Below are 140,841 nucleotides of genomic sequence, written 5' to 3' on the forward strand. Positions count from 1 at the left end.
GCCTAACAACGCCCTTTAGCCAGGACTTATTCACGATACAGCACAGCCTCTCATACCTTACTGTTTACTTATAGCTTACCATAAGCCTTCTGATAATGCAGTGAACAAGTATGAAAGTAACAATATGAAAATGTAACAATGTCCGGACCGGAGCAGACTGCTTGCGCGGCGGCAGATCACGTGACACTAATGCGAAAACTGGCTTCTTTTGCATCAATGGAAAGCATATTTACGCTATTTGAATTGTTCCCTATCCCCTATATAGTGCACTATATATGTGCCATTCACCATACAGAAACTAGTAAATGTGTGAACAAATGACCGATTACAGCCGCAGCTTCAGCATCTATTTAGGAGGGGGCGGGACTTAAGATTCTAGAGAGCATTTGATTGGACAGAAGATTTGATGAGAAGCTGAAGTGCGATGTGATGTCATGAAAATCTGTGATCCATTTTAGCGGAAGTGAGAGACTGAAGTTTTGAATGCTTATATCTCCTAAATGTGAATTTTGTCAGTGTTTTGGAACACACCAGCTTATTCATAATCTTAAAGGAAAGAGTGTTCCTTTAAGCTCATTTTCCAACTCCCCTAGAGTTAAACAGTTGAAACAATCCATTCAGCCGATCTCCGGGTCTGCGTAATATCATTGCGCCTGCTTCACCCATGGTACGGCAGCAAAGTTCCTTGATTATTATGCCGGAATGAGAGTATAGTTCCTAGCCATATCGGCCTAGAAAATCGCAACTTTTCATTTTCCGTCGGTCTTAGTACACAATGTAACTACAGAACAGTCAAGTTTTAAATAAGACAAATATCAAAACTCTTTGGTCATTTTTTTTTAGCAAGATGCTAACGGTCTAATCAGATTCAATGAACTATGCTAAGCTATGCTAAAAGTGGTACCGCCAGACCCGGAGATCGGCTGAATGGATTGGAAAACAGTAAAACTCAACTGTTTAACTCTGGGGGAGTTGGAAAATGAGCCTATTTTCAAAAAAAGTGGAGTGTTCCTTTAAGGCTAACATATTCATACTAAAAGCTAAAAAACTGAAATTTTGATTCCAGGGGGACTTTAAATGCAGATGCGTCAGACCTACTTTTCTATGTATTGTTTTTAAAACTTCTGACGTGAAGGATGTTATATTTCATGTTGACATAAGAAAGAGTACAAGATGAATCAGCAAAAAAAAAAAAAAAAACTATATTGACATTCTGGTTTGTTTTTGTTTACATGATGTTCTCCAGTTGCAGCGCTGGGAATGACAGATGCTTCCATTACGTTAATAATAACATGCAAACAAAATCCTAATTCCAATTTATTAATATGATATAAATTAGAATAAGTAAAATTGCGAATCATAATTTCATAATGAAGTACAAAAAAAATTGATGAATGTACTGACCATTGTTATTTCAGTATCATTGAGTATATCATTTTTTTTATTCATATTTTGAATTAGTTTTTATTTTTATATTTTCTGTTTTCATATTAATTTTAAGTTTTTTTTAAATGTCTATATACATTTTAATTTCAGTTATTTTAGTACATCAAGTTAAACTAAAGGAAAATGAGAAATGTTGCTGAAATAAAGTTCTTGTTACAGTTTGTTTTAAATAACTACATTTTTTATGGTTTTAGTTTTACTTAACTGCAATAATCCTGCTACTGACCTTATGGATAAAATATGTCAAGCAACTATGAAACTAACAAACCTGTTTCTGTTCCTATAAAATCACAAGTCAGACTTTTAAACTGTATTTGGTACGAACATGTCCTCGACTAAATAACAATCAGGTCACAAATAAAGAACTCAAAGCATGCCAATTAAAGAGTTTATTTTCATCTTTGCCTGATTTGAACAAAGACCACAAATCTACATCAATAGTCATCTTAGCAGTAAAATGATTCCACATAAAAACCCAGGCTGCCAATTTCATGCTGAACAGCAGAACTGGAGCAATGTCCTGCGTTCTGCTCATTACTAAAGCTAGCATCAACACACATTCAGAGCATTCAGAGATTTTCAGGAGATCTTCATTTCCTGCTTGCTCTTTTGCGGAAGGAGACACATTTTTAACACCACACAATTCTAAAACATCAAATGTGTCCTTATGGTTTCCTTATATTTTTTTATGAATATCTGTTTTAACCATCTTCCAAAACTGTCTGTTAAAAAAATGACAGGTTATGCTTGATGTCTCAAATGACCATGATGTGTCACTTTCAACACCAAGCAAACAGCAGAAGGATGGCGTGAGTATTTCACATGGACATGGGCGTTCTTCCCATTCCACACCTTATTGTGACAGGAGGAATTTTCTCTCCTTTATTTTTCAAATGACTGCTGTACTTGTGTTAATCATCATCATCAGTGTTTAATTGGGGTGGGCTGCCGTCATGGGTGTCGTTGAAGATTTTCTTGCTCGGTTTCTGCACATGATCTTCATTTCTTTTCTCCAGGGCTTCAATCTGTAAAAATGCATGAAAGAATTGCTTTTTAGTAACTAAGTTTTAAAAATGAGTTGGATCTTTTTGACACTTTTCAAATCAAACAGCATCTAAACCACATATACACAATCTGAGAGATTTCTATCCCTCCATCGACAGCTATGCAACTGAAACTTTGATGCTTCATAAAGTTCATAAAGAGATTGTAAAATAATCCATATGAATCAAGCGGTTTGGTCCAAATTTTCTGAAGAGACACGATCACTTTATATGATGAACAGATTTAATTTAGGCATTTATTCACATATAAACATTAATCACAGCAAACATAAAAAGAAGCTCAACCGAACCTGCTTGACACATGAGAACAAACCTCTTCCGGAAGCTCAAACGTGCTGCGTAACACGAGAATGAACCTCACTGGTTCTTGTGGAAACTTAAACGTGTTGCGTAACATGCAAATGAGCCTCACTGGTTCTTGTTGAAGCTCAAACGTGTTGCGTAACATGCGAATGAATCTCGTTAGTTCTTGCAGAAGCTCAAACGTGTTGTGTAATGCAAATGAGCCTCATTGGTTCTTGCGGAAGCTCAAACGTGTTGCGTAACATGAGAATGAACCTCACTGGTTCTTGTTGAAGCTCAAACGTGCTGCGTAACATGCAAATGAATCTCGTTGGTTCTTGTTGAAGCTCAAACGTGTTGCGTAACATGCAAATGAATCTCGTTGGTTCTTGTTGAAGCTCAAACGTGTTGCGTAACACAAGAATGAACCTCACTGGTTCTTGCGGAAACTTAAACGTGCTGCGTAACATGCAAATGAATCTCGTTGGTTCTTGTTGAAGCTCAAACGTGTTGCGTAACATGCAAATGAATCTCGTTGGTTCTTGTTGAAACTCAAACGTGTTGCGTAACACAAGAATGAACCTCACTGGTTCTTGCGGAAACTTAAACGTGCTGCGTAACATGCAAATGAATCTCGTTGGTTCTTGTTGAAGCTCAAACGTGTTGCGTAACATGCAAATGAATCTCGTCGGTTCTTGTTGAAGCTCAAACGTGCTGCGTAACATGCAAATGAATCTCGTTAGTTCTTGCGGAAGCTCAAACGTGTTGCGTAACATGCAAATGAATCTCGTCGGTTCTTGTTGAAGCTCAAACGTGCTGCGTAACATGCAAATGAATCTCGTTGGTTCTTGTTGAAGCTCAAACGTGTTGCGTAACATGCAAATGAATCTCGTTAGTTCTTGATGGAAGCTCAAACGTGCTGCGTAACATGCGAATGAATCTCGTTAGTTCTTGCAGAAGCTCAAACGTGTTGTGTAATGCAAATGAGCCTCATTGGTTCTTGCGGAAGCTCAAACGTGTTGCGTAACATGAGAATGAACCTCACTGGTTCTTGTTGAAGCTCAAACGTGCTGCGTAACATGCAAATGAATCTCGTTGGTTCTTGTTGAAGCTCAAACGTGTTGCGTAACATGCAAATGAATCTCGTTGGTTCTTGTTGAAGCTCAAACGTGTTGCGTAACACAAGAATGAACCTCACTGGTTCTTGCGGAAACTTAAACGTGCTGCGTAACATGCAAATGAATCTCGTTGGTTCTTGTTGAAGCTCAAACGTGTTGCGTAACATGCAAATGAATCTCGTTGGTTCTTGTTGAAACTCAAACGTGTTGCGTAACACAAGAATGAACCTCACTGGTTCTTGCGGAAACTTAAACGTGCTGCGTAACATGCAAATGAATCTCGTTGGTTCTTGTTGAAGCTCAAACGTGTTGCGTAACATGCAAATGAATCTCGTCGGTTCTTGTTGAAGCTCAAACGTGCTGCGTAACATGCAAATGAATCTCGTTAGTTCTTGCGGAAGCTCAAACGTGTTGCGTAACATGCAAATGAATCTCGTCGGTTCTTGTTGAAGCTCAAACGTGCTGCGTAACATGCAAATGAATCTCGTTGGTTCTTGTTGAAGCTCAAACGTGTTGCGTAACATGCAAATGAATCTCGTTAGTTCTTGATGGAAGCTCAAACGTGCTGCGTAACATGCGAATGAATCTCGTTAGTTCTTGCAGAAGCTCAAACGTGTTGTGTAATGCAAATGAGCCTCATTGGTTCTTGCGGAAGCTCAAACGTGTTGCGTAACATGAGAATGAACCTCACTGGTTCTTGTTGAAGCTCAAACGTGCTGCGTAACATGCAAATGAATCTCGTTGGTTCTTGTTGAAGCTCAAACGTGTTGCGTAACATGCAAATGAATCTCGTTGGTTCTTGTTGAAGCTCAAACGTGTTGCGTAACACAAGAATGAACCTCACTGGTTCTTGCGGAAACTTAAACGTGCTGCGTAACATGCAAATGAATCTCGTTGGTTCTTGTTGAAGCTCAAACGTGTTGCGTAACATGCAAATGAATCTCGTTGGTTCTTGTTGAAACTCAAACGTGTTGCGTAACACAAGAATGAACCTCACTGGTTCTTGCGGAAACTTAAACGTGCTGCGTAACATGCAAATGAATCTCGTTGGTTCTTGTTGAAGCTCAAACGTGTTGCGTAACATGCAAATGAATCTCGTCGGTTCTTGTTGAAGCTCAAACGTGCTGCGTAACATGCAAATGAATCTCGTTAGTTCTTGCGGAAGCTCAAACGTGTTGCGTAACATGCAAATGAATCTCGTCGGTTCTTGTTGAAGCTCAAACGTGCTGCGTAACATGCAAATGAATCTCGTTGGTTCTTGTTGAAGCTCAAACGTGTTGCGTAACATGCAAATGAATCTCGTTAGTTCTTGATGGAAGCTCAAACGTGCTGCGTAACATGCAAATGAATCTCGTTAGTTCTTGACGGAAGCTCAAACGTGTTGCGTAACACAAGAATGAACCTCATACGATCTCAACTTCAACGATCACTGTGATCCAAACAAGCAGATTGGATCATCAGCCAATCAGGACACAGAAAACTTTTAACTATATATTCGTCTACTCCGTCCTTAATTGTTTCACAAAAACACCCAGCTATATGCACATTTCCCATGAATTCGATTGGAATGTGTTTACATTACATTGAGATCTGATCACAGTGCATCCTCGACTAGCTCTGGACCTGAACACACAGGTCAGATAACATTCCGATCACCAAAGTGTTTGTAAACGAGCCTGTGTTATCCATCATATTAGTCAGTATCATTTGCTTTTTTAAATTATTTTGCACATGCAGATTGCAAATAAATATTTAAAGTCCAGACCTGAGCTAAGAAATCAGCCTCATTGTCGCTGTTGATCTCCAGTCCAGACACGTTGTTGAACAGCTCGAATACATTGAGAGCCTCGGCCACACCAGCTTTCTGGAAAAACTGGAGAACAGAAAAGAGCATACATTAATGAGCACAACCTTGCTTTAGAGCTATCGGCATCGCTTTAATATGCCACAGTACAGTTCAAACACTTACTGTGGCCACGTTCCTGCAGTCCCTGAACAAGAACTCCAGACCGTGAGGGTGAGTGGGCTCTATGGACTGACTCACATCAATGAACCACACCTTCATGAGCAAAAACAGAAAATAACTTCATGGGGTCATGATGCATTTGATGAAAATTCAATTACTCACCCTGAACCCGTAAGACTTTCGTTCTTCTTCAAAACACTAATGAAAATAAGATTTCTGTCCCTCCATTGAAAGTCTATTTACCCAAATCTCTGATGCTTTAAAATGTTCATAAAGAGATTGTAAAATAAATCCATATGAATCAAGCTGTTTAATCCAAGTCTTTGGTTTTGCGGAAGCTCAAATGCGCTGCGTAACAACGAGAATGAACCTCGTTCCCGCAAGCTTCTGTGACCAGAATTGAATGCTGAAAATATTGTTTGCTGATCATTGTTTTTATGTGAATAATAGGCTAAATTAAATCCGTTTATCATCGTGTCTCTTATATAACTTGGACTAAAACGTTTTGTTTTAGTGTCAGAGTTTTGGGTGATGGAGGGACAGAAATCTCTCAGATTTCATTTAAAAGATCTTCATTTGTGTTCCAAAGACGAATGAAAGTCTTCTGGGTTTGAAACAACTTGAGGGCGAGTAAATGATGACAGAAATTTCATTTTTGGGTGAACTACCCCTTTAAGAGCTCAGTTTTAAAACCAATAAGCTTATTTACTTCTGTTCAAATGTTTGGGGCCAGTAAGATTTTTTTTTGTAAAGAAATTAATACTTTTATTCAGTGAGGATGTATTAAATTGATCAAAAGTGGCAGTAAAGACATTTAAAATGTCATAAAAGGTTTCTATTTAAAATAAATGCTGTTCTTTTGGACTTTCTATTCATCAAAGAATCCTGAAAATAAAAGTATCACAGTTTCCACAAAAATATGAAGCAGCAACGGGTTTTCAACATTGATAATAATAATAAATGCTTCTTGAGCAGCAAATCATCATATTAGAATGATTTCTGAAGGATCATGTGACATTGAAACCTGGAGTAATGATGCTGAAAATTCAGCTTTGATCGCAGGAATAAATTACATTTACATAAAATAAATGCAGCCTTGGTGAGCGTAAGAGACTTCTTTCAAAAACATTAAAAAAAAAATCTTACCTCAGACCTCAAACTTTTGAACATTAGCATAGTTCATGACAAAATGAAAAGCCTTTGTGTGCAGAATTTAAAAAGATGTGCTACTAATAATGTCAGGGCTAGCCTCATACAAACCTCTCCATTATGCCAGAGCATGTTGTATTCGCTCAAATCAGCATGAACCAGGTTACAGTCTCGATACAGCCGCTGCATCATCTGAGAGACAGTGAATCAAAAACAAATATCCAAGTCATATTCATATTCATCTTCTTTATTAGTACATAATTAAACAATACTATGCAAAATTCTTTTACCAAATACCCATTTAACATTCTAGTATTTCGGTATACTCACGTTTAGCACTTGGTAGTACGCTTTCTTCATGTCCTCTGAACTCAGAATGGCGTCCTTCAGTTTAGGTGCAGGAACATGGTCCTGCCCAATGAATGACATCACAAGGATATGCTTTTTCAGAATCACCACCTCCGGGCACGGGATCCCTGCTTTCTTTATCCTACATGGACATTTAAGTATGTGTGAAAGAAAAAAAGTACATTAAACAATAGTGTCATCTTAATTCATCTAGTGTAATTTATCGATTGTAGTGTCATCCAGTTAATCACTTGTGTCATGATAAATGGATCAGACATCTTTCTTGTACCTGGTGAGGTTGTGCATCTCCTTCTCAGCCCACAGGCGGATAATTTTGCGAGGATTCAGCTTGCTGAAGCGGTCTTTGAAGCGGTAGTCGTCCTTGATATATTTGTCCCGGTTCTTAAACTCATTCAGGGTGGTCTTGAAAACCTTGAGGACACACTCTTCTGGAACAATCTTTTCATCAAAGCTGTGGGAGACACAACCAGAGTAGTGTTGCTTAATAAATGCATGCTTGTGCTAAATGACATCAGCTAGTTGCAAACACAATAATCCAGTGTACCCACCTCCCTCCATTAGCGTGGAACACCACCGACTCTTTTCCTGTGCTGATGCAGCCGTTGATGCTCTCCAGTATCCCAGCATTCACCATTTTGTACATCAATAGTCTGGTCTTGGGGTCCACAGCATGTTCCTGGGAAAAATAGGACATTAAATATACACTCACAATACACAAATGAATACATTACATGTCTTGTTGAGTCTGAAAACCTCTAAAGTAAATTAAACTACAATTAAATAAAACAAAAATAATAAATAAAGACTGGGTTGGGCTCTTTATACAAGATTTCTTCCGAAAACCCCTAAAATAAAATAAAATAAAATAAAATAAAATAAAATAAAATAAAATAAAATAAAATAAAATAAAATAAAATAAAATAAAATAAAATAAAATAAAATAAAATAAAATAAAATAAAATAAAATAAAATAAAATAAAATAAAATAAAATAAAATAAAATATGGGTTAGGTTCTTGGTCACAATGACATCTAAATATTTTTTATGGAATATTGCAATATTTATTATAAATAATTTATCCTTGCACATCATTATTTAAAAAAAAAAAAAAAAAAAAAAAATATGTGCCCTCGACTCTAAAAGGTGAAACTACTCACAGCAGTAGAGTGCTCTTTCTTCTCATGAAGTCGAGCGCTACGGCGCTGCTCAGTGTGGCAGTGGCGTTTCAGAGCGTTGTACACTTGGTTGGAGAGCTTCAGGTCCATGCCGATCCCATCTCCCACCTGCACCTCTGGAGCAAACTGCGTAGATGCATTCAGAAATTGAGATTAAGTGAAAGACGCTTCTCAGAATGTTATTTGGATAAAGTTGGATAAAGCCTTACATTATCCATGCGTGCTGTGTTCTTCCGTCCACAGACCTCCTCATCGTGTTTGGTGGTGATGTTCTTGCCTTTCCCTACAAAGCCCTTTTTAGGGGTAGTGGTTGGTTTGTCTAAGTGAGTAAATAAAATGTAGTCAAATGAAAAACAACTAGTACAGATTTTAAGTGTAGCACAAACAAGCAGAAATAAAGCTGCAAATAAAATATTACATGAAAAGCTTAGGCTAAATAGAAATATAATAAAATCAAACTAATAGGAATGAAAAAAGCACATAAAATGACTAAAATTAAAAAAAAATATTAACATAAAATAAAAACTCATATCAAAATATTAATAAATAAATACAATAATCCTGTATTAATAATAAAATAATTCTGAAAAAATAAAAAATAAATAATATTAATTTAAATTAAAATTATATTATTAAAATTTATTTTCATTAATTAATAATATTAATAATCATATATTAATAAAATGATACTAAATAACACTGTTCTTAGGTATTGTAGCTCACCAGCTTTGTAGGGGTCATGGCGAGTGTCTTGCCAGTCCACCTCATCCTCAGAGCTGTCACTGTCCTCATACGGATGAACCATGCGGTAGTTCTCAAAGGATATGGAGACTGGAAATGAATTGTTCAGGTTATATTTACTGTGTATATATTAATCTCCAATGCACGTTCACACAATAAAGTTTTGGTGCTGTTATAAATGTGCTAGAGATTAATATTTTGTAAATAAAGTGGTAAATTATGTTTATTTGCACAAACAAAGCACTTGTGTCACTTCATAAATTTGAGGTTAAACCACTGGAGTCACATGGATTACCTTAATGAGGTCTTTACTACCTTTTTGGGGCTTGAAAGTGGTAGCTACGTAGACTGTCAATGGAGGGACAGAAATCTCTCAGATTTCCTCAAACATATCTTCATTTGTGTTCAGAAGATGAACGAACGTCTTACGGGTTTGGAACGACATGAGGGTGAGTCATTAATGACAGAATTTTCATATTGGTGCGAGCTAACCCTTTAAAGTCGCCATGAAATCAAAATGGACAATTCTTGTTTTTTTTTATCGATTATTGCAGTATTTATTATAAACGATTCATCCGTGCACAACATTATTTTTTAAAAATTCATGTCCCTCATAATCTTTATTCAAAATAACTTCCCATCCCTCTTGTAGCGACATCTCTTTTCTCTGATGACGTGTTTATTGATGAGAGGGCGGGACAACCTGTCACTCACATGACATCGACCAATAGCAAACCGCAACCATCCAATCAATTCTAAATGGATAAAATCAAGTCCCGCCCTACATTTTTTCTTGTTCGAGAAGCCGTTTCACTATATGTCACAGGGAAGAAAAGACTATCGCACCGACTTTATATTTAATTTAACTTCATGGTTTTACCTTTGCTGTCTCCATTAAACTTCTTCTCCTCCCTGCGCAGCTGCGTATCAAACTCGCGATCAAACTCCATCTGAAGCATCTGGGCCAGTATCAGGTCGCTGGACGTGTCCGCTTCTGAAGTGCAGGTCAGCTTCAGGTCGGTACTGAAAATAATAAGAAGTAAATACATACGAAAGATGTTTCTGCCATCAGAAATAATGAAAAACTTACTTCAAATAATTACACTTTTTGTGATGACAATAAAGCTGCTGCCTTAGTTATATTTTGAAGTCAAACAAGTTAAATAGCAACTGCTACAATAAGTATTAAAAGCCTACGATTCTGGATAAATTGAGAATCACAATTGTTTTGCTTCAAACAGAGATAACAATTCTCCAATGATTCTGAACAGACAAACTAAACAAACTAACATGTAATTTACAAGAGGTTCTGACAAAATGTTAATTGCTGCAGTCTTGAATGAATGATTCAATGACTCGCTCAGAAATACTTCACTTGTTTCATTACTGGATGAATCAGCATTGCTAGCCTAAAATTAAATCTGTTCATCATATAAAGCGATCGAGTCTTTCCAGAAAATTTAGATTAAACCGCTCAATTCATATGGATTGGTTTTACGATCTCTTTATGAACTTTTTGAAACGTCAAAGTTTCAGTTATGTAGCTGTCAATGGAGGGACAGAAATCTATCTGATTTCATCAAAAATATCTTCATTTGTCTTCCGAAGATGAACGAAAGCCTGACTGGTTTGGAACGACATGAGGGAGAGTAATTAAAGACAGAATTTTCATTTTCGGGTGAACTAACCCTTTGATCATGCAGCTCTACTTAGTTAACTTAGTCACAATATCATATATTATTACCAGTGTTTCTACACACAGAAATAATCTAAACCGAAGACGTGGGGTACTAGACCTTTAATAATTGTAATAATCTGATATGTAGGTTTGTAAGACTCACTCTGGGCAATCTGGGAAAGTGTTGCCCTCCTCATCCAGCTCTCGGGCCAACTGCTCACTCATAACATCAGCCAGAGAGCAGGGCGATGGTGCCAGGGCGGGAGCGCCCCAGGGGCTCTGGGAAAACAACAAAATAATCACATGAATGACTGATACACTTCATCAACAGAAGTTAGGCTTAAATTCCAACAACTAACACCATCAGCAGTGGACAAGCAGAATAAAAGCCCTGTCACATGTGCCATGAATAGTAGTTAAACTTAATAAGCTCATTAATATATACTGGCCAACATTAAAATTGTCAAATTGAGTTTTATATTCATGACAGTTAGAGCATGTCAGACATTTGCTCTCTTTGATACAGGTCTACAGGGTGATGGGAATTCAATGTGAAGTCTCAAGCAGTGCTATTATTGTTAGCTAAACTAAAATTAAAATGACGAAAAATAAAAACTAGAAATGTTTTCGGTAATTGAAATAAAATAAAATATAAATATTACATAAAAAGCTTAGACTTCAAAGGGTTACTTCACCCAAAAATGAAAATAATGAAATCATTAATTACTCACCCTCATGTCGTTCTGCACCTGTAAGACCTTCAGAACACAAATTAAGATATTTTTGATGAAATCCGATGGCTCGGTGAGGCCTGCATAGCCAGCAATGACACTCTCTTTTTCAATGCCCAGAAAGCTGCTAAAACATATTTAAATCAGTTCATGTGACTACAGTGGTTCAACCTTAATATTATAAAGCGACGAAAATACTTTTTGTGTGCCAAAAATAATAAAATAACAACTTTATTCCACAATATCCAGTGAAGGGCGATTTCAAAACACTGCTTCATGAAGCTTCGATTCTTTATGAATCTTTTGTTTTGAAGCAGTGTTTCAAGCAGTGTTTTGAAATCGCCCTTCACTGTATATTGTGGAATAAAGTCGCTATTTTGTTATTTTTAGCGCACAAAAAGTATTCTCATCATTTTATAATATTAAGGTTGAAACACTGTAGTCACATGAACTGTTTTAAATATATCTTTAGTAGCTTTCTGGGCATTGAAAAAGGGAATGTCATTGCTGGCTATGCAGGCCTCACTGAACCATTGGATTTCATCAAAAATATCTTAATTTGTGTTCCGAAGATGAACGAAGGTCTTACGGGTGTGGAACGACATGAGGGTGAGTAATTAATGACATTATTTTCATTTTTGGGTGAACTATAAAAAACAAACTAATAACAAACTAATATAAAAAACAAACTAATAACAATGACAAAAGCACATGAAATGACAAAAATATAATTAAAATGTAAATGAAAATATAAAAATAAAAATCTTAATAAATACTATAATTGTGTATTAATACTAAACAGTGCTGTCAAATCGATTAATCGTGATTAATCATATCTAACATAAAAGTTTATACATATACACACACATATATAAACAAACTTTTATTTTAGATGCGATTAATCACGATTAATCGATTTGACAGCACTAATAATAAAATAATTGAAGACTTCAGATGCAAAAGCCTCTAAGTGCCATCTGAAATTTTTTTTCTAAAATTAGCATTTTTTTTTTTATCAAGCTTGTATGTTTATGTTCTGTTGTTTCACTTTAATGGCAATGAAAAGGATCTATTAATTGCCATTAAAGTGAAATTACTGAACCTTAACATAAAAGCTTGATAAAAAATTCTCATTTTAGAAGAAAGGCTTTTGCATCTGAAGTCTTCAGTTCGTCAAATAAAATGTATTAAAATAAATTATTATGAATTAAAATTGATATTAATAAAATTATAATAATATAATAATACTTAACGACACTGTTCTTAAGTATAGTAATATTTATTTGACCTACTTATTAACCCTCAACCCTTTTGACTCAAGTCCAGATCAAGAATTTCAAAGTCCACATGCTGAAGCTGACCTCACCCATAAACAATCATGTTATATTCAAATACCTTCTCACAGGGTAAAGTCCATCACTGTTTAGGTCAGAGTTTGAGTCATCATCACATGTTAGGCAGGTTTAGACTCATTACTCACCCTTCCGTTGTATAATGGTTGACACAGGCCCTGTACTAAACCAACTCATATTTTTAACACTTGCCCGATTTTTTCCCCAAAGAAAAACAACACATCACACAGTCAGGAAATAATCTCACCTTGGTTTCTTTTGTAGATACTTCAAGTTGGTCCATGTTGGCTGACAGAAGGTTTAGATTCAAGAACGTGACGCTTGTAATACTTTCTTCGAGTGGTGATAAGAGTAAAAACCGTGTAAGGCTCGTTAATATCGGCTTCAATCTTATATGTAACAGTACTTATTATGATATATTTGACCAAAACCGCTAAAACGTGGCTTAAAACAAGAAGTTGATTCGTTACCGACAGTGTGTCAGATAAAAATAGATGTGAGATACAATCGACAATGGTTGGTAGGGACAACCCATTATGACGCCATGACTCTGTTTTTCAAAATAAAAGTCCGAAAACGTAACAAAAAAATGTATTTCTTTATTGAAGAAATATGAAGAGATCTTTCATGTACCGTGATTGATTTTTTTTAAATCCTATTTTCTTTATTTGTTCTGCTCCTGCCTTTCTCTATGTTCTTAAAATTTCTCTTTTAACAGTCATTGTCAACTTTTTTTTTTTCTTCTCTTCCATATGTTCAGATGACATTGGTTGTATTGTTGATACATTCTGTGTGATGTATGCAAAGTTGTATTTTATTAATGTCATCTTTGAATTGTTTGCAATTTAAAAAATTACAAAAACATAAATATAAATTGTTGATATATATTTTATAATTATTTAAACACTGTTCAGTTATGTCCACTTATTTTTATTTTATGTTATGAAATTAAAACTTATTTTTACTAGATTATTAACTTATTAGATTATTGATTTATTTATCCTGCTGCATTCATTTTTTTCATTGATAGTAAAAACTGATCACATTATAAATGTACTTAGAATAATTAATCATCTCTTTTATCATATAAATGGTTGTAATTAAAATATAACAATAATTTATGAATTTATTTAATTCAATGTTGGCTAAATTATTTTATTTAATATAATTTTATTCTATTTCTGTCGTTGTTGTGATTTGTACATTTGCATTGAATTTTTTCAAAGCTGCTTATTGATTTGCAATAAAAATTAAATAAAACGGAAGCATAAAAGGCATCCGTGATAAAATATTTTATTATGTATCACTAATAAAATAATAATAATAAATAATATTCTAAGTGCTTTGCCTTTCCCGTTAATATTTTAATATTTTTTAATTATCTCGAATTCTTTTAATATCTTTCATTCAGGCTTTTATTGGTTAAAATGTGCTGCGTGTCACAGTGGGCGTGGCCAGCAGAAGAGAGGAAGTGCAGATGAGATGTCAGAACAGTGAAGAAGAAAAAGAGTGTGAGAGAAGCTGTGCATGAAACCAAAGTTACTAATGCATCCAATCCAATGAATGTTGCTCGAGTGATTCTTGCTCTAATATTCTGCACACTCTTCATAGCATCATATTTCACAAATAAGGTAAATTGACTTTATTATACTTTGGACAGAACCAGTGTGTGTTTGTCTTGTTGTTTTGGGTTGCATCTTCTGAATGCAATTATGTTAATGCTGACAGGTACCATAATTCACAAAAATGTACAATTGTTCTTTGCTTTACAGTATGTCCTGTCTATCTTAAAGTTTACATTTCCAACCATTTTTCAGGGGTATGTATTCATATTCATGACATTATTCCTTAACTATAATCAAAATTCAGTTCCTCATTTACATGATATTTCAATATTTATCTTTTATTTATCTTTATCACAGGTGGCAGACCTCTACTGGGGCTCTATTGCTGCTGTTACATGGAAACTTGGTTTGGTGGAAATCAATGGATTCTCCAGGTAACTAAATCATGCACTTACTGTACCTATATAATACATAAATTATTATTTGCGCATTTATATATTTATACACATATTATTATAGGGATGCATGATATATCGGCCACCATATCGGTATCTTCCGATATATGTTCATTTTTAATGTTATTGTTATCAGCCATATAAGAAAAGTCGATAAATAATGGATTATTTCCTTCAGCTGAGACACTTCAGATGCGCACTGTTCGTCATGATGGTTTTGAATTGCTGGAAATATAATTGAAATCACTTCAAATAGCAAAAATACATTAAGTGCAACATGTGCAGCGCAAGTCTGTCATATAACAAGCTACATAAAATTATATTGAGAACATTATAATTGTGTTTGGGACATGGCTTTTAATGCTGAGACTTTTGTTTTTGTAATCAGGCTCTCAAATGATATACATTTTTTTTTTTAATTTAGATTTATCAGCCAATATATCTGTTGTCTATGGAAGCCACTAAATAAAAGTTTTTATAGAAGTTTCCGCCACTAAATAAAAAAAATAAAAACAGTAATTGCAACTTTATGTCTCTCAATTCTGCCTTTTTTTCTCACAATTGTGAGTTATAAAGTCAGAATTGCGAGAAAAAAAGTTTCACACAACTGTGACTTTAAATCATGCAATTGCGAGATAAAAAGTCTGAATTCTGAGTCGCAAACTGTTTATATTTTTATATTTAGTGGCGGAAATGGGCTTTCATAGTTATCAGCTTTTAAAAATAAAGGATTATCGGTATCGGCCAAAATGTTCATATCGGTGCATCCCTAGATTATTATGATATGTTTATTGATATTTGTGTTTGTTATCTAGATCTGCAGCATTTTCCCAGCTTCCTGGATCCTTTTTATTTATTGGAAACATTTATGCGGGGTCCAAAGCACTGTCGCTTTTGGTAAGTACACAAAATGTGTTTAAATATGAAAAATAGAAAGAATGTGCAACTTTTTTATTTGCTTATGTTAAAATATGTTTGTCTTTCCTCTTCTTTTTTTTTTTTTTTTAGCCCATTCCTTTTTTCTTTGTGTTACAAAATGTCTCTGAAGTCTTTGTTTTTCTCATGGTAACAGTAACTCACAGAGAGGTAAGCCTGAATCCTGCTTAGTTAGTTCATGCACTTGGTATAAAAAATAAACATTTTTGCATGCTTTTTCATCAGAATTTATTTAGTAGGATGAGAAGTCTTAATTCAGCTTGTTTTTAATAGTATTCTCATAGTATTTCTGATATCACATCATTGTTACCATTCTTTAATATTCTTTGTATTTGCATTATTCAGAAATCATCATGGATGAAATTATTTAGGTATGTTTCTTTCAACCAAATAGTCTAAAATGACTTGAAAAGAGCTTGTTTATGCCTTTAAATCTCTTAAACAAATATTGTATAAAAAACCAAAAATTAAACTATAGATGTTTTTAATGAACTGATGTTCTTTATAGTGTGTGTATGCTGCTGGGATCTTCCATCAGCCTTATTCTGTACAATCCTCTGGTATGTTCACTCTCACATTCATAACGTTGATGTTCTGTGAGTTCTCAATGTTCCCTGTAACAGTAAAAATCTCCATTTCATATGTTCCCTTTATGGTCCCATACGTCTCACCTCTCAGTTTGGTCCCAGTGGCTACACATGGGCGTCCATCCATCTGTTCTGTGTTGGTGAGTGTGTTTTTATTTGTTGTTGTGGGAGCCAGAATTATGAGCAACAAACTTAAAAATTCTGGACATATGAAATTGGGCATTTTCCTGTGTGTTTTTTGATTTCGTCTCTTTTCCATTTTAGGTGCATATAAAGTATTCCAGAAAAATACAAAGACAAGCCATCTGAGGTGGTTTGCTGTTTTTATGTACACCACCATTCAAAAGTTTGGGGTCGGTTAGATATTTTTAAAAACGTTTTTGAAAGAAGTCTCTTCTGCTCACCAAGGCTGCATTTATTTGATCAAAAACACAGTACATTTATTACTATTTAAAATAGCTTGTTTTGTATTTGAATATATGTTAAAATGTAATTTATTCCTGTGATCAAAGCTGAATTTTCAGCATCATTACTCCAGTCTTCAGTGTCACATGATCCTTCAGAAATCATTCTAATATGCTGATTTGCTGCTCAACAAAACTTTTCTCATTATTATCAAATCATAAAATTATAAAAATTGTGCTGCTTCATCTGTTTGTGCAAAACACAATATATAAACATGATAGAATTATTTATTTATTTTAAGGACTAATATTTTTAAATTGAAATCTTTTCAAATTCATGACTTTACTGTAACTTTTGATCAATAAAACTATTAATTTCTTAAAAAAAAAAAAAAAAAAAAACTTATTGACCCCAAACATTTAGAATGTTGTTACTGTAAGTAGATGCCTGGTAACATAATAGAAATATTATGTTATCTATTAAATATCTCATAAGTGTCATTTTCAATGTGTAATATTACAGTGATCTTGAAGAGCAGTTCATCAACTATGTGACCAGGTAAAATGATAAATATGAACATTAATGTCAATCTTTATATATGCACTGTCAGATTTTGACACATGCATATTTTGAATGCATACACAGTATATAAATGTATTATAAAATATCTTACATAACAATTTTCACCCATGACAGAATTTTCATTTTTGGGTGAACTATCGCTTTAAGAATTGAAAAGCTATACACTCCATCAGTTAGGGTTAGAAAAACTGTTCCCAGACATATAACATGCTAGAAACATAATAATCACAGCAATAATGATCCAGTCAGTATTTGCCTATTTAAATCCAAACATCGACTTTTAGTTAATTTTACACTTCTTTTTCAGTGCATTGTTACTTGCCTCACTTGCACACTCAACAGGTAATAATGCATTTTGTGCTACCATATTATTTTTGTCTACAGCTCTATAATTTTCTGCCATGATCCATGTGTAATTCATGGTGTCCTGTCTTTCAGGTGACCTGTCCGGTGCCTTAGATTTCCCTCTCCTGACCTCATACAGGTTCCATACTGGCTGCTTGGGCAGGTAAGACCAACATTCAGTGGGAATTGTTGTACATACTAATGCATTAAAAGCTGGCATGACTTATTGGATTTTCTACAATAAGGATTTCAACTGCAAAAAACATTGTCATTTTGTTATAAGAAATTGATTGTGTTTGCAAATCTTATGTTCATTAGAAATCAATTTCATTTCATAGCGCTATATTCAGCTTTTGTCTGATTTTGGCAACCGTAAAACTGAAGAACAGTCTGCCTCAGGAGCACTGTGGAGTCTGCTGCTTCCTGGCAAAGGTGAGACTGAAAGACCTCTGAAAATTATATTTTGAACCACAGTTATTCTTTGTTTAGTGTCTCCATTTAATTATTGTGTCCAATCAGGACTGTTAGAGCATAAGGCTGGTTTCACACCACATGCATTGCAGTACTTGCAAAAAAAGTTGAAACAATGGATTTCTGTTTTTTGATTGGATGCAGGTTCTGGCCTCAGGTCTTTCCCTTTCCACATTCAACACTGTGCTCAGTCCGGTGACACTGTGCTGGTGAGTTCATAACAGCTTTATGTTAGGCAAAAGTCTATTGACTTATAGTGTTACAGTATATTGTTTTTGTCTTACTCATTAGCGTCATCCTGAACTACACCGGAGAGGCCTTGTTCCTGTATTCTGACAAATTTCATTAAGTTTGTTGAAGAAAATGGCCAGTGCCTTTGAAGATTCTCCAAATCAGTCACTTCAAGGCTTTATAAATTGACCAAAGCCAGTTGCCGCAATGAGATTATTCCAATAGAAGCCTTGAAACGCACAAAACTCTTTTTTTACTCCTTTTGTTGTTCTGTATTTTTCTCTTTACTTCTCCCCCCCCTTATTTTCAGTATGAGACTACGGAAGAGGATTAGGCCAAGCAATAATAAAAAAATAAAACCATCTCGAGATTAAACTTGTTAAATTTCGTGAAAAAACTCGTTAAATTTCAAGAAAAAAGTCGAGATAAAATGTTGAGAATAAAGTCATTAAATTACGAGAAAAAACGTATTAAATTATGAGAACAAATTCGTTAAATTTTGAGAAAAATGTTGTTAAATTTTGAGAAAAAAGTCAAGATAAAATGTTGAGAATAAAGTCATTAAATTAACAAATTTATTCTCGTAATTTAACGAATTTATTCTCGTAATTTAATGACTTTTTTCTCGTAATTTAATGAGTTTATTCTGAACATTTTATCTTGACTTTTTTCTCGAAATTTAATGAGTTTGTTCTCGTAATTTAACAACTTTTTTCTCGTAATTTAATGACTTTATTCTCAACGTTTTATTTCGACTTTTTTCTCGAAATTTAACGACATTTTTCTCATATTTTAACGAATTTGTTCTCGTAATTTAATGACTTTATTCTCGTAATTTAATGACTTTATTCTCGTAATTTAACGAGTTTATTCTCAACATTTTATCTCGACCTTTTTCTCGTAATTTAACAAGTTTATTCTCAACATTTTATTTTGATTTTTTTCTCGAAATTTAACGAGTTTTTTCTCGAAATTTAACAACTTTAATCTCGAGATGTTTTTTTTTATTATTATTGCTTGGCCCTAATCCTCTTCCGTATGAGACACTTTAAACCAAATATTTGGAAAATAATTATATATATATATATATATATATATATATATATATATATATATATATATATATATATATATATATATAGTTGTTTACCATTTACTGTAATTTCCTACATTTTAATGTGTCCAGTTAACTGTAGTCTAATTCAGACTCTGTTCTGTTCTGCTTCTGTTTTGCATCAGAAGTTTTGTACCATTTTTCAAGATGTTCTATTTCAGAAGCAGTGTTTGTACTTTCTGTTAGTGTTCGACCTTTGCACATCATTGTCCTGCAGTGTTTACTCTTTAAGAGTCCTGGATCACATCCTGAACACTGTCCCACCTTAGATCAGTACTCTTTATTAGAATGAATTAAAATAAAATGGGAAAACATCAGTGCATGAGCCCTCTGTAACTCTTTGCTTTTTAAAAATATTTTGTTACATAATGAAAGTCACCATAAAGATGTGGTAAAAGATGAGTCCTGCAAAAAGTACTGTGATTTATTATGGCATTTACTGTATTTCAGAGCCACTTTGTATACTGTAATATTGTATTTCTAAAGCTTCTCACATTGAAATTGACCATGTATTCTATTATGAAATAATTCAGTTTTCTTAGTATTTTATATCACTTTTTGCAAAAGTAAATAAAAGAATTCCATTGACCATTTTCAAATATGTTTTCTGCTGACAAATACAATTAAATTATGTAAAAAAATTTGATTTCAAATATTTGCAATTACACTTGATCTGTAGTAAATAGTGCAGAGTAAATAATGTAGGTGTTGAGGATCTGGTCTGGGTTCAGGTGGTCTGCAGCAGGCGTCTGTAGTGTGGTAAGATCTCACGCTGTGGCAGATGCAGTTTAAACTCGAGCGCCACCAGCACAGGAAACTCCAGTGATAAAAGTTCCCTGCGATTCAAACGCAGTCTCTCTTCCAGTTTCTAACGGAAATTGACAGTGAGGAATAATTGAGTCTCTTGCAAAGGGCTTTTCACACTGCACTTAACCCCAGGTTATCACTGTTCTAAACCCTGCTTTTAACCCTGGGTAAAGGTTTCACACTTGTAATTTAGAGGCGGAGCTCCCCCTCTCTGGACATCATGGGTGGAGTTTGACTTAGTCGTCATGGATGGAGTTTGACCTAGTCGTCATGGGTGGAGTTTGACCTAGTCGTTATGGGTGGAGTTTGACCTAGTCGTTATGGGTAGAGTTTGACCTAGTCGTTATGGGTGGAGTTTGACCAAGTCGTCATGGGTGGAGTTTGACCTAGTCGTCATGGGTGGAGTTTGACCTAGTCGTTATGGGTGGAGTTTGACCTAGTCGTTATGGGTAGAGTTTGACTTAGTCGTCATGGATGGAGTTTGACCTAGTCGTTATGGGTGGAGTTTGACCTAGTCCAGCTCCACCTCTCTGGGCGTTATGGGTGGAGTTTGACCTAGTCGTTATGGGTGGAGTTTGACCTAGTTGTTATGGGTGGAGTTTGACCAAGTCGTCATGGGTGGAGTTTGACCTAGTCGTTATGGGTGGAGTTTGACCTAGTCGTTATGGGTAGAGTTTGACCTAGTTGTTATGGGTGGAGTTTGACCAAGTCGTCATGGATGGAGTTTGACTTAGTCGTCATGGGTGGAGTTTGACCTAGTCCAGCTCCACCTCTCTGGGCGTCATGGGTGGAGTTTGACCTAGTCATCATGGATGGAGTTTGACCTAGTCGTCATGGGTGGAGTTTGACCTAGTCGTTATGGGTGGAGTTTGACCTAGTAGTCATGGGTGGAGTTTGACCTAGTCGTCATGGATGGAGTTTGACCTAGTCGTTATGGGTAGAGTTTGACCTAGTCGTTATGGGTAGAGTTTGACCTAGTTGTTATGGGTGGAGTTTGACCAAGTCGTCATGGATGGAGTTTGACCTAGTCGTCATGGGTGGAGTTTGACCTAGTCCAGCTCCACCTCTCTGGGCGTCATGGGTGGAGTTTGACCTAGTCATCATGGATGGAGTTTGACCTAGTCGTCATGGGTGAGTTTGACCTAGTCGTTATGGGTGGAGTTTGACCTAGTTGTTATGGGTGGAGTTTGACCTAGTCCAGCTCCACCTCTCTGGGCGTCATGGGTGGAGTTTGACCTAGTTGTTATGGGTGGAGTTTGACCTAGTCCAGCTCCACCTCTCTGGGCGTCATGGGTGGAGTTTGACCTAGTCATCATGGATGGAGTTTGACCTAGTCGTTATGGGTGGAGTTTGACCTAGTTGTTATGGGTGGAGTTTGACCTAGTCCAGCTCCACCTCTCTGGGCGTCATGGGTGGAGTTTGACCTAGTCGTTATGGGTGGAGTTTGACCTAGTCGTTATGGGTGGTCATTACAGTCATTATGGGTGAAGTTTGACCTAGTCATTATGGGTGGAGTTTGACTTAGTCCAGCTCCACCTCTCTGGGCGTCATGGATGGAGTTTGACCTAGTCGTTATGGGTTGAGTTTGACCTAGTCGTTATGGGTGGAGTTTGATCTAGTCGTTATGGGTGGAGTTTGACCTAGTTGTTATGGGTGGAGTTTGACCTAGTCCAGCTCCACCTCTCTGGGCGTCATGTGTGGAGTTTGACCTAGTCGATATGGGTGGAGTTTGACCTAGTTGTTATGGGTGGAGTTTGACCTAGTCCAGCTCCACCTCTCTGGGCGTCATGGGTGGAGTTTGACCTAGTCGTTATGGGTGGAGTTTGATCTAGTCGTTATGGGTGGAGTTTGACCTAGTTGTTATGAGTGGAGTTTGACCTAGTCTAGCTCCACCTCTCTGGGCGTCATGTGTGGAGTTTGACCTAGTTGTTATGGGTGGAGTTTGACCTAGTTGTTATGGGTGGAGTTTGACCTAGTCATTATGGGTGGAGTTTGACCTAGTCCAGCTCCACCTCTCTGGGCGTCATGGATGGAGTTAGACCTAGTTTAGGTCCCCCTCTCTGGGCGTCATGGGTGGAGTTTGACCTAGTTTAGGTCCCCCTCTCTGGGCGTCATGGGTGGAGTTTGACCTAGTTGTTATGGGTGGAGTTTGACCTAGTTGTTATGGGTGGAGTTTGACCTAGTCGTTATGGGTGGAGTTTGACCTAGTCGTTATGGGTTTTCATTATGGGTGGAGTTTGACCTAGTCCAGCTCCACCTCTCTGGGCGTCATGGATGGAGTTTGACCTAGTCATATAACCCTGTCCATAAAATCAGAGGGAAATGACAGGTAAATAACACTAATGTAGAAGCACCTAACCCTGGTTGTAAGCCTAAACTTGACATTAACTGTAAACCTATCCCTCAAATCTGATTGGCTAATTGGAATGTTATAAACATACCTTTATGTAAACATATCGCGTACGGTGTTCGTCCAGTCAGTGACAGTGACACGGCAAATAAGGATGCCACTAATGTACAGTGTGAAAGGTCAGCTTATGAATACTCAGGAATAAATGTTAACCCCGGGTAAATTATGAGTAAAGTGAAATGTGAAGCAAGATAACCAAGGACTCCATTTACCCGGGTTTAGGATGACCCAGGGTTAAATATTTCAAGTGTGAAAAGACCTTATTAGAAAATCATGGAGCACATATTAATATCATAGTGCTTTACTTACATCTATAAGGTGCTTGACCTCTGGCTTCTTGAGGTCATTGCTTATTTTGGCAGCGAGTAGGATACAAGCTCCAGCGCAAAGTTTGCGATTCTGCTTGTCCAGTTTACCGTGCAGGGCGAGTTTTTCAAAATAGACATGAGCCATAGCAATTGTCGGTTCTTCATACCCACAGTCCTCCTGGGCTAACTTACGGATCTCTCTTTTCAGACTGAGAATGTCAGAATAGAAATAATATGTGATGCAGTTAGATTGTTACAAGATATGAATATTTTTAAGATGTGTATGGAAGCTGGTACCTTCTGATTTTGCTGAGGGTCAGTTGAACATGAGGAAACTTTTCGCTGAATGTTTCGTTCATGTCTTTCTTCAGGTCAGAGGGCTTCACATATTCAATGACCGATGTCTGAAAACATCAACACACAGCAAGGAAATACTTAACAATTTGAACAGTTTCAAATGCTACACTTAATTCATTGTACAAAAAAAGAGTTTTTGATTTCATGATTTTTATAATTTTTTTTATTACAATGATGCCTTTTTTCTTCAATAAGAAGCATTATATTTATCAAGGCTGATATGAAACTGTCATATAATGTTACAATACTAACACTAAGAACTTGTTTGACCAGCTTCATATGTGTCGGCTGATTTTGCTCTCACCATATAAGATGGAAAGACAATCACTCGTTTGTGTTTCCCACATGGCCACTGAGGATCATCCAGAAGATTTGGGTCATAATCATCAATGCTTCTCCCTTTGAATCCTGTTTTATAAAAATATAGGGGAATTCTGGAAATTAAAAAAGAGAAAGATAGGACAGAAAAAAAAAAAATCATTCTAAATGGATGCGCAAATATTTTTACTTATAAATTAATAATATTAATTTATAATACTTTTTTTACTACAACTAATAATAATAATTAATGATGAGCTGATTTTACAATTATCACTCAAAATAACTAAGTTATTAAATTTTAATTAATAAACAAAAACATATTTTTTACTAATACTATAATATTCATTTATAATTTATGAACAGCATTTGCAATTACCACTCAAAATAAAATAAAGTTATTAAATTTAAATACATAAACAAACAAATAAAATTTATCATTTTATTACTAATACTAATAATATTAATTTATAATTGTCACTCAAAATGAAATAATATTAATATTGTACTGACACTAATTTATAATTTATGTACTGCTTAATTATCACTCAAAATAATTTAAGTTTTAAATTCAAATACATAAACAGAAAATATTAATTTATAATATTTTTTACTAATAATAATATTAATGTATAATTTATGAACTGATTTTGCAATTATTGCTCAAAATAAAATAATTTAAGTTATTAAATTTAAATACATAAATAATATTAATTTATAATATTTTTTACTAATACTATAATATTAATTTATATTTTATGAACGGCTTTTGCAATTACCACTCAAAATAAAATAAAGTTATTAAATTTAAATACATAAACAAACAAATAAAATTTATTATTTTTTTACTAATACTAATAATATTAATTTATAATTGTCACTCAAAATGAAATAATTAAATTAAATTATTAATTTAAATACATAAATAATATGAATTTATCATTTTTATTGATACTAATATTAATTTATGAACTGCTTTTGTAATTGTCACTCAAAATAAAATAAATGAAGTTGTTACATTTAAACAAACAAACAAACAAATAATATTTATAATATTTGTACTAACACTAATTTATAATTTATGTACTGCTTAATTATCACTCAAAATAATTTAAGTTTTAAATTCAAATACATAAACAAATAATATTAATTTATAATATTTTTTACTAATACTAATAATATTAATTTATAATTTATGAACTGATTTTGCAATTATTGCTCAAAATAAAATTATTTAAGTTATTAAATTTAAATACATAATATTAATTTATAATATTTTTTACTAATACTATAATATTAATTTATATTTTATGAACGGCTTTTGCAATTGTCACTCAAAATAAAATAATTAAATCAAATTGGTAAATTTAAAGTAAGTAAATGAATAAATAAACAAACAAAAAAGATCATTAATCTTGATATATCTTCTTCACTGACCTCTGCCAGTCTGAGAGAGGACACTACATGCTGGACTCAAAACACATTGTGACCCAGAATGCCGTGCGAAGACGTCAGGGCCACTGCTGTCACTCAAGGCATTCGTGTGAGACAGAAGTTTTGTGTACGACACTGTCTGAGGGGTTGGGGAAAAAATATTAGTCATAAACTGGAATAGATGAAATAAGTCATTTTAAGCAGTTCTGTAAGCAGCAGTGGTTTGTGGAGTGAACCTCACCTTACCCTTGACCCCAAGTTCAACAGCGTCCAGATCAATCACTGCGTCTTCAGTTGCTCCACTGAAGCTCTTCTGATGTCCGCAGTCTAACCTTTCATCGCTGTAGAAAACGGCCGAGTTTGAGACTATCAAATCTAGACCTTCTGATGTAAAAGGAAGCAGGACTCACTTGATCTGACTGGAGTCTCGATAGGGCAGGGCAGAAAACATCCCGTATAAAGCTCTTCTAGCACTGATCAAAACTATCCTATTCAGACAGGAACATAAACATAAGGCACAATTTATTATCATTTAAGAATGTGTTTTCTCTTTCATTAGCATTCAAGTCTTTCACTTTTATCTTTCTTCCTTCCATATCCACTTTTTAATCTGTGGTTTGAAAGAATTATTTAAAATGAATCTACTTTTTTGTCTAGAGTTTGTGTAGAAACGCTGTCATAAACATGTGCTGTTCTCCCCAGAAGTGCCACTTGATCCTGCTGTTGTTCATCTGATTTCAGTCCAGTGAAGCAGATCACACTAAATACTGCAGAACAATAAACAAGTACAATAATATTCAAATGATCTTTTTTTTTCTTCTTTTTTTTTTTTGCCACCTCTAACAAAAACTTGATGAAGACTATGATTGTGAAGCAATCATATTGGCATATTTGGGTTATTAGTATTACTTTTTAATGCTTTATGATTAAATAATAAGAATCCAGTGTTATTTAGTAGTTATTTTAATAATTTTTATTTTCATTTTAGTTAATGTTTTGGTATTTTTTAAAAATAAATATGTCTAGTTTTTATTCATTTTTCATTTCAGTTTTAGTTTAGTTATTTTGGTACTTCAAGTTAAACTAAATGAAAATGAGATGTTTTCTTGGCAACTAGCTGAAATAAAACACATTTAAGTTTTGTTATTGTATTTCAGTTGACAATTTTTTTTTTTTTTTATGGTTTTAGTGTTAGTTCACCCTGATAGGACCTTATTGTAAAGTGTTATCATATTTTTGGTTCAGATATTTGTCAATATCAGTTTTTCATTGTGGTACCTTCCATTGCGAGTGTCATGTTGTCTCATGTTTTTGATGAAATGAACCCGTCTGCTGCTCCTGGGTCGTACGTCACTTATGCAAGTCTTACTGTAAGAGAACGCAGTAGATAATAATTTACATTGTAGGGCTCACACAATCGTTTGTTTAAAGGTCATTTAAAAAAATCTCTAAAGTATTTCAATAGTGCCGTATATTCCAACTGAGGTTTTTAAAAGGAAAAAAAAAATGGCTAGACCTCTGAAGCTCTTTGGAGATGTTCACTTTGGATTCACTGTCCAGAAGAGATGTTCTCACTGTGCTCCCCGTCTGGTCTTCACACTCCTCTTTACTGGAGTGTTGTTCTCCTGAATCCGTTGGAGCAGATGCTGAAAGCATGAATCTGGCTCCATTCTCAGCTTTACCAAGATCTCCATTCGCCTCCACTGGTTTTCCATCCAGAGAGATTGTGTTCAGGAAAGAGAGAGCCGCCTGCCTCTGTCTGCGATCCATCTCAGCAGGTCATCGTAAGAAAAGAAACCCTGACTGAAAGCGCTGCTCCCTGCAGCTGTCCTCTCCTTAAGTCAAGCACACTTCAAGAGTCACGCATGGCTTTTTTCATTTGGAATCAAGTGGCGAGCCAACACAGTACAAGAAATGATGCTCAAAATTAAAGGAGACCTATAATACCCTTTTTCACGAGATGTAATATAAGTCTCTGGTGTTCCCAGAATGTGTCTGTGAAGTTTCAGCTCAAAATCCCCCACAGATCATTTATTATAGCTTGTCAAATTTGCCCCTATTTGGGTGTGAGCAAAAACACGCTGTTTTTGTGCGTGTCCCTTTAAATGCAAATGAGCTGCTGCTCCCGCCCCCTTTCCAGAAGAGGGCGGAGCTTAAACAGATCACGCTTCAGTTGCTCAGCAACAACAAAGCTGGAGAATCTCACGCAGCCAAAATGAGGATTGTCAGTAACGGTGTTCAGCCTTACATTGTTCAAACCGGAGTCGACACTGATGGAGAGATTCAGGAAGAAGTTACAACTTTTAGAATGAAACTAGACGTTTCTGAATGGTTAGTGGATAAATTTATGTAGTTGCTGTGGAGTTTATTCAACTCATCGACTAGCATGTGCTGTCATGTTAATCTTTTGTTCAAATCCAGTGTTGAATTGACCCTCGTTTGTGAAGCAGTCCGGCATAAAGTGACGGCATGACAACAACACTCTACTACAACAACTCTTCCTCTTCTCTAAAGCAGCCCAACATGGCTTCACCCCCTTTGTTGTGTGTTCTCAGGGGTGGGGTTTATGTAAATTTTGGGGTTTGTGATGTCACCAACCTGGGAAGCTCATTGTAGTCCCTACCAGCCGTTTGTTGTAGTCCTTAAAAAGCGAATTTTTTAAAAGAAAATATCTCCTGTTGCATTGAACTTTGAGCGTCATAACTTTGCAGATGTTGTTTATGCTCAAACAGCAACATTACACACTAACTAAAGTTTAAAAAAGTGAAATCATAATCAACCACCCCTTTAAGCAAAAATATCATTTAAATTAAACATTTACATGTATTAATTGAATTACATAGGCCTTAAAAATATACACTATTCAGAATATTGAATAGAAAAATTACATACAGTAAATGTATAAACAGCAGAAAGGTGATTTATGACCATTGTGCTCAGTAAAATAAATCTTTTCTCCATCACTGTTAAAAGCTAATTTATTTAATTATGGTAACAATCATGTTTAGATACACTGTAAACAAATGCACTTAAAAAAAGATTTATTATGATCTTATTACAGTAACATTTAAAGAATTTTTTTTTACAAAGTACAAAGTCAAGCATACAAAATGTAAATTATTTACTTAGTTCAAAAAATCCTCTAGACAAAATAAGGTTTGTTTATTAATCAAAATCATTTAGTAAAATCTGAGGACACTGAATTACTCAGTGTAACACAAATACAATTAAAATAAATTAAAATAAGCAGCTGTGATTCAGGACATGAGCAGATAGAAGAGATTCACTTTCAACCAACATTTCCTCTTTATCCATTTAGTCCCAGTGGAGTTTTTAAATCCCATCTGAAGTCATAACGGATCGACTCAGTGCTGCTGTTTTTGGGACTTGACTTTCGGTGAGAACATGGCGAGGTACGGTCGTCTCCTGCGTATCCGCACGTCCGGCTGGTCGTCCTCTTTGATGTATCCTGTTGAGAGCAAAGCAATGAATGTTACCTAAATGCTTCAATGACCAACATAAACTGAAAAAAATATTTTTACAAATGCAGCAAAGCTTTTTTAGTTTTATATAGTTCTTAATAGTGCAAGATCCATTTCTTTCTATTTGTCAAAATGACATAATGCAGAACCTCTTTCCACACAGGTCTGTGTCGACGGGAAGCCCACTTCCCAGAAGTTCTCCGGAGTGGAAGGAGGAATGTAGCGGTAGCGATGCCGTGAACAGGACGACAGTTTTTTCTGCTTCTCTTCCTCTGGAAGGTGCGCATAATACTGAAACAACAGAATGGTCTTAATTACAACATTTGTAATTATTGATGCTATGATTATTTAGACAAAGTAGATATATAGTTGGTCATATACTGTATAAACTGACTCACAATTTCACACTCTTTACAATAGTGGCCTTTTAGTTTTCTCCTTTCGTCTTTCTTACGCACAACTTCCACACAAGCAAAAGACTTATTCCTGGAATAGAAAGCAAAACATGTACAATGTCTTTAAAAGGTGAATTATATATATATATATATATATATAAAAATATTACATCTCAATGATACTAAAGTTACAACGTTTCAAACTCAAATTTATCTGTATATTCATTTTCACAATATAAATTTTTCCTAAGCAGCTAAAAAACATTTATTACCAAAAAAAGCATCATATATTCCTCACCTGCTAGATGTATCACCATCAGATGTCACTCGCTTCAGGTCTGCAGGCCGGCGGAATTCCTCTGAACAATCGCAATATGTTTATTAAAAAGGTTTAAAACATGCAGGACAAATACAACAAAGCTTCTGGAAAACTGTGTCTGCTATTTGGAATTGATTCGAAAATGAAACTACCTGCAGCCACTTGTTCTTCTTCATTATCATCTTCCTCTCTCTCCTCCTCGTACGTACTGTCTTGTTTAGGAACTGAGCTCTCGTCCTGTGGACAAGACTCATATTCTCCGTACCCTGTCTTATCGAAGATGTCAGCAAGGCTGTCGTTTGCCTTCTGCCCAATTCCTGTTGATCAATCACATGTAGAAGTTGGCAGCTCAGACATTAATCCGAAGCTACAAATCAAATCAGCTGTTCGTTCATATAATACCAGTGGTTTGGGATTGTCCCGTCCTCGTCTGGCCTCTCAGCAGTAGACTGTGACTCACAAATGTGCAGTCAGTGTCCATCGTTTCTAAGTCTGCTCTGAATCTGGCCTAGAACAATTTGGGAAAAACAAATGTCACTAATGCAAACATGTTATATAAACATAGTGAATGGGTGTTTAAGGATTAGTTCACTCTCAGAATTAAAATTTCCTGATAATTTACTCACCCCCATGTCATCCAAGATGTCTTTCTTTCTTCAGTTGAAAAGAAATTAAGGTTTTTGAGGAAAACATTCCAGGATTTTTCTCCATATAGTGGACTTCAATGGGGACCAACGGGTTGAAGGTCCAAATGTCAGTTTCAGTGCAGCTTCAAAGAGCTCTACATGATCCCAGACGAGGAATAAAGGTCTTATCTAGAGAAACGATCTGTCATTTTCTAAAAAAAATAAAAATTATATACTTTTTAACCACAAATGCTCGTCTTGCACTGCTCTGCGATGCGCCAAGCATTACGTAATCATGTTGGAAAGGTCACGCGGAAGTACCGAGCAAGTGTTTACAAAGCGAATGTGCAAAGACTAAGTGAAATGGCCTTTACAAAAAAAAGGTAAAACAACTATGTCGGACGATTTTGAAGTTGGAGGAGAAAATGAGATTTTTTTCGCCCTTCCGCCTTTGTCACGAGTGACCTTTCCAATGTGATAACATAATGCATGGCGTATCGCAGAGCAGTGCAAGACGAGCATTTGTAGTTAAAAAGTATATACGTTTTTATTTATTTATTTTTTTTAGAAAATGACCGATTGTTTCACTATATAAGTCCCTTATTCCTCGTCTGGGATCATGTAGAGCGCTTTGAAGCTGCACTGAAACTGCAATTTGGACCTTCAACCCGTTAAACCCCATTGAAGTCCACTATATGGAGAAAAATCCTGTAATGTTTTCCTCAAAAACCTTCATTTCTTTTCGACTGAAGAAAGACATGAACATCTTGGATGACATGGGGGTGAGTAAATTATCAGGAAATTTCAATTCTGAAGTGAACTAATCCTTTAATGCATCCTTACTGAATATATTATAACATATTAGTTTATTTATATAAATATGGTGGATCAAAATAAAAATGTTTCAGAATTAATTTTCAGTGTATATTAGTACCTCTGGTTGAGGAGAGCTCTCTGTATCATACTGAGCCAGATCAACTCCTGGATCCACACTCCAGCTCTGATCTGTCATCAAATAAAGACCATCAGAAAAATGATTCATCATGAACTACTCAAGATTATCAGTTAACTATTATGGCAAACTGTTCATAATGGATCTATATTACCATATGGAAAAGGTGTGTTTTGGTTCTGAAGAGAACTTTTGCGAGGTGTGTGCTGGTCCAAACATTTCCGCCTCTTTGTATCCTACAAAAATAATAGTCACATAAAATTCGAAAACTTATACTTTTATGTAAAACTGTAAATCAGGTGTTGTGTCTGTATCGCTTCAGTGTGCTTGTGTCTAACCGTTGTTTCCTGATTCTTGCTCTCTTTATGACCATTAGCCGGAGTGGAAGCAAATATCATCCCCTTGATTTCCGTCTCATCAGGATCATCCAGGCTGGAATCAGAAATCTTCTCTTCTCTTTTCTGTTTTCTCTTTCCGTTAACTGGCACGTGTGTGCTGTTGTTTGAAGGTGTGCGTGGAATGTCGTCTGTGGGCGGCTGCTGTTGCTCTCGAGAAACCAATGGACGGCGATGCAAAATGGACGGAGAATCGTCATTCTGGACTGCAGTGATGCTGGAACAAAAATGTAAAAAAGCAACAACAGCTTTTATAATGAAGCATTTCAGTTCCAGACAACGTTTCTCTCTCACTGGTCATTATTGAGAGTTCAAATGGTAGTTTGTTTGGATTAAGAGTGTGTTGTTACATGTTTGTGCAGTCATGTGACTCAGTTTGTTGGCCTCGTTCAGTGTGTGGTAAAGTGTGAAGATCATCATCCTCATCGAACTGGAGGAAAAACACATTGGATAAGTGAACACACACTCCCGAATGCTGCCAGTGTGGATATATAGAGGTTTTCTGTACATAATTAAGCATTTTCTAGATCATTTTCAAAATGCACAACTGAAACTAAACCTGAAAGGGCATACTGGGATACAATGAATGACTAGGATGTATAATCAAACTATAGTTAAGATAAGGTAAGGCAGAACCTGCTCTGGATGGGCGTCTATACGGCAGGTCTCAGGAACCACCATCCTAAAATGTTTCTTGTTATTAGGCTCTGAAATAAAAAACACATTGAATATATGCTTACTAAGAACATCTTCAAAAAACATGTTGCTTAAGGAACATTACAAAATTCTAAAAACTTTTAACAAGTGCTTATTTAGGTTTAAGGAAAATACCTTTAAACTCATACAAAATCTTATTGATTAGACACAACTATATGTATTAATATGAATTGCAGATGAAGATCAGCTTATAATACCTGCAATACAAGTCACATCCATTTCACATGTCTCAGCAACAAGCACACCATTGCCATTACAGCCGAAGGGCACAAATGGATCTCCTCGCCTGGGTTCTGTATTTAGAAAAAAAAATAAAAAATTTATATATATATTATACACAGTCAAACCAAAACATTTCATTCATTAATACAGTTTCAATAGTGAATCAAATATTCACTATAGTTTACAAAAATGGCAATAAAATATGACAAGATCTCAGAGTTAAACTGTGTCAGAAACAATTAACAACAATTTTAATGATTTAATAAAACAATCTTAATGATGTCAGATAACACTTAAGCAAAACATGGTCAGGTCAAAGTGTCTGAATAATTTTTGGTTCCAAAATTTGTATCAATTTCCACTGTATGAAGAATTTTTGGGTATAATATGTCACAGTTTACTTTATTTTGCTATAGTGTATATATATAGTGTTTGACTGTATGTATATATATATATATATATATATATATATATATGTGTGTGTGTGTGTGTGTGTTTTTAAAAATAGCTGTTAATTATCTAAATTAATATATAGCTATTTATTATAATATCAAAATTCATAACTGAATAAATAAAAATTATAGATGTATGTATACGCATATTATATATATATATATATATATATATATATATATATATATATATATACACACAATAATACAATTAATATTAAAATAGCTGTTTATTAGCTAAACTAATATAGTTTAAAATCAATAACTAAATAAAAATTATAGATGCATGTATGTATATATACAGTACAGTCCAAAAGTTTGGAACCACTAAGATTTTTTATGTTTTTAAAAGAAGTTTCGTCTGCTCACCAAGGCTACATTTATTTAATTAAAAATACAGTAAAAAAACAGTAATATTGTGAAATATTATTACAATTTAAAATAACTGTTTTCTATTTGAATATATTTCACAAAGTAATTTATTCCTGTGATGGCAAAGCTGAATTTTCAGCATCGTTACTCCAGTCTTCAGTGTCACATGATCCTTCAGAAATCATTCTAATATGCTGATCTGCTGCTCAAGAAACATTTAATGTGTACAATTGTACAAAATATTTGTGTACAATACTTTTTTTCAGGATTATTTGATGAATAGAAAGTTCAAAAGAACAGTGTTTATCTGAAATCTAATCTTTTGTAACATTATAAATGTCTTTACTGCCACTTTTGATTGATTTAATGCATCCTTGCTGAATAAAAGTATTCATTTCTTTAATTTCTTTTCAAAAAAATAAAAATAAAAATTCTTACTGACCCCAAACTTTTGAACGGTAGTGTATAATACTACAGAAGCTTTGTATTTCAGATAAATGCTGTTCTTTTGAACTTTCTATTCATCAAGGAATCCTGAAAAAAAAAAGTACACAACTGTTTTCAACATTGAAAATAATCATAAATGTTTATTGAGCAGCAAATCACCATATTAGAATGATTTCTGAAGGATCATGTGACACTGAAGACTGGAGTAACGATGCTGAAAATTCAGCTTTGCATCACAGGAATAAATTACTTTGTCAAATATATTTAAATAGTACACAGTTATTTTAAATTGTAATAATATTTCAAAATATTACTGTTTTTTACTGTATTTTTAATTAAATAAATGTAGCCTTGGTGAGCAGACGAAACTTCTTTTAAAAACATTAAAAATCTTAGTGGTTCCAAACTTTTGGACTGTACTGTATATATATATATATATATATATATATATATATATATATATATATATATATATATATATATATATGCACATGTATATATTTATATACTATAATTAAAAACCAATAACTATAATATATATATAATTTTTATTAAAATAGCAGTTAAATAGCTAAATTAATACAATGTTATTTATATATATTTAAAAACTAGAACCTAAAAGTATAAATAAATACTCTCTAATGAAAGAATTATTAAATCAGAATGGAAGAAAAAGAATTATGGGATGTATATATTAATATATAAAATATCTAATTAGTGGATGTCATGCATAACGTCATTGTCATTTGGAGTCTTAATCCTCATTTTAAATTTCTCACGAGAGAGTGACAGTGGTGTCTCGGCGTAGCGGACGTGGTTCTGCTCTTTCCGTCGTTTCATCTTGCTGGCAACCGGTAAAGAAAGCGGACGATGAGGAGAGTCTGGGATCATCCCCTCCTCTGCCTCAGAAGACACATTCTGCGGAGAACTAAACACACACAAAGACATCAGACGCTCATGTGATGCACCTTATCAATATTCATGTTAGGTTTCATTTGACTCACCTAGACTTTCTAAGTCGCTCTAGCTCAAGACTCAGTCTCCTGTTTTCATCTTTCAGAGTCTTCCTCTCTGCCTCTAAACTCAACAACACGCACATTACAGGGTTGATGCTAATAGACTGATAAACATGCTGAGTCACAATATGATAATGCATAATAATAATACATCAGAAAACAAAAATCCTCACCAAGCTCAGATATGACAGACAAATTTTTCTGATTAGTGTCTTTAAACTCAGCATTTGTTGTTTTAATCTGTTTCTCCGTCACAGCACAACGATCACATGGTCCAGAACACACCCTAAACACAGAGACAAAGAAAACTTAAACTTTCAGAACAAAATGAGGATAATATAAAAAAAAGTCATATGTTGCTAAAGAGTTATAAAATGTCCTTTTCAGAGCACCTGTCCTCTAACTGTCTGATCTTCTCCTGCAGGATCTTCTGTTGCTCTCGTAACTGCTGGTTCTTGCTGTGAAATTCACTCAGTCTCTGAGCATCTCTGAGAGGGAAGCCGTATTATTACAGTTAGAGATCATGTTTGACATTTATTATATACAGAATTATTCAACCAGAAGAAAGTCTCTAAAAGTCCTTCAAAATTTTAATGATCAGTCTACTTATAAGTCGCTAAATTGAACTGATTTATAAAAACCTTCATGCAGTTTTGAGCAACGATATGTTATTATACGGTATAAGCCGTAGACTTACAGACAGCGCTCTCTCTTCAGTTTGGTTATTTTTGCCTGTAGTTCTGAAAATGAGAAAATATTTTGTCAGTGCACATCTCATATAGTTAAGCTTTTAATAAATTATTATTAAATAAACTGATTTCATAGGGCCCTTATGTACATTATTATGAACTAGTATTTACAGTAACTTTTCGAATCTAATGCATTAAAGGATTAGTTTGCTAATCTAACAAGAAAAATGCTAATCTAACAAGAAAAATGTTAGATTTATATATATTTATATGTAATATAAAATATATATAAATAAATATATATATTATATATAAATATTTAATATATATATTTATTTAAACATGCATATATTTCTTAAATATATACATGTATGTGTCTGTATTTATATATACATAATTATTATACACAAAACACACATATATTACGTAAACACAGACTTTTATTTTGCAAACAATTAATCGCGATTAATCGTTGCACATCCCTACTTTAGAATTAAAATTTCCTGATAATTTACTCATCCCCCCATGTCATCAAAGATGTTTATGTCTTTTTTGTTCTTTTACAGTCAAAAAGAAATTAAGGTTTTCGAAGAAAAGATTCCAGGATTTTTCTCCATATAGTCAGTGTTGCCAAGAATTGGGCTACTTTTACACTGTTGCCACGGGTTTTTTTTCATGTCCGCGGGTTGAATCGACCCAAAATAACATGATATTTAGCCCCTGGAATGGGATTTTACCAGGGGAGCTCCACCAAAAACATGAATTTTACCCCCCAGAGAGCAAATTTTAATGTGGGACCACCCCTGAAATGTGATTGGGCTAGTTTTGAGGAGCAATTGGGCGGGTTTTGTTGTGAAAACCTGGCAACCCTGCATATAGTGGCGCATCGCAGAGCTAGTGCAAGACAAGCATTTGTGGTTAAAAAGTATAATTTTTTTTTTTTTTTAGAAAATAACCAATCGTTTCGCTAGATAAGACCCTTATTCCTCGTCTGGGATCATGTAGAGCTCTTTGAAGCTGCACTGAAACTGACATTTGGACCTTCAACCCGTTGAACCCCAGTGAAGTCCTGGAATGTTTTGTTCAAAAACCTTGATTTCTTTTCGAATGAAGAAAGAAAGACATGAACATCTTGGATGACATGGAGGTGAGTAAATTATCAGGTAATTGTAATTCTAAAATAAACTAATCCTTTAATAGATTAATGAAATTTGAACACATGTGGCAAATAGAAATGTAACAGTTTCTGAATCTACAGTTTTGTTTTTTTAAATGGAAGCCCATTTCCGCTAGCCTGACTACGTCAGACTTCCTACTTCCGCTCAATTTCATTTCGCTTCTGTACTCAGTCTGATACAGCGTCATAGCTTTGTGTTTGCCACCGGTCTGGAAACAGCCGGGCCAATCAACGAACAGAGGGCGGGCTGAGAGCCGTGACGTAGATGCTAAGCGCCGAGTTTTACATTGTAGGTTAGAGAAATCGAAAACCGAAACGACCGCGGAAATGGGAAACGAGACACGGGATGCAAACTTCGGGATGCATTAACTTCGCATAATCTGCAAAAGTCGTTTACAGCCATGTTCACTCCGGTATTTCGCTCACATCATCATGTGTTTACAACAGGTTTACAGTGGAAGTTCAATCATAGATTTGAGTTCGATGCATGATGTCTGTGCTTCGATGCGGCTGTACAGGCGGATAACATACGTCATAACTAAACGTATCTGATTGGCTTACGGGTAACCAATGATTTTAAACTTCAGACAAGCGTCCCCTAGCGAGAGAGAAAACACTTCTCTATTATGCCATTCCAGACTCTGTCTACGAAGCAAAGTGAAGTAGCAGAGTCTGGTATTACCAGGCTACATTTCCGCCACATATGAAAAAAATCATGCTTTAGTACATCTTAAAAGACAAAATAATAATTCATAAATCATAATTATGATAAAAAGTCGAAATTACGACAAAAGTCAATTATGACAAATTGAAATTATGACATATTAGAGGATTAGTTCACTTTCAAATTAAAATTTCCTGATAATTTACTCGCAGATGAATCGCCTTCGATAATGAACTTTGCGTGGCTTTTCAGTGATCTACGGCTCTGTCTATTAAATGCCGCTCCATTTGAAAGCAGGTGATGGCGATTTAGCGGTAATCAGGGAACCGGCTTTACTGACGAAATGCACGTGACAATCTCATGCGATATATCGTGCAGCCCTACTCTCTTCTTCTTCTCTATTAAAATTACGGCAGTGTAGACACTGCTAAGTGTATTACTGCCCTCCACAGGTCAAAGTTTGAACCAATTGTTATATACTTGCACTAACATATTGTATATGACAATTAGTTCAAACTTTGACCTGAGGAGGGCAGTAATACACTTAGCAGTGTCTACACTGCTGGAATTCAAATAGAGAAGAAGAAGAGAGCTAGTTCAGGATGAGCATTTATGGTTAAAACGTATAAAATAAAATAAAAAATAGAAAATGAGTGATGGTTTCTCTAGATAAGACCCTTATTTCTCGTCTGGGATCGCTGTAAACTGTAATTTTGACCTTCAAGCGTTTGGGCTCCACTGAAGATGGAGAAAATTATTTTCCTTTCGACTGAAGAGAGAAAGACATGAACATCTTGGATGACATGGGGGTGAATAAATTATCAGGAAAATTTAATTTGACAGTGAACTAATCCTTTAAGTCATAATGACGTACTAAAAAAAACATCGAAATTATGAGAATTTCGACTTTTTATTTCATAATAACGACATAATCAAGTCATAATTATGATTTACTAAAGCATGACATTTTCTTATGTGCAGTTTTTAACTGTACAGACAGACAAAGAAAGGTTTCGCTTGTACCTTGCAGTGAAGAGTCATGCAGTTCCCTCACGGCGGTCAGCAGATCCTGGAGTTTCTCTCTGGAGTCTGCAGCAGGAGTGCTGGAAGCAGGACTCAGATCTGAAGTGCTCATCCTCAATCAGTCTATCAGACTCCTTCAGTCTGATCAGTTTCACTCAGACACAAGTGACAAAGACATAAAGTTCACTATCTCACATTTCTCATACCCGATAGACTAATATATTCCTTTTGGCTGTTTCGAGAACGACATCATGCGCTAGATGTATAAGAACAAAACAAGGTACGTTACGTTTATTAAAAATAGAAATGAGCGTCGAAGAGCTCATGAAATTTCTATTCCTTCATGTAAACATTCAGATTCCGCGCCTTAGTGAGGGATTCTGGGAGTTCAGCAGCGACTCATCACCAGAAGAGCGCTACTACCATCTAGTGGCCACGCTGAAAACATTATCTCCATACTCCAGTCCTGTATGTGTCGTTGAATCATATGCGAAAGATCAGCCGAAGAAGACGCAGCACCGGAAGTGAGGCTAAACTTTGCTCCACACAGCGGAAAACAGCTGTTGTTTAGAAACAGGGAAAGATAGGTAAGTTCAGTGATGTACTTTATTATTGCCGTTTCTTTTTGTGTTTATCATAATAGCTATATTTAAATCTTATGTACTTATCTGTAATATATAATCGACAGTAGTGAATGTCGTTGGCTTTTTAAGGAGGCAGCTAACGGATTAGCCAGCTCTGCTAACTTTCTTCTCGACGTCAGACTGATGAGACACTTGAATCTCTGTTTATCTACAAAAATGTGATTCATTTATTTAATTCATTTATACACTCTTTAGATCATCATAGCATGCTGTTGAATGGGATTAAATGACACGTATTCAATTTATACTTGTCATCTTTGGAGAAATATAGACTCAGAGGTGCTGACATGTCGATGTGTTTAAGATATTATTATGCGTTATTTTAATGCATTGTGGATAGAGATTATACTATTATTGTTGATGCATATTGTAGGAGCGTTTATTATCAGTGAATTGTCTGCTTTTTCTCAGCTGTCACTTGTTGGATGACAGCTGCTCATCTTCTGTTATTATTAGTACTATATTAATCGTTTTGTTGTTTATTTGTCATTATTTTTGGATGCCTGGTTTTTGTTTCCATCTACATTATTTGTTTTACATTTGCAAACAACAACTTGCATACACTGTTTGTTTTATAGTTGCATATAACTTGCTTTGTTGTTCCTCCTTAGCATGCCTGGGCAGAAAAGAAATATGTCTTCTTCTGAACCTGAAATAAAGAAGACAAAGATAGATCAGAGTCTCGTGGAGTCAGATAAATCTCAGATGCCCAAGAAGTCTTTGAGAGGAAGACCTCCAAAAAATAAAGGGTTGGAAATTCAATCGTCTAAACAGAAACATCAGACACAATCGAGGGAAGAAAACGGAAAACCCGTTCGGCGATCCTCTCGCTTGAAAGTGCCACAAAAAAAGGGCGCGAGAGGAAGACGACGGAAAGATGGGGTGAAGACGAAATTCTCCGGAGATAAACCATCTCAGAATATGTCTGTCCTGAAAAAGGGAAACAAGAAATATGTTCCGAAAGTAAAGAAAGAAAAGCCCTCCATCTCCGAAACGATCAAAACAGTAGCAGCCTTGTTCCCTGTGCAAATAGAGCACAATTACGGGCGATTGCTCGACTTCCAAAATGAGGAGATCACGCTACCCAAACCTGACAAAATCCATGTTGGCAATATAAGTGATCTGCAAGCGCTTCATGACCTGCGAGCAAGCAAAATAGAAGAGCATAAAGAGCTGCCAACGGACTCTATTGAGAAAATAACGGTCAGTGTGGATGCAAAAGTAGATGTGATGAGCAAATCTCCTCCACCTCTGGAGGCTCTTTTCAAAGTCATCCAAGAAACCAGCATCACGAAACACTCGTACGCTGGTAAAGACATTTCTGACATGGATGAGTTAGAGGTGGTGAACACGTGTTCCCTGCAGGACAGTGTACAAAGTACCGACATGGCGAAAGTGTTTCTCCCGGATTCAGAAGCGTTTCTGGACGATGACATTGAGATTGAACATTGTGTTGTAGAGATCGAAACCTATGAGGATTTGGACGACAGCAGTCAGCAGTCAGCTCAAAGCTCTGAGGAGGAAACGTCAAAAAAACAAACAAGCGAAGCTGTGAGGTGTAACATCAACTCTTCACCCTCTTTGCCCCAGGAAAGTGCGACGGACTCCACGCAAGGGCATCCGAAAAAGCAAGCGATGAACCCGCAGGCTCGGACGAAGGCACGCCTCGCGGCTTTGGCCGAGGAAAGGGCGGCTGCCGCCAAGAAACCCCCACCGCGACAGCTCAACCTCCTGGCTCTCTGTGAGGAAATTGCAGATGATATCGCCTCTGATGCTCCGGGAGCTTCAGATGAGAAAGATATTGAGCAACAAAAGGAGGTGAGTGAATCTACAGAGGTAAGCGAAACTGAGGAAGTGGTGTCTGACAACACCGTTCCCGCCGAAACCTCAAACGAGGAACCCGCTGATCCCAAGGCCGAGGATAGCACGCCCAAGAAACGTTTTTTCCTCAGCCAGGTGTGTCTCCCGCTCAAGACCCAGGAGAAGAAGAAGCTATCCCGTTATCAGAGGCTCAGGCAGGTGGAGCTTCAGCGGGATAAGTTGACTTGGACCCGTGTTAAGAAGCTCAAGTCGGATCAAGCGAGTCAGGCTGGTTCTCCCAAAAAGTCTGACGCTCCGTCGATCTCGCCCAGCCCGGCCACCACCCCTGCGCAGGTTCCTGTGCCAGAAAGCGTGCCCAAAGTGGGCTCGGTTGAACCCAGACGAGCACTTCCAGCTCAGGCACCACCCATGCCTAATGGAATCACCAGCCCGAAACCCAAACCAGTGGTGGAGTACAAACCCTACACTCCCAGACGCAAATATTCACCAGATGACTTTGAACTTGACGGTCTTGAAGATGAGACGACCAAACCAGCAGCCAAAAATGAGGTAAAACACTCAGGTGCACGGAAATTCATACTTTTATTTAGCAAGGATTTAATTCAGTGGTTCCCAAACTTTTTTCTTCTGTAGAGAAAAATATTTTCAAGCCCCCCACCTACATTCACCCACATAAAGACACTCTCAGACATGACCTTGCTCGCAAAATCCTATAGTATTTATTTGAAACGTTATAATTAATACAGTACAAGTTTTCAACTTCAGTGGGCTTCCATTTGTGTTTGTGATGTGAAGTCACTGTCAGTCCAAAGCCGATTATTTGTATATCCGATTGGAATCTGTATCAGTTTATTGGTGTATCAGTTTATTGTAGGGAATTGGACGTGTTGTCCAATCCACATCCAGTGTAAACAGCATCACTGATTATAATGGGTTCTGTTTGCTTTTGTCGCATCTGGTGTAGACACATTGTATTGGTAGTTTAAAGGGTTAGTTCACCAAAAAATGAAAATAATGTAATTTATTACTCACCCTCATGAGACCTTCATTCATCTTCAGAACACAAATTAAGATATTTTTGTTGAAATCCGATGGCTCAGTGAGTCCTGCATAGCCAGCAATGACATTTCCTCTCTCAAGATCCATTAATGTACTAAAAACATATTTAAATCAGTTCATGTGAGTACAGTGGTTCAATATTAATATTATAAAGCGACAAGAATATTTTTGGTGAGCCAAAAAAACTAAATAATGACTTATACAGTGATGGCCGATTTCAAAACACTGCTTCATGAAGCTTCGGAGCATAATGAATCAGCGTGTCGAATGAGCGGTTCGGAGCACCAAAGTCACGTGATTTCAGCAGTTTGGCGGTTTGACACACGATCCGAATCATGATTCGACACGCTGATTCATTTTGGCGCACCAAAAATATTCTCTTCGCTTCATAATATTAATATTGAACCACTGTACTCACATGAACTGATTTAAATATGTTGTAGTACCTTTATGGTTCTTGACAGAGAAAATGTCATTGCTGGCTATGCAGGCCTCACTAATAAATGACCTTATTTTAATTTTTGGGTGAACTAACCCTTTAAAGTATTAAAGTAGAATCATCGTCTGCTTTGTTTACGTGGCACTGGCAGTCCTTTTACAAACTTGGTCATGCTTATTGCAGAACCATGCACCTTTCATTGTTATATTTACATGGCTCCCTGCAATGCTCAATTCTGATTCTGCAATCATGCCATCTAGCAGCCTGTTACTAAATGACAGCAAACACTACAACTGATAACAGACTGCTTAAAGCAGAAAGTGTACTTAGTTTTGTCAAATCCACAGCCTTGCAAAGTATACTGCACTTGACTTGTATGCGTACACAGGCATTCAACGCATGCGCATTGCGACAAATTGCAATACCTCTATGAGTTGCAACCCATATAAACATCTTTGTATTATTTCATGCTAGAGTTGTAGAGTGAGTGTACTTTCTAACCTCTTCTCACAGTCTCTCATCTGTGTAGGCCTCCATTGTCGCTGTAGCTTGCATGTGTTCCGGCCTGTTCTGTTTATGCAGTTTGTTTTTACCTTGTGAATCAACACCCCCAGGGCACGGCTGCCACCTTGTGGATAAACTAATTACTGCAAAACAAAATTATGCGCATATGCAACCTGCCACATAATAAGCATGATAATTTTGCAGTGGGGTCTTGCATCACCACATCTTCTGACTATACACTATCCCTTAGCCTTGCCCTTAGCCATTTTAAAAAATGTTTCTTGAGCAGCAAATCGGCATATTAGAATGATTTCTGAAGGATCATGTGACACTAAAGACTGGAGTAATGATGCTGAAAATTCAGCTTTGCCATCACAGGAATAATTAAAAAAAATTTTCGCTAACAATCTAAATAACCCAACAGGTCTCACAGGTCAAACCAGAGCAGTCCTCTTCATCAGCTCCAGTGCAGCCCAAACCACCAGTGGACAAGCCATGTACGCCCACTACTGCAGGTAGACATTGTATTGATTTGTTTGTTTTTGAGTAGAACACAGAAAGCTTGTCTTCTGTCCATCTTAGACATGCAATGTTAGTTTCATAATAGGTGTTTGTGGAGCTTATCATACTCAGATAATGTATTGAGTTTTAAATGCATGCTGAACTAATTCCCTTTGACATTTTTATTAACTACCTTGTGGCGCATATGTCCACAGATAGTAAGCCGAAACCCTTTCCCCAGCAAGAACCTGTCGAAGAGACGCAAACAGAAGACAGCAACAGGTAATTCATTGTTGAAAGTTTTGAAATCTAAAACTTGCTTTCAGGTCTGTTAATAAAAAAAATTAAATAAAAAAAATGGCAGAGAATTGTTTTTGTGTGTGTGTGTGTGTGTGTGTGTGTGTGTGAAAATGCTTTCTCCTATCTTAGTTTAATATGCAGCTACAAGTAAGCTATGGTTTTATTCCCGTTTGTTTAGAGCAACATAACCAGTGCAAAAATGTGGGGCTGTCTTTTTGCTCAACAAATAGGAAGTGTACAGGACAACTTAAAAAAAAAAAAAAAAAAATCATAATTTTTGCAATTCCATTTGGTGATTCTAGTTGAGCAGAAATTACACACTTCAGCTTATGATGTGTTTTTGGAATGATATTCTCAAATTAAAAAATGTCATCATTACAGTAATGTAAATTCATAGTCTATTAATAATTTTAGAAAACAAACTTAAAGCATGACTTAACTTTTTGGTGTCATTTTAGGGCAAATTCAAATGTTGAACCTGAAGCAGAACAGAAGAAAGAGGTCAGGAACAGTCCCAAACCTGCAAATACAGCAGCACAGTCCAGCAATGTAAGTCATTTATATCCTAATGAACTTTGTTTGGTTATTATTTAATCCTAGTTTTCTTTTCTTTTTGTTCTTTAACTTAAATATCCAATTACTGCAACAACTTTTGAAATAAACAATTAAACCTAGAGAAGAATACATCATGCCCATCATTATATTATGCATTGTAGCATTGGTGCTCAGCATTTTGTGAAGGTTGTTTTGTGCTTCACAGGATGCTGGTCAGAAGGCTTTTGGTGCGGTGACGTGTAACGTGTGTGGGATGTTGTACTCCCCTTCGAGCCCAGAGGACGAATCCCAACATCTCCTGTTCCACAACCAGTTTATCAGTGCTGTCAAATACGTGGTGAGCCACATATTTGTTATTACGTGATTCTTTAAGTTATTGACACATACTGTAGATGCAGTTTCAGTCAAATTCATTAAAGCATATAATAGACCATATTATTATTGTATTGTAATTAACAAAATAATTCTCTCCCGTGTAACTTTGGTCCTGTTTACACCTGGTATTAAGATGTGATTTGGTCGATCAGATCACAAGTGCTAAATGATGCTAAATACAAGCGTAAACAGGGTGTAAAACTCTTTGAGCTTGTCCAATTTCAACCACTTCCAGAGGTAGTCGAAAACTCTGTTTCATTTCAGTATGGGAGTAATAAAGTCTCAAAATAACTACATACATCCATACCCATGTCACAGAATCATTATACACAATTACGCATTTTATTTTAGGATGGGAGTAATACAGGCTCAAAATAACTACATGCATACCCATGTCTCAAAATCATTATACACAATTACGCATTTTATTTTAGGATGGGAGTAATAAAGTCTCAAAATAACTACATACATCCATACCCATGTCACAGAATCATTATACACAATTACACATTTTATTTGAGGATGGGAGTAATACAGGCTCAAAATAACTACATGCATACCCATGTCTCAAAATCATTATTGTAATATGTGGTCCAGGGCTGGAAGAAAGAGAGAATCCTGGGAGAGTATCCTGATGGCAAGATTATTCTTGTCCTCCCTGATGATCCGAAGTACGCGTTGAAAAAGGTACTTGTTCCTTCCTCATGTTTCCATTCTCTAGCCCTCAAACTGTCTGCTGCAGCCATACTGCATGTTTAGAAGATTTCCAATTGCTTTCCTGATACAAATTATTGCTGTTTATGATATTTGTCTTGTTGGATTTAAGGTTGAAGAGATCAGAGAAATGGTGGACAATGACTTGGGCTTCCAGCAAGTGGAGACTAAAGTCCCATCACAGACCAAAACCTTCCTCTTCATTTCAAATGATAAGAAAGTCGCAGGCTGCCTTATTGCTGAGCACATCCAAGAGGTCAGCTGAACACACAGGTGTTTAATTGCATGTTTATAGGTGTACATCTGTATCTATGTTTTAAAACCCTTCTTATTGTTATGTTTTTACTATTGGTTAAAAAACAAATGATACGAACCCCCCAAATTCTTTGTTGGTAATAGTTTAACGTTATTTCTTTATATGCAATACTCAAAACATCAGCTAACTATTTTATATGAAATGTCATTAAACATATATAGATATAGAAATGACTATATGTTAATTAGTTTGTCCATATTTCAATATATTGAACTGCATATCTCTTTTTTGCATTGTATATCATCTATTTATAGAATTAATCTGTTCCCTCAGAATTTAAAGTTTTACATATTCACCACCTCATGCATTACATCTTGTAAAATTCTTTTCATATTTTTTAGAAACAAATTAGAGTGCAATACTCTAAGCTTGTTTTAATATTTAGGGGTTCAAGTGCATTGGGCTGCCAAAACGTTCAAAGTGGGCGGAGCCACTTTTACTAAAATGGCTATAACTCGTGAATGGAATGAGATATTTTCACCAAACTCGCCTTTGCGTTTTTCACGTGCGTAAAGGATCGTGTATTGCATGATTTTTCGCACATGACCACGACATTCACACCGCATGGTAGAACTCCTCATTCTGAGCAACTTTGCCTCTAAATATTGAAGATTATTTCAAAAACCAACTTTGGCGAGCTAGTCCTAGGTTTTTGGCTCAACCTCGATAACTGTTAAAGGTGCCCTAGAGTTAAAAACTGAATTTATCTTGGCATAGTTAAATAACAAGAGTTCAGTACATGGAAATGACGTACAGTGAGTCTCAAACACCATTGTTTCCTCCTCCTTATATAAATCTCATTTGTTTAAAAGACCTCCGAAGAACAGGCGAATCTCAACATAACACCGACTGTTACGTAACAGTCAGGATCATTAATATGTACGCCCTAGGGCTGGGCGATATATCGCATGCGATTCTCACGCGCATTTCGTCAGTAAAGCCGGTTCCCTGATTACCGCTAAATCGCCATCACCTGCTTTCAAATGGAGCGCCTTTTAGTAGACAAAGCCGTAGTTCATGGACAAGCCACGCAAAATCGCGTTCAGTATCGAAGATGAATCGACTTCGATAATGAACCCGATTTTGCGTGGCTTATCAGTGAATTACGGCTCTGTCTATTAAAAGGCGCTCCATTTGAAAGCAGGTGATGGCGATTTAGCGGTAATCAGGGAACCGGCTTTACTGACGAAATGCGCGTGAGAATCGCATGCGATATATCGCCCAGCCCTAGTACGCCCCCAATATTTGCATATGCCAGCTCATGTTCAAGCCATTAGACAAGGGCAGAACGTCTGGATGTGCACAGCTGAATCATCAGACTAGGTAAGCAAGCAAGAACAACAGCGAAAAATGGCAGATGGAGCAATAATAACTGACATGATTCATGATAACATGATATTTTTAGTGATATTTGTAAACTGTCTTTCTAAATGTTTCGTTAGCATGTTGCTAACGTACTGTTAAATGTGGTTAAAGTTACCATCGTTTCTAACTGTATTCACGGAGACAAGAGCCGTCGCTATTTTCATTATTAAACACTTGCAGTCTGTATAATTCATAAACACAACTTCATTCTTTATAAATCTCTCCAACAGTGTAGCATTAGCCGTTAGCCACGGATCACAGCCTCAAATTCATTCAGAATCAAATGTAAACATCCAAATAAATACTATACTCACATAATCCGATGCATGTATGCACTATGTATGACGCACACTTTGTAAAGATCCATTTTGAGGGTTATATTAGCTGTGTAAACTTTGTTTAGGCACTGTTTAAGGCAAGCGCGAGCTCCGTGGGCGGAGAGCGCGAGGATTTAAAGGGGCCGCAGCCTGAATCGGCGCATTTCTAATTATGCCCCAAAATAGGCAGTTAAAAAAATGAATTAAAAAAAATCTATGGGGTATTTTGAGCTGAAACTTCACAGACACATTCAGGGGACACCTTAGACTTATATTACATCTTGTAAAAAAACGTTCGATGGCACCTTTAAAAAGCTTTATAAACCATAACTTTCCTATGGAAAATTGCCTGTATTGGCTGTAAATGGTCTTTTCCATCTGTGATCGAGATGGTTACAGGTTCGTTGATCAAAACATTATACCTTTTTATGCATGTGCTTGAAGGCCTTGAAGCGATTGAGCCCGATAATTGCTGCTCGCAGTTGTATTTTTATGTTTTACAGTATTTAAATCAGAATTCTGCTGGTTTCCCCCCCTCAATTAGCACAGAAGATGTGTGTTTTCCATGTAGGCCTATTAATAACTAATTGAAATCATTGTAAAGTGCTGCTTCTTTGTGTAATGTTCATCTTAGTCTATTCTACATCTGATGGGTTTGTTTTGGCCGCTGTGTGCAGGGATACAGGGTTATCGAGGAGTCCATTCCGGAAGGTTCGGAAGGAGAGAAGGTCATGTACGAGCGTCAGAGAGCCTGGTGCTGCTCTACCGTACCCGAGCCGGCGCTCTGTGGCATCAGTCGCATTTGGGTGTTCAGCATGATGAGACGGAGAGGCATCGCCTCACGCATGATCGAGTGCCTCAGGTAAAGCGTTGGATGGGTGCATATGAATAATTGTAACCACAGTTATAATGTGTTGTAATATAATGCAGGAAAGTGTTTATTATAATGCATTATTAATCTATTATGATGCATTAAGAATACTTTTAAAATAAAATAAAAGTTCACATACATCATTTTTTTTTTTTTTTCTCCAGGAATAATTTCATCTATGGGTCTCATCTAAGTAAAGATGAAATCGCCTTCTCCGATCCCACACCTGACGGCAAACTCTTCGCAACACATTACTGTGGAACCTCTCAGTTTTTGGTCTACAACTTTGTAAGCGGCAATCGCTCAACCTGACAGGATGTGGACATAGAGACAGAGCTCAGTTTTAAAATATTCACATTTAAGAAGAGGACTGGACTTTATTTCACTATACCAAACAGTGCAAACATGAGAGAACACAATGGTGAAAGACAGAAACAGGCACACCGTAGGACTTTTGTTAAGAGTCTTGGTTTGAATGTGCAAAGATTGGCCTGGTCTCCTCACAGGAGGTGTAGGAAGCAAAGTTAGACACTGATATCTAACCCTCACGGCCAGGTGACGTATTTTAATAAGCCTGCACAGTAGCTTATACCTGATGAATTGTTCAATGAAAGACATCTAAACTGTTCTCTCAGGTTTAGGTTGCAGCCTATTTTAGGACTCACCTTTTAGTGGAAGCCATGTAGTCCAGTGCACAATTGCGAAATCAGTGTAAGTACTTCTTCCTAGAACATTTAGGAAGACGTGTGAACTTTTCTACTGTAAGCAATGCCTCGGTCATGAGGCGATGATTTTTGAATCTCAGGTTGAAAAACATCATGAATTTGTCATTTGAAATCTCCCTTTAACCCTTACATCATGTCAGCTATTTTCAAAGAGAGCATATTTTCCTGACGCAATGTGTTCCATGTGCATTTTAAAGAGGTTTACATGCATGGCGTTGACATCGATAGATGGCAGATGATTTCATAGAAGTCGCTGGTTTTGCACAACACTGTGCAGAATGAATTTGATTCATTTGTTTTTTAAAACACAAGTGTAATAATTCAAAATGTTTGCCCGGTCATAGTATTCCATCTCATTTTAATATTTTTAGAATGATTTTATGTATGTATATGTATTTTGATTGAATTATATTAATTTACCCCTGGAAATGACTACAGATTGATCTTTCTTTATCTTTTAAAGCTGGGCGAGGCTTAAATCACCCCAACCAAAACTTATTTAAAATATAGATTTTTTTTTCTCTGCAGTTATACATTTTAGAAGCCTCATAAAATTATCAGGACATATGGGTTGATCTGATATATTAGGTATTTTTTTTTAAATAATTTATAAATTGGGGAAGAAAAACAGCTTATATTAGTTAGTCATAGTTACTTTTAACCTTATAGTAAGAAGCAAATAAAATGTCAAATGCTAAAATGGGCTAAATTTGTATTCATAGATAAAAGTGAAATTATCTATGTACATATGTTGTTTTCATCTTTGGCATACTGCACAAAATCTCAACTGTGCTAAAAAATCAGATACAAAACTTTTATTTTATTTTTCCCTCGCTTTGAGCAATACACCTATTGACTTTTATTGTGATATGGACTCTTATTATGAAGTATTGCACTTCCGGTGGAAGTTAAAGGAGTTTAGTATACACGTTGTTGTAGGCATGAGCAACCGTATTCTACTTTCAACGGGCTTTAGTGTTTAAGTTTTTTATAAACCAGGTATAATATTTATTAATATAAATAATTACATATGAGGGACAGCGTGTCATCTCTTAAAGGCTGTCTGTAACTGTATGAACACGTGTTTTATAGTCATGGGGGATCATGTGGAGTTAGTCGCTGGTTGTTATGAGCAGATAGTATTTGGATATCGAGTGTGCACTAGTGATAAGGTAATTATCATTTTTCATAACATATATACATATATATTTTTTTAAATTGATATGATCTTCATTAGTCTTGATAATGAGCATTAAGTGTAATTGTGTCTTGGTTTATTCTAGTCTGCGCATGTTTTTTCTTGAGTGCAATAATTAATATATTGGTCCATTTTTAAAATTAATAATAATAACAGGCCTTTTATGATCATAATTGCTAACTCCAATAATAATACTGACTTCATTTGATATCATATTTATTTGGTATATGATCTTAGTTATGTTCTTCATGTCTATTTTAGGAGTGGACACTTGAGCCCAACTTTACCCATCATGCACACACAGCATCTCTGACTGCAGTTTCATCCAGTGATCGATTCATCGCCACTGGGAGCAAAGATGAAACCATTCAGCTGTATGACATGAGCAAGAAAACTGAACATGGGGCTTTGTTGCACCATGATGGTGAGGACATTTACCTTTTTTAAAGGTGCCATAGAATTGAACATTTAATTTTCCTCAGCATAGTTAAATACCATTGTTTCCTCCTTCTTATATAAATTTAATTTGTTTAAAAGACCTCCGAAGAACAGGCGAATCTCAACATAACACTGACTGTTACATAACATTCGGGATCATTAATATGTACGCCCCCAATATTTGCATATGCCAGCCCATGTTCAAGGCATTACACAAGGGCAGCCAGTATTAACATCTGGATCTGTGCACAGCTGAATCATCAGACTAGGTAAGCAAGCAAGAACAATAGCAAAAAATGGCAGATGGAGCAATAATAACTGACATGATATCATGATATTTTTAGGGATATTTGTAAATTGTCTTTAAATGTTTCATTAGCATGTTGCTAATGTACTGTTAAATGTGGTTAAAGTCACCATAGTTTATTACTGTATTCACGGAGACGAGAGCCAACGCTATTTTAATTTTTAAACACTTGCAGTCTGTATAATTCATAAACACAACTTCATTCTTTATAAATTCTCTCCAACAGTGTAGCATTAGCCGTTAGCCACGGAGCACTATCAAACTCATTCAGAATCAAATGTAAACATCCAAATAAATACAATACTTACGCGATTAGACATGCTGCATGACGAACACTTTGTAAAGATCCATTTTGAGGGTTATATTAGCTGTGTAAACTTTGTTTATGCAGTGATAGAGTCGAGAGCCCTGGGGGGGCGGAGAGCACGAGCAATTAAAGGGGCCGCAGCCTGAATCGGCGCATTTCTAATTATGCCCCAAAATAGGCAGTTAAAAAAATTAACTAAAAAAATCTATGGGGTATTTAAACTTCACAGACACATTCAGGGGACACCTTAGACTTGTATTACATCTTGTAAAATAAATGTTTGATGGCACCTTTAATGTAAAGCCAAAGCAATTTTGGTTTCTAATTGGACAAGAGAGTCTGACATCAAAGATTCACCAACATTTAGGTTTCATGTGATGCATACACATTGTAAGCTCTCCTCCTCGACAGGTACCATCTCGTGTCTGGAGTTCTACGGAACGTCCCATTTACTCAGCGGAGGACAAGACGGTCTCATCTGTGTGTGGAGCACCCAAAAATGGGAATGTTTAAAATCTATCAAAGCTCACAAGTAAGTAATCTGAAATACACAAAATATGTTACCATTCAAAAGTTTGGGGTCAGATGTTTTTTTAAGAATTAATACTTTTATTTAGTTTCCATTAAATAGATCAGAAGTGACAGTAAAGACATTTATAAAAGATTTCTATTTTAATAGAAATAAAATAAATGTTGTTCTTTTGAACTTTCTATTCATCAAATAATCCTGAATAAAATGTATCACAGTTTCCACAAAAATATGAAGCAGCACAACTGTTTTCAATATTGATATAGATAATAATAAATGTTTCTTGAGCAGCAAATCAGTATATTAGATTGATTTCTGAAGGATCATGTGACACTGAAGACTGGAGTAACGATGCTGAAAATTCAGCTAAAATGCATTACAAATAAATTACAATAGAAAACAGTCATTTTAAATTGTACTAATATTTAAGTTTTTGATTTAATAACTTTTATTTAAAGACTTATTTTAAAAAGCATTTTTAAAAAAATCTTGCCGACAATAAACTTTTATTTACTCATGTATAAATAATCTGGGTTTTACTTCTTAGGGGTCATGTTACTTCACTGTCCGTACACCCTTCTGGAAAACTTGCGCTCTCTGTTGGAACAGACAAGACTCTGAGGCAAGTACACGTTTGTTTTTACGTTAACATGAATATCAAACATATTGGTCAGATTGCTGAATTGTGAATGTTTTGATTGGTAATAGATGTCATTGGGCTTGTTTTGTTTACATTGGTGAGCAAAAAAAAAAGTAATTCTTTTGACAAAATTTAATTGCTCTCATTGCAGAACGTGGAATCTTATCGAAGGACGTTCAGCTTTCATCAAGAATATCAAACAGAGTAAGTTTACTTTTTGATTCTGCATTTTCATTGTTTTTCCTTCCTTTTTTAATTATTCTTTAAAATAAAATTATTGTAATGGATTTAGAAACTTTTCAGGTAATTAAAAAACTTGTCTTGTATAGAGGGTGACTGGTGTGTAATGATGTTTTGTAGCTGCAGAGATCGTCTTGTGGTCACCAGATGGAGATCAGTATGCAGTGGTTATCAATAATACAGTGGATATTTACACTGTGACGTCTGCCACAATTATTGGAACCATTACATTCCCAAAAAGGATTTCATGTGTGAAGTTTCTGAAGGTGAACAGTCTTACCAGTCTTGCAAGGGAATGATATGTCTATTTAGTCACTTAACATGTTAAAGTGCCCCTATTATTCTGTTTCTAATTTTGTTTTAGAGTCTCCTACATGCATCCAAAAAAAAAAAAAAAAAACACTTGAACGTTCTTACACATTTCAGCATCAGTGTCTGAAACTGTTCAAGGATTCATTCTCATTAAACCCCTCCTTTCCGAGAGCCTGCTCTGCTCTGATTGGTCAGATGGCCCAGTCTGCTGTGATGATCGACCGCTTACAGCGCGTGTTGGAAACCAAATGCTATTTAACATATCTTAGCATGATAGGGGCACTTTAATTGAATTGAAATTTTGCTTGCCTGTTTGTCACCTGCTCAATGAATTATGCTGCATTGAGGTCTTATTCCAGTCTCTGTTCTCTGTCTCTTCAAGAACACACTCTTGGCTGTGGGAGGAGATGATGAGAGTGTGTGTATCTATGACGTGACCTCACAGAAGTGTGTCTGCGAGTTCAAAGCACATGAGAACAGGTATGACCACCACTTTATTATGGGTGCGTCCCAATCTCATAGAATCGGCCATTTCTAGGGCTGTTTCATCATCAATATGCATTGAAATGACCAGAATCCATTGAGCATTAACATACAGATAAGTTGCATTTGCAATTGTTTTTTTTCCAGAGTAAAAGCCATTGAGAGCTTCATGAAGGATGATTTTTGTGTCCTTGTTACGGCGTCAAACGATGGATTCATTAAGTTGTGGAAACTCAATCTTGAGGTATTATGCTTGACCTGTACGAGCAGACAATATAACATACATGCACATTTTTTTAGCCTCAAGTTGAACCATTTTAAGCATAAAAAATATTTGGCCTGATGGTTTTATTTTGATTTGAACATTATTATCCACCAATGTGGGTTTTTTGTCTTCTCATAAAACACAAAAGTTATGTACATAAGTAAAAAACAGACAATAATCATGCAACAAATTCACCTCAAAAAATCACAAATCACCTCAAAAAAAAAAAAAATCATTCTCACAAAAGATGCTTACCCTTACTTAATTCCATTCAATATTCTGTCACTGGTATAAAAGAGTGTTAGTCCATACCAGGCTGTAATATTAAACACTAAAATAATTTCAACATGGCCTTTTATATATACTATTTCTAAAACTGACTGACTAACATAAAAACTCAACTCAATTTCTGCATAAGAAACAACCTTTGATTTGCTCTTCTATAAATATTGTCTACACTCTCACCAAAACTCAACATTATTTATGTTCCCAGATATTTTAAATTTTCCACGTTCTCAACAGCCTGATCATTTAATTTTTCTAACACATTGTATTCACCAGAATTAACATTATTGTACAATCCTTACATTAATCCTTAAGGCAGGAACACACCAAGTCGATGGTCGGCCGTCAGGCAGTTTGTTCATCGGCCGACTAAGTTTTCCGTCGGGCCATCTGATCATTCTGATTGGCTGTTCAGCTACTGCCACCTGCTGGTTCGGAAAGGCATTTCATCTCACACAGGCGCAGAACGGACGTGCTACTTGGCCGTCCGCTGTCTAGCGTTGGTTTGGTTGTGTCAAGCCAACCCCTCAGTCTGCTTTCGTCGCCACCAGTTCGTCAGCGTCGGCTTGGTGTGTTCCGGCCTTTACATTAAATTTACTTGATTAATTAGTGTTTTATACTCACTCTTTCCCATACAGAAACTTGAGACTCCTTCCTTGCTTGGTCAGGTGAACACCACTGCCCGACTCACCTGTCTTTCCGTTTGGATATCTGGTGAAGCGAAAGAGACAACTGTGGAACCGTCTGCCCAGCCTGCAACTTCTAAAGGTGCGGTCATGTTTGCCGTTGTTCTTCGAGATTTCATGAGTGAAATCATTTCAATAGGAATCTGTTTGAAAGATTCCTATTGAACATTTCCTATGGAGCGAAAGATTTACCTGCACAGACTTTGCAACGGGTTTGAGTTGGTCACGTGAATTCGGGCACTCAAATTTGGTAAATGGAAGCTCAAGCATGTTTGTTTGATGTGTGAGAACCAATGTGGTTCATTCTTGTTACGCAGCATTTTTGAGCTTCCACAAGAACCAATGAGGTTTATTCTTGCATGTCAAGCAATTACAGTGGAGCTTCCATTGACCATGTTTGAGTCCTCCATATATGTTCGCTAATCAATGTTTATATGTGAATAAAAGCCTAAATTTAATCTGTTCATCATATAAAGCGTTCAGAAGTCTTTGATTAAACCGCTCGATTCTCAGATTTGATTAAAAATACCTTCTTTAGTGTTTCGAAGATGAACAGAAGTCTTATGGGTTTGGAACGACATAAATGTGTCATTTTTGGGTGAACGATCCCTTTAAGGGTAACACAAAATCAGAGTGCTGTGTGATTACAATTAAAGCAGTGTCCATAATTACATGTTTTGAGTTGAAATAGTCAAAGTAAAAACATTAACATCTATGTCTTTTCTCAATACAGCTGTTGCGGAGCCCCCTGTGCCAGCCAAAGGTAAACGGGTGAGGCTACCGGGAGAGGAGGTGATCCTAGTGGAGGAAAGCAGCTCCACAAAGAAAGGAAAAAAGAAGAAAAAACAAAGAGTGCAATAAACACTTTTATTGAAATTATTGTTGTTCTGTTATTTGTTTCCTGTCAGTCTTTATTGATGTCAAGAACACTGCAGAGTTGTTTACCATGAGTATTTTTCCAAGTAGTAAAGGAAGAATGCCAGCGAACTGAAAGAAAAAATGCTTTTTTTTTAATCTATCTATAAAACTTAGAAATGTAAAAGTCCTCACCTGCACTAGGGGACTTTTATTTTGAAAGTCGCTAGTATGCAATGTTTCAGGAAGTAGAGAAGCTTTAGCTTTTTAGCAATCAAAGCGTCTTTCTGTTTAATTTGAGAGTTAAATAAACGTGCAGATATGTCTGTGGATTGGCTTGGTTATGGTTATGCAGCTCTGATAACGATAGGAGGGATTGTTGGTTATGTTAAAGCAGGTAAGGATCTCATGCGTGGGACAAACGACGGTGTTTTGTATTGTGGTTTAGTTTTGGGATATCTAGAATATGTAAAACACGTTTTAAAATATTTCAAAATGAATGAAAATGTTTTAGCACATTTTGAGCGTGTAAGTGATTTTTTTTTTCCAATTACCCTTAATTCGCCTTGAAATTTTAATGAATTTACGTGAATTATCTCACCGATATATGTGAGTAAATCAGAAAACATTATAGTATATGCTCATATTTTTTGTTAAAAAAAAAAAAAAAATGACCTGCACTTTACCGGAACTTCCTAATATGGTCATGTTCCTGCTGTAGGAAGTTTTATGTCTCTGGTTGCTGGGCTGATGTTTGGCATTGCAGCATTTGTTGGTGCTTATCAGATGTCAAAAAATGACAAAAATATCTGGGTTTCAATGGGTAAGTCTTTGTCTTTATTTCTATTCATTTGTATAGCCTGTATATTCGGCAATTTATGAAAAGAAATAAGGATGAGAAATCAGATTTGTTGTTATATTTGCAGGCACCACTGGATCACTGACTGCTCTGATGGGAGTGAGATTTTTGAGTTCATGGAAGATGATGCCAGCTGGACTCATGGCAGGAGCAAGGCAGGAATATTTTATTTAGCTATTTGTTTATGTATTATCTATGAAGCTTTATTCTAAATTTTTGAGAGAGACTTTGGTGAAATATCCCCGACATCCTTGATGTTTTCATACAGACAAAAGATAAAATATCTAGATGTTAAAAGGCCATGATATAGTATATGGAAGCTTGTTTCAGCCAGGGAATAAAAAAGGTAATTGCGACTCTTTATCTCACAATTCTGACTTTTTTCCCCCTTGTAATTCCAAGTTTATGTCTCGCAATACTGACAACTAATCTCAGACTTGTGAGAGAGTTATAGAGAACACATTGTGAGATACAAACACAATTGCGAGAAAAATGTCCGAATTGTGAGATAAAAAGACGTAATTACCTTTTTTATTGTTTTAATTCTGTGCTGGAAATGATATAGGAATGTGTGACATTATCATGGACAAATGTATTATTTTGGCTGTTGATTTATGTTTTGTTCTTTGTCTTTCTTGCAGTTTATTGATGTTCCTGAGGATTGGTTTTAAAGTGCTGCAGAATTCACAAAAAAAGAAAAGATGACACCATTCAGAAACTACATGCAGATCCTGAGGACACAGATATACTGAAATAGTTTCATTAGGCATTTTATATAAGATATATGAAAAAGACAATAAAATAATCATTTTATAAGTGCTTTCATAATTGTAAATTAACAAATTATAGCAAATAAAATGTATTGCATTTCAAATATTTGTTGATTTATATTATATTACAGATTATGTTCACATTCTCCTGCAACATCTTGGGAAAACATCTGTACTAGCTGGTATATATTAATGCCAGCTCTAGATTTATAACTCAAAAGTCTCACAACCAAAGTAGGGCATTTCATCCAAGGAGGCAAGGGAGTCATTGCCTCCTCAAAAAAATCGGATGAGAAAATAATCCATATTACAAAAATAAAACAACCACAACTAATACAAAATGTGACATTAAAAAGTGTATGAATAACTCATTTTTCTAAAGCAGCACTGTCCAACAGCGACACCAGCAGGCAAAGTTGCAGCAAGAATCCGCGTCTCTCTTGCCTCCCCTGAGGTCAATACCAAGGATTTTGGAATTTTCCCTCCTCTTTCTAGGAAATAACGTCAGGAACTCCCACTCAAAGTTGGATATTCGGCGTTATTAAATTATTATTTAACCAGAGAAATATACAATAATATAAACTCGCGGTACATTGATAAACCCCAACCTCAGTGAGACGCGTCATTTGACGTCACTTCCAAGATGTCGGAGCGTCCTGCTTCCAATGTAAAAAACAAACTTTAACATTAGATATTAAAGGGTTAGTTCACCCAAAAATAAAAATTCTGTCATGTATGACTCCCCCTCATGTCGTTCCACACCCATAAGACCTTTGTTCATCTTCAGAACACAAATTAAGATATTTTTGGTGAAATCCAATGGCTCAGTGAGGCCTCCATTGAGAGCAAAGCCATTCAAACTCTCAAGGTCCATAAAGGTACTAAAAACATATTTGAAACAGTTCATGTGAGTACAGTGGTTCTATCTTAATATTATAAAGCGATGAGAATACTTTTTGTGCATCAAAAAACCAAAATAACAACTTTTCAATAATATCTATATGGGCCGATTTTAAAACACTGCTTCAGAGCTTTATGAATCGAATCAGTGATTCAGAGCGCCAAAGTCACGTGATTTCAGCAGTTTAGCTGTTTGATTGGAGATCCGAATCAGTAATTTCGGAACAAAAGATTCATAAAGCTCAGAAGCTTCGTGAAGCAGTGTTTTGAAATCGGCCCATATAGATATTATTGAAAAGTCGTTTTTTTGTTTGTTTTTTTTATAATGTTTTATAACGTTATTTTGTTCACTTTACAATGTTAAGAACTCACATGAACTGTTTCAAATATGTTTTTAGTACTTTTATGGACCTTGAGAGTTTGAATGGCTTTGCTCTCAATAGAGGCCTCACTGAGCCATCGGATTTCATCAACAATATCTTAATTTGTGTTCCAAAGATGAATGAAGGTCTTACGGGTGTAGAACGACATGAGGGTGAGTAATAAATGACATTATTTTCATTTTTGGGTGAACTAACCCTTCAAGTTAATGTTACATTCGTTTTTCGTTTTTCTCTTTGGCCATAATTGACACAAAAACATGATATGCTCTCATTATGTTATGGCGACATCGTGTGGTCAACATGTGAATGTGACTTACTGTGACTGGAACCCACTGAGATCTGAAGTGGGACATTTAATTTGGGATATGCCCACGTCTGACCTTGTCTGGAACACAGCATTAGACCTAGCCTATCTCATTTTGGTGGGGGGTAATTGAGAATGAATGAGGGGAAGTCACGTGAGAGGAGGCAATGCCTCCATCACGCTATGATTGGTTCGTGCGATAAATCCCGCCTCTTGTTTTCGTTCATGTTCGGCGTTCCGCGAATCAGTTTGAATGAACAAAATGATGGTGTTAAAAAAGTAGGCTAAGTAAAAACTCACCCTCTTAGAATTTATATATAAAAAAATAAAAAACATTAAAAAACTTTGGACTTTTCTCTCCTCATTTCAGAACACCTCTGAACCAGACATTATTCAGACAGCATTCAGACTGGGATATTTACTTTGACCTATAGAGGGCCCCAAAATCTTTTAATAAAACCAATATTTTTAGACCAAAATATATTATTTAATGGACCTGACCTAACATATACTAACTTGTATTTTTATCAACTAAAGTTAACAAAGATTAATAATCCTGTAACAAATGTATTGCTCATTGTTAGTTAAATGTTAACTAATGGGACTTTATTGTAAAGTGTTACCAGTTTTTCCAGTAAAAATATGATACCATTGTTTATTTCACACATCTCTGCTGCTGCTGCTGTAATGTATGTGAAGGACGTTTCTGATGTTTTTTTTGTTTAATCTTTTATTATGTCTGGGACAATTAAACGTATCTCTTATTAGTGACTCTGCTATTATGATAATGTTCCATTCTCCGAATACATCAGGTGTGCTCATTAAATGTCTCATTAGTGAGTCTCAGGGGTATAAAGCAGCCCTCGATGCTCAAACAGTCTAGACTACGATCCATTCCAGATCCCTTAACGGGGATTTCTAAGCACAAATCACCCAGAGCACGGACAAAAACGCACCTAGATGACCCCATATGTGTCCACCGGTTTTGTGTGGCTGGGCTTTTGGTTTCATTACGGTAAGGTGGACCTGCACTGTCAGCACAGGCAGATGTCAGGTGATCCACCGACTATTGCGCGTAGGTTGGACTGTAAGAAATCACAAAATGGCATTTGTTAAATACAAGAGCATCATTTTGGGATTACGCATGGCTGGAAAATGCACCATGTACTGTCAGCTCATGTGATGATGCGCTAAATCACTGGGAATAGAGCGTTTGTTGTGTATTTATGATCAAATATCAGCAGTGAGCGCCTGGCCAGATCATGGGGCTGTGCTACAGTCTGCGTCCCCGCTTGTTTGGGGACCTCAGTGGATCCATTTCCAACGCCAACTCGGAGTCAGATCACCAACCTCCGGATCCTGGAATGATGATGATGCCGTCGTGCGTCCGGGGCTCCAGGCAGCGCGACGAGGATTCTGGGGGGAATAGCGGGAAGACATCATCCACCTCCCCTTTACGCACCGGGGACGCCGGCAAGATCCCAGCCGGGGAGCTCCGCCGTGGCGACGGGGACAGAGCGCTCATCCAGAACGGAGGAGGTGGAGGAGGAGGAAAGAGGAGGCTGCAGCTGCTCCAGACTCCTAGCAGCGCCCAGAAACACAAGAACTGGGACAAACTGGTGGTGGTGGAGGAGAAGGAGGCCGAGAAGGAGGCCAAGAAAGTCAGCAAGAACATTGACAGGGCCTTGAAGGAACTCAAACGGGAATATAAACAGACGCATCGGCTGCTGCTCTTAGGTGGGTGATGCTGCCATACCTACAGTGTGTTGGCCTGCTTTAGTACTATTATTGTGCTGTTGAAAATGTGAAGGAATTGACGTCATAAAGCATTGCTTAAAATGTATGCTAGCACTATACTTGAAACCTGAATATAACATATATGCTCAATGCTTTATTAATTCCTCACAATACACATTTAGAGTTAAATCGATACTTATTTTAATGACACATACCGATTATTTTGATGTTTAAATATCTGTTTATACCAATATGCTTGTTTTATATCTCATTAGACTACAACAATAGAATATGCCTTATGGATTTTTCATAATAGTATTAATATAATAATACCAATATTATTTTTGGCAAAGTCAGTTATGGCACTACTTCCAAACAATGTGATTTGCAGATTAAGTGGAAAACTGAATGTGTAAATGTAACATATTATTTGGAGGTGGATTTGTCATTTGTTTTAATCCATTGCATTGCGTTAAAAGTATAATAGGTAAATATGATAATGTGTAAATGGGGTGACAATTATGGTCACACTTTTGATTAGGGTACAATTCTCCATATTAACTGACTATTAACTACAACTTTTGCTTCAATAAACTCCTAATCACTGCTTATTAATAGTTAGTAAGGTAGTTGTTAAGTTTTGGTATTGGGTAGGATTAAGGGATGTGGAATATTGTCATGCAGAATAAGGCATTAATGTGTGCTTTATCAGTAATAAACAGCCAATATCCTACACTGTAAAAAATTATTTTCTTTATTTGTCATCACAACTTTTGTCAAATCAAATTTGATAATTAATTTGGTTTTTGAGTTTATTAAACCAATCTTTATTGTATTAACTGAAATTTTTAATTTCAGTGAACTCAAAATTTTAAGGCAACCAGGTAACTTACTTTTTTTTTAAGTTAAACCAACAATACTTTTTATAGTGTAGTAATATGCATGCTAATAAGCAACTAGTTAAAGGGATAGTTCACCCAAAAATGAAAATTCTGTCATCATTTACTCACCCTCAGGTTGTTCCAAACCTGTATACATTTATTTGTTCTGTTGAAAACAAAGGAAGATATTTTGAAGAAAGTTTGTAACCCAACCGCTTTGGGCCACCATTGACTTCCATAGTACTTTGTTTCCTACTATGGAAGTCAATGGTGGCCCAAAGCAGCCTGGTTACAAACTTTCTTCAAAACAACTTCCTTTGTGTACAACAGTACAAAGGAACTTATACAGGTTTGGAACAACCTGAGGGTGAGTAAATGATGACAGAATTTTCATTTTTGGGTGATCTATAACTTTAATAGTAAGAATTGGACCCTAAACTAAAGTGTTACCACAATCATTTATTAAAAGATATTATGCATTGCATAGGCATTAAGAATACTTCTATATGTTCAGGCTTCAGAAAAAATATTTTTTCATACATTCATATTTTATCTATTTGATGTAGTTTATGTCTTATTTACAGTGTTTTCTTACCAAGAAGTCTTTTTTTAGCCACTAGGGCACTTAAATATGAGATAAATATAAAAGAGACAATTTCCATAGACAATATATAGACCTTGTGGTCATATAAGCGAGTAAGATATCAGAAAATAAAACTGAGCTCATATAGTTTGTCAGCAGGTGCGTGATACTTTGATAAGATACTAGTATAAGTCACAGTAAAAGAATCTATTACTTTGACCTCTGAGACTCTGACAACTCACACACAGTGTACTAGACATTCAGTTTACTTGGAACTGACTAAACTTGCAAAACTACACACATGCACCTTTGATTTTGAACCACGCACAACAGAAACATATTGAAAATGCGTATGTGATTTGACAATGTTTTAAATGGTTTAAAAGCATTTTCCTCTGTCTAAAGAACAGCGAGTACTGGGCTGTAAAGTTTGGTATGTTGCTAAGTGATGTCTGGATACGTGTTTCTAAAGGCATGATTCATTAAGACTAAAGGTATAAACTTCCTGTGAATTTTGATTTTATTCATTTATTGTCTTTTGCTACTCATAACAGGATGCACAGGCTAACATCATAACCCACACTGGGAATTTACAATCTTTCAATACTCTAATATGCTGCTATATCAAATAACACTTGACATAAAGAAAGACAGAAGATTTGTTAATCTGACCTACATGATAAAATGTTCAGTGGGGTTCTATATAGAATCCTAGAATTCTTGACTCAATTTTATGCCAAAAAGATTCTATATAAGAAGAAATGAACAGTTATTCATTTTTCTAGTGATAAATGAGCTGTTTAATTCATAAAATTTAAAGGGGACCTATAATCCCCCTTTTACAAGATGTAATATAAGTCTCTGGTGTCCCCAGAATGTGTCTGTGAAGATTCAGCTCAAAATACCCCACAGATCATTTATTATAGCTTGTCAAATTTGCCGCTATTTGGGTGTGAGCAAAAACACACCGTTTTTGTGTGTGTCCCTTTAAATGCAAATGAGCTGCTGCTCCCAGCCCCCTTTCCAGAAGAGGGCGGAGCTTTAACAGCTCAACAACAACAAAGCTGGAGAATCTCACGCAGCCAAAATGAGGATTGTCAGTAACGGTGTTCAGCCTTACATTGTTCAAACCGGAGTCGACACTGATGGAGAGACTCAGGAAGAAGTTACAACTTTTAGAATTAAATGTTTCTGAACGGTTAGTGGATAAATTGATGTAGTTGCTGTGGAGTTGATTCAACTCATCGACTAGCATGTGCCGTCATGTTAAAGGATTAGTTCACTTCAGAATTAAAATAATCCTGATAATTTACTCACCCCAATGTCATCCAAGATATTTGTGTCTTTCTTTCTTCAGTCGAAATGAAATGAAGGTTTTTGACTTCAATGGCCTCCAAACGGTTGAAGGTCAAAATTACCGTTTCAGTGCAGCTTCAAAGAGCTTTAAACAATACCAGACGAGGAATAAGGGTCTTATCTAGCAAAACGATCGGTCATTTTTAAAAAAAAAAAATAAAAATAAATATGCTTTATAAACACAAATGCTCACCTTGCAAGTGCTTCCACCAGACCGCCTTCTGTGTTCTTCAAAAAGCTTACGCTGTATGTCCTACACCTTTCCTATTCGACTTACGTAACTAACGTGTCGCTAGTTCCGTTTTTCCATAATTTGAATACGGAAGGCGTTCTGGCTGAAGCTGGATATTTGACTTCATAACTTGTTTAAATATGCATATTTTTTATACAAACATATCACTTCGCTTCAGAAGGCCTTTATTAACCCCCCGGAGCCGTGTAGAGTACACATTTATGATGGATGGATGTGGATGGAAGCACTTTCTCCAGTTCATACTCGTTGGTCCCGTTCACTGCCATTATAAAGCTCAGATGCGTCAGGATATTTATTATTATTTCTTCGATTATGTTCATCAGAAAGAAAAAAAGTCATATACACCTAGGATGGCTTGAGGGTGAGTAAAGCTTGGGATAATTTTCATTTGAAAGTGAACTAATCCATTAATCTTTTGTACAAATCCAGCACTGAATTGACCCTCGTTTGTGAAGCAGTCCGGCGTAAAATGACGGCATGGTAACAACTCTCTACTACAACAACTCTTCCTCTTCTCTAAAGCAGAAGAACATGGCCACACCCCCTTTGTTGCGTGTTCTCGGGGGTGGGGTTTATGTAAATTTTAGGGTTAGTGATGTCACCAACCAGGGACGAAGCTCATTGTAGTCCCTACCAGCCATTTGTTGTAGTCCTTAAACAGCAAATTCTTTAAAAGAAAATATCTTTCTTTGCATTGAACTTTGAGCATCGTAACTTTGCAGATGTTGTTTATGCTCAAACAGCAACATTACACACTAACTAAAGTTAAAAAAGTGAAATCATAATCAAGGACCCCTTTAATCAAAATAAAAACTGAATGATAACATAATTCTATAAAATGATGGGAACCCCTAAAAGGTTTGTTATATGAAGTGCCTGTCAGAACCCTTAAGTTCTATATAGAACCTTTCCTTCCGAATCCAGCAGTGATTTAGAAGCTATTTATAAGGAGAGGGCAAATTTGCATTTTTTACTGGCACATGGCTCATTTGAACTCTGACATAGTTGGCCAAAGACAAATACAAATACAGAGTGGCATCTCAAATCCTTGTTGTGAGATTGAATTTTCATAGAGGCCAGTTAAATAAGTTTGGCTGCAGATAGAGGCGTTGTCGGTTCTTAGAAACTGATGATAAAAAGAGACGGAGAGAGAGAGAGATAGAGAGAGAGAGAGAGAGAGAAGTCATCCAAGATGTGGCTTATAAATTAACTTTAATGGAGGATCTCACTGAGTTATCTTTAAACTTTATGATACAGTTATTTTTAGTTCTGAAGAATGACACATCCTTGGGAATGTCTTTGTACAAGTTGTACTGTAACTACTGGTGTATCAAGTAGTAGATAACACAGCCCTACACTGAATATTATTTCCTTTTAATAGAGGTAACAGGTATTTTTGCCAATGGGCAAAATGACTAGTAGCTTATATTTAATGAAAGTGCAGAAATAGCCTATTTTAATGACCTATATAGCACGTGTTTTGTCTAATAATGGACGCTTCATGCGTAAATAGCCAAAAGGGGTCTTGGGCTCCTATAAGTGTTGGAAACTTTATGGTTATCCTATAGGGGAAAACAAGAGGTTGTCATGCTTCCACACAAGTTGGTATTGTTCCTTTCTGTTGCATTGCAATGTGAAGTGTATGTGGTCTGTAAACTGAACTTTGTCACCCTGTAAATAGGTTTTATCATTTACTGAACGTGTACTTTGGCTCTAGCGTGGCCCTAACTGCATATCGCTAGCTAATTGTAATGAACGCATTATGCAATATGCACTGTTGTTTTGAAAGATTTGAGCTTTAGGTCAGAAACATACATGTGGCTTTTGTCCTTGAGTAATTACAGGCATCAACAATTTTGCCAGAAACTGTCTTCCATTTAATCTAGTGCAGTGAAACAAATTGATACACATCTATAAATATCAATGTTGTATTCATTTCAGGAGGTTTTTGAATACAATGTAAAAAAAAAAAAAATATTTAACTTAAAACTTAAGTTCAGTTGCTGCTTTAAATGTAAGTATAATTAAATTAGCTAGTATAATTCAATTTCAACTCTTTTTTGCTGATTTAAAACTTTAAAAAATTAAGTTGAAAAATTAAGTTTAAATTATTTGATGGGTTAAAGTAATGGAAACACATGTTGCCTTGACTTATTGATCATATCATTTTTTTTTTACAGTGACTTTTCTTGGTTATGAGAGACATTTGAATGAAATTGGTATATTTTAATTGTGTTTAATATATATCCATATTGCCTATCAGCTGTTCAAGTAGAACTTACATAGCCTAATGCTATTTTGTATGAATTGTTTTGTTTTATTGTTTGAAAACAATAATTCAGACATTCTTCAATGCTGAGCACAACTATAATTTAAATTATGAGATTGAGATATTAAATAATTAATAAAACTAGAGTGGTTTCTGAATTAACAAAACTTCACATCATGTTGCGGCAATGTTAAATTTTGTTGTCTTCCTCGTCGCTGACAAATAGTTGGTCCTAAAGTATTTATTTTTTGGCATAGGTTCTTAGTGGTTTTATGCAAGTGTGTGTGTGTGTGTGTGTATATATATATATATATATATATATATATATATATATATATATATATATATATATATATATATATATATATATATATATATATATATATATATGTAATATCTTATCATATATTTTATATATGTTATATTAAAATTTCTACATTTTAATGTCATTTAAAATCTGCAAACCACCATATGGACTATGTCAGCTTCTGTTTTCTGTAATGTTAAACCCCTTTGAGCCACTGGAAGACATTTTCATATATTCTCTGACCTTACATATCTCAGTGGATATGCTGGAAATGACGCTTTTACATTTTTCTTCCTCATAATTTCAATCCATGTTCGATTTGTATTCGCAAGAATGGTTCTAGTGGTCATATTTCATGGCTTCCCACAGTTGCTTAATGGTTTAACAAAACACTCTTCATTTCACGTGAATTTTAAAGCTTTTTTTTTTTAGAATTTATATGAGAAGTGAAAGTCATGTGTTCTTGAGTGTACAATAAGAGAACTGCAATTTCTAAAGAAGTTATTTGAGGACATGGTATTTTAGGATCAAATATTTCTGTTCAGTGCTGATAAGATCCAGCCAGGCCAAATAATTAACATTATAAAAAAAAAAAAATCATTAATAAAATTGAATAAGGAATATTGACTGTTTCTAGGTAAATCAGACTTTCTTGTTGAAGTCACTGTTATAGAAAATCATTTTGTTTCCTTTATATTAAGCATTTATTTAGTGAAACCCAATCAGTTGGTGGTGGTAAATTCACTCCCTTCCAGGTCTGGCAATACCATTGGAGTAAAAAGGGTTGTGCACTAACTCAAAAATTGGTATTTTAGGATGAATTTGTGGTTATTAAACAAAATTGCCCTTTGCTGAAATATTCGGTTTGATAACACAATCTTCCTCCTTTTTATTTTAATAATTTAATAATGTTTTTGCTCTGTCACATTTCTGTATTTAACTGGCAATATGGCAGTAGCATGTCTAAATTCCTATATATATACACACATATCACAACATTTATATCACAACATTTTTTCTTTTGTCAAATCAACTTAGATAATTCAGATAACATAATATTTTGAGTTTCTTTTGATTAAATCAATCGCCTTTATTGTATTAACTCAATTTTTTTTATTTCAATGAACTCAAAATTAAGGCAACCAGGTAACTTACTTTTTTAAGTTATATATATATATATATATATGTACAGTACAGTCCAAAAGTTTGGAACCACTAAGATTTTTAATGTTTTTAAAAGAAGTTTCGTCTGCTCACCAAGGCTACATTTATTTAATAAAAAATACAGTAAAAACAGTAATATTGTGAAATATTATTACAATTTAAAATAACTGTTTTCTATTTGAATATATTTCACAAAGTAATTTATTCCTGTGATCAAAGCTGAATTTTCAGCATCATTACTCCAGTCTTCAGTGTCACATGATCCTTCAGAAATCATTCTAATATGCTGATCTGCTGCTCAAGAAACATTTAATGTGTACAATTGTACAAAATATTTGTGTACAATTTTTTTTTCAGGATTATTTGATGAATAGAAAGTTCAAAAGAACAGTGTTTATCTGAAATCTAATCTTTTGTAACATTATAAATGTCTTTACTGCCACTTTTGATCGATTTAATGCATCCTTGCTGAATAAAAGTATTCATTTCTTTAATTTTTTTTCAAAAAAAATAAAAATAAAAATTCTTACTGACCCCAAACTTTTGAACGGTAGTGTATAATGCTACAGAAGCTTTGTATTTCAGATAAATGCTGTTCTTTTGAACTTTCTATTCATCAAGGAATCCTGAAAAAAAAAGTACACAACTGTTTTCAACATTGAAAATAATCATAAATGTTTATTGAGCAGCAAATCAGCATATTAGAATGATTTCTGAAGGATCATGTGACACTGAAGACTGGCGTAACGATGCTGAAAATTCAGCTTTGCATCACAGGAATAAATTACTTTGTCAAATATATTCAAATAGAAAACAGTTATTTTAAATTGTAATAATATTACTGTTTTTTACTGTATTTTTAATTAAATAAATGTAGCCTTGGTGAGCAGACGAAACTTTTTTTAAAAACATTATAAATCTTAGTGGTTCCAAACTTTTGGACTGTACTGTATATGTATGTATGTGTGTGTGTAATTGCACACAGTAGTACACAACGAAATGGGGTTAGAAGCCCAAAAGACGCCTAAAACAGTAAATAATAAATAACTAGTAAAAAATAAACGGTAAACAGTACAATATATATAAAGCAGTCATCTAAGTGTGGTTTTAGAGGGTGCAGATCAGCTCAGACTGGTTTAATATGTTTTTTTTTTTTGTCTCCAGTATAAAACTTGACGGACTTTAGGACCCAGCCATTCGTCTGCTACAATGATGTAGCAGACCATCTTAAACCATTTAAGATCAGCAAAACCAGCTTAGACTAGTTTAATATGTTTTTTTCCCAGTATAAAACGACAGACTTTGAGCGGCAGTTAATCATCTGCTACATTGTCACACCCGCTGCACTTTACATTGTAACATTTTTCACTCACGTTGTTACGTTGAAACATCCGTTCGATCTCGTTCGTTACAGTCAGTCAGCGATACTTTGTAACAGTTTTCCTGGTTCCGGTCATTACCAGGTGTGACAGACAGAGGCAGTGCTGAGTTACAGACTACAGCAGAGATACAGGCAGAGAATATCACATAGAAAAAATACAGAGAGGGCGAGAGAACAGAAGAGAAGGGAAGAGCGCCTGGCAGGGGCTCACAGAGACCCCCGGATCCAGATGCAAGTTCATATCCCACCTTACCGATCGATATGTGATCAATTTTATCAATCCCGTCGCTTGAATGACGCCCCGACTGCTTGAGACGTTGTAACAGGGAGGAGAAACAAAAACCTTCCCGGCGACCTTTTTTTTTTCTGTCTATTGTGGATCATTTTCTCTCTTTGGAATCGGAATTGGATTGATCATTCATAAGGACAGCGCACAGATTGGCTTCGAGGGAGTAAGATGGGGTGTTTGGGGAGCAGTAAAACCGAAGACCAGCGCATCGACGAGAAAACACAGCGAGAGGCCAACAAGAAAATAGAGAAACAGTTGCAAAAAGAGAGACAGGCTTATAAAGCTACACATCGACTGTTGTTGTTGGGTAAGAGGAGACTTGAGGCGTTATATCTGACATACGAGAGCCATCCGAGGCTGTGTTTTTAAATGCGCCGTGTTTGACAGCTCAATCTGGCATGTCGGATTGTACATATGAAGAACACACCGTGATATCTGAAGTATCTGAGAGACTTTGCGTGTATTCTGACGGCTGTTTTTGCTTTCGTAGGGGCTGGTGAATCGGGCAAAAGCACTATCGTGAAGCAGATGAAAATTCTTCACGTCAACGGGTTTAATGCGGAGTGAGTACATGTTTACTGTCCTAGTGACATATATGTGCATGTAAGGGCGTTATATGAAGGTTGGGCCCTGTGTTCAGCCTCGGCATGGCGAAGGAAACCCTCATACATGCTGAGGCAGATAGTGATGTAGCACTACGTGCTATCAGCTAGTGCTTCACTGCAACATCACTGTTATATATATATATATATATATGCTCGTACAGAATCTGGATGTAGGTAATGTATGGGTGACAAGTGACTAAAATCAAATACTAAATGTTTATCAGGTCTCTGGGTGTGTTAAAGTTTCTTTAAAACACTTTTTGCATACTAAAAATAGTCATAGCATGTCTAAATGACAGAACTTTGTTGGGGAAGTTATGCTTGTTGAAGTTGAAAAATCAAATTTAGCCTATATTACATTAATATATATCCTATAATATTATTTATATTAACCTTTACAGTGTGGGAGGAAATAATAACTGTCAATTTAAAGGGTTAGTTCATCCAAAAAATGAAAATTATGTCATTTATTACTCACCCTCATGTCGTTCCACACCCGTAAGACCTTCAGAACACAAATTAAGATATTTTTGATAAAATCCGATGGCTCAGAGAGGTCTTGCCGGCAAGATAGTTAACACTTTCAGATGCCCAGAAAGCTGCTAAAGACATATTTAAAACAGTTCATGTGAGTACAGTGGTTCAACCTTAATGTTATGAAGCGACGAGAATATTTTTTGTGTGCCAGAAAAAACACGACTTTATTCAACAATATCTAGTGATGGGCGATTTCAAAACACTGCTTCATATGAAGCTTTACAAATCTTTTGTTTTGAATCAGTGGTTCGGATCGCGTATCAAACTGCCAAAGTCACGTGAACTATTGAAATTTCGTAACACTTATGACGTAACGAAGCCTCGTTTACTGAAATCACGTGACTTTGGCGCTCCGAACCACTGATTCGAAACAAAATATTTGTAAAGCTTCATGAAGCAGTGTTTTGAAATCGGCCATCACTAGATATTGTTGTTATTGTGTTTTTTCTTTTGTGCACAAAAAGTATTCTCGTCGCTTCATAACATTAAGGTTGAACCACTGTAGTCACATGAACTGTTTTAAATATGTCTTTAGTAGCTTTCTGTGTATCTGAAAGTGTTAATTATCTTGCTGTCAATGGAGGCCTCACTGAGCCATCGGATTTCATCAAAAATATCTTAATGTGTGTTCTGAAGATGAACGAAGGCCTTACAGGTGCAGAACGACATGAGGGTGAGTAATTAATGACATTATTTTAATTTTTGGGTGAACTAACCCTTTAAAGGAGCCAAAATGAATACCCTTATGTTGTTCCAGTCTTTTTGTATATGCAACACAAAATGAGAATCATTACACAGCACTTTTTCATGCAACTATATATCCAGCTTCAAACTACATTTATGTTTCTAAAAAAGCTACATAAAAGTAGTTCAGATATGACGTTTCAAGTCTTCTGAAGTCATATGATAGATGTGTGTGAGGAACAGGCTGAAATTCAAATTGTTAGTCACTGAAAATCTTTCAGCTGTCATATCTCGTTGTGATGCGGCGTGTTTGGTTACGATTTGCCAGAAGCGATGCTGATTCTCACACTATGCTATCGTATGGCTTCAGATACAGTGCACAAGTCATATCGACTGTTTTTATGTTGTTGTCATTATTAAAAAATAACAGCATACAGGCTTAAGGGTGATTAAATAATGACAGAATTATTATTTTTGGGGTGAACAATTCCTAGAACCAGGAGTTGCATATGTGCAATTTAACCTTGCATTTTATTTATTTGTATTTTTCTGCCTTTTTACTAAATTTTAAATGTTTTCACATACAGGGAAAAGAAACAGAAAATTCAAGACATTCGCAAAAATGTGAAGGACGCCATCGTGGTAAGCGAGACGCTTAGTTTCTAGAAGTTTTCTATATCTAATCACAGTCTCATGTCTCATAACTCATTTTTATTTTTATTTCTAGACCATAGTGTCTGCAATGAGCACTTTAATACCACCCGTCCCACTCGCTAATCCAGAGGACCAGTTTAGGATCGACTATATCAAAAGCATAGCGCCGCTCTCTGACTTTGATTATACACAGGTAAGGAGCCTCATTTTTATAATTTACCTAGAATGCTTTCAATGACTTTTGAATTTGTGTAAATGTGTTGAGGTTTTTGAACCGCTTACCGAGAGGTTTTGTATGAGTCTTTTGCATGATTGCTGATTTATGAAAATAAGAATCTTTGGCTTGGTCTTTTTTAAATCACGTACCTGAGGTGAAGTGCCTGCCACTAGCTGAAAATTTGAATATGTTTCTGAGGAACGTTACTTTATGGGAAGACAGATGCTGTCTGCTTTGTTGTTGTTGTTTGAGTTTGTGATTTAAATAGGTGGTAAACATTAAAATAATTAAGAATAAGAATAAAAACAAGGCCCGGTAATTTTGTGTACTATATTTACACACATTTTCGGCAGTACTCAAAATATTATAGTTATATTAAATACTAGTCAAGTAGTCAGAATATGTATTTTTATTATAATATGATTAGCATGTTGCTATGATTGCTTGCTTTCAGTTTGTGGTTTGTCATGCAGTGTTTATGAGCACATCGAGTCAAATTAAACCACAAGCTTTTTATGTTAAATTACAGGTTTGTGAGGAATATTTTGGGTTCATATGTAGGATTTAATTTCGAAATTGACTAATCCAGGAGACCTTGACTAATCCACGGGACTGAGAAACACAGTGTAGGTTTTCACATTGAATGCATTTGCATCAATTACTTTAGTCGTCAATACTAAAGTGTAACTCGGGACAAAATGTAGTCTTTGAATTTGTAAATGAGTGATTTTTGTGATGTAGACATTTTATGTTGCTGTCTGGCATAGGTTTACTGATTTGTACCAGTCATTAGAAGACAAGGAAGTCATGGAAAGTTGTTGATGACCTTTTCTCTTAGTTTTGTTTGTTTTATGGTATCAAGTTAAAACTCAGGAATTGGGTGTTTTTCTGGGATTTTTATTTCTTCAGTGAAATATGAAGAATTCCATCTAATCTGTCTGAATCAGACTGAAACTGACAGTAACTGTAAGTTCTCTCTCTGTCATACTGATGTTGTCTGTTAGCTTTAGCTTAGCATATGCTTCTGCTGTGCTTGAGTTTTGTTTGTTAGCATTAGACAGTGTGCAACGGGGTCAGTTATTTTCCTTATTATTTTGTTGTGATATTCTAGCACATTTGCAGACAAGTTGGACTGTGATATGGCAGATGTCTCCAGCCTGTGACTTTTGATTGCACAAATGTCAGCTCTCTGTTTTTTTTCAGATTGTCATTTTTAGACCGTGTGGATTCTGCTGAAATGGAGATCTGTAATTAGACAGTTTGAGACCACAGATCTTTTCTCAGCTCAAATTAAGTCCTGGATTTTTCTTTAATTAATTAATGGCAGACATCTATACTCGCCCATGAATTCATCAATTTTAGAATGTTTGCACGGTTGGATTGTAAATACTGGAAAATCCAGTAAGTTCAGTTCTTATTTAGAGAGTAGTTTGCCGTTTACTCTTGGGTTCAACAGGTGATAGATACAATATTGACTGCTAACATGTGTTATTGGTTTACCTTAAACATGCATCAAATTTGCAAGATTACTCTGGTGGAATTACTGAATCCAGATAGAGATTTTTGGTAACACTTTACAATAAGGTTTCATTTGTTAACTTTAGTTAGTTAACTACATTAGTTAGTATGAACTAACAAGGAACAATATTTCTACAGCATTTATTAATCTTAGCTAATATTAATCTCAATATTTTTAGTTTAAAAGTTGTATCTGTTAATATTAGTTAATGCACTATGAACTAAAATGAACATTTTTATTCATTAACTTTAAAGGTTAATGAATGCTGTCAAAATATATTGCTCATTGTTAGTTAATGATCTATAGAGCCCCTAAAGATGGGAGGAAAAAATATAGGTCAATGCTTTTGCGTGCGAATGCAAAGTTTCTTTGGGAATGCAAAAATTGTGCGCATTAAATATATTTTTTCCTCCCATCTTTCATTTTTCCCATCGCCATTTCCCTTCAGGGCCTCCGTACAAATGAGACTTTATTTTAAAGTGTTAGAGATTTCAAACATTGACTCAGAAAAGTGTTCCTGTGCTGTTAGTTTCTTCAGTCGATATTTTACTGTGGTTCAGGAAATATATTTGGATTTTTCTTCTAGGGCTGCACGATATATATCGAAATATCGCAAATGTATATATCGCGATATGTGTATCTTGCAATAACGGCATGATTTATATACTCCAAAAGATTACAAAAAATCCAAGTTTTAGGTCAACGCAGACATATTTTACATATGTGTGACATGCTTAATGTTAATAGGCGCAATAAGCAAAGTACTCAGGCGCACAGAAAGCTGCCTCTCAGACGGCGCATGATCTCAAATTTAGTTCTCGCAGTTTATATGTCCAAATACACACAATTTTTTCAAAATGCCTATCTTGGCGAGTATTCACATAAACACAGTCAGTTATGTCTTAAGTGGACTAAACAGTCGAGAAAGAAAGCACGCGTGTAACGGTATATTGGATCCGTGCAGCTCTTAAAGTGACAGCAGCCTAATAAACCTGCTTCCTTCTGTGTGCTTAATGTTAATCAAACAACAAAAGACAATGAGAAAATCACTCACTGCTCTTGACTGAATACATTTTGTAGCTTTAAAAAGAGTCAGTGTATATTTAATCCATACAGTGAAGACTAAGCAGTGTTATATTTTTACATTTATTCAATTTCTGTTGTAAAATAAACCTAATGTAGGCCCACCTGAAACCCTAAACCTCCCTGGTTTACACTGACGTTAAAATGACACTTACTTTTTATGTTATGCTACAGTAAAACACTGCTGTTCACTTTCAGAAGTTGTAGGGATGCTTTCTTCTCACAAAAAGAGTGTGTAACATGTATGTTGGTTATATCTTTTTCAGTTTTTAAATATATTTAAATATAATTTATTTTACAAAATTAAAGCTTTATTGTATTGCATATTGCATTATTGAGTTTCTGAAAAGTACATGTCTGTGAAAAAAAAAAAAAATAAAGCTAAAAAAAGATTTAATGTTTCAGTACATTATGTAAAGTTGCAAACAAACTAATAAAAGAAACTAGCGTTTGAATGCTTGTGTAATGAGATGTGCTCGAAGCAGTGCTGAATCCACAGTGGTGGGCCGGTGTGATCAGTCAGACTATTTCCAGAACAGCTAAAAGGCTTTTAACAAAAACACATTTTATGAATGTAGCTGGAAGTATGTAGTGGTATAAGTTCAAGAAATATCTCTTAAATGAAGCGAGGCAGACATAGTTCTAAAAATGCTTAATAATGTTATTGAAATTGAATCATTTCGTTTTTTTTATCATGCAAACATATAAAAAATTATTATTATTTTTTTTTCCCACAGGAGTTTTTTGACCATGCGAAGAAGCTCTGGGATGATGAAGGCGTTAAGGCGTGTTACGAACGGTCCAACGAATATCAACTAATCGACTGTGCGCATTAGTAAGTATACGTTTTATCATAGTAGTGAGCCTATGATGATGGTGGATTTTTGTTTTGTGAACTGGCATAATTAAAATTGAAGTTGATTGCATATTGCTTAAGTTTTTCTCCGTTGATATTTATGATAAAAGCTGTGATTATTGGTTTGCGCTGTTTTGTGGTTCTGTTTATTTGTGCAGATATTTATGGTGATGGTGGTAGTCATTTGAAAGTTGAGAGCATAATGGAGATAAGGATATGGTTGGATATGTCAGTAGCAAATAAAGTAAAAACAAATAACGTATTACTGACGTTAACTGACGGTAAATAGTGAGAGAGATTGAGAGAACATTTAAATGATTTATGTATAATGAGTGGTTCCCTACATTATTACAGGAAGGCGATACAGTAACCGCATGATATTTTCTGTGCGCAAACACCTGAAGTGCGCGCCCAAAAAAGCTGCCCCTCAGACAGAGTGCGAACCTACTAAATTGAGTTCCCTTTCTCGTCTTCTTGCACTTGAACGGACAAATTCATACAAATTGTCAAAATTCACGTAACGCCGAGTATCCATGTGAAACTTAGTCGGTTATGTCTTTAGTGAACGTAAACAGTTGAGAAAGAAAACACTTGTGTAACAGCAAGTGACAGCAACCTAATATTCCTGCTGCTGTCTTTGTGATTTATGTTAATCTAAAAACAGATGACACGACCCACTTTATATTAAGTGGCATTAACTACTATGTACTTACATTTAAATTAATCATTTGATACAATGCACTTATTGTGTACATACATGTTTTTACATTGTACTTATATTTTAAAAACACCTGCATGTAATTACATCTGTAATTAATTTCTGTAATTACATTTATAATTACACTGTTGACCCATCCCTTAACCCTTACCCCTACCCTTAAACCTACCCATACCACCAAAGCTGTCCCTAACCTTACCCGTATCCACCTCAATAGCTGCAAATGTGTTTTGCAATTCATTATGAACCCAATAAGTACATTGTACTTATTTTTGATGTAAGTACATAGTAGTTAAGGCCACTTAATATAAAGTGGGACCGATGACACAAAGAAAATCACCCAGTGCTCTTGACTGAATCAATTTTGTAACTTTAATAAGGATTCATATATATTTAATTTATACAATGAAGACAATGCAGTGTTATTTGATTATTACCTTATTCAATTTCTGTACCCGAAAATTGTGATGTTTCACTGGTATCTAAAAATTTGAACCACTGGCCCAACTGTGCCAGTAGAAAACATCCTTAGCTGTTATTACATTGTGTTATTAAATTAAAGATAAAATATAATAGAGCAATAGAATGAACAGTGAAAGTAACAGAAGCTCCTGATATATTTTAACAGGCATAATTAGGTGTGAAAATAACTGAAGGAATTATATATAAACAATTATGATATGACGCATATTCTTTTGGTTTCTCTACCTAATATATTTAAAAATTACAAATGCAATGAAAATACAGGTATCGGAACTCTGTATGGTCAAGTACCAGTATTGGACTCGGACTCATTCTGGAAAAAGTGGTATCGGTCAAGTCACCTTTTTACAATGCAGATTGTGTCAAAGCAGCTTTACAGTGATAACTAGTATATAATTTTGGCTGCACAGCAGCTCTTAAAGAATAGTGTCAGTGCAGGCAGATCAAAGCACTGTTGAATATCGAATGTCAAGTCAAATGTCAAGTGTCCCCAACTAAGCAAGCCAATGGCGACAGCGGCTAGGAACCCAAACTCCAACAGGTGACATCAGGTGGCAAACAGGTGGCAAATAGGTGTTAAAATGGAGAGAGAAAAAACCTTGGGAGAAACCAGGCTTAGTCGGGGGGGCCAGTCCTCCTCTGGCGAACAGTGCTTTGTTACGATTCAGGTTGCTATCATAAGTCTGATAGGATCGCAGCATTCAAAGTATTTATTCCAGTTCCATCCGGTTGAGGATGCATCCCTAGTAAACATCCCTAGTAAACATAGCAGGATTCATATGGGCCTGTTTAAAAGTTTGAGGACAGACATAGTTAAGTAAAATAAAGTATTATTTTTCAGTTTGAATATATTTTAAGATGTAATTTATTCCTGTGATCAAAGCTGAATTTTCCAGTCTTCAGTGTCACATGATCCTTCAGAAATCATTCTAATATGCTGAATTGCTGCTCAAGAAACATTTATTATTACTATCACTGTTGAAAACAATATTTTTGTGGAAACCGTGATACATTTTTAAAGGATTCTTTTAAAAAGTAAGCTTTTTTTTTTAAAATAGAAGTCTTTTGTAACAGAAGTGTAGGTGTTTATTGTGACACTAATAGTTATCTAACAATCGACTAGTTGTTAGTAACTATTTTTGCTTTGTAAGTCACTGACAGTGTTGTGCTTCAGCTGTTTGAAAGTGTGCGCCGTAAAATTTTCTTGGAAAAGTTTGTCTGTAAATCGGGGTCAGGTAAACTTGAAACCAGTTCAGACTACCCATCAACTAGTCTGTTTTGAAAATATGTAGTTTTGCACATCCTTGTAAGGAACGTGCCTGATCAGGTTCAGATGAACCTGAAACCAACCTATTTATTCCGGGCTTCCTTAAGACATTCGGGCAACCCACTACAAACATGTCGTATATGTATTTAAGACATTCTAGGTGCATGAATGATCTGTTTTTACATCCACTGTTGGCTTTTATAGGCCAGTGCAGACATTTGTCCTGTACAACAGTGGCCGTGTGTCAGGTATGAAAGCGTGAGGAGGGTGGTCAGGTCATGGGAGTTGGTCAGCCGCTTTGTAGGACGCAGATACCATCACCAGCTAGTGCAGTGCCTGACACATAATGGCGACTGTTGTCTCTCAGTCAGAAAAGGCCCGGAGATACTCCGAGAATCATACAGACACCCAGCTGCTCTCAATACAGGCTTGTTCTTTGTGGAAGACTTTTACAATACTGAGAATTCCTCTGTTATACAACTTCAAATCAATGTCTGCTCAGATACGTTTGCTGTGATCCAGGTCGATCCATGGATGTGCAGTCGTTGAGAAAGTTTTCAATTGCTTCCACTTTGTTGTATTTTTTCAGTATTTGGAAAGAAATTGTGAGCGGTGTTTGCCCCTGCAGAACTCGCCCTCATGATTCTAGGGTAGGGATGCAAAATTAATCGAAATAATAATGAAATTGGCTTAGTGTGATTATCAGTCTGCAAAAGCTGTCATTTATATAAATAAATATACTTGCTACTAGGGCTGCTCGATTATGGCAAAAATCACAATTATTTTTGGTCAATATTGAAATCATGATTATTTAACACTATTATTGGTGGGCGATACGTTCAAAATCTTTTTTCACGATATGAGTAATTTTAAAGGGTACCTATTATGCCCCCTTTTCACAAGATGTAATGTGAAGTTTCAGCTCAAAATCCCCCACAGATCATTTATTATAGCTTGTCAAATTTGCCCCTATTTGGGTGTGAGCAAAAACACGCCGTTTTTGTGTGTGTCCCTTTAAATGCAAATGAGCTGCTGCTCCCGCCCCCTTTCCAGAAGAGGGCGGAGCTTTAAACAGATCACGCTTCGGTTGCTCAACAACAAAGCTGGAGAATCTCACGCAGCCAAAATGAGGATTGTCAGTAACGGTGTTCAGCCTTACATTGTTCAAACCGGAGTCGACACTGATGGAGAGACTCAGGAAGAAGTTACAACTTTTAGAATGAAACTGGACGTTTCTGAATGGTTCAGCTCATCCACTAGCATGTGCCGTCATGTTAATCTTTTGTGCAAATCCAGCGTTGAATTGACCCTCGTTGGTGAAGCAGTCCGGCGTAAAATGACGGCACGGTATTTTTTTTTAAGATGGAAGAGTGCGGTTTTACAGATGCTATAAATGTGGCTTTCAAATGAACGATTTACCAATAATCATTATTGACCTGGATCGAAAGAATCAGTCTATGTATTTCTCATTCACACCAAAAACGATAACTATAACGATAACTATATTAGCGTCCACGCCAGCGGATGATATCATTCTTTATATTTTAATCATGCGCTGCAGTTTTGTCATCTGCTGCTTTAAATGCTGGAGCTCATTACAGCAGGATGGATTCTGATTGGCTGTCAGTGTTTTTATTGTTCATCAGCTGGAAAAAAAAAATCATTCTGAAAATAATTCCAACGATATCGTTTCTCTGTGCCATTAAAGTTGTAGTGTGGACTCTGCTATTCTATATTTAGAAAGATTTTTAAAACTATACATTTATTGTTATCTTTATAGTTATCATCCTTGGTGTGAATGGGCCTTTAGTCTATGCGTTTTTTTAATTAAACTGTCTGGAAAAGTAATAGCACACATTTCCTCAACAAACCACATGATTTGGAGGTGTCATTCATACAGCACAAATGTCGCAGGACGAGTTACGCAATAAAGTTTAATACTTGGCGTTAAAGGTTAGTTCAAACACTAACCCTAAGCATGAACGATTATAATAGTTATGCTGGCTTTGGTAATCCAATAATTATATCTCTCATTATTATACCAATAATCCAGTATTATATCTCTCTTTTGACTATATTTCAAATATATATCCATCCTTTAAAAGAAACCATAATTTTATCTAAAAAGCTATAGAAAAATACAGTAAAATGTACTATTTCCTTTGCTAAATAAAACGATTGAAGATTGATGTTTAAGAATGTTTTTATGTGTAGTATTAAATAAAAGTTATTAAAAAAAGTTTTACTAATTGATCTATTTTTACTACAACATTTTAAAGCTTGTAAAATGCCATGCAGTGTTCAGACTATAGCTCCACAAATAAAACGAAAAAATATTTTTTGTTGTGCATGCTTAATAATTTGTAAACTCGCATTGCCATCAAGCTGTTTTATCGCAATGCATCTCAACTGCCCTTTGGCCTGTGAGATCACTGAATGATCCCTCGTGATTTTGTGACATCTGTCTGTGTTCGTTTCTATTCATCTATTGCGTGTCTATTTTAAGACTAAAAGAAAACGGATTACATGTCAATGTCAAACGGCCGAGACGCACACAAATACATGTTTGTACTGAAGTGGGTCGGTGAGAATGAGACCGTGCTGTTGTGATAGAGGACACTTGTACAGAAACGGTGAAAGCAGCAGTCCGAGCGAGAGAGCTCCCAGTTGTGTGTGGCGTTCTGCAGGCCCGGCTGTATGGAGATTGTGGTTGGGCTGTCTGTCCCCCTCCTCCCTCCGCCAGAGCTTATGTAAAGGAACAGCGCAGCCGGGGCAAGCAGGAGCTATTTATAGCGCAGCACTGCAGAGCACTCACTGGTGGAGGGCGTCACGTGTGTGTGCGCGCCGCCGAATCAAAGGGAGTATCCCGGCAATGCGCGTAAACAAAGGAAGGTCAGAAAGAGAAGGTGAGGCGCAGAAAGGGCCCGTGTGTGTGTGTGTGTGTGTGTGTGTGTGTGTGTGTGTGTGTGTGTGTGTGCGGTTATACATATCAGACCCTCATAAGTGCTTAAAGGGAATAAACATTCACTGATGTACAGCGGCGCTCTCTCTTTCTCGCTCGCCCTTCTTTTTTCTGCCTTTTCCTACATAGATACACAAACAAACACGCGCACGTGCATTTGATAAAAATAGCAACAGATTATGAATTCCTTTTTTAGCATTTCGGGTTTCTGTTTCGAGATTTAGCCAGCATTTACCTAAAAATAGAACGACCCCACAGAACTGCTCAAAGCTATGAAAACCAATTATGATTATTAAACCATCATGTAATTATGTTAACGTTGCTTGCCATCAAATCAAAATTGACAATTTTTTTTTTATGGAATATTGCAGTATTTGATCATAAATTAGTTATCTGTGCACATCATTATTTTATTTTTTTTATTCATATGCCCTCGTAATCTTTAATCAAAGCAACAATAGGTAAGAAAAGACTATCACAACTTCCATTTCATGCTGAGCTTTTTAATATGATTTATAATAGACAAATATCTTGTGCCAAGTATGTTACTTTAACGTATTTAGGTGAGCTTAAGGTCTACAATAAGGATTTATTTTCTGTAATTCATTTTTTCCCCCTTTTCCCACAGATCTGAAAATTACATTTTATTTTAGAAATATATTTTTTTATATATTTGCAAAAAAAAAAAAAAAAAAAATTGTAGCTCATCCCCACTCCTGTCCCACAGATATGAGAATTATTTTTAGCAACATTTTTGTGATAATATTTTTTAATTGATTTTTAAAAAGTTTTGCTGGAAAACAATGACATATGATGTGACTCATTACTGAATTGTTTATAATTTTCAATGAATTCAAACTAAATTAAAGACTAAATTATTTAACATTTAAAGAGTATAAATTATGATCATTTGCATGTAGGCTGGTCATGATTATTGATTATTAGTTATTTGATCTAATCACAATTATTTGAGGTAACCATGCAGTTTAAATTTCATTCACATTTTGCCAATTTATATTACGGTTATATTATATTATAAAAAAATAATTCTATAAATATTATTAATTTTTTACAGCATTAAAGTAAATCATATGGGCCTATTTTTATTATTATATTAAATATGATTCCAAGTAAAAAAATACATAATAGGCTTACACCACAAGTGACGTGAACAGAATTGTTTGTATGACAATTAATCGTCAACACAAAATCCATGATTGTGACAGGCTTAGTTGCATTCATAAATTATATTTTATATTTTTTACATTTATGCATTTGGCAGATGCATTGCATTTAAGCTCTACAGTTCATGCTTTCCCTTGGAATCAAAAACCATGACCTTGATGTTTCTAGCACCTACAGGAATTTATATTTTTCATGAGTAGTTCAGGCTTTCCATGAAAGTGCAATTTACAAAAAGTTTGCAACGAGTGGAAAAACAATACACTTACAGCAACTGGTACTTCAAAATTTGATGTTTTAGTTTCAATTCATGCATGCAAGTATGTTTGAGTGTATGAAGAATGAGTCGTGTCAAAATAAAACCAATATTTATATTAATAACTTTTTTTCAATAATTAAAAGTCCAAACCCAATACAAACCAGAAGTTTGAGAAGCCTTGGAAAAAAGTCTTGTCAGATTCTATTCTCATTTACTGTTGTGCTAACTGTACAAAAGTGGTGTAATTTCAGCAGTTAAAGTTTGTAACTTTAAAAGTTTTGTGGATTGGAAGAGGTTCTGTATATTACAGGAGAAATGCAAGCTCCAAACAGCTTTTTCAGTCTAATTCAATAGCGTGCTTAGGGGTGTGATTCTCACTTCGGGTGCGAGAGGTCCCGGGTTCAAATCCCGGACGAGCCCCCAGGGTGTAACAAGTCGGGTTCCGGAAGTAAAAAATCGACTCTTTTTCTCCATAGGGAAACTGATTTTGAATGATAACTTATGAACCTTTAAAGACAGAACTACTGTAAGCTACGAGGTTGATAGTATTTACTTCTATTGAGGCTGTAACAGTGGAATTTTTGTTGAAAAACTACATTACCCATGATGCTGTACAGAAAATTACAACAATCGGAGTCTAATGCTGCCTTCATGTGCTCTTGAAAAGTTTCCTAGGTAAAAATTGCACATGAACACCCGCCTCCCATATATAATATTTTGCAATTAACTTAATTTTTAAATGCATACTTTTATATTTCTCCAGCGTTTTTAATTTGCTTATGCTGTTTGCAATGCTTCATGGGATTGTAGTTCTTTCGGTTGTACCTTTGTCTTTTTGTCAGATTTTCAAAAACGTTTTTGCTTCAAATCAAAGTTTGTGGTGTTGGGCTTCACCTGATTGGCTTGGTTCATGGCTTATAGCGAAGACTTTATTTAAATCCCCATGGGAAAGAGAATGGAAAAAATACTTCTGGAACCAGCGCCGCAGAAACAGGCACCGTTGAACTCTATAATCTTAGAAACCTTGCACCGATACCCACAGCTGTAGAGCCGTTGTACTTAATAGGACATGTGAAACGTGTTCAAACATTCCCATGTTGTTCAGTGTGAACTGGATTTACAGGTTTTAGAATGACTCCCAGGACAATTTCCCTGTTTTCCCTGTGATCTAGAATCAACCTCATGTTCCTTAACAGCGCACAGAGCGCCCATCGAGTACAATCTGGGCTTGATTATCTTATCTTGTCTTATCTTATCTTTGGTACTGAACATTCTCAAGACTACCAAGAACCACAATGATAAATCGGATTAACAGAGTGAGAGATTTTCAGCATAAGAGCGACAAAAGAGATTAAATTAAAAATGAAAATAAACAATGAATAATTTTATCACTGAAATCTGATCATGTCATGCCATATGTTTGTTTTATGTTGTTTATTTTATACTATAAAACAAATGAAATAGTTTTGGTTTTAGTTTCAGATCCAGTCACAGGTTTTGCCATGATGAAGTTCAAACTAACTTGATTAGTTCTTTGTGATGTTACACAAAAATGAGTTTTTGTTTTGATCTTAGAGTCAGTCTGTTTATTACAGTATATTTTGTTCTGCCTAAATCAACCTGTGGAATTTGTTTGGATTGTGCTTCTGTGACCGTTGGGTCAAGACTGATTCAAGTAAGATGGAGGTCTGGGGAATCGCCGTGCAAATCTGAATTTATCATGTATGGTCGATAGACGGTCTGTCCCGCAATTTGTCTCTCTCACAAACACATCTTCAGCTTGCCTGATGCTGATGAAGAGGGCTTTTTTATAGTCATAAGATGTACGGTCACTGTATTTTTAGAGCGCTCATATTAAGATAAAGATATAGTTTTGGTTGCTCTGGACTTCAGTTAGGGAGGAGGACTTCACAACTCAACTACAGATCCGACATGTGCCCTCTGGAGGTGAACATTAGAAATGCAAGGGCATATTTGATGGTTGTGAGATGCATAGGTGTTATTTACATTGTGTATGGGCGATTTTGTCCCCACCACTATATGAAGCCGCTCACGCCAAAGATGTGTTGATACAAAAAATAATTTGTAGCTGACAAGCAGGAGTTGTTGTCATTCAGTGTATGTTTATGATAATGAGTGGCAGAATTTTGCTGACCAATTGTTGAGGTTGTTATCAGTTGTCAAAAGTTACAATGTTCAGATGATGACAGTGGCAATGTTCTTGTTCCAATCTGTCACTATCTGTTCTGAAAAACCACAAAACAAAATGCAAAGGAATGTGTTTCTGCTCTGATGTACAATGTTCTGTCCATTCGGTCAATCAGAAAACAAATTTACAGTATTAAAGATAATATGATCAGGTATACTTGAAAGATATGGTTAGATGGTAAATATTCAGCATTGGATGTTTAGTAGCAAATATCTAAAGTATTTATTCCACTAAATCTAATTTTGCTTTGTTTATTTTTATTCTTTGGTGTTTCAGTGGCATGTATTTAACCCAGAATATTATTTTAAATACTGAAATGTAATTGTACATTTGAAGTTGGTCAGGTTTAAATTTATTTAATTTAAATTGATCAAAATTAAATTAATTTCTTGTATGAAAAATACAGTAAAACAATTATATTGTGAAATATTGCAATTTAAAATAATATAAAATAATTTTATTTAAAATAATAAATGTTTTTAATTGTAAAATATTTAAAAATGTAATTTATTCCTGTGATCAAAGCTGAATTTTCAGCATCATTACTCCAGTCTTCTGTGTCACATGATCCATCAGAAATCAGTCTAATGCTTCCTTCACGCATGTCATAATTTCCGTAATTTCGAAATGACAAAACGTGAAGTTCTACTCTGAACTGTTCATGTCTTCACACTCAAAATTATGTTTTTAAACATTTTTTTTTTTTTTTTACGCTATCAATGCCTAAATGAATCTGCAGAGGTCAGGTGGTACAAGTTGGAGCTCTCAGAAAATTCCCAGTTTACAAGTTGTAATTACGAGTTCTACAAGGACGTGAACGCTTTTTACAAGTTGAAATCTCAGAATTATGGTAATTATGACATGGTGTGAACGCATATTTATATGCTGATTTGCTGCTCAAGAAACATTTCTTAATTTCTAAAAATGTTGAAAACAGTTGTGCTGCTCAGAATTTTTGTGGAAACTATATATATATATATATATATATATATTTTTTTTTTTCAGGATTCTTTGATGAATAGAAAGTCCTAGATATTAATGAGTTAAAAGTATTAATCTGATAATTTGTAGTGTTTTATACTTATATGTGCATTTTCACATCTAAAAGAATTGCTCCAACATCACAAAAATTAAAAAGCAACACAGTCCACACAAACCCATTTCCCTTTATCTTTCTTTCTTTCTTTCTTTCTTTCTTTCTTTCTTTCTTTCTTTCTTTCTTTCTTTCTTTCTTTTTTTTTTTTTGGCAATGTCGTTACAGATTGTCTTGTTGTCACAAGCTTGTGGGATGAGTCTATATTTGTCTCTGTTAGTGCTGATAGCATTAATATCACATGATGGTCACAGAGTGTTGGGCTAATATTCTGCCTTTCTGCAGGGAAGTAAGAGAAAGATATGTGCTTGTTATCTAACATTCTTCAGCTGCGTACTTGCTGTAGGGATGCTTTCAGGGGCTCAGTTCTCATTCACATCCAATGACTATATATCAGGTCCTGTGAATATATTTGACACAGCAACAGGTAAATCTAGACCTTCAAAGGACATTGTTAGAAGGTTCTTCATCGATTGTTTTTGCCACTTTTAATACCGTTTGTGATGATGAAAGTAACCAAGTGTCATTTGAGACACAATCAAAGTGTTTTTGAAGACGATTATGTAGATATCATTTCTTTTCTAGTGTGAATGACACTAGTACTTGAGCAGTGTCTTTGATATTAATTAGCGACCATAGTATTATTTGTTAGTACAAGTCACTGATATGAGGTGTGTGTGTGTGTGTAATACTTTTATGAATAAAAGAAATGCCTTTATTCAGCAAGGATGCATTAAATTGATCAAAAGTGACAGGAAAGACATTTATAATATTACAAAATATTTTCAAATTTATAAAATGCTGTTCTTTTAAAGTTTCTCGTCATTAAACAATCCTGAGTAAACATATCACGGTTTCCAAAAATATGAAGCAGCACAGCTGTTTTCAACATTGATAATAATAATAAATGTTTCTTGAGCATCTAATCAGCATATTAGAATGATTTCTGAAGGATCATGTGACACTGAAGACTGGAGTAATGATGCTGAAAATTCAGCTTTGATCACAGGAATAAATTACATTGTAAAATATACTCAAATAGAAAAAGTTCTTTTAAATGGTAATAATATTTCACGATATTACCGCTATATTTTTGATCAAATGCATGCATCCTTTCTTTTAAAAACATAAAAATATTATCTTTTAAAAATAGACAAACTGCAATTATGCCCAATAAAGATAAAGATTTCATTGTCTAAAATATGAATGCTGTAGTTTGGTGAAAATATATGTATTAATGAAAAACCTAAATGTGTAAAGTTGATTTAGCTTTTTCTTCGTTTGTGTATTTACAGCTTTCTTGACCGGATTGATGCAGTAAGACAAAGCGACTATACACCAACAGACCAGGTACAGTTTGAGCTTTTTCAAAAACACACACCATGTTCATTTGTAAATGAGAGACGGCATGAGACACTTTGTAAATGTCTCGCCCTTTATTTTCTAAAAATTGTCCTTTCCTAACACTTTCTCTCAATGGTTCTTCTTTCAGGACTTGCTTCGCTGCAGAGTGTTAACATCAGGGATTTTTGAGACGCGATTTCAAGTAGACAAAGTCAACTTTCAGTGAGTCCACTTTCTGTACTGTGGATATGTACTTGCAATATGCGAGTGTTGAATTGTCATGTCTTAATATGTCCACTAGAGGGACACATTTCACTTCCTATAAACCTCATGTCTCTGTTCTTGTCTTTTCAGTATGTTTGATGTCGGAGGTCAGAGAGACGAAAGAAGAAAATGGATTCAGTGTTTTAATGGTATATTAAGTGTGTGTGTGTGAATTTGAGTGTGTGAAGTTATGCTTGTGATATCTTAGCATCAGTTGCACATGCATGTTAAACAAGTTTAAAGTGATGCCATTATGAGATCTGAAAGGTTTCTAATGTTGTTTTGGAGTCTTCTACAACATGTTTACATGCTTTCAAGGGCAAAAAACACTAGAATTTTCTCATAATATACAATCACCTCTTTTTCTCACAGTAATAAAGGATTCAGTCTCTGTAAACCCCTCCTTTCTCAGAGCCTGCTCTGCTCTGATTGGTCAGATGGCCTAGTCTGTTGTGATTGACACAAACAGCCATTACCATATCCGAATTTCAGCTCTGGATCTTCCTCAGCACTTGATGTACATTAATTTGAATTGTAACGATGGCGTCTTTTCGACATGTTAACAACGCAAACATAACTCTTCCAATCTCAGCTACAACTACAGCGTTTGAGGGTCAAAGTAGACGTTGTTCGCGAGCAGCCAATGAAAATCATAGACTGGCATTATGCAGATTTCTCGCAAACCTACATGGGTTCGCACAGGAAGTAAGACTGTAATGACTCGTTTCAGACAGTTCAGAATCAATTCTTTGTTTTCGGAGAAAATAACTCATTTATCTGCACTTTGATATTTGAAACTTTGCAAACCTTTTACATTCACAAACAGCCATATCTCACACTACATGAAAAGTAATATCTGAAAAGGCATAATGGGGCACTTTAATGTGCGATCTTTAACAATTTCACATGACATACTTAAAAAATATTGAGTTTGAAAAAATACAAAGACACACCTGTGGTGCTGATTTGCTGTGTTTCTCTGCAGACGTCACAGCGATCATCTTTGTGGTAGCGAGCAGCAGCTACAACATGGTCATAAGGGAAGACAACAACACAAACAGGCTACGGGAAGCACTTGCTCTTTTTCGCAGTATCTGGAACAACAGGTGAAACTTTTTTTTTTTTTTTTTGTCATTTTTTAGTGCTTGTTTTTAAGCATAAGTGCAAGCTTTACTGACCCCTCGTCTCTGTATTTTTTTTCTTCTTTCTCCAGATGGTTACGAACAATTTCTGTCATATTGTTCCTTAACAAACAGGACATGCTGGCAGAGAAAGTATTAGCTGGGAAATCTAAAATTGAAGATTATTTCCCTGAATATGCTTGTTACACCATACCAGATAAAGGTTAGGCTTTTCAACCAGACATACACATCACTAGAGACTCAGAAATCCTGAAAAAGTTCTAAAGTTTGCATGTAAATGGGGACATTTTTGGTTAAAGGAAAAATTAAAATGGTGTACAAACTCCATAAGTATCATAAACATAGTACATTTGACCATTCAGTTTTGTGAATTGAATCAGCTGATTCATGTGCAGGTCAATGTCATCTTCCCTGAATGTTAATTTGTGGAGTCTTTTCTTTTTCAGTAACTCCTGAACCAGGTGAAGATCCCAGAGTGACAAGAGCCAAGTTTTTCATTCGTGATGAATTTCTGGTTAGTATTTTCATTTGTCATACACAGGTTAAACGGCAACTATTGCAGTCACAATTCACTTTGGGATTTTTATTTGATTTTTCCCCAGCAAATCATGTTTATTATTAAATGATGAAGAAAAGCCCTGTTGATGGGCAGTTTATAGAGACCAATAATAGATTTGACCAATATTCACTCTTTTCTACTTAATCCACTCCAGTAAACCGATAATTTGTGCCATCTTGTGGACCTCCAAAGCATAAACATAATGCTGTTTACTTCATTTTCAGCATTTATCTTCATCCACACTCTGATTCATTGGATTCACTCAGTTGTGTAGTTCATTCAATTTGGCATTTGTGGGTTTGATAAAAAGCTAATAAATAATTACATAGTAAAAGTGTAAAATAAAAAAAAACAAAACAAAATAAAACATGCTAAAAAGATGATTTTTTAAAAATGTATATTTTATTATATATTTATATTTAAATTTATATATACATTTAATAATTTCATTAAACCATTTTATAAATTTTATATATATATATATATATACATACATTTTATACATATATAGGGGTGTAACGGTACATAGAGTCAGAGGACGAATACAGGCAATCACAGGCGATCCACACTCCAATCTAGAAAGGGGCGTGTGCGGTAATGCAATGCTGTTTGCTAACCGCCACAATCTACACACAAACCCTAATCAAGAGTTCACATGACACGCAAGAGCTTGCTAGTAGCATACTCTATAGCGTATCATTTTTGTGACGTGCTACACAAACTTCACGAAAAGAAAACCGGGACGGCAGAAAGCGGCATTGTATTTTACAAAAGCGCAATGTTTTGTTTTTACTGTGAGTGTACATAAATTAAAAAAACCTTTACAGTTTCTAATGATGTCTTACTCTTATCTGTATGACCATAAATGACGGAGTATATTTATTTGACGAAGTTAAATGAAATAAATGAATTTCAAAATAAATTAAAAGAAATGTAGCACTGGGGACTTGTTGGTTTTTCCTGTTGTACTGAACTCGTGTTGAAACGTGACTTCTGTGTAACGTTACACCCCAATAAATATATATATATATATATATATATATATATATATATATATATATATATATATATATATATATATATATATATATATATATATATACAGTACAGTCCAAAAGTTTGGAACCACTAAGATTTTTAATCTTTTTAAAAGAAGTTTCATCTGCTCACCAAGGCTACATTTATTTAATTAAAAATACAGTAAAAAACAGTAATATTGTGAAATATTATTACAATTTAAAATAACTGTTTTCTATTTGAATATATTTCACAAAGTAATTTATTCCTGTGATGGCAAAGCTGAATTTTCAGCATCGTTACTCCAGTCTTCAGTGTCACATGATCCTTCAGAAATCATTCTAATATGCTGATCTGCTGCTCAAGAAACATTTAATGTGTACAATTGTACAAAATATTTGTGTACAATATTTTTTTTCAGGATTATTTGATGAATAGAAAGTTCAAAAGAACAGTGTTTATCTGAAATCTAATCTTTTGTAACATTATAAATGTCTTTACTGCCACTTTTGATTGATTTAATGCATCCTTGCTGAATAAAAGTATTCATTTCTTTAATTTCTTTTCAAAAAAATAAAAATAAAAATTCTTACTGACCCCAAACTTTTGAACGGTAGCGTATAATGCTACAGAAGCTTTGTATTTCAGATAAATGCTGTTCTTTTGAACTTTCTATTCATCAAGGAATCCTGAAAAAAAAAGTACACAACTGTTTTCAACATTGAAAATAATCATAAATGTTTATTGAGCAGCAAATCAGCATATTAGAATGATTTCTGAAGGATCATGTGACACTGAAGACTGGAGTAACGATGCTGAAAATTCAGCTTTGCATCACAGGAATAAATTACTTTGTCAAATATATTTAAATAGTACACAGTTATTTTAAATTGTAATAATATTTCACAATATTACTGTTTTTTACTGTATTTTTAATTAAATAAATGTAGCCTTGGTGAGCAGACGAAACTTCTTTTAAAAACATTAAAAATCTTAGTGGTTCCAAACTTTTGGACTGTACTGTGTGTGTATATATATATATATATATATATATATATATATATATATATATATATATATATATATATATATATATATATATATATATATATATATATATATATATGTAATAGAATAATAATCATGAAAACAATTCTTGTAATCATTTGAAATGCCTAATTGCACCTGTCAACTTCTCTTTTCACAGAGGATCAGTACAGAAAGCGGAGACGGCCGTCACTACTGTTACCCCCATTTTACATGCGCAGTGGACACAGAAAACATCCGCCGGGTCTTCAACGACTGCCGAGACATCATCCAGAGAATGCACCTGCGGCAGTACGAGCTCTTGTGATCTCACTTCGGCTCGCCGGGACCCTTGTGCTCTTTACGAACGTGTCTCCAAACTCCCACACTCGCGAGGCCAAAACCGCAGACAAAGAATACTACTGACGTTTGGAACACCACCCTTCGGTTTTTAAGTTGTTTAATTTTAACTCGTGATTCGGGTCGGTCGGTGGGGTGGAAGACGGAGAGGGTCACTGGGTTTTTCCCCACATTTTTATTTGGATTGCCTTTATTTTTGCCATTCCATGAAGCCTCTGGCTACCTCCTTTTTTTTTTTTTTTCATTCAAATAAAAAATGATATCGTTGTGTATATTATCTGGCGCCTGCCTGCCAGATTATGAAGATCGCATCACCTTGTGACCTCCAGGAGTCCTAGTCTCGCACCCCGAACCTTGATCTTCTGACCTATAGGGCTCTCTGCTGCTCTTTCTGTTTCCGAACACTGAAGATCGCCCACGGACAGAGGCGGGGACGGGGTGGGGGGCTGGGGGTTTGTCGAACACTGGGAAAACGAAGTGAAGTAATGCACTTTTCCATCCGGTTTTGACTGACGTTTTTCTTTACGAAGATGGACACACAATGTAGCATCACATCATGAATTTCTGTCCCACTTAAGGCTGCGGACAGGTCAGAGGATGGTGGGAGTGACCACGCCCCCTTTCATTGGAAGGAGGCGGGCCGATTGAAACGAGGAGGAGGGGCTCCAGAACATTGCTGAAGCCTCGGTTTGAGAACGTGATGGCGAAAAGAAACGCCCCATTTCTTATTTTAGTTTCTTAACTTGTACAGACTGTGCAAGGTTGATTTGTTTTTTTTTTTTTTCCTTTCCTGTACAGACTATAAAATGTTATATTATTTTGTACAACTTTATTGAAAGAGAGTAAAAAATCTACTTGTAGATCTTTGTGCCTTGATTATGGCTGTACCTGTAAATGAAGCTGATACATATGTTTTTGACTGCGCTGTACAGCTTGATGTCACCCCTGTCGGCAGAAGGGACTGTGGATGGGGACCTACTCTGTAGTTTAGTTTCTTTTTTTTCTCGTTTTTTTTTCTGCTTTGTTTATATAAAAAGAGAAAAAGTTCTTAATTAAAAATAAATATAGGAAAGAAAATCTTAACCTGTATACATTATGCAAATTGACCCCCTTACCTGCGGTTATGATCGGACGAAACGGCACCATGCCTTCTCGTTTTTTTGTTTTCCGTTTCATTTTAAATCTCAGCTTTAAAAACAGAAAAATTTAAAAGAAAAAAAAAAAAAGTTGAAGTGTCCAAAATCACAACCTGGTGTTGTTTTCAAAGGAACCTTTTTGGATATGAAGTATGTCTGAGATTATATATATATATATATATATATATATATATATATATATATATATATATATATATATATATATATATATATATATATATATACACGTTTGTGTCTGTGAGTGCGTGCGTGTTCACGTACAGGAGACAAACATTGAGCCACAGACGCATGACATTTGTGTGTGAGTGAGTGCGCGCGTGTGTGCAAGAGTGCATTGTGTGCACTCTTTTATAAATGTGTGTACATGTAAATTTATACGTCTATATAAATATATATGTACAATTCTACATGTTTAATTATGTGTGTGTTGGTGTATACATACTTTAGTATGTATACAGTGAAGATGTGTACTTACACACATAGGTAAGCATGTCTAGAGTGAAATGAATAAATGAGAGTGCAATATTGAAAGCAACTGTGCGTGTCCGACGATTTTCACCATACACCATATAGACAGTGAATAGTAAACTGAAACTTTTTTTTTTTTACTATAATTTCTTTAATATCAATATCATGTGATATCAGTTTATAATACACATCCAAATATACTCTTTTATTTTTTAAAGCAACAACATCAGAACTTCAAGATGTACATTTTTATTTATATTTATTCAAGTTTTTTTTTCTTTTATCAGCTGAACACCCTTGGCAGTCCTAATTTATTTGCTTTTACGAAAATCTTTCAAACAATGTGATCCACCAAAACAACACATTATGTTACACATGCAAATTTTGGTTGACAAAATTTTAAGTTCAAATATGTTTATATATATATATATATATATATATATATATATATATATATATATATATATATATATATATATATATTAGTATTACTCCAGTAAATCTCAAAACTTTTTAAATCTGTAAATACTATGTGCTTAAAGTCATGTTGCACAAGAAATACTTTTTAAAATAAATCTTCTAAAGTCATTAAATAGATTTTGTGTTTGTTATGGTTCTTAAGTCTTAAAATCTCCCACCGCTATTCTTTTGTCAGTCTACAAAAACGTTGTACATTCACATTGCAACACTAAAATCTTCAGTGCAAGTTGACATATCCAAAGTTTTTGATACATTAACGGAGACCTCTGATTCAACAAGCCTCAGTGTATTACACATTAAAAACAACTCATGCAATCAACTTGACAGAAAAAGTTGATTTGGCTTTTTAGATGTTGAAAAACACACAAATATTTTCTCTATATATGTATTGCTGAGGTACATTAATTCCATATGACATCCACAATCTTATTGTTGGAGTCCAAAGGAGTTAAATTTGGATTTCTTGACAGACACATATTTTTTAGTATGTCCTATAGACAAAAAGACAGCTGTACTGTCCATATTTGCACATTCTTGTTGAACTTGCCGTTCCCGTTCCATGCACATTTGATTTTGCGCTTATGGGAAGTCAAGTAATTAGAAAGTCTTCATTAGGTAGATATAAACGCATCAAGTTTGGCAAGTGAATCCTATGCAAAAAGTGTTGCCTCAACATGGAATGATCTGCTGTTAGCAGAAGCTTTGCGACTGAATTAGATTTTACAGAAGTGTTCCCATTAAAGACTAGGGCTACTTGCAGGCCGGAAACAAGCTTCAAAGACACTATCCTGAGGATTACTGCTTTTCAAATGGCTTCCTCTTGCTGATCTGAAGAGTGACTTGTTCGGTTGGTGTGTAGCTGCAGGTTTGTGCGGACACTTGTGTTTTGAAGCTTTGCAGACCTCCTTCTTTTCCTCTCTGGACCTCGGAGCAGTACGTCGGCTGGACTTCGAACCTCGCAAAGCTCCTGGCATGGCGTGAAGAGTTGGATGAAGTTTCTTGTGTCACGTGAATAGGTATGGTCTTCTCTCGCCTTGACCGAGAGCTGCCGCTCGCTGATGAACCTGGAGTGAACATGCTGGAAATATGTTCCTTGAACGAACCAAAGAAACCCATGCGAGGCTTTGCGGATGCCACTGGACGTCCGACGTGCAGCAGAATGGGTTTGCCAACGACAGGCTCGTTAATTTCTCTCTGCACCACCGAGATCTCACTTGGCTTCTCAATAGGGACGTGATGGTCTGTACGGCTGCCGAAAGTCTCCCCTTCCTGAGGGACGTAGTCCTCGAGGTCTTCAAGAGTAAGAACTCGATTCCCATCGGTCAGTATTTTGCAGTCGCGGGCACCAAGTTCGTCGTCTTCGGGCTCCAAGACAACAGTTCCTTCTTCATCTCCATCGGAGTCAACCAATTCACACGAGTCACTAATATCTCCTGTAACGATTGGGTATGTTGTCATATTGTCAACCTCAGACACGTTCTGCACATTTTCCTCTTCATCCGTACCAGAAGAGGCTTGTAGAGCCATTGCGGCACCCATTGGCTCCTCTACTAACTTGTTGTTGGAGTTATTAGTGTTTGGATTGCCCGGTGGTGACAACTTGCTGGGGGAAACGCCCCTTCTTCTTGGTAACTTGGGTGATTTGTTCACTTTATACTCGATTATTTCCTCCACTTCCACCCATCTTGGGTTCCTGGCCGTGGCACCCTCCGGCTCTTGAACATACACTGTTGGTACAGTGGTCTTCCTGGCCAGGGTTCGTCTCTGTCTGGGTGGCTCGGGAGTGGACGTCTCTGAGCGGTAAGCGCCCATGGGCGATGGTCGAGGGGACGCGTGGCGTTTCATACGAGTGTTCTTCACCACTGTGGTGATGGTCTCCTCGCTTAAAGTGGAAAAATCAAATTTGTGAGTATGATTCATGATAGATGCACACAGCAGACATAAACAGAATTCATAGCATTAGTAAAAAATCTAATTTACAAACTGATATGTGAGACCGGTTTACACTTATGAGTACTAATAAAATAGTTTAAATAAATTTAAACTATTTGAATATATTTTAAAATGTAATTTATTCCTGTGATTTATTCCTCTAATAGGCTGATTTGGTGTTTAAGAAACATTTATAGTGGACTTCAACGGCTGCCAAAGTGGTTGAAGGTCCAAATGTCAGTTTCGGTGCAGCTTCAAAGAGCTCTACATGATCCCAGACGAGGAATAAGAGTCTTATTTAACGAAACGATGGGTCATTTTCTAAAAAAAAATTAAAATGATATACTTTTTAACCACAAATGCTCATTTTGCACTGCGATGAACCCTATTGAACCCCATATGAATCCTATTGATGTCCACTATATGGAGAAAAATCCTTGAATGTTTTCCTCAAAAACCTTAATTTCTTTTCGACTGCTAAACATCTTGGATGACATGGGGGTGAGTAAATTATCAGGAAATTGTAATTCTAAAGTGAACTAATCCTTTAATATTGTTGTGGAAGCTGTGATGTTTTTTTCATTATTAATTGATTAATAAAAAGTTCAAAAGAACAGCATTTATTTGAAAAATAAGACTTTTTTTTTCATTTGTAATGTGCCCTTGCTTAGTAAAAGTGTTAATTTCTTTTTAAAAATCTTACTGACCCCAAACTTTTGAATGGCAGTTTGTGTTTTGGTGCATGTACTGTATGAGACTTACATAATTATGGTTTTCTTCGGTATTTTCGTCTCTTGTTCCGTTACTAGTTGAAAAACAACATAAAAATGGTATTAAATAGGTTACATAAACATCTCTTAAAAACATTACATTTATTTTCAGTTATCAAATTTCAGTTGATTGACTGCTTGTCAAAGAGGTACAAACATGATGCTGAATTATGAAGAATACATTCAGTCAGATTTCTAAATATAGGTAAATTTACATTACAACTTATACTTTTCTCATTTTCTCGACCTAACAATTTCTAAAACCATCTTTCATAGTAGCCCTGTTATTAAAGGATTAGTTCACTTCAGAATTAAATTTTACTCACCCCCATGTCATCCAAGATGTTTGTCTTTCGTTCTTCACTCGAAAAGAAATGAAGGATTTTAGGAAAACATTCCAGGATTTTTCTCCATATAGTGGACTTCAATGGGGACCAATGGGTTGAAGGTCCAAATGTCAGTTTCAGTGCAGCTTCAAAGAGCTCTACATGATCCTAGAAGAGGAATGAGGGTCTTATCTAATGAAACAATCTGTAATTTTCTAAAAAAATAAATATTATATACTTTTTAACCACAAATGCTCATCTTGCACTGCTCTGCGATGCGGCACGCATTACATAATCACGTTGGAAAGGTCACGCGTGATGTAGGTGAAAGTACCGTGTTAGGGCGAAAAACTACATCTCATTTTCTTCAAAATTGTCAGACATTGTTATTTTACCTTTTTTTTTGTAAAGGCCGTTTGACTTGGTCTTTGCACGTTCGCTTTGTAAACACTTGCTTGGTACTTCTGCCTACATCACGCGTGACCTTTCCAACGTGATTGCGTAATGCGTGGCGCAGTGCAAGATGAGCATTTGTGGTTAAAAAGTATATAATATAAATTTTTTTTTTAGAAAATGACAGATTGTTTCACTAGATAAGACCCTTATTCCTCGTCTGGGATCATGTAGAGCTCTTTGAAGCTGCACTGAAACTGACATTTGGACCTTCAACCCGTTGAACCCCAGTGAAGTCCACTATATGGAGAAAAATCCTGGAATGTTTTCCTAAAATCCTTAATTTCTTTTCGACTGATAAACATCTTGGATGACATGGGGGGGGGGGTAGTAAATTATCAGGAAATTTTAATTCTGAAGTGAACTAATCCTTTAAAAACAATAAGTATCGTAAAAGAATTTGTACATGCATGTTTTTTAAATCCCTTTTAAGTTTTCAGCAAGTGAAATCATAACAGATGGGAAACGCTGTCATACTTTTAATGTTTTTAACTAGGTGGCATATGTGTGTTGACAGACGTCTCTTACCTTCTATAGTGATGGCCTGATCTGCTCGACGTTCTCCCGCCATTGCCACAGCAGGAGTGATGAGCTGTGCCGCACACCTGGCACTGCCCAGACGGTTCGACAGCTGCAAATGAATAATTTGGTGATCATTGGCTTATTTCCTCAGGGTTGGAGTAAAGTAAGAACTGTAGGGACTCAAGTAATGTTCTCCATACCTCACACTCATAGTGTCCGAGGTCTCTTTCTCCAGGGTTCTTGATAACTAGGACCAACACTCCACTGCGTGATTCACTGTATGTCTGAAACTTCTCCTGGTCTGTCAGTAGTTTACCATCCTTAAACCATCTGTGCAGGGAAATGGCTTAGTTTAACACTAACTCCACAAATTTGGTCAGTGAAATGGATGGCATTGTTGGGTTTAGTTATTTAAGGAATGCCTTGATTGGATTTTAAACATGGAAATAATATATACTATCGTATAAAAGTTTATCATTAGTAAAATAACTGTTTTCTATTTTAAAATATTTCAAAATGTAATTTATTCCTGTGATCAAAGCTGAATTTTCAGCATCATTACTCCAGTCTTCAGTGTCACATGATCCTTCAGAAATCATTCTAATAACATTAACATATAAATGTCTTTAATAATATTTTAATGAAAAAATAAATTTAGCTGACCTCCAAACTTTTGAATGGCAGTGTAAAAAATGGAGTGACTACCTTATCTTGGGACTTGGTGCGCTCTGAATGGTGCAGGTGAACTGAGCATCTTCTCCTGGAAAGAGTGTGGCGTTCCGGATCTTATTCACAAAACGTGGAGGTACTGCAAGAGATTGATTAAAAGAATAGCAAGAATTTAATTAAACCTTTTCACAGATTGTGAAATCTGTTTCAATTTGCTCCCCTAACAGCAACATAGTGTCGGGCCAGATCCGGCCCAGATCTGGTCTGCGTGTAAACCACATGTACCAGATGTGGGCCAGATCTGGGCCACACTATGTTGCTGTCTGGGTCACATCCGTCACTCACCCTGCACGGTGATTTTGCCTAGTGTGCTGGCGTTGCCCGCAGAGCTGGTGGCAAAGCACATGTACTGGCCAGAGTCGTCTGCTGTCATGTTGTCCAATATGAGTGTGCAAGAGCCATCTGGGTCCTCAATGATGATGTGATGAGGATCCGCTTCCACAGCTCGCCCGTCTGTTTGTGAGAGTCGGATGGATGAATTACTTTTTAGAAGACATCAAGATAGGAAACACCCAAGATTTGGTTCCTTACCTTTGTACCAGGTGACCTGTGGTTTAGGGGCACCAGTGACCTTGCAGGCGAGCTTTACTGTCTGTCCGAGCTCTGCTGTGAGGTCTGTCAACACCGAGTCGAAATCTGGAAGGCCTGTAATAACAGTAAAATACTACATTTTAGGACTGGGGTTTATTATTATTGTAGTATTTAAGAACATGACAGTATTTAAAGGTGCCGTAGAACGTCTTTTTAAAAGATGTAATATAAGTCTAAGGTGTCCCCTGAATGTGTCTGTGAAGTTTCAGCTCAAAATACCCCATAGATTTTTTTATTATTCAGTTTTTTAACTGCCTATTTTGGGGCATCATTAAATATGCGCCGATTCAGGCTGTGCGGCCCCTTTATATCTCGTGCTCCCCGCCCATGGAGTTCGCGCTTGCCTTTAACAGCATAAACAAAGTTCAAACAGCTAATATAACCCTCAAAATGGATCTTTACAAAGTGTTCGTCATGCAGCATGTCTAATCGCGTAAGTATGGTATTTATTTGGATGTTTACATTTGATTCTGCATGAGTTTGAGGCTATGATCTGTGGCTAACGGCTAATGCTACACTGTTGGAGAGATTTATAAAGAATGAAGTTGTGTTTATGAATTATACAGACTGCAAGTGTTTAAAAATGAAAATAGCGATGGCTCTTGTCTCCGTGAATACAGTAAGAAACTATGGCAACTTTAACCACATTTAACAGTACATTAGCAACATGCTAACGAAACATTTAGAAAGACAATTTACAAATATCACTAAAAATATCATGTTATCATGGATCAAGTCAGTTATTATCGCTCCATCTGCCATTTTTCCCTATTATTCTGCTTGCTTACCTAGTCTGATGATTCAGCTGTGCACAGATCCAGACATTAATACTGGCTGCCCTTGTGTAATGCCTTGAACATGAGCTGGCATATGCAAATATTGAAGGCGTACATATTAATGATCCCGACTGTTACGTAACAGTCGGTGTTATGTTGAGATTCGCCTGTTCTTCTGAGGTCTTTTAAACAAATGAGATTTATATAAGAAGGAGGAAACAATGGAGTTTGAGACTCACTGTATGTCATTTCCATGTACTGAACTCTTGTTATTTAACTATGCCAAGATAAATTCAAATTTTAATTCTAGGGCACCTTTAATAGATGATGATGTTTCATAAGTGGAGTGTGTTTTGCCATCCTTTTGTTGGTCACAGAGCATATTTGCTGCAATAATCCAAAAGACAATGGGAAAATCCTATTGTTTTTTTTGTAGAGGAAACCAGGGTGATTCTAACTTCTGGGTTAGCCTACAAAAATAAGTCATGACTGCAGTGAGCCATGCTAACATGTACATCATGCTAACATTGGTGACTTACTCCACGCTGGCATGCTATAACGCTGCTGAAGGTCACGGAGGTCACGCAGCCATGAGTTCTTTATGATGACAGTCCGCGCCTGCAGTGTGTATTTTCTCACAGAGTCCTCACGCTCATGCCAGATCTCAAATGCTCTCTCATCACCCTCCACGGTCTCGTTCACATCAATGTTTGTGAGCTGAAGCAAAACAATTCAAACATAAAATACATTACATTTTTTTATACAATATTATTATATAAGTGACATTATGAGGCAAAACCAGTAATTAAGAAATCTGTCAAGACATTTAGCCGATATCGGGTCATTTTAAATAATCGGCATTGGCGCTTGCCGTTGTAAATGTTGTGTAAAATATGTCACTTAACTCTTTCCCCGCCAGTGTTTTTGAAAAAAGTTGCCAGCCAGATCCAGCATTTTTGATCATTTTCACAAAAGTTTCATGGCCCCCAGAACATTTTGTTGTATCTGAACGCAATATATCAAAAGAAAGAACAGAACCTCTGCTTTTAAACTAAAAACCCGTTTTATTCTAGCTTCATGCATTCTTTTTTATCAACCTTTGAATGTGGGTAAGTTTCATTAAAAAAAGGCAACATTTTGAGCAAAAAGCTGAGAAAATCACGTTTTCAAAGATTGGATTCAGAACGATGATCAAAACACAAATGGAGTAGATCGAGTCCATCAACACCCCCTAACTTGCACAGTCCTATAGCTCAACATTTCATTTTGTAACGTTTTGATTTTATATGCTGTTTAAAGTTGACAATCGCGTTATTTTACAGATGCATCTGCTTACATATGCTATCGCTTGTTTCTGCTTCTTCTTCGCCTGTGTTTTGATCAGGAGATTCAGTATTCTTTCAGAAGATGTGTAATAGCGCCCCCTACCATATAACAGTGAAAACAAGGAAAGCAAGAAAATTCTGTGGGGGAAGCGTTGTCTCATAAATGACGGAAATTTTCATCAATAGCGGGGAAAGAGTTAATTACACTCATTTAAAAAGTTTCTGCTAAGCTCCAACCTTCATCATATTCTTGAACACATATGTTTGGGTGTCCATATTTGTGTCTCTCTTCTGCTTGCAGATGACCACATGGTTTTTGAAGAGGAAAACGTGTCGGTGGTGACCTCTGGCAGATGATCGAATTCCAGGAGCTCCTTCCCAAACAGTGAAAGGCCCCTGTAAAACAAAGAAAAATGCTTCACTTTATAATCGTGCATTAGAAGCAAGTTGTTAAATTTAACTTCAAGAAAGTGAAATTAACAATGTGAGAGCACTTTATCACAAAGCAATTGTGACCCTGGACCACAAAACCAGTCATAAGTCACACGAGTATATTTGTAGCAATAGCCAACACTACATTGCATGGGTCAAAAGGATCGATTTTTCTTTTATGCCAAATATCATTAGGATATTAAGTAAAGATCATGTTCCATTAAGATATTTTGTAAATTTTCTACAGTAAATATATCAAAAAATGTATTTTTGTGAGTGGATATGCATTGCTAAGGACTTCATTTAGACGACTTTAAAAGCGATTTTCTCAATATTTTGATTTCTTTTTGCACCCTCAGATTCCAGATATTCAAATAATTGTATCTCGGCCAAATATCCTATCCTAACAAACTATACATCAATGGAAAGCATATTTATTCAGCTTTCAGGTGATGTATAAATCTCAATTTCAAAAAATTGACCCCTATGACTGGTTTGGTGGTCCATGGTCACAATTGTCCTGTATGTTAAAGAGCGACATTTGAGATTAGGGACTGTACCTGTCTAATAGGTTCTCCCAACGCCTCCAGGTTGGCGGGGTAGTTCTCTATGAGAGATACATGGTGTGTGTTCTCTGAGCGCTGGGAGAGGGACGACACCATTGCATAGGCCTGCTCCAACAAACAGCAGTTCTGACCATTCCTTGCTTTGTTTCGGATCAATTCCTATAATTAAATCATGGGGAATTGGAAAGGGATGCTCACTTTCAATAATGCATCACAGAAATCACAAGACAATTCTTAACCGCATTTTTAGATAGATAGTTATTCAGCATTTTGCAAGTGGAGACACAGAAACACAGTATTGTGGTATTCAAGTTTTTATTACCTTCAGTAAAACCCTGTACTTTTGAATTCTCTCTGGTGGTTTCTGAAGGTAAGCATTGATGCTGAGCACCGGACCCTCTGAGGTGTCAACATTTGCCAACTCTGAGTCTGAATAATTCTAATGAAAGAAAGATATAAAACATGTTATGTTCTGCGTCTTCAGAATAGCAAATTATTTTAGTTCACAGACTTTCTTCTAATGTAGTTTTCATGCCCCCAGAAATCCGTGACTATACTGTCAGTATTTTGTAAACCCACCTTGAAATATTGGTGCACTTCTTTATCACTGATGACAGACTCAGCCTGTGACTGTCCAATGAGATACTGCAGATATTTCTCAAAACCTTCAGAGTTTCTCAAGAAATGCATGGCAATGTCATCATCCGTGTCACAATCGCGCAAACCAGGCAGCAAAGAGCTGGAAAACAGACAACAGTCAAGTCTTCCTCAAGCTTTTTCCTGCTATCACATCTGTATGACAAGACTAGCATATAAATGAAGAAAATAGTTCTTAAGAATGAAAATTTGAGATATAGAGTTAACCATAGAATTAACCATAATATTTGATTGTTTGAACTCTGTACCTGCTGTGGAAGGATTTCAAATCACTGATATTACGGAAGATGGTTTCCTTCTGGCTGGTGATATCAGGTGGTGTGCTCTCCTCGTCCACACGCTTCAGATGGTGTGATGTGACGAACTCAATCTCCTTCAGAAACTCGGTCTCTGTGTTGATCAGCTCCTGAACAAGTTGACTAGATATAAGTGAGACAGAGGTAGAATGAGTAGAGTTCTCATACAGAATAAAATGCACATTAAACACTGTTTTTAATGTGTCTAAATTTTACCAGAGTTTCTTCTTGTACTCTGTCTCGGTGACTTCCTCTCTGGTGGTCTCTGGGACGTCTGTTACGTCTGCAGACAGCTACAACACAACCAATCCATCATTAGTAAGAAATTATAAAGACTTGTAAACACTATGAAAAGCTATCATTACATTATGTGCATTTTTAACCCTAGTGTCAAATCCATTAGTCCATTATGAATGATCCAAATTTAAGCTAAATCACATTAACCAGTCACAAAAAAATCTAAACAGACCTTCAGTCTTTTGTCAAGATATGCAGGTGAGACCCATCCCTGGCGAGACGGGTTGGATTTGGTAGGCTTGGTGCGGACCAGCCATTTGAGTGGGTGGGCGGAGTCCAGAACCTCCACATACTGGCCCTCTTTCAGAGCGATGGTATCTTTACTGACACCCATGGGGTTGTAATCAGCTGTCACCACGTAGATATCAAACATCTGCACGGAGATGCACGGAGATAACAGTTCATTTAGAAAATGTGTAGTGCTCTCTTCACATTTTAGAATATGAGAATGCTCTGGATTCTGCTTTTAAATATCCTTCTGTAAACTGAAGATTAACCAGATGCTTAATTCACATAATATGAACTACAGAATTATTATTCTAACATAATGTTTGCTTCCACTTTTCAATGCATGGTAAATAAAATAAAAAAATCTTATTTAAATAGAATGCAACAGGTCTGACATATAATAATAATAATAATAATAATAATAAAATGACCTCAAAGTGGCAAAATTAGCTTGTTGATGACATAAAGAGTGTGATATTTGTGATACCTCTCCCCTGGCATCTCCTTCATCCGATTCAGACGATGAGTCCGCGATCAGAGATGGAGGGCGTGATCGGCCGTGATATGGAGATGGTGATGGTGTTTTTGTATCATCATCACTGTCAGCTCCTGGGACACGTAATGTAGCTTGAAACAGACAGTGACAGAAAGGATAGAGGAAGAAAGCGATAATGTGTCAATTACGCTCATTTCCAAGACACAATAATGTTTAAGTACCAGCTCAAGAAACAAGCTCAGCTCAAAAACATTTGCTCAGATTAAGGTAATCAAAAACCAGCAGACTATATAATTTAATAATATTAATCTGGACATGAAATTTGAATAATAATAATTTATATATATATATATATATATATATACACACACACACACACACACACTGTGCATATCTTTAACCTATGTACTTCAGAATTTAAATGTATTCAAAATACAAATTTCAATGAATTTCAAAATACAAACGATATAAATAACATCAAATAAACAATTAAACAATGGCGTTTGCGCGGTAATGATTTCTCGCGAAATCGCGATGACGAATTCTTCTGCTGTGAAATATTGCCGCCTTTTTTAAAATACCGCGAACTGATGGTTAACAAGGCTAATACTGTAACCCCAGTACTGAAACTCTGGCTAAAAACAGACATTTCTTTAAAAGTTAGAGAGCCCGACGAAATACACGGTGGTGGTAATATGAAATAATTTGGAAATAATATCGCCAAAATGGATGCCAAGAAAGACTTATGAGGAAAACTGTCCAGTTTCGCAGATCTAAGAGAAGGTAAGCAGCAATAATCGTTCTTATTTAGCCTATAATTCAAGTATCTTCTGAGTGACAATTGCTTTACTTTGTTACTTACAGTTAAAACGTGATTGTGTGATTGAGAGGGTGATGGAGGTGCGTGAAAGGATAAATTGTGATGGTGGTTTGTGATCCACTAGATTTAAATCTACAGTACAAAACAATCTGTGTGTTATTTTACAAACTAAGTTTACCCAGTTTTCTCAGTTTGGGCATGTATTCAAGAATATTCATCAGACAAGCTTCATGTAGTGTAAAGCTTTTTTCATTGCTTTTGTAGAGACAAAAACGATGTAAATAACAACAGTGAAAGAAAAAAAGTTTTTTTTAAATTTATTTATCATTTGAGCTCACCTGTAAGGTCCATTATTATTGTTTTTTAATCATCTATGATTCCGGATATAATAACTAATGCTGCATGTTTCTCCTGTGATTTAACATCATGCTTGTGTATTTAAACAAAATTGTGCCCAGACAAACATTAATGTATTGCTCATGCAATTCCATATCTAAATGAATATACAGTGAGTGTTTATCCATTTTCTTTGTGTATACTGAAACAGAGACACCTTGAGAGTGTAAAAATGAGACACTGAATTTCAAAATGTCCAGTTTATTCTGAATTGTGACAAAATGGCCCTGATTTTAAAGAACCATGACTTTATTACCACTATGCCATACTTCAAGCATTTTGTTCTTAACATATCAATATCTTAAAATTAGGAGCTTATTCCTTTTTTTCTTTTCTTTTCTTTCTTTTTCTTTTTTTTTTTTCTTTTTCCTCAAAGAAATAGACATGCAACGTGATTAACAATAGCATAGCCTCATGGAGAAAAAGTCAAGGTTCTGGTGTGATACACTGGAGGTTCTGCGGATACATACTGGTTACTTTTGGCCAAGATTTCATCCACTGGAGCACTTGATGGTTCTGTAAGCTGTCTGAACAAATCAATGCTTCAATGAGAATGTGAGTGAATAGAGGGATGAGAGGATGGATGGATAGTTTGATGGATAGACAAAAGAATGGAGTCAGTGAACTGGTGAACAGGGGGAATTGGGGTTCCAGAGAGATAAGATTATATTCTGTTTTATATATTAAAACAGCAGGGAAGTCCAGTAATATATGTTCATACAAAATTTCCTGAGTATAATTATTCATTTAAAAAGTGAATTAAAAACAGATGTTCTCCATTTCAGTACTCAGTACATCCTGTGAGATAAATTCAAAGATTATGGACACACAAAGCTCATTCAAAAACAGCGCATACTGTTTTTAGTGAATATTAGGATGCATCTGTAGAGAAGACTTCATTAAAATGATAAATAGCGCAAAATAACAATGACATATCAAGAATGCTAATTTAATTAAAAATGTACAGTACAAATAGTACACACATTTATACATATTGTACATAGTGTAGTAGCTCAATATTATTGACTGAAAATGATCTAAATGAAAAAAAAAAGTGTTTCTTCTTACCTTGAGTGAACTTGGCAGATACCATTTCAGTGATTTGGGTTGTGAGTTTTTGTAAGAATTCCTCTGTACCCACTTCACCCAGGTAAGGTAGTTTGACCTCCCCTACGATGTTATCAGAGTAATCACTTGTTGCGAATTACATCACAACTGCCTGATGGCAGTCACTCACTCTGATATAATCTGACAGCACACTGATAGTATAAAGTAGTGAAAAAGAAATTTAAATAAAAACTTAAAAAAAACATCATCTATCAAATTTTCACCTTTGCCCGCTTCCTCCGGTGGGCTAACGGTAATTCCTAGAACCCTGGAGAAAAAATATTATAATGAAATATTAATATCTGTATCAGTAATGAATAAAGGAATTTAATTGACAGCTGCTTATTTTTAAACTTACTCTGCCCCAACTTTGCTCTTTTGCTCCGGTGCTGTTGGATAGAAAAGTATAAGCGTGATGATTAACAGATCAGCTCATTTATTAATAAAATTCTATTCAAAGTGTAATAACGTCAAAAAGGTATATACCAGCAATAATCTTGGTATAAAATAATTTTTAAAAAGTAATGCAATCCTGACATAACTATGATCAATAACTAAACCATGAGTTCCTGACCTGTCTCCACATCCAGCCGGGCTGTGTTAACCGACTGTCCAGCACGGTTGGTGGCAATGCAAGTGTACATGCCACTATGTTTTTTTTCCACTTCCATGAGGATTAGACTATGTTGACGACCAGAGCTGGCCACCTTGTAACCTGGTGTGTCTGCCTTGATCCACAAAACATCCTTATCCGACACTTCCTTTAACCAGTTCACAGATGGGGTTGGGGAACCTTCGGAAGACAGTGACTTAGCTTTACATGTTTTCACCTTGTATAACGTGCAACTGAAAATTGTGCTTAATGCTTTGAGTATTTCTCAAAGTTGCATTTAAAGTCATTGAATTTATTGTGGTAACACACCATACCTTCCACTTTGACTGACAGGGTTATACTTGCTCCCTGTTTCACCTTCTTGTTGCTGAACCTCTCCAGGAAGCGTGGTGGCACAAGTGGCACCTTTGAATCTATTTGTGGAACAATACAAGTGGCATAGCAAATGATTTGCAGGCTTAATCTTTCTTATTTCTGCAAATGCATTTGCATCTGTCCACACCATGTGGAACAACGATTCACAATTGTGCTTAGTGCAAGAATATGTGACATCACAGATGTTTACCTCTCATTCGTCCCTGGTCAGGTGCTGGCCGCTCTCCAGGAGCTAACGAGTGGAAATTAAGTATAATTTATTTAGCACACAAAAAATACATTTAATGTGAAAAAATCACTATAATTATCATTTATAATAGAATTTCACCATGCTTCCATTTCCTGTCATTATCTTACAAAGACCCCATGGAAGCAACACATAAAAAGGCTTAAAGCTTAAAAGGAACATTTACCCAGTACATTCAGTCGTGCTGAAGAGTAGGCAGATCCAGCTATATTGCTAATGTATGCTGAGTATTCTCCGGTGTCCTCACGCTTAACATCCAAAATCTCAAGACTGTGCTGATCTCGCTCGGTCGACAATACAATTCTGCTGGAGGCTTGAAGTGGGGTGCCATCTTTGAACCAGTAAACTCTTGGTGTGGGAAATCCTGCAGAATGGCGTTGAACATGAAATTGTGTTTGCAACCCATATTACTTCAGCAATGTAACAGCTGAAAATTAAAGTCGTCTTAGATACAAAGCCATGTGAATGTGTATTAAGAATATAAACAAGGTCATTAAAAATAGGATGGATAGAAAAAAGGAATGCTTAGGCTCAGAGCAGCTCGATATGAATAGCAGATACAACAGGTGCAGATGCAAAAAAGGAAACACTTGGAATAAACAGTGCATAAATAAACAAAATACAGATCAAATAGAATCTGAAACAAAACCATTTGCATCTATGAAAAAATATAGCTGACCTTTGACCCTAACACTCATTTTGGCAATGGGTGCTCCAGGACTGAGGAATAAATCATGTAACTCATCCACAACCTGAGGAAGCTGCTCGTCCTCTGCCACCGACTCAAAAGCCTCGGTGTCCCTGTGCTCCGAGCTAAGAGAACAAACCAAAGACAACCAGAAGCCCGTTTAAAACTAGCATGAAATGTGAATGAGAGATTTGTACTTGTAATATTGACATGTGACATAAAAATCACTTTATATGATTAAATCTTACCTTGACACATAGCCTTTGGCACTGACATAGGAAGAAGTCTCTGTGGCATCAGCTGCTGTGTCATAATCTGAGCTGCAGGACACTTCAAAAATACACAAGTCTGAATCAATGATTAGTTCTAAATATATTATATAAGTACCAAGATGAATGCTTTATATATATATATATATATATATATATATATATATATATATAAGCATTCATCTTAAAGGGTTAGTTCACCCAAAAATGAAAAACAATGTCATTAATGACTCACCCTCATGTCGTTCAAACCTGTAAGACCGTTCATCTTTGGAACACAGTTTAAGATATTTTAGATTTAGAGCTTTCTGTCCCTCCATTGAAAATGTATGTACGGTATACTGTCCATGTCCAGAAAGGTAATAAAAACATCATCAAAGTAGTCCATGTGACATCAGTGGGTTAGTTAGAAGTTTTTGAAGCATCGAAAATACATTTTGGTCCAAAAACAACAAAAACTACGACTTTATTCAGCATTGTATTCTCTTCCGGGTCTGTTGTCAATCCGGGTTCACGACTCCGCAGTGACGCTGCTGATGTAAGACGCTGCTGACATGTTATCCGGTGCGCCCGAGCTTCGTTTACAGTCTGAGGGAGACGCACGCTGTATTCAAGCTATTCTACATTGTTTGTATTTTGGTATTGCTATATTTTTTAAAATGGTGCGTAAGTGTGCATGTCGCAGATGTCCTAATCGCCAAAAACAAAGACGTAAAAAATGCATTACCAACGCCGACAGATGAAAGGATTCAGTGGAATCAATTCAATGGAATCAATTCAATGGAATCAATTCAATGGAAAGGATTCCGGAAGAGAATACAATGCTGAATAAAGTCGTAGTTTTTGTTATTTTTGGACCAAAATGTATTTTCGATGCTTCAAAAACTTCTAACTAACCCACTGATGTCACATGGACTACTTTGATGAAGTTTTTATTACCTTTCTGGACATGGACAGTCTACCATACATTTTCAATGGAGGGACAGAAAGCTCTCGGACTAAATCTAAAATATCTTAAACTGTGTTTCAAAGATGAACGGAGGTCTTACGGGTTTGGAACGACATGAGGGTGACATAAATGAAATGAAAATGACATAATTTTCATTTTTGGGTGAACTAACCCTTTAAGTATGTTGAGAATGTAGGTGCAATTTGGGGCCATCTACAGACAATGACAATTATTCTTACAAAACGCATGCAGTTGCATTCTTACTCTTCACAAATGCACCAGTAAAAGAAAGTGCCATCTTTGTTAAAATGCTTCAATAGGGAACACCATTTTTTATTACATTGCTTTCTTGTCTAAATTTGTGAGTTTTGATTAGACACTTTCTTTTAACAGTGTACTCACTGTCCACTCTCAGCTCAGCCTTGCTGGAGGCGATGCCACTGTCATTTTCAGCCATGCATCGATATACGCCCATATCTGTGGGGAGCACAGCTGTGATGATCAGCTGGTGACGGCCTTCCTGGTCTTCATTGATCATGTAGTGGTCATTTTCCTCCAACAGCTTTCCATCCTTGAACCATCGCACAGTGGGAGAGGGTTTGCCGACAATTACGCAGTCAAAACTGACTGGAAATCCATCAGGAACATCCTGGCTACGAAGCTCCGTCAGGAAGACGGGGGCCGCTGGGATGTTGGTAGGTGATTAAGATAACGGGGAGGAGCAAACAAAACCGAAAAGAACAGAACATAGCAATACTTTTAAGGAAGAATGCTGAACCAGGCGAAAACTTGACATGCCATCACTTTGAGATCGAAAACAAGCAAGTCGCAACATTTTTGTAAATATCAAAAGTGCTGCCCTAAAATGACAAACATAATCCAGCACTGAACCATGCAACTTTATGAAGAACCAAACAACACTAGCAAAAACAGTAAAACCACATGGAAGAGGTGTCATACCAGGGGTTCCCGTCATGAAAGCAGGCATCGGTCGGTCCTGAGTTGGGGTTTGGGAGCCATCTTGGGAGAGGCTCATCTTTGTGATACGCAGCTCTACCTTAGAACCTGCTGCTGCTATGATGGCCGTTTCAATGGGTACTCCTTGAAAAGTAAACATTTCCTGGAAGCGCTGGGAAGCCACTTGAGCTTCTGCACGATTATCAAAGCGGATATAGATATACTGATCGTCTTCCCGGTAAGACTGTAGATCTGGTGGAGGTAAATCTCCTTCATCCGCACTCACAAAAGGTTCCTCCTCCACATCCGGAGGAAGGCGAGTACGAAAAAGTCGCCGCAACCGTTTACTTGCCTGACGTAAAGTCTCATCCATCTCACTGCCTGAGGAGCTCTCAGCTTCACTATCTGCACTGTAGCCCAGAGTGAGGGGTCGTCGCCCAGAAGATTCCCGCATTGACCCTATGGTGACTTTACCACTATGGGTGGAAATGCCAAACTTATTGGTGACTTCACAAGTATATACACCTGTGTCTTTGGTTGTGGCAGCTGTCACTACTAGAGAGCAGGTACCATCATTATAGATGTCAATATGGTGGTGCTTGCCATCTATTAAGGGTTCACCATCCTTTAGCCAGCGAACTTTATCTGGCTTACCCTCCACAATGCACTCAAGATGAATTGTCCCATTGGGCTCCTTAGTCTGCTCTTTGAATACTTCTTTGAAGACTGGTCGCATGTCCTTCCTGGCTTTATAACCTTTGAAGGCTGCCTGAATCTTGACAGCAGCATCCTGCAACTCATCCCCATTCTGAGCTTCCATGACTGGCTCCACAGATGTCTTTGTAACAGATTGCTCAGTCATCTGAAAGTGCTCATACAGTTTCTTGGAGGCAGTGGTCTCAGTGTGACTCTCCACAGTCATGGAAGACTTGCTGCTTTTCTTAAGGTAAGACACCAAGCTTGTTGTCCCACTGAGAGATTCCTCATCAGAACTGGTATAGAGATTAGGCTCTGCTGTGATTTTGGGAGCTGGCTCAACAGATCTCTCTTTCTCTTTCACTTCTTTTTCAGTTACATTTCCTTCTTTGCTTTGCACCTTTTCTTTTCCATCTTCTTCTGGCAATTCGGAAATTGAATCTAATGTAGGTTCCCGACTCATTCTCCTCTTCTTGGCCACTGCCTCCCACAAAGCGTGTAAATCTCCCTCTGAAGCAGCCTCAGGAGGCAGTTTGGGTTGGCTGCCTGCATCCTGAGAAAGTGTTGTGTCATCTGTAATCAAGGAGCCATCATAAATCAGTCTCGCTCATGCATATGGTAACACTTTTACGTTGGACAGAAAGTTTATTAAATAGATCAACAATGCGTCTCTGCAACAGCAATTCGTCTGAAAAGAAAACTCAGGTAATCGGAAGGTGTGAATAAAGAATAAAGTAACATTGTAAACTGAAACAAAGAGAAGTAAACATATGCAAAAAACAGAAGAGCTAAAAACATTTTAAAAAATGAAGAAAAAAGCCATCAAAAGAGACTTCGGGAAGAGGATTACTCTGTAATCTTGTAATGAAGAAAAGTCACAAAGTTCCAAACGTTGTGATGAAGACATAAGCAAACAGAAAAGAAAAAAGACAAAAAAAAAAAAAAAACAACAACAGCAACAAAAAAACAATGATAGTAAGATGCGAGGTACCTTCGAGGTTGAGGTTGATTGAAGTTTTTGCCTCATCTGAGGCTACACAACAATAGACACCCTGGTCTGTAGACTGGAAATCCTTAATGAGCAAAACTTGGCTCTTGCCCTCGGCTAACTCTTGGTACTTGGCCCCAGCCTCTATCTCTCTGTCGTCCTTGAGCCATGTGACTGATTTACTCTCTGCAGAAAGTTCACACTCCAAACGAACCATCTTTCCTTTTTGGAGCTCAGAGCAGGTTAACATTTTGGTCATGGTCACTGGTGCATCTGAAGACCAAAGGTCCATTCAAAGAACAGTTGAAGAAATGCAGCAAGAACTCAAGAAGAACAAAGATTATTATTTACAACAAATACAAATTATGCTTGTTTGGAGTAGTTTTTAGTGTTCTACTACACTGTAAAACCAACTGAGGAAATAGATTTGTGAGTTACTGAGTTCACTAAAAGAATATTTCCTAATATACAATTATACTCCACTCAAACATTTTATATTATTGAAACTTCACTGTAATAATTAAAACCACTCAATTTATAATTCAATATAATACGTTTTTGAGTTGGAATAACTTTTTTCTGTTAAGTGCAATGAACTTTCAGTAATATTAGTGAAATTAACTCATTTCATTGGGTTGGGTTTTACAGTGTACTACTGTAGCATCTAGTGCAGAGGTCTTCACTCCTGGTCCTGGAGTCACTTTCCTGCAGAGTTTAGTTCCAAATGTATTTAAACACACTTGACTCAACTAATCAAGGTGTTTGGATTTACTTTAAGTTATAACCAGGTGTGTTGGAGCACGGTTGGAACTAAATTCTGCAAGAAAGTAGCTCTCCAGGAACAGGAGTGAGGAACCCCGATCTAGGGCAGACTGCTAATAGCAAGCCTTCTATACAGACTCATAGAGGCAGTTGGGTTAGATTAACAAACAATGTACTCACAATGTACTCTATCGATAAATTGGTCAATTCAGTGAGTATCCACTTACCGAGCGTCACGGTTTGAGGCAGCTGGACAGGCTCTCCAATGCCAGCACGGTTAATGGCTGCCACTCTGAATCTGTAACCTGCTCCCGGTATGAGGTTTTCAACCAGAAATTCAGTGTTGCACACTGGTTCTGTGTGGCAGGGAAGCCAGAGGACACTGTCCACTAGACGCATTTCCACACGGTAACCAATGATTGGGCTTCCTCCATCACTGAGAGGGGTGAACCAAGACAAGGTAACGAATGTTGGGCCTTTACTCACCAACTCTGGGTCTTCAGGGGGATCAGGCACAGCTGCAAATAGCCAGACAAAAAAAAGGTTAGACAGCGTAATGGTAGAAAATTCTAATGAATGAGGCACAAATTGACTCTTACCAATTGTGATGAGTTTGGCCAATGATAATGCATCCCGAGCTGCAAATGTGATTTCCTGTGTGGGCCGAGCCTGGGCTTTCTTCAAAATGAGGCTGTAGGAAGAGCCACTGGCTCTCATGGCCCATTGGTCATTATGTTGAAGCTCAACACCATTTGCATACCAAGTCACTTCACTCTCAGGCACAGCTTCATTCAAAGCACAAGTGAACTCAACTTGTTCTCCTGCAATGGCAGTCTTATCTTCCAAAGGCTTGACCACCTCCAGTTGCCAAGCTGTACAGAACACATCCATAACATTCAAATGCATTTACATTTATGCACTTAGCATCATATTTAATAAATGATGAAACTAGAGCATGACACTAAAACAATAGTAAACAAAGCTATAACATTTAAAGTAGAAAATAAGGTGCATTTATATTCAAAATACAGTCATGGCCTATAAAAATAGAGTCATTTTTTTTTTATAAAACATGTTGTAATACCTTCATATAATTTATTGCTAATAAAAGAGAAATACCATACCTTTGACAGACAGAAGAGCAGTAGTTGATGAAGTGCCAGCTTGGAATGTAACCCTTGTGTTTTCACAAGGATGCAAGTCCTTTAAGAGCAGAAGATGTCGTCGGCCACTCTCAAAGGAAACAATCTCCACATTTGCCGACTCCTTTACAGGCTTGCCATCGATTAACCACCGGCAGTCTTTGGTTTCAGGACGTGACAAGGAGCATTCAAAAAGTGCTTCCCCACCATTAATGGTCTCCACGTTACTCAGCTCTTGGAGAATGTCAATGGGTTTAGCTGCAAAAGAGACACGACACCTGAAAAAACACTGGTTTTCTATGCATTAAAACAAGTTGCTGTAGTATACAAAGACTGGTTGACCTTGGAAGAATTAAAACTATAACTTCTGACTTAAAAATAATAACTGAATTCAGCACAAGCACACTCGATTAACAACTCTTCCAACATTTCACTAGCATATAGCATTCAGCATGGAGTAGCAAAGGTAGCTGCAATAAAAGCACATGATGGTTACTGCATAGCCAGCCAGATGAAAAACAGCAGTTTTTGACTTGAGTAAAAAAAAAGAAAAGATTTTAATGTGTGGGTGCCTTTGAATATTGGCTTAAAATTGCTCAATGTCATAACTATAAACATTTTAACTCATGCAGAATAACTTAAATACAAAGGACAATACAAAAATAAAACAATACATTCTGCAAGAAAAAAAACTTAAAACCTGGATTTTTGTAGTTTTTATTTAGTTTTTAACTTTTTAGATAAGTAAGCTGTATTCGATTTTGAATGATTACATTTCACTTCATTTGACTAGTGAAATTTTGGTATCATGGTCACGTGAAACCATCAACATCCTAAAGATGTGTCCCAGTAAAACGCTTTTACTGTCTTTGTGATAATCCAAACTTGAGTTATAAATAACACAAAGATTCTCCTCGTCTACAGGTGTGCTCACCTTGCACCCTGAGATGTGCCACAACAGAAGTTCCTTCTGCCTCACAGGAGTACATCCCCCCATCCTGAGGCTCCACACAGCTAATGTACAACCTCGCAACAGTCCAGTCCTGTTCCACTATTACCCTGCGACCGTCTGCTCGCACAGGTATGCCGTTTCGCTTCCATATAGCCTTGACTGGCCTGGAGTACTGACAGATGAACTCTGCAGGCTGGCTCTCTGCTACATGTTGGTCCTCCATGGCACTGACCACCTCCACATTGGGATCTATGGAGGGTTGGTGGTGGGGATAAGTCATTTTCTCAAAACCCCAGTGCACTTTGGAGTAGAGCTATTCACCTCAAGCCTCTAAAGGTATTGGGTTGTATTTAATCTAATCTGCAACTGAAATATAACCTTTGCAACTTCATCATCTAGGTCACTGCTGTAGCTGTTTTTCTTTTTTAGCCTTTCAAATTCTATTACTAAGTCAGATATTAAGTATGGTTAAGTGTATCATATTTTGCTTCTCTACTCCAAACTGACCAAGGACATGGTCAATTACAACAAACAGATGCCTAGTTGCAGTGTCAAATCAAACTAAGGCCAAATTCTAGAAAAGTGCATGCAGCACAAAAACAGAAACGTAGTTATGATTGATGAGCACTATGGTCTTATTGAAAGTGTATGCAAGACAAAAAAAAAGAAAAGAAAAAAAACACTCTTCTCAAAAGTTTGCTGGCACATTTTGACTTATATGCTTTGGTGCATCAACTAGGGCTAAGATTACACACTAATTTAGTAGGATTAATAACATATATATAAAAATGAATGCAGTGTTTTTGCTAGTCTGCAGACAATGCAGCCCTATATGCTACACCAGTGAAATGTGCCTCATCAAACCACACATACTGAGAGTAGGCAGAGTTTCCACAATACATATTCAAGCATTCATAGCTGATACAGACCAACAATAATAACGATGATGTTCTGTTTGAACAGCCCTTAAGTCCACCTCAGGCAGTTTAATATACTAAATTGTAAAATGTATTTTAATTGGATGTTAAAATGGATTGCTGGGATAGTGCTAGGCTTACTGTATGTATGTCTAATCATATGCAAATAAAACAAACAATATACAAACTGCTAAAGACACTTATTGTGATGAATAATGTTATGTCTTTGAATTTGAACCATTTAGATTATTCATTTGGGGGATTTTCTCAGCAAATATTAATACGATTAATTGTGATTAACTATCATGTAATTCATATATTTTAAAATTTGAATCTATTGACAGTCCTAATATGAATGAAAAAAGTTAAATGTTAGCCACACTACACGTTTTTATTTATAAAAAAACAAAAACACTATCTACATAGCTCAACAGTAAGGACTGCCTGATGCCCCGGTGCCAGCAGGCCCGTGTTATGTCGTCATAAAACAATGAAAACAACTGAAAACCGAAAAATCTGAACCACTGGTCTGTCCGGGCCAGTAGAAAAAATCCTTAGCGTTGAGCCCTGGTCCATACACAAATCCAAAATCACTGTGCTAATTTATTAATTAGTATGCCAATTTAGTAAGTAATTAGCAAGCCCAGATATTGCAGCCAAATCTACTGTTTTAGGTTAGAAATAAATGGCACATAAAACTACATGCATCCATGAATTTCCATTAAAAATACATATTTTTGATTTTATTGTATACTTTTGCCTACTTAGCCAAGTGTTTTAGCAGCTAACAAAAAGATTCCATTCTAGGCATAGGTAACCCAAGAAGAGATTAAAGTAAATAAAAATCTTGTTGTATCAGGATTGTATTATTGAGCATGACACTTAACCGAAGGATGAATAAAGTTGTTATTTTTGTTTTGTTTTTGTGCAAAAAAAAGTAATCTCGTCGCATCATAACATTAAGGTTGAACTACTGTAGTCACATTGACCATTTTAACCAAGTCTTTACTACTCTAGACCTTGAATGTGGTAATTGCGTCGCTTTCTATGGGAGTTAAAAAACCTCTCAGATTTCATCAAAAATATCTTAATTAGTGTTCCGAAGATGAACGAAGGTCTTGGGGGTGTGGAACGACATGAGGGTGAATAATTAGTGAAGTTCCTAAACGTAATTTAGGGAGGAGCGAGCCTATCTAATCTTCCAATCAACAGCCAGAGTATATAAGCAGCTGCTTACCTCTCTTCAATCTCAGCTGTTTCAGCATCCCTCCACCTCCCCAAACTCCACCTTCATTTCAGGTACCTTGCCCTATGTAATCACATCCTATATTTATTCACTGGGGGGGGTGTATCAGAGCTCGAGTTGAAGATGCTTCATCGAGCCCCTCCTCAGTGGACAGCAAGCCAAATTAGCTAACCTAATACCCTAAAGATTATATGGGCAAACAAACTCGTTAAATGACAGAAAGTTCATTTTTGGGTGAACTAACCCCTTAAAGCAGAACTCAGTAAGATTTGCGAAGCTCCCCCTACAGGTTCCTTCAGTGAATCACACTGTCGTAAATACTCCAAGCGCAGCTCTGGACTACAACGACTAACGCTCACCAGCGCAGTAGTTTTGCAAATACAGTACAAGAAATCTCGATGGAGGTGGGTAATTTCTGAAATTGTCTTATAAAGTCATAATATATACATTGTTTTTGAATTACCGTAAAGCATTTTGTCACGCTCGCGTGAACGTGAACATGAGGCGAGATTGTGTCGGGTCGGCGCAGCTCAACTTGCAAGTGCTGTTTTCTGGCGTAGACGTGCCAGAGGGGGTTAGTGCACGCCTCAAACACACCACTACAAGTCCATCGTAAGGACTTAGAAAACTATTTATGAAGGTAAAAAAGTTACTTAGTTATGCTTTAAGAATAGTAGTATTATTACATAATTTTAAAGTTCTGACAAAACTTACTTTAAATTCATGGTCCAACTGTATGTTGTAAAAATAAAAAAGCCCAAAAAAAAGGCAACCCAAATGCTTCAAAGAATAAGTAACTGACTTTTAGATGTAGGAAATTCATGGACACAATATTAGTCCAGTGCTATTCAATTAATTTTTAGCCTTTAGATTTCTCAGCCAAGTGCTACCAGGCCCCTTCACCCCATTTGGTACCTTTCACTAACAGTTTGGCGGAGGATGTCAGGCCACCTGTTTTGAACAGGACTGTACCCGAATCATTGGGAGAAAGGTTCCTTAGAGTGAGAGTGTGGACATGGTCTTCACCCACACTTATTTCACTGAAGGTACTGTTCTCCAAACGAGTGCCATCTAGCCACCACTGAACTCTGCCTTTGGCACGGCGAGAGAGCTGGCAGGAGAAAATTGCCTGTTCGCCCACAAACACATCTGTATTCTTTATACCCGAGACTATGAGGACCTCAGCCTCTGCAGAGACCAGACACAGAAACCCAGTGTCTAAAAATATGCATACATTGAGTATACTTCAAAAACATAATGCAAAATTTATGAAGACATAAGGGCATATTCAAAAAGCTACAGATTTCTGTCTGTTTCATCTATAAAAGCTTTTATAACTAACATACATAACACATTTGACTTAAGAGTGTTATTTGATACCTTGCACTGTGACTGATGCTGTGGTCAACTGGTCTCCAGCATCACAAGTGTAGTAGCCATTGTCCTCTGGTTCCAGATCATGGACATGAAGCTCCAGCACACATCCTTCCTTTTTCATCTCAAATTTCTTACTGGGTTGGAGCACCACTCCACCTTTTCTCCACTCTACACTTTTAACTGGTTTAGAGAGTTCACAGCGCAATGTGATACTATCTCCCTCAATTGCATTCTGGTTCTCTAACTCCTTCTGGAAGTACGCAGGTTGACCTGATGATGGATGAGAAAGAAGTTGAAAGAATGTAAATGTCAGATTTTAAAAGGCTGCAGATATCTGTGAAGGTATGAAAATCTTCTTTGCTCCACAAAAGAGGTAGATACAAAGAGAAAGGAAACCAGAACATAAGGTGGTTCTTCTTGGAATCCGTTTGTGTTCACTTTCACAGTCAACAGGCATGTTGATAATTTGAAAAATTTTTAAATAAAGTCACAGGCCTACAAACCCGTTTACCTTTTACAGTAAGGGTGGCGCAGCTTTCTGCATCTTTGGTTTTGCACGTATACACCCCTGCATCCCCTTCCTCCACCCTAAGGATGCGGAGCTGATGGACGGCTCTATCCTTGTAGAGCAGATACCTGCCCCCTGCCTTTATCATCTCCTGGTCTTTGTACCAGGCAACAGAGGCCTCAGGGTCGGAAGTCATGCAGGACAGTGTGACTGTTTGACCCTCTTTGGCAGTTAAGTCCAGAGGCTTCTCTAAGAATACGACTATAGACAGGAGAAACCCAAACCCAAGTGCTGTCACATCATATTGTCTGCCTGAAGACTCTGAAACTTAGACACTTGAAGCCATTGAACAGATACTGTGATACACTAAAAGAGCTTTACTGAGTGATAAACTCATGCTTTAACAATTATGGATGGGAGTTAGAGAAAAGACAGCCTAAATGGTAAAAAGGGAATAATAAACCTAAAAATTAATGAAAATTACAATTTTGGAGTGTAGCTGTATAATGGCCAAAGCAGATGGAAAAGCAGCTAGAAGCTTTTTGTTATGATTGCACAAAATGAATGCAGCTACTACCTAATGACAGACAGATGATCACTTGACACCAATGAACACTGTTAGCCATAATGTGTCTTTTACCTTTGGGTTTCTCCTGCACCATCAAGTAGGCGACACTCTTCTCAGGGCCAACCACAAAGGCTACATCACCTGAATCATCGGGTGTGACCATTTTCAGCACTAGGCTGTGTTCCCTTCCTTGGCAGCTGATTTGATTTAAGTCATTGTTTTGAAGGTGGTTGGATCCGAGCCACCACTCGACATTCGTAACCCCTGTTTGGGACACCTCACACCGGAAAATAGCATCCTCGCCCGTTATCACAGTCACATCCTTTAATTCTCGTGTGATTTTTACACATTCTGGGAAGGAACGTGATGAAATGGACTATTGAGGATCTTCCAGAAAGTCAAATGAGGTAAATATCCCACCACTGACTTGTATTTTTTATCTTTAATTTTTTATCTGTTAGTACTTTTTATCTACTAGAAGTAAATTGAATGTGAGAGGATGTATTAATTCTCCAAACAGTGTAGTTTATTATTATAAACTTACTGCATACTGCATTCTGACTACTTGGATCGTGCCAAACTTAACAATCTAAAACATAATAGCTGCTTAAGTAATTATAATTTAAGATGCTAATACTAATAAGTACTTTGCTTCCTCAGAGGAACAATGCAAAATGGAGACCATCTCTAAAGAAGAATCAAGATCGTTACCTTTGACGGTTAATGTGGCTTTGCTTCGTTTGTCTCCTGCCTCGCATATGTACTCGCCACCATCTTCCACTGATAACTTATGGATCTCCAAGGTTTGGATTGTGCCATCCCTCTTTATGAAATACTTCTTTCCATCAGATAGGACCTGAGTGCCCTTCTTCCAGGTCACGTTGGCACAAGGGATTGAAGTTTCACAACATAATGAGGCGCTGCCTCCCTCTGTGACTTCCTGGCTTGTCAACTCCTTCGAAAATGATAGCACTGGGATTTCTGGCAGGAAACAGTGATACATAGAACATGTTCTAAGACATGAGCAACACCCCAAACCTGAAGATTATGAGGAGTTCACAAATTTCTTTGCAATTTCTCAGCTAGGGACATAGGTAAGCCTAACTTTGGAATGCTTGAATCAGAAACCATGAAACTTTTTGCCGCATTTCTGTTATAGATAAAATTAATCATTGATGATTGAATAGTCAACCTTCTAAATGCAGTATCCAAACAATTAAAACTCAACATACTAACAAGCAATGGTCAAGATAAGACAGATATTTGACAAGTGAAGACAAAACAGATAACAAACATGCATAAAATTGTGCTTTCGTTGTTGTGTGCTGTAGATAAAGTTGCTGGTCACATTTTTTTTTTGCAATAAGATGCGTTAAAGCATGCATAAAAGAAAGATAAATGCAAGCTACATTACAGTACATATGTGGAATGTATTGAGTATATGTGGATATAGGATGATCAGACCCACTAAACGTGCACAACATTTAGAGAATCCAAAAAGTTCTTCAGTTTTACCTCTGACTGTAAGACAAGCAAAAGAAGTGTGGGCACCAACATGGAAGGACACCGTGCCTGAGTCTTTCTGGGTGACACTTCTTAGTGTGAGTGTGTGCCTTTTGCCTTCCATTCGGATTTCATTCATCTCATTGTTCTGTAGTGGAACATCTTGCAGTGTCCACTGAACAATGAGTGCATTATCATGAGAGACGAGGCATTCAAAATGAACGTCCTCGCCTTCATTGACAATGCAGCTCTTCAAGCCAGTTAAGATCATGATTTCAGGTTCTGAAAGCAAATTCAGGTTTCATTTTGCAAAGAAAGCAACAAGCAACTTCAAGACAAATTTATTCTGAATGTAAAAATATCAGTAGTCAACAGGTCAAAAAATAGAAGAATAAACTTCCCCAATATCACTTTAACAACCACAATAAGCTAAAGTTTTTAAACAAAATTCACAAGGTCTTGACAAAGATAGCCATTCCTTTATATAAAAAGGTTAAATTGGGAAAAGGGAAAAGTGTATAACATTATCATGTTAACTGCAAAAAAACTGTATGTAAATAACCTAGCAAAATGAAGTGGAAGTGCATTTGAGAAAGGTTGTGCAAGTTTTAATTAAATTTAAAGTGCAAACCACATGCACAGAGAAGGTGCTTAAGGTGATCATAAGAAAGGATGGATGATGTAGTACTGAGGATGGTATGGAGTAGATGTGCAATCATCAAAAGAGAATGATCAGGTAAAGTTAGGAGAGATGAGGACTTTTATCAGGTGCTTCCTACCCTTCACGGCGAGTTTGGCAGATGTCCGATCATGTTCTGTCTCACACGAGTATTCTCCAGAATCTCCTCCCTGCAGCTTGTAAATAATAAGCTCAACAACAGCTCCATCTTGCTTCAGCTGACATTTGTTGCTTGCTTCTATTACACTCTTGTCCTTCCTCCAGATGACTTTGGCTCCAGGTTTCGCAAGTTCACATCGAAACACTGCATTTTCCCCAGCCTCAGTTTCCAAATCTTTCAGAGATGATTTGAAAAGAACTGGCAGTGCTGCAAAAGGCGAGTGTTTCAGTGTCATCAAAAGAAATGGTTTCAAATGATACAGGATTATAAAAACTTTTATTAGACAGAGGGTTCAATCCAAGCCTACCCTTAACCTCCAAATATGCAATGCTTTGGCGTTCTCCGGTGTCACAAATATAGTCACCAGAGTCCTCAGGTTCAAGGTCATGTATGACAAGTTGGGCATGGTGACCATCTTGCTTGAATTCATATTTAGCACAGGGGCATAGGCCAATTTCACCCCTGCGCCACTCAACTGGAATGTCTGCTTTGGAGAGCTCACACTGGAAGCTAATGCTCTCTCCCTCAACAGCTGTTTGGTTCTTCAGTGCTTGTGTGAAGATGGCTGGAAGTGCTGACAATTCAAAGAGCGGTATAAGATTTAAGATATTTAATTCCATATGTAGAGTTATAATATTTTCCAGACAAGTAAGTCTAAGACAACACAAAGGCCTTAAAGTACACCAACAGGTTACTTAGGTTTATCTTCATAAACTGTGGAATCATTCACACTTCATGAACACAGGGTGAAAGTGACAATGCATTTCAAAGAAGAATTCATGGAGCAGTTGGGTCTTCTCCTACCGTTAACCTTGACATTGGCAGTTGTAATGCTGTCTCCACAATCACAAGCATAGTCACCAGCATCTTCAGGTTTGACATCAGTGATCTTCAACTCAACAGTAGAGCCAACTTGTTTGATAAGATACTTTCCTCCAGAGTGGATCACCTGAGTTCCTTTCCTCCAAACCACAGGAACTGCAGGTTTGGAGAGCTCACATTGGAAGATGATGCTCTCTCCTTCAATAGCTGTCTGGTTCTGCATCTCTTTTGTGAAGATGGCTGGGAAAGCTGACAATTCAAAGAGTGGTATGAGATGCCAGATATTTAGTTCCATACATACAGATGATGTAAATATAGATATTTTCCAGAGAAGATCAAGACAACACAAATGCAACGGTCCAAACAATGCTTAAAATTAAATCCATTTCTTTTTGACATTAACTATATAAATGATGGAATCATTCACACTTCATAACCAAGGAATGAATGTGACAATGCATTTCAAAGATGTATTAGAATGTTGTAAATATTCTTGATGCAGTTGGTTACCGTTAACCTTGATGTTGGCAGTTGTCATGCTGTCTCCGCAATCACAAGTATAGTTTCCAGCATCTTCAGGTTTAACATCAATGATCTTCAACTCAACAGTAGCCCCAACTTGCTTGATGAGGTACTTTCCTCCATAGTGGATCACCTGTGTTCCTTTCCTCCAAACCACAGGCACTCCAGGTTTAGAGAGTTCACAGTGCAAAGTAACACTGTCCCCCTCTTGAATCTCTTGGTTCTGTAGCTCACGCTTGAAGACCACTGGTAATGCTGAGGAATCAGGCAAAGTTGTTGAACCAGAAACAGGAACTTGTGAGATTAATTTACACTTTCCATCAATCCTTTTCACTTATAGATCTTCTGAAAACAGCCACCACGAAATAAATGGGAAAACTATAAACTAGACAAACAACTTATTACACTAGACAAGCCAATACACAGCACTTTATCCTACCCTACCATAAATTAAGACATTATTTAAGAGCAGCTTTGTAGATCAGAAAACAGGAAACTTCTTCATTGTTGAAAAGGGTTCAAATAAAAGCTCAGTCCTACCATTGACTTTGATGATAGCAGTGCTGATGTTGTCTCCACAATCACAAACATAATCTCCAGCATCTTCAGGTTTGACATCAGTGATCTTCAGCTCAACAGTAGAGCCAACTTGTTTGATGAGGTACTTCCCTCCAGAGTGTATCACCTGAGTTCCTTTCCTCCAAACCACAGGCACTCCAGGTTTTGAGAGTTCACAGTGCAAAGTAACACTGTCCCCCTCTTGAATCTCTTGTTTCTGTAGCTCACGCTTGAAAACCACTGGTAATGCTGAGGAACCAGGCAAAAATGTTGAACATAGAACAGGAAGGATTTTGTGCGGTGAATTTTGAGATTCTTCAGAAATGGCTTACATTTTTACCACCTTGAAATATTGTACAACATTACGATGCTAAATGAAAAAATTAATAACTAGACAAACAACTTATTACACTAGACTAGCCAATACACAGCACTCCACCCTACCCTACTTTAAATAAAGACATTATTTAAGAGCAGCTTTGTAGATCAGAAAACAAGATGTTTCTTCATTGTTGAAGAGGGTTCAAATAAAAGCTCAGTCCTACCATTGACTTTGATGTTAGCAGTGGTGATGCTGTCTCCACAATCACAAGTATAGTTTCCAGCATCTTCAGGTTTAACATCAATGATCTTCAACTCAACAGTAGCGCCAACTTGCTTTATGAGGTACTTCCCTCCAGAATTAATCACCTGTGTTCCTTTCCTCCAAACCACAGGCACTCCTGGTTTTGAGAGTTCACAGTGCAAAGTAACACTGTCCCCCTCTTGAATCTCTAAGTTCTGTAGCTCATGCTTGAAGATCACTGGTAATGCTGAGGAATCAGGCAAAGTTGTTGAACCAAGAACAGGAACATGTGAGATTAATTTACACTTTACATCAATCCTTTTCACTTGTAGATCTTCTGAAAACAGCCACCATGAAGTAAATGGGAAAACTATAAACTAGGCAAACAACTTATTACACTAGACAAGCCAATACACAGCACTTTACCCTACCCTACCATAAACTAAGACATTATTTAAGAGCAACTTTGTAGATAAGAAAACAGGAAACTTCTTCATTGTTGAAGAGGGTTCAAATAAAAGCTCAGTCCTACCATTGACTTTGATGTTAGCAGTGGTGATGCTGTCTCCACAATCACAAGTATAGTTTCCAGCATCTTCAGGTTTAACATCAATGATCTTCAACTCAACAGTAGCGCCAACTTGCTTGATGAGGTACTTCCCTCCAGAATTAATCACCTGTGCTCCTTTCCGCCAAACCACAGGTACTCCAGGTTTTGAGAGTTCACAGTGCAAAGTAACACTGTCCCCCTCTTGAATCTCTTGGTTCTGTAGCTCATGCTTGAAGATCACTGGTAATGCTGAGGAATCAGGCAAAGTTGTTGAACCAGGAACAGGATCTTCTGAGATTAATTTACACTTTTCATCAAACAATCCTTTCACTGATGTAAAACATTCTTCTGCAATGGCTTATAGTTTTTACCACTTTGGAATATTTTTAACAAAAACATTATGATGCTAAATGGAAAACTATTAACTAGACAAACAACTTATTGCACTAGACTAGTCAATACACAGCACTTTACCATACCCTACCATAAATTAAGACATTATTTAAGAGCAACTTTGTAGATCAGAAAACAGGAAGCTTCTTCATTGTTGACGAGTGTTCAAATAAAAGCTAAGTCCTACCATTGACTTTGATGATAGCGGTGCTGATGTTGTCTCCACAATCACAAACATAATCTCCAGCATCTTCAGGTTTGACATCAGTGATCTTCAGCTCAACAGTAGAGCCAACTTGTTTGATGAGGTACTTCCCTCCAGAGTGGATCACCTGAGTTCCTTTCCTCCAAACCACAGGCAGTCCAGGTTTTGAGAGTTCACAGTGCAAAGTAACACTGTCCCCCTCTTGAATCTCTTGTTTCTGTAGCTCACGCTTGAAAACCACTGGTAATGCTGAGGAACCAGGCAAAAATGTTGAACATAGAACAGGAAGGATCTTATGCGGTGAATTTTGAGATGTAAAACATTCTTCAGAAATGGCTTATATTTTTACCACCTTGAAATATTGAACCACATTACAATGTTAAATGAAAAAACAATCAACTTATTGCACTAGACTAGCCAATACACAGCACTCCGCCCTACCCTACCTTAAATGAAGACATTATTTAAGAGCAGCTTTGTAGGTCAGAAAACAAGATGTTTCTTCATTGTTGAAAAGGCGGTTCAAATAAAAGCTCAGTCCTACCATTGACTTTGATGTTAGCAGTGGTGATGCTGTCTCCACAATCACAAGCATAGTTTCCAGCATCTTCAGGTTTAACATCAATGATCTTCAACTCAACAGTAGCGCCAACTTGTTTCATGAGGTACTTCCCTCCAGAGTGGATCATCTGTGTTCCTTTCCTCCAAATTACAGGAACTCCAGGTTTTGAGAGTTCACAGTGCAGAGTAACACTGCCATCTTCATCACATGCTTGGTTTAGCAGTTCTTGTGTAAACTGAACTGGGCGAGCTGTTGAGGTAAGCACTTATTGAGTACTTCTAAATTTACAGCTGAAATCATTTATCTATATATTAAACATTTAAAAATGTAAGACTATCTAAAAAGAAACACTGCTCAGCAACACATGGTCTAGTGATGCAAATTAAACAGTAGATTTTAAATGAAAAATCATGAAAGACCAGCCTGCAAAAGTAAATAACACTCTTTAACAGAATAATACTCAGACAAATAGCAGAGTGAATGGCTCCTGACCGACAGGCTGCAGTTGGAGGATGCAATTAAAAACAAGTTCACCAAAAAAAGACCAACACCTCCAGACACATTTAAATTATAATGCCACAAACAGTCTTGACTTGTGGAATTAATTCTGAAAAATCAAAGCAAGAGGACATAACTTATGTTTCATATTCAGGATTTTCAAGGTTGTGGAAGTGACCATCACATTTGGTAATGCAAAGCATCAGTGCTGCTGTTCCCAAACCTACTTCCACTAAACCAAGTACACTAACAAAGATATATCATGTGATGCAAGCTAGTAATCGTTTCCTTAGAACCATCATCTACTCCTGTCCTCTTCTCCTCTGACATCAGCAAGTACAATGTGGGAAACAAATAACACTCTAAATAGAGTAAATCATGTAAATTAAATATTTGGCTACCAATTTCCAAGTGAGACAATATAAGAAAAAAAAATGGAAATAAATAGTCAACAAAATCATCTTAGTACATTTTCCTTATATAAATAATAACTTATTTAAAACATAAGACAGGAGTAGCTACTTTGCTCAAGATTGTTTGGTAGTAAATGTAGGAGCATTAGATCTGGAAATTGTCCAAAAAAGTCCTTGTCGCTGTCCAGAATATCCAAAAGAGCAATAATGTACGGGCAAGAGATTTAAATGTAGAAAAGTAATGATTATCATCAAAATAAAGACACCACAACAAAAGATTCAAATAAAATTGCGGTCATAATGCAAAAGCAAATGCTTGGCCACATGCCCTTTCCAATCACAAGAATGCATCACTGAACATTTTGACTGGGATTCACATTTTCATTTGCACATAAAGGTGCTGCATGACAGACAGGAAATGCACATCAGTTTCATACCACTGAGCTCTGCATGTTTCTCTTTCTGTTTCTGGAAGATTGTTTCAGGGGCAGCAGTAGAACTGATGAACTTTAGAGCTGTGGCAAAAGATATATTCATGTAAACTGCAGCCTTTGGCTAAAACAATAAAGATCTTACAACACAAATAGCAACGCCCATGTCAGCCGTGTCAGACAATAACAGCAAATACAGAACAAGCAGATGTCCTGGAATCCTTCATGCATTCATGCAAAAACTGACTGATTCCAGATATCTTAGCATGTCCAAACAATAAGGATTCAAGCTGCTGACCAAGAAAACAAAGCAAAGACACAATTGTGACTCAAGTCAGACTAGAGCTGAAGCCTTAAATATATATCTCTGTTCCACAAATGAACTGCACTAAACTGAAGAGACTCCAAACTAGAAGAAACAGACCGCAAAGAAGAAAAGTTTCAGGCAATACCAAAACAGATGTCTGTCAGACTATGGCATTACTGCACAGCAGGTGGAGCCACAGCAGGATATAACAAGTTATTTAAAAGTTACATTTAATAATTTAACGAACTATTCTGTTCCCTATTATCAACATCTTCAGTTTTGGCATGTCATCTGCAAAAGTGTAATTTTGTTCTACACGGTTGAAATAAACAATTAAATTTTTGGCATTTAAAGTCTACTGTAGGATATCAGTGAAAACCTAACAAAAACGTAACAAATGCAACAGCCAACATCAAACAAACAAACATATTCAAATGTGTAACCCTGTTTTTTTTTCAAAAGTGTTGTTTGTCAGAATAGTGCAGCTAGGAAAGAATGGTTAAAAACTAGCATAAAGAATAAGAACGATTCATACCCTTGATCTTCATATTGGCTGTGGTTGTCTTGTCTCCACATACACATGTGTAGTCTCCTTCATCTTCACGTTTGAGATCAGTGATCTTCAGCTCCACCTTTGAGGCAATCTGCCTGATGGTGTACTTTCCTCCAGACTGGATAACACGGCTTCCTTTTTTCCACTGCACAGAGATGCCAGGTTTGGAAAGCTCGCAGGACAGGGTAGCACTGCCTCCTTCATCACACTCTAGGTTCTGTAGCTCATGTATGAAGACCACTGGTAATGCTAAGGAACCATGAAAAAATGTTGGAACCATGTTACACAAACAATATTAAAGAACTGGACTGAAGAGAAGTCTTTCCAATCTTGACAAATTAATATGTTTTCCAGTTGTAAGGTCATAAAGCCCTACCAATTGAGCAAAACAAAATCGGCACAGTGGAGGACTGTGTTAACGTAATACTATCCACAATGACTATTCAAAAAAGTGCATAGAATATAAAACTGGTGTCATTCACTACATCATTCCTACCATTGACGGTAATGGTAGATGAGGTTTTGTTAAACCCACAATCACAACTATAGACTCCAGCATCTTCAGGTTTGACATCGGTGATCTTCAGCTCGAAAGTAGACCCAACTTGCTTGATGTGGTATTTCTCTCCAGAATGGATCACCTGAGTTCCTTTCCTCCAAACCACAGGCACTCCTGGTTTGGAAAGCTCACACTGAAGAGTAACACTGTCCATCTCTTGACACTCCTGGTTCTGTAGTTCTCGTTTGAAGATCAGTGGTAATGCTAAGAAGCAATTAGTGTTTCAAAAGTTTGTTAGTATAGTGTACTCTGGACAAAATTTAAAAGCACAACATAAAAAAGCCTTTAAAAACCTCCACAAAGACAACAAGAGACAAGATAAGACAGAACATTCACAAAATCACAAAACACTAAACATCTTGTACTAAACATACAAAACAAGATTTGCAGATTTTTGTATTAGTAAAGTTAACCTACTAAAGCTATAAAAGTTCCCTTCAGGCAACTAACAGTAAAGGTAAAAAATATAAAATAAAGAATCATTTTACTTAGTAAAGAGTGAACATGGAAAAAGCAGACATTCACAATTATAAGATTGAATGAATTTCATACCCTTGATCTTAATGTTTGCCGTAGTTTTTTTGTCACCACACAAACATGTGTATTGTCCAGCATCTTCAGGTTTGAGGTCAACAATCTTCAACTCTAAAGTAGCTGCATCTTGCTTGATGAGGTACTTTTCCCCAGAATGGAGCACTTGCGTTCCTTTCTTCCAAACAACTGGAACTCCAGGTTTTGAGAGTTCACAATGAAGAGTAACACTGTCTCCTTCTTCACACTCTTGGCTCTGTAGCTCATGCTTGAAGACCACTGGTAATGCTGAAGAGTATGTGTGATAAATCAAAGGTGTGCAATAATTATTACCCTACAGATTGATCAAGTTAGTAGTGAATTTAAACTCTTTCTTGACAACATATGCGTTGACATTTCAGTGTATTGCTTGCATCTGAGCACTAAAATAAAAATGTGAAGGAATAAATGAGATTCATATAAATGAATGAGCTTTTATCCATACCACTGACAACAACATTTGCTGTTGTTTTCTCGTTTCCACATTCACAGGAATATTCTCCACTGTCCTCAGCCACTAAGTCTGAAATCTGTAGCTCAAACATGGTGTCCCTCTGCGTTATCTGATATCTTCCCCCATGTTTCAGACTTTTAGTTCCCTTCTTCCATTGCACTTGGCAGCCAGGTTTTGAGAGCTCGCAGGAAAGTAAGACTTTCCCGCCTTCGGTAACCTGCTGGTTCTTCATCTGCCCCTTGAACCTGGCAGGCACCACTGGAGAACGAACAACCATTAAAATTCTTCATAGTTTTAACACACAAAAGCCAAGATGCAGGATAACTGGGATGAGATGAAGAAGGAATGACAATGAAGTGAAGATAAGCTGATGTTCTGTGTTATTTTGTATCAGAATGTGATTAGGCTATTAAAGTATAATATCTTTACATCATTCTTGTCATTCTTGGTGGTCTATAATCACAGAAATAAAACAAATAATAATAAAAAAAAAAAAAAATCCAATACATCCACTGTACCAGGACTAATTGAACACAAAGTATATTATATATACAAAGTCCAGACAAGACTGAACCTCACAAACCAACACAAAACACAAATGCGGATGTGCCATTTCTAAAATTTGACAAATTGACAGAGCTGATAGACATCAACTGGAAATCACAATGGCTTCTTTATAAAAACTTAAGATAAATAAGTCAAGGTTTCTAATGGTACATTATCATATACATGCAGATGCCATGGTACAAGGTGTGGGCCTCAAAAAAAAGCACAAATATATTCTATCATGTCAAATGTTGTAATGAAAAGCACAAGTAACAACAAGTCCAGCACATACAGAAATAAAAGACTATTTAACCACATTTTCATTAAATTTACTTGCTAGAAATCTAAATGACATGTAGAGTACCAGCATAATATAAAAGTGCCAGTACTCTGAACTGAGGTGATCTTCTTCTGACACAGCAATGCATGAGACTATCAGCAAAATACCTGGCAATAACATCGAAACCCAAAAGTGAAATGCAAAAATTAGAAAGTAAACTATACAACGCATATGCTGTCTTAAACCCAAATAAAAATCAATCAGTACTTACCAGAAATATTTTCAAAGATTTACCTTACTAAAAGTTAAAGGCTTGGCTTCCTACATTTTTTAAACTTACCTCAGTCTGACTTTCGTGTTCATATTCAACGAAAACTTGACTTAACCAACTATATTTGGTTCCTTTGTCAGAGAGGAATTATTTAATAAAGAGTTGCTAAAAAGCAATCTAAACTGTTAGCTTCTGGAATCTATGCATCTACAATATAAGATTTTTAGCCTTCAAGACATTATTTTCAAGCTTAGCTAATAAACTGCAATAAACACCAAGGTTCTTACCTTTCACTGTCAATTTGGCTGTACTCTTTGTAGAGCCAATGTCACAGGTGTATACCTCGCTGTCACTCTTCTCCAGATCCTTCACATTGAGGATGAGGATGGTTCCCCTCTGCGTCAGCTCATACCTTCCTCCAGCCTTGATCTCCTTTGTTCCTTTCAGCCAGGTGACTTTACCGGCAGGTTGGGCGGTTTCACATTCAAAGGAAATGGCACTATTCTCTTCTGCACTGACATCCTTTAGCTCACGAATGAATTTGTTGGCCAATTCTACAGAGGGGATGAAACACTAAAGTAAATACATCTCCTCTTTAGGGGTATGGGATTTCCGCCATTCCATACTCAAAAAATTATGACAAACCACCAGGTTTAAAAACCTTGCCTTTGATCTCCAGTTTAGCCTTGGAGGTTGGACCACCGGTGACCTCGCAGCTGTATTCTCCAGAGTCTTTGTCAGTGACGTTGCGGATAGTCAGTTTTATGAGCATCTGCTCCTGACTGATTTCATATTTTTGGCTCTTTCTGATAGACTTGCCATCCTTGGACCACTTCACTTCCAGTCCAGGTTGAGAAAGTTCACAGGAGAATGTGGCATCTTCACCAATTTTGGCAGTAACACCCTGAAGCTCTTTAGATATGGTAGGAGCTTCACCTACCCCCCAAAATAAGATACGCCTTGATTAAGCAAAACCAGACTTGTGTTAAACCTTTATTAAAAGTCATTGCTCGTGCTTTTATTGCACACCCTGCTTACTCACCCTCAATAGAAAGTGTTGCCTTCGAGCTCAAATCTTTGAGAGTGAAGACCACCTCACCAGAATCAGAAGCTGAGACTGATTTGATTGTTAAGGTATATTTGCGCCCTTTGCTGCTTATCTGGAAACGGCCTCCATCAGTGACAGGTTGGCCTTTTAGGCTCCAGGAGCACTTCTCTGAGCTTTCCCGGGACAAGATACACTCAAATGTGCAGTTTTCACCTGCTTTGGCCTCTATCGACTTAAGCCGCTTGGTAATCCCGATGTGGATATCTGGGGGTCAACAACAAATGCATTATTGGAAAAACACCAATAACTTTATCTTCATCTTGTTTTCATAAAAACATATATGTAAAAACCACAACAAATCACACTACAGTGTCACTGTAGCACAACAGTAATACCATAGTTTGTTGACATACCTCTAACAGTGACCTTGGACTTGGAGAGGTCTGTGCCAAGATCACAGCTGTACTCCCCGGCGTCAGCTTGCATGACATCATGGATAGTCAGTCCCAAGGACTTACCATCATGGAGTAGCTCATACTTTTTGCCTGCCGACAAGACTGTACCATCTTTGCGCCACACAGGGGCCACTCTGGGCTTTGAGGCTTCACACTTAAGGGTAACTGTACCCTTCTCCTCTGCAACTACATCATCTAGCAACTTCAGGAAGACAGCTTTCTTTTCTGGATGTCAATAAACAAAAAAGTGCATTAAACCAAAATCTAGAACTTGCATGAAATAAATGTTAAATCAGAAATAAGAAAGCTGTAAAGTAATCTCTTGTTTGAACTCGCTAGCTCCCGCTCTTTCATGCACTCTCTCAGTCCTCTCTGGGACAAAATCAGAAACTCGAAATCATAGTGGATTGTGGGTATAAAGCAGTGAACTAATGTAAGGAATGAAGTCGTTCACTCAGAATTCAGACACCACTACAAAATGGCCAACACCCGATATAGTGGATAGGGAGTGGTTTCAGACACAGCAATTGTCATATGACCTCACCTTTGACCTTCAGGCATACTGTTTCTTTTACATCCCTAATGCTGAATGACACCTTCCCACCATCCTCAGGTGCAAGGTTCTTGAGAGTGAGGGTGTGGGTCTTATCCACATGGGTGATGGCATTGACTTCATTGTTGAAAAGCAGCTTGTCATTGAGCGTCCATTGGACTTCTTCATCAGCATAGTTAACCTCACAAGTGAATACAGCATCACCATCTTCATCCACCTCCACATCTTTTAGATGTTTGGTGATCTGGATTTTACGCACTATGTATGTTAAGAAAAATAAAAAGAGCATTATCAGAGTGGCACCAACAGCACCTATATAATGCCTTTTTTATGTAGGACAAGCAGCCCTAAACCCTAACAGGCTGGATGTATAAAGGTAATGCAATTTGAAACAACATGCTTTGAATGCCTTCTTTATGACTTTACCTTCTACTTTGAGAACGGCTTTGCTCTCACACACCCCGACCTGACAGCGATACTCTCCAGAGTCCTCTGCACTCAAAGCTTGTATAATCAGCTGCACGTTGGCGTCCTTTTGCTTCATGCTGTACTTGCTAGAAGCTTCCAAAGCAGTTTGACCCTTAAACCACTGCACTTCTTTTGGTGGGGCAGAGAACTTGCAGCACAGTGTGGTGGAAGTCTTCTCCTTGGCTGACACATCCTTGAGAGGCTCAAGGACTTCAATGGGACGCTCTATGAGGTGATATGAAAAGTGACTTTGAAAACATAAACACAAAAGTTCACAAAACTACTATGTCCTACACAAGGCTTGAGATTAACACCCGTCAACCTGCCAAATGTGGGTGGATTTCAGCAGTGGCGTGTAATGCAGTCACTCCTACTAGCCACTTTAGTGGGTTGAAATTTATACTGTATATAATATATACATTTTTCAGTTGTAGTCTTTTAAAAAGGCATCTGAAATAATAAACTAAGTGCAATGTAGTGTTGGCAAAAATACAGATTTTTCATACATATTGATAGTGAAATATCTGAAACGCTTCCAATACTCATTTTCTGCAGAATAGATACACAATACCAGCTGCGCTTTCTCGCTCTTTCATCTCTCTGACAGCGAGTTGACACACAGACCCGCCTTCCCCTCACTCACTCGTTTTATTTGCTCCAGATGAATATTGGTTGGTGTTACAGCGCTTGAATTTCGGTGTGGGATTGTGTGTATTGCGCATAATTTTACTCATTCCCGCAGATTTTGTGCTCATACCCAAAGTGCGCACACATAAAGCCACCTCTCAGTACTAAACTGAGTTATTTTTCGCTGCTTATTGTGCTTAAACAGTCAAATACACAGAAAATAATGTCAAAATGGCGAGTATTCACGTAAACACGTTAAACGCATGTGTAACAGAATAATGGATCTGCGCATCAGGTCTTAAAGTGACAGCAGCCTAATATACCTGCTGCCAAATTAAGAGATAATATTAAAAATATCTATATGTCAGTTTTTCCCCATGGTATCGATGTCAAAATTGTGGCCAGTTAAAATGCTGAGTGGCTAGTAACTTTGGAAAACCACTAGCTACAGTGGCTGGTGAGCAAAAAAGTTCATGTCAAGCCTCGATCATTACATTTAATCTGTAGTAAACATATAAACAGAACAAAATACAGCTTTTTAAAGTATTTCAAAGGACTCAGCCTAAGCATTTTTGTAGCAAATTAAATTCTACAATTGCTAAAATGTCTGTAGCAATTTTATCATGCATCATTTTCAAAAACTAATTATTTGGAATTATTACACTAGATTAATTTTGGACAGGCTATTTTGCAAATTTTGGTTAAACCAAGTCCCTAACCTTTCACTTTCAGATCCGCTGTTGATTTGCTCTTTCCGGCTGTGAACTGTACCGGGCCTGACATGGAGGCCTTGGTCTTCTTAAAAGTGAGGCGATGCATGGTTCCCTCTTTCTCCATCTCGATATCCGCGCTCTCCTTCAGCTGTTCCCCATTTAGCATCCATTTCACTGGCTTGACTGTCTCCACACTGACTTCAACCTCAAAGTGGGCGGCAAATGGCTCGGTCACCTCCACAGAACTCAACTCCCGTACTATACTGATAGCTTGCTCTGAAAGTTGTGATGATACAATATAGTGCTGTCAAAAAATTTCTACATAAAAAAAGTGTATGTAGTAAAATTCTTTAAAAACACACTAGACTTTATAAAAGTCAAACTTAATAAAACAAAATGCATTTAAGCTAAATTTACACAGAACTTTAAACTGTAAGCAAACATTAATTTGTCCCTGTTGAGAAGGGCAAATTAATGAGATAAATAAGATTTTTAAATATGGTTAAAATCACATACAAAGCTCATACTTGTCTGTTGCAGATCAATTAAAACTGATCTACAAACTGTTATCAAATCATTAACAACATGCAATTACATTATGTCCACCCTTTTGTTTTCTTCTTTAAGAGTGTGTAGTTGTGCTTCATGAATTCTGCTTGCTTTCATCCTAATTTTAGCTATATTTTTTGCTGATAGCATAACTGAAAAGGTTTTTTTACCCTCTACAAGTAGCTGACATGAAGTCTTATCATCAATGGCGTCACACATGTATGTGTCTTCATCATCAGAGTCCACGTCGATAATGGTGAGCTTCCTGTAGATGTCCTCACTGGTGATCTCATGCTTCTTGCTGGGTCTGAGCTCCGACTTGTTCTTGTACCATGTGACTTTCGCGCTGGCCCGTGACACCTGACACTCTAAGTATGCGCGGTGTTTATACATGGCAATTTTGTCTCTCAGTTTCTTCACAAATCTGACAGGCAGTTCTGTAATGATTATAAGGGGACTTAGGGGGGTCTACATTTGTTTTAACTATTTGTTAGACAACTGTAGAAACACTACACATCCCAGGTTGTAGTTCATTAGTCTTTACACTAAATGCAAAATGCATGCAGGTATTTTAGACAATTGACCACGAACCTTTAACCTTCAGTTTAGCGGTTGAAGAGGCCTTCTCAGCTGTGAACTTGATTTCACCAGCATCCTCAGCCTTTACAGATTTGAAGAGTAGTACGTATGTTCTTCCTGAGAGAGAAAGTTTTAAATGAGTTTGAGAGTTATTGATCTGTCCCTTTTGGAACTGAATTTATTGTTTATTTGATCTTAGTCTATTCAGTTCAACTCACCCTCCTGCCTCATCTTGATGTTGTCTCCAGCTTTGAGTTTGGCATCACCTTTGTGCCACTGAGCCTCTACCTCATCGTGAGACACCTCACAAACAAACGTTGCGCTCTCCTTCTCTGTCACCTCCATGTCCTGCAGTGGCTTCACTATTTTAATATCTCGGGCTGCAAGAATTCAAATACAATCATTTATTCATGTGACACTACAAAATGTTTGAGTTCAGTAGTAATTGATGGTGTATTCACACTTGGCATGTTTGGTTCGATTAAAATGTACCCTGGTGCATTTGCTCTGTTAGTGCGGTTCATTTGAATAAGTGTGGATTTTCAGTAAGTGTGAACGTATCTCTATGCCTTTTGGTTCGGTATCTTTAGGTTTGGTGTTAAAAATGCCAATGTGAATGCTAAGCGGACCAGGACTAAAATGAACCAAGCAAACCAAACTACAAGTGTGAACCCACCCTAAATCTCCCACTCGGAATTCATTGATCTTTACCATGAACAGTGAGCTTGGCTGAAGTATTGTCATCTGTTGTTTTACATATATACTGGCCCTGGTCCTCAAACGCGCACTTGTGGATGAGGAGGGTGCGCTTGTTGGCCTGGGATTGAATGCCAAATTTCCTTCCTGGCTTCAGTTCCTCATCATCCTGCAATAATAACACAACTACATCAACATTTTCTTTTACTTGTTCTGTTTTCAAACAAATTTATATTTCATACATATGTGGCTACACAATTTTTTTTAAACCATTCTAAATCAAATTACTAATACCTTAAACCACTTGACATCAGCATTTGCTCTTGACACTTCACATTCAAAAGTGACTTTTTCCTTTTCAGGAGAACTGATATCCCGTAGAGGTTTGAGGATCTTCGCAGCCGGTTCTGTGGATACAACACCAATAATTACGTTCTGGATTTTAACATTGGTGTTTAAGTTATGGTTCTGTTCATAAGTTTTCATATACACCTTACTACACCTCCAATAAGCGACTGCAAAAAGATATTCATGCTCAAGGACACAATATAAGAACTTAGTAGGTAAACAAGATAAAATGTGGAAATTAATGTAGTTTTTATTTGTGGAATATACTTAAAATAATGGGTATGCAGTTTCTACAGTTACTAAACTTAAAAATATCCTTTTTATAATCTCATGTAAATGCCAAATATCTTACTGAATCTTGCAACTCGATGAAAACTTAAAGGGATAGTTCACCCAAAAATGAAAATTCTCTCATCATTTACACACCCTCAAGTTCTTCCAAGCCAGAATATGGGTAATCAAACAGTTGCTGGGAACACTGACTTCCATAGTATAGAAAAAAAATACTATCAATGGGGCCCATCAGTCAATCCCTGCATCCCAATGTCCATACTATTCATCCTAAATAGTATGTGAGATTAAAATAAGTGTGTCCCAAAGCATAGTATGTTGAAAAGAGTGTGCCAAAAGTCCCCGGACTATTTCCAGTAGATTTTCGAAGTGTGGATCCGTGCACACTATAAAGGCTAATATTGCCCACAACCCATTGCGCGTTGGACGAGGATTCAGTTCAGAACTACAAACATGAGTAAAAAGTGTTAAAAAACTACAAAACATGGTGGATATGCACGATCGACGCTGAGAGGTTTGAGTGACTAATAATCAGTTCAACCTGATAGAAAATATTTATTTAATGTTATCTGTGTTATTTTTCATCTGCAAATACCAATGTGGACTTTTATAAAGATCCAATTAGCCATTAACTTTTAAATGCATCATTATGCATTAATATGAGGATAGTTCTCCACATAAGAGACCCGCGACTACAGATCAACATGCTGCATTTCTCTCCGATATGGTAGGAAATTGGCTAAATGAAATGTGGAGGATGTAAGATGACTGACAGGCCAGTTTACGGTGACAGGATGCGACAGAGAGAAAAGACGCAATTGTATGACCTGTAGTATGTCCCAAAGCTTGTCTACTCTTTTGCTACACACTCAAAAGTAAGTACTTTTTGTTCACAAAAAGAGTACATACTATTAGGGCGTAGTATAAGTAGGCGAATTGGGACGCAGCAAATGTTTGGTTACCAACATTCTTCAAAATGTCTTCTTTTATGTTCAGCAGAAGAAAGAAATTCTTGTTTGGAACAACTTGAGGTTAAGTAAATGGTGAACTATCCCTTTAAGAGCACAACCTTATTTTTGGAAGATGCATTAACCTTAAATTACTTAATTACACCCTTTGTGTGGCAAGAATTATAAGTGAGCTTAAACCTAAAGACCCCAATATACAAACTCACCTGTAACAATAAGTTTTCCAGACGTATGGACATCCTCAGCTTGAAAGGTAATAGCTCCACCATCACTTATCTTCAGCTGGGACATAGTCAGACTGTGCTTGTTGCCCAGTGCTGTAATGATGATATTGGGTCCTGCCTTCAGTTTCATTCCATCTTTGCTCCAGGATCCTTCTACATCAGCCTTGCTGAGCTCCACCTCCATGGTGATAGTCTCTTTTTCTTGTACTTTCATTTCTTTCAGGCCTTTTACTACCTGAATCTTCTTAACTGAAAAATAAAAACAATGGAAATCCACAGATGAATACTTTTAGGAAGGCATAATTGACCGTGCATTTCAGTTAATGATTTTCATGGTCAATTTTTATGAACTACAAGGCTACATAGAGTCATCATAGCAAACATAAAAGGAATGAAAATATGATCGAAAGAGTAATTGTGATAGAGTAACATAATAAAGGAAGCCCTACTCTCTACTGTCAGTTTGGCCTGGGTCTTGTCATCTAGGGTTTCACATGAGTAATATCCTCTGTCAGCATATGCCACACTCTTGAGGACCAAAGTCTGCTTGGCACCATCCACATGAATCTCCAGATTTCCTCCTTGCTGTAAAACCACTCCATTCTTCATCCACTTCACATCTGATGAGAGTTTACTCAGCTCCACTTCCAACCGAACTGTGTCCTGCTCCTGCACAGTCACATCTGCAAGCTTCTTCTTGAAGGTCACAGGAAGCTCTGCAAGATACGGATATGTCTATACTTAGAAACATGCGCTTGCCTGCCGATATGTTGTTTTACGCTTAACAGTTATCCTTACGTTGTACTTGGAGTGTGGCTTTGCACACTTTCCCCTCTGCATCGATACTGATCTCTCCTGCGTCCTCCTGAGTGACGGCTGTGATGGTGAGGGAGTGGCTGCTTCCTCCGTGAGCGATCTTAAATTTGGGACTAGCTGTTATAGGAACGTCATTACGCAGCCATCTGACACTCACATCGGCTGGTGTGATAGAGCATTTGAAAATGGCTTCTTTGCCTTCATTTGCAACAACATTGTTCAGCTTGGTAGTGAACCTCACCAGACGTGGGGCTGTGAGAAATTAGATTGAAAATCTCAGAGAAATGATAATGAAGGACATCTACTGTATCAATTAAAACAATCTTAAAGGGATAGTTCACCCAAAAATGAAATTATCCCTTAATTTAACCTCAAGCCATCCTAGGTGTATATGACTTTCTTCTTTCAGCCAAATACAGTCGGAGTTATATTAAAAAATATCCTGGCTCTTTCAAGCTTTATAATGGGAGTGAAAAGTAACTTGGATTTTGAAGCCCAAAAAATCGCATCCATCCATCATAAAAGTAATCCATTCGGCTCCAGGTGGTTAATAAAGGGCTTCTGAAGTGAAGCGATGCGTTTTTGTAAGAAAAATATCCATATGTATAACTTTAGAAGTTATAATCACTAGCTTCCGGTAACGGGCGTACACAAGTCGAGTTCTGGTGGAAGAGTGACCTCTGACCCGATGCATGATGGTCACGAATTAGAAGTCTAAAATGAGAATTTTTAAAGAGAAATGTCCGGAGCTTGAGCATAGGCGCCGATTTATGTTTCTGCCGGTGGGTGCCCAGTGCCCCACCCACCCCCACCCACCCATTACATCTGTATTATATTTTAGATAAATCCGCGCTCAATTTTCGTATTTCCTAATGGTCACGTGGTAGAATTCTTGTCAATAGAGTCAGAGGTCCAGCTGTGCTCTAATTATGAGTGGTTCGAATCTGCCCTCATTTAGTTTTTTTCCTCTTTAAGTTAAAAGAAGTTCATTGTTTGTATATCAAAATGTTTGTGTGCATTTTGCTAGTGATTTCCCTGGAAAGAAGAGTCAAGCGATGTCTGAAGACTAACTTATATGAGCCATAACATTCCTCGGCATGATTTCAAAAACAACTCGTTTCAGAGCCAGTTCGCTTCTAACTCAAATCAACATAAACTGGATGTTTTATTTGCATTATATCCGTGCAGCAAGATGACAATTTCGACCCAAAAGCACATTCTTTTCACGAGTGTTGTCGCGAGTCATGCTCTCGCTGATGCAAAAAGAGTTTGAGTTTGAGCGCGCACATGTATCTGATCAAGAGCAGAGCCATTTGTGCTCGCGCATCACTTGGATGCTCTCTCGACATTTGCCATTAAAATATCGCCGTAGAAACGGCCTTAAATAAACTATAAAACAAGGATTGTGTCTAAAAGATCCAATCGATTTTTTATATTGGTTAAAATCAGTGGAGAATATCTCGTATTTTTCCGTGGGTGCTCGACCATTTCCGTGGGTGCTCCAGCCCCCGAGCACCCACGGGATTGGCGCCTATGAGCTTGAGTTTGTCGCCCAGCCCTACTTGCTTACGGCCGTTACCGGAATCTAGTGATTATAGTTTATAAAGTTATTAATATGGACATTTTTCTTACAAAAACGCATTGCTTCACTTCAGAAGGCCTTTATTAACCATGTGGATTGCTTTTATGTTGGATGGATGTGCTTTTTGGGCTTCAAAATCCAAGTAAAGCTTGGAAGAGCAAGGATATTTTTTTAATATAACTCCAATTGTGTTTGGCTAAAAGAAGGAAGTCATATACACCTAGGATGGCTTGAGGGTGAGTAAATTATGGGATAATTTTCATTTTTGGGTGAACTAACCCTTTAAGTTGTATTGGTTAATTTAATGAGAATTTATGACTTTCAGACATGACACTATGGTTCTTACCTTTAGTGGTGACTTTGGTGGTGGTCTTGTCGTCTTTGCATTCGCAGCTGTACTCCCCTTCATCCTCCTGAGCCACAGCAGAGACAATCAAGATACAGTTGGTGCTATCAGTGCGGATGCTGAATCTGCCACCCGGTTTGATTTCTTTGCCGTTATGCCTCCAGAGGACATTACTTGTGGCTTTGTTGAGGCCGCAGGAAAGGGTCATGGTGCTTTCTAGTACTGCAG

The 140,841-nt window shown here is 36.6% G+C and overlaps 9 protein-coding genes across 12 annotated transcripts in view; 5 read left to right on the forward strand and 4 right to left on the reverse strand.

Annotated features, from left to right (window-relative positions):
- Positions 1 to 1,820: 1,820 nt before the first annotated feature.
- On the reverse strand, positions 1,821 to 13,610 carry riok3 (RIO kinase 3 (yeast)). Of its 2 annotated transcripts, none has more exons than XM_048175259.1 (13): positions 13,319 to 13,610; positions 11,152 to 11,267; positions 10,191 to 10,333; positions 9,293 to 9,400; positions 8,779 to 8,888; positions 8,552 to 8,695; positions 7,943 to 8,070; positions 7,663 to 7,845; positions 7,356 to 7,515; positions 7,137 to 7,217; positions 5,880 to 5,969; positions 5,676 to 5,783; positions 1,821 to 2,471 (listed from the first exon to the last, which is right to left on the reverse strand). In XM_048175259.1, the coding sequence occupies exons 1-13, from the start codon at positions 13,352 to 13,354 to the stop codon at positions 2,358 to 2,360; spliced, it is 1,521 nt and encodes a 506-aa protein (XP_048031216.1). In that variant the 5' UTR covers positions 13,355 to 13,610; the 3' UTR covers positions 1,821 to 2,357. The 2 variants fall into 2 exon arrangements, with proteins under 2 accessions (XP_048031216.1, XP_048031217.1); XM_048175260.1 differs by lacking the exon at positions 13,319 to 13,610 and adding an exon at positions 13,012 to 13,226.
- Positions 13,611 to 14,516: 906 nt separating this feature from the next.
- Positions 14,517 to 19,049, forward strand: LOC125258364 (transmembrane protein 241). Its single transcript, XM_048175270.1, is given in 16 exon segments — positions 14,517 to 14,702; positions 14,844 to 14,890; positions 14,994 to 15,022; positions 15,025 to 15,070; positions 15,907 to 15,988; positions 16,100 to 16,177; positions 16,373 to 16,398; positions 16,536 to 16,587; positions 16,706 to 16,754; positions 16,879 to 16,924; positions 17,542 to 17,577; positions 17,909 to 17,943; positions 18,040 to 18,109; positions 18,285 to 18,378; positions 18,562 to 18,626; positions 18,709 to 19,049. Coding segments are annotated over 16 exon segments (885 nt in total). The 5' UTR covers positions 14,517 to 14,630; the 3' UTR covers positions 18,767 to 19,049.
- A 1,164-nt stretch (positions 19,050 to 20,213) lies between these two features.
- On the reverse strand, positions 20,214 to 27,466 carry LOC125258360 (CDK5 and ABL1 enzyme substrate 1-like). Its single transcript, XM_048175264.1, has 9 exons — positions 26,913 to 27,466; positions 26,675 to 26,764; positions 25,807 to 25,884; positions 25,638 to 25,737; positions 25,400 to 25,535; positions 23,949 to 24,052; positions 23,585 to 23,691; positions 23,289 to 23,496; positions 20,214 to 20,630 (listed from the first exon to the last, which is right to left on the reverse strand). The coding sequence occupies exons 1-9, from the start codon at positions 27,164 to 27,166 to the stop codon at positions 20,490 to 20,492; spliced, it is 1,218 nt and encodes a 405-aa protein (XP_048031221.1). The 5' UTR covers positions 27,167 to 27,466; the 3' UTR covers positions 20,214 to 20,489.
- Positions 27,467 to 28,420: 954 nt separating this feature from the next.
- On the reverse strand, positions 28,421 to 38,713 carry rbbp8 (retinoblastoma binding protein 8). Its single transcript, XM_048175254.1, has 18 exons — positions 38,345 to 38,713; positions 35,489 to 35,531; positions 35,184 to 35,279; positions 34,965 to 35,077; positions 34,780 to 34,852; positions 34,555 to 34,703; positions 32,480 to 32,575; positions 32,202 to 32,272; positions 31,916 to 31,995; positions 31,509 to 31,782; positions 31,325 to 31,406; positions 31,153 to 31,223; positions 29,995 to 30,100; positions 29,745 to 29,909; positions 29,572 to 29,632; positions 29,277 to 29,364; positions 29,028 to 29,169; positions 28,421 to 28,865 (listed from the first exon to the last, which is right to left on the reverse strand). The coding sequence occupies exons 1-18, from the start codon at positions 38,454 to 38,456 to the stop codon at positions 28,762 to 28,764; spliced, it is 1,926 nt and encodes a 641-aa protein (XP_048031211.1). The 5' UTR covers positions 38,457 to 38,713; the 3' UTR covers positions 28,421 to 28,761.
- Positions 38,714 to 38,760: 47 nt separating this feature from the next.
- Positions 38,761 to 49,559, forward strand: esco1 (establishment of sister chromatid cohesion N-acetyltransferase 1). The gene is made up of 10 exons (XM_048175251.1): positions 38,761 to 38,931; positions 39,600 to 41,358; positions 43,236 to 43,326; positions 43,528 to 43,594; positions 44,071 to 44,161; positions 44,373 to 44,504; positions 45,140 to 45,229; positions 45,369 to 45,512; positions 47,932 to 48,116; positions 48,290 to 49,559. Exons 2-10 carry the CDS (start codon positions 39,601 to 39,603, stop codon positions 48,435 to 48,437), a joined length of 2,706 nt encoding a protein of 901 aa, XP_048031208.1. The 5' UTR covers positions 38,761 to 38,931; position 39,600; the 3' UTR covers positions 48,438 to 49,559.
- Positions 49,560 to 49,737: 178 nt separating this feature from the next.
- On the forward strand, positions 49,738 to 55,416 carry pak1ip1 (PAK1 interacting protein 1). The gene is made up of 10 exons (XM_048175265.1): positions 49,738 to 50,022; positions 50,310 to 50,472; positions 51,512 to 51,632; positions 52,177 to 52,251; positions 52,421 to 52,473; positions 52,630 to 52,775; positions 53,204 to 53,301; positions 53,452 to 53,548; positions 54,493 to 54,622; positions 55,274 to 55,416. The coding sequence occupies exons 1-10, from the start codon at positions 49,924 to 49,926 to the stop codon at positions 55,399 to 55,401; spliced, it is 1,110 nt and encodes a 369-aa protein (XP_048031222.1). The 5' UTR covers positions 49,738 to 49,923; the 3' UTR covers positions 55,402 to 55,416.
- Positions 55,417 to 55,601: 185 nt separating this feature from the next.
- On the forward strand, positions 55,602 to 57,128 carry tmem14cb (transmembrane protein 14Cb). Its single transcript, XM_048175272.1, has 4 exons — positions 55,602 to 55,792; positions 56,117 to 56,218; positions 56,322 to 56,409; positions 56,896 to 57,128. Exons 1-4 carry the CDS (start codon positions 55,717 to 55,719, stop codon positions 56,957 to 56,959), a joined length of 330 nt encoding a protein of 109 aa, XP_048031229.1. The 5' UTR covers positions 55,602 to 55,716; the 3' UTR covers positions 56,960 to 57,128.
- Positions 57,129 to 59,675: 2,547 nt separating this feature from the next.
- Positions 59,676 to 92,563, forward strand: LOC125258359 (guanine nucleotide-binding protein G(olf) subunit alpha). 3 transcript variants are annotated; one of them, XM_048175261.1, is made up of 12 exons: positions 59,676 to 60,348; positions 69,322 to 69,394; positions 71,245 to 71,299; positions 71,385 to 71,504; positions 74,868 to 74,965; positions 86,455 to 86,509; positions 86,652 to 86,725; positions 86,858 to 86,916; positions 87,753 to 87,873; positions 87,981 to 88,111; positions 88,356 to 88,423; positions 90,693 to 92,563. In XM_048175261.1, the coding sequence occupies exons 1-12, from the start codon at positions 59,874 to 59,876 to the stop codon at positions 90,837 to 90,839; spliced, it is 1,476 nt and encodes a 491-aa protein (XP_048031218.1). In that variant the 5' UTR covers positions 59,676 to 59,873; the 3' UTR covers positions 90,840 to 92,563. The 3 variants fall into 3 exon arrangements, with proteins under 3 accessions (XP_048031218.1, XP_048031219.1, XP_048031220.1); XM_048175262.1 differs by lacking the exon at positions 59,676 to 60,348 and adding an exon at positions 68,416 to 69,138; XM_048175263.1 differs by lacking the exons at positions 59,676 to 60,348; positions 69,322 to 69,394; positions 71,245 to 71,299; positions 71,385 to 71,504; positions 74,868 to 74,965 and adding an exon at positions 85,407 to 85,586.
- A 754-nt stretch (positions 92,564 to 93,317) lies between these two features.
- Positions 93,318 to 140,841, reverse strand: part of obscnb (obscurin, cytoskeletal calmodulin and titin-interacting RhoGEF b) — a 66,252-nt gene continuing 18,728 nt past the window's right edge. The window contains exons 19-86 of the mRNA XM_048175570.1: positions 140,614 to 140,841; positions 138,668 to 138,937; positions 138,319 to 138,585; positions 137,852 to 138,118; positions 136,333 to 136,445; positions 136,054 to 136,207; positions 135,561 to 135,722; positions 135,355 to 135,459; positions 134,934 to 135,200; positions 134,221 to 134,490; positions 132,833 to 133,099; positions 132,398 to 132,664; positions 131,812 to 132,078; positions 131,393 to 131,662; positions 131,017 to 131,286; positions 130,638 to 130,904; positions 129,245 to 129,511; positions 128,782 to 129,048; positions 128,167 to 128,433; positions 127,653 to 127,919; positions 126,817 to 126,894; positions 125,451 to 125,717; positions 124,889 to 125,155; positions 124,291 to 124,557; positions 123,739 to 124,005; positions 123,176 to 123,442; positions 122,624 to 122,890; positions 122,033 to 122,362; positions 121,599 to 121,985; positions 121,232 to 121,498; positions 120,465 to 120,734; positions 119,661 to 119,930; positions 119,022 to 119,300; positions 118,385 to 118,642; positions 117,877 to 118,143; positions 117,412 to 117,684; positions 114,316 to 114,582; positions 113,364 to 113,639; positions 112,839 to 113,111; positions 112,467 to 112,757; positions 111,481 to 111,750; positions 109,797 to 111,062; positions 109,239 to 109,520; positions 107,867 to 107,948; positions 107,610 to 107,743; positions 107,097 to 107,294; positions 106,874 to 106,915; positions 106,623 to 106,721; positions 106,270 to 106,488; positions 106,054 to 106,084; positions 105,920 to 105,963; positions 105,657 to 105,758; positions 103,364 to 103,503; positions 102,821 to 103,021; positions 102,568 to 102,644; positions 102,304 to 102,474; positions 101,978 to 102,137; positions 101,721 to 101,837; positions 101,393 to 101,557; positions 100,638 to 100,796; positions 99,615 to 99,792; positions 98,240 to 98,353; positions 97,994 to 98,161; positions 97,685 to 97,787; positions 97,180 to 97,309; positions 96,986 to 97,088; positions 95,671 to 95,713; positions 93,318 to 94,858 (exon numbers count right to left, since the gene is read on the reverse strand). The exon at positions 140,614 to 140,841 is cut by the window's right edge and continues 39 nt beyond it. Coding sequence (XP_048031527.1) covers positions 93,772 to 94,858; positions 95,671 to 95,713; positions 96,986 to 97,088; positions 97,180 to 97,309; positions 97,685 to 97,787; positions 97,994 to 98,161; positions 98,240 to 98,353; positions 99,615 to 99,792; positions 100,638 to 100,796; positions 101,393 to 101,557; positions 101,721 to 101,837; positions 101,978 to 102,137; positions 102,304 to 102,474; positions 102,568 to 102,644; positions 102,821 to 103,021; positions 103,364 to 103,503; positions 105,657 to 105,758; positions 105,920 to 105,963; positions 106,054 to 106,084; positions 106,270 to 106,488; positions 106,623 to 106,721; positions 106,874 to 106,915; positions 107,097 to 107,294; positions 107,610 to 107,743; positions 107,867 to 107,948; positions 109,239 to 109,520; positions 109,797 to 111,062; positions 111,481 to 111,750; positions 112,467 to 112,757; positions 112,839 to 113,111; positions 113,364 to 113,639; positions 114,316 to 114,582; positions 117,412 to 117,684; positions 117,877 to 118,143; positions 118,385 to 118,642; positions 119,022 to 119,300; positions 119,661 to 119,930; positions 120,465 to 120,734; positions 121,232 to 121,498; positions 121,599 to 121,985; positions 122,033 to 122,362; positions 122,624 to 122,890; positions 123,176 to 123,442; positions 123,739 to 124,005; positions 124,291 to 124,557; positions 124,889 to 125,155; positions 125,451 to 125,717; positions 126,817 to 126,894; positions 127,653 to 127,919; positions 128,167 to 128,433; positions 128,782 to 129,048; positions 129,245 to 129,511; positions 130,638 to 130,904; positions 131,017 to 131,286; positions 131,393 to 131,662; positions 131,812 to 132,078; positions 132,398 to 132,664; positions 132,833 to 133,099; positions 134,221 to 134,490; positions 134,934 to 135,200; positions 135,355 to 135,459; positions 135,561 to 135,722; positions 136,054 to 136,207; positions 136,333 to 136,445; positions 137,852 to 138,118; positions 138,319 to 138,585; positions 138,668 to 138,937; positions 140,614 to 140,841 — 16,052 coding nt within the window. The 3' untranslated portion in view covers positions 93,318 to 93,771. The remainder of the gene's footprint in view (positions 94,859 to 95,670; positions 95,714 to 96,985; positions 97,089 to 97,179; positions 97,310 to 97,684; positions 97,788 to 97,993; positions 98,162 to 98,239; positions 98,354 to 99,614; positions 99,793 to 100,637; positions 100,797 to 101,392; positions 101,558 to 101,720; positions 101,838 to 101,977; positions 102,138 to 102,303; positions 102,475 to 102,567; positions 102,645 to 102,820; positions 103,022 to 103,363; positions 103,504 to 105,656; positions 105,759 to 105,919; positions 105,964 to 106,053; positions 106,085 to 106,269; positions 106,489 to 106,622; positions 106,722 to 106,873; positions 106,916 to 107,096; positions 107,295 to 107,609; positions 107,744 to 107,866; positions 107,949 to 109,238; positions 109,521 to 109,796; positions 111,063 to 111,480; positions 111,751 to 112,466; positions 112,758 to 112,838; positions 113,112 to 113,363; positions 113,640 to 114,315; positions 114,583 to 117,411; positions 117,685 to 117,876; positions 118,144 to 118,384; positions 118,643 to 119,021; positions 119,301 to 119,660; positions 119,931 to 120,464; positions 120,735 to 121,231; positions 121,499 to 121,598; positions 121,986 to 122,032; positions 122,363 to 122,623; positions 122,891 to 123,175; positions 123,443 to 123,738; positions 124,006 to 124,290; positions 124,558 to 124,888; positions 125,156 to 125,450; positions 125,718 to 126,816; positions 126,895 to 127,652; positions 127,920 to 128,166; positions 128,434 to 128,781; positions 129,049 to 129,244; positions 129,512 to 130,637; positions 130,905 to 131,016; positions 131,287 to 131,392; positions 131,663 to 131,811; positions 132,079 to 132,397; positions 132,665 to 132,832; positions 133,100 to 134,220; positions 134,491 to 134,933; positions 135,201 to 135,354; positions 135,460 to 135,560; positions 135,723 to 136,053; positions 136,208 to 136,332; positions 136,446 to 137,851; positions 138,119 to 138,318; positions 138,586 to 138,667; positions 138,938 to 140,613) is intronic.

The sequence above is a fragment of the Megalobrama amblycephala genome, linkage group LG22, assembly GCF_018812025.1.
Source record: "Megalobrama amblycephala isolate DHTTF-2021 linkage group LG22, ASM1881202v1, whole genome shotgun sequence".
NCBI lineage: Eukaryota > Metazoa > Chordata > Actinopteri > Cypriniformes > Xenocyprididae > Megalobrama > Megalobrama amblycephala.

What these genes read in the sequence shown, in the direction of transcription:
- riok3 (XM_048175259.1), bottom strand. Translation starts at nt 13,354, where the DNA reads ATGGACCAACTTGAAGTATCTACAAAAGAAACCAAG. An exon ending in TTCCACGCTAATGGAGGGAG is followed by an intron (nt 7,846 to 7,942) that starts GTGGGTACACTG and finishes TGTCTCCCACAG; the next exon opens with CTTTGATGAAAAGATTGTTC. An exon ending in CGTACTACCAAGTGCTAAAC is followed by an intron (nt 7,218 to 7,355) that starts GTGAGTATACCG and finishes ACTGTCTCTCAG; the next exon opens with ATGATGCAGCGGCTGTATCG.
- LOC125258360 (XM_048175264.1), bottom strand. Translation starts at nt 27,166, where the DNA reads ATGGATCGCAGACAGAGGCAGGCGGCTCTCTCTTTCCTGAACACAATC. An exon ending in CGAGACTCCAGTCAGATCAA is followed by an intron (nt 25,738 to 25,806) that starts GTGAGTCCTGCT and finishes CGTTTTCTACAG; the next exon opens with CGATGAAAGGTTAGACTGCG. An exon ending in AACTTGGGGTCAAGGGTAAG is followed by an intron (nt 25,536 to 25,637) that starts GTGAGGTTCACT and finishes CCAACCCCTCAG; the next exon opens with ACAGTGTCGTACACAAAACT.
- rbbp8 (XM_048175254.1), bottom strand. Translation starts at nt 38,456, where the DNA reads ATGAGCACTTCAGATCTGAGTCCTGCTTCCAGCACTCCTGCTGCAGAC. An exon ending in GCAAGAATCAGGAAACAACG is followed by an intron (nt 31,407 to 31,508) that starts GTTAGACACAAG and finishes TTATTTTTGTAG; the next exon opens with GATACAAAGAGGCGGAAATG. An exon ending in GATGGTGATACATCTAGCAG is followed by an intron (nt 29,365 to 29,571) that starts GTGAGGAATATA and finishes TTTCTATTCCAG; the next exon opens with GAATAAGTCTTTTGCTTGTG.
- esco1 (XM_048175251.1), top strand. Translation starts at nt 39,601, where the DNA reads ATGCCTGGGCAGAAAAGAAATATGTCTTCTTCTGAACCTGAAATAAAG. An exon ending in AACCAGCAGCCAAAAATGAG is followed by an intron (nt 41,359 to 43,235) that starts GTAAAACACTCA and finishes ATAACCCAACAG; the next exon opens with GTCTCACAGGTCAAACCAGA. An exon ending in TCAGTGCTGTCAAATACGTG is followed by an intron (nt 44,505 to 45,139) that starts GTGAGCCACATA and finishes TATGTGGTCCAG; the next exon opens with GGCTGGAAGAAAGAGAGAAT.
- pak1ip1 (XM_048175265.1), top strand. Translation starts at nt 49,924, where the DNA reads ATGAACACGTGTTTTATAGTCATGGGGGATCATGTGGAGTTAGTCGCT. An exon ending in AAATCTATCAAAGCTCACAA is followed by an intron (nt 51,633 to 52,176) that starts GTAAGTAATCTG and finishes TTTACTTCTTAG; the next exon opens with GGGTCATGTTACTTCACTGT. An exon ending in CCAGCCTGCAACTTCTAAAG is followed by an intron (nt 54,623 to 55,273) that starts GTGCGGTCATGT and finishes TTCTCAATACAG; the next exon opens with CTGTTGCGGAGCCCCCTGTG.
- tmem14cb (XM_048175272.1), top strand. Translation starts at nt 55,717, where the DNA reads ATGTCTGTGGATTGGCTTGGTTATGGTTATGCAGCTCTGATAACGATA. An exon ending in TGTTGGTTATGTTAAAGCAG is followed by an intron (nt 55,793 to 56,116) that starts GTAAGGATCTCA and finishes TTCCTGCTGTAG; the next exon opens with GAAGTTTTATGTCTCTGGTT. An exon ending in GGACTCATGGCAGGAGCAAG is followed by an intron (nt 56,410 to 56,895) that starts GCAGGAATATTT and finishes TCTTTCTTGCAG; the next exon opens with TTTATTGATGTTCCTGAGGA.
- LOC125258359 (XM_048175261.1), top strand. Translation starts at nt 59,874, where the DNA reads ATGGGGCTGTGCTACAGTCTGCGTCCCCGCTTGTTTGGGGACCTCAGT. An exon ending in ATGGATTCAGTGTTTTAATG is followed by an intron (nt 86,917 to 87,752) that starts GTATATTAAGTG and finishes GTTTCTCTGCAG; the next exon opens with ACGTCACAGCGATCATCTTT. An exon ending in TCATTCGTGATGAATTTCTG is followed by an intron (nt 88,424 to 90,692) that starts GTTAGTATTTTC and finishes CTCTTTTCACAG; the next exon opens with AGGATCAGTACAGAAAGCGG.